The sequence below is a fragment of the Odontesthes bonariensis genome, chromosome 12 (assembly GCF_027942865.1).
Source record: "Odontesthes bonariensis isolate fOdoBon6 chromosome 12, fOdoBon6.hap1, whole genome shotgun sequence".
Classification (NCBI taxonomy): domain Eukaryota; kingdom Metazoa; phylum Chordata; class Actinopteri; order Atheriniformes; family Atherinopsidae; genus Odontesthes; species Odontesthes bonariensis.
Genome location: NC_134517.1, coordinates 15,723,786 through 15,855,118, shown reverse-complemented (window position 1 = coordinate 15,855,118; position 131,333 = coordinate 15,723,786). Strand labels below are relative to the sequence as shown.

General features: G+C 42.2%; 5 protein-coding genes across 19 annotated transcripts; 2 read left to right on the top strand and 3 right to left on the bottom strand.

Moving 5' to 3' along the window:
* Window positions 1-9,956: 9,956 nt before the first annotated feature.
* lmo7a (LIM domain 7a) lies at window positions 9,957-62,513 on the bottom strand. 10 transcript variants are annotated; one of them, XM_075479247.1, is made up of 30 exons: window positions 62,413-62,510; window positions 53,800-53,870; window positions 50,638-50,707; window positions 43,282-43,388; window positions 33,925-33,955; window positions 32,969-33,082; window positions 31,770-31,995; window positions 30,793-31,042; window positions 26,413-26,442; window positions 25,532-25,646; window positions 24,581-24,720; window positions 23,446-24,151; window positions 22,916-23,158; window positions 22,485-22,599; window positions 21,378-21,539; window positions 20,385-20,569; window positions 20,211-20,274; window positions 19,842-19,898; window positions 19,515-19,556; window positions 18,718-18,743; window positions 17,217-17,324; window positions 16,357-16,443; window positions 15,591-16,042; window positions 15,331-15,387; window positions 13,513-13,568; window positions 12,636-12,819; window positions 12,074-12,400; window positions 11,254-11,362; window positions 10,709-10,811; window positions 9,957-10,626 (listed from the first exon to the last, which is right to left on the bottom strand). In XM_075479247.1, exons 1-30 carry the CDS (start codon window positions 62,479-62,481, stop codon window positions 10,604-10,606), a joined length of 4,329 nt encoding a protein of 1,442 aa, XP_075335362.1. In that variant the 5' UTR covers window positions 62,482-62,510; the 3' UTR covers window positions 9,957-10,603. The 10 variants fall into 10 exon arrangements, with proteins under 10 accessions (XP_075335362.1, XP_075335368.1, XP_075335366.1 ...); XM_075479253.1 differs by having other exon boundaries at window positions 20,385-20,485; XM_075479251.1 differs by lacking the exon at window positions 11,254-11,362.
* Window positions 26,452-30,623, bottom strand: LOC142396290 (uncharacterized). The gene is made up of 4 exons (XM_075478849.1): window positions 30,217-30,623; window positions 29,502-29,846; window positions 28,994-29,140; window positions 26,452-28,531 (listed from the first exon to the last, which is right to left on the bottom strand). The coding sequence occupies exons 1-4, from the start codon at window positions 30,621-30,623 to the stop codon at window positions 27,739-27,741; spliced, it is 1,692 nt and encodes a 563-aa protein (XP_075334964.1). The 3' UTR covers window positions 26,452-27,738.
* Window positions 62,514-71,497: 8,984 nt separating the features above from the next.
* Window positions 71,498-77,610, bottom strand: uchl3 (ubiquitin carboxyl-terminal esterase L3 (ubiquitin thiolesterase)). Its single transcript, XM_075479245.1, has 9 exons — window positions 77,457-77,610; window positions 77,265-77,276; window positions 76,362-76,490; window positions 76,046-76,202; window positions 75,494-75,579; window positions 73,973-74,020; window positions 73,786-73,861; window positions 73,591-73,649; window positions 71,498-72,224 (listed from the first exon to the last, which is right to left on the bottom strand). Exons 1-9 carry the CDS (start codon window positions 77,496-77,498, stop codon window positions 72,135-72,137), a joined length of 699 nt encoding a protein of 232 aa, XP_075335360.1. The 5' UTR covers window positions 77,499-77,610; the 3' UTR covers window positions 71,498-72,134.
* A 646-nt stretch (window positions 77,611-78,256) lies between these two features.
* On the top strand, window positions 78,257-82,152 carry commd6 (COMM domain containing 6). The gene is made up of 7 exons (XM_075479246.1): window positions 78,257-78,517; window positions 79,231-79,289; window positions 79,808-79,873; window positions 79,983-80,059; window positions 80,224-80,392; window positions 80,485-80,637; window positions 80,734-82,152. Exons 1-7 carry the CDS (start codon window positions 78,493-78,495, stop codon window positions 80,782-80,784), a joined length of 600 nt encoding a protein of 199 aa, XP_075335361.1. The 5' UTR covers window positions 78,257-78,492; the 3' UTR covers window positions 80,785-82,152.
* A 1,740-nt stretch (window positions 82,153-83,892) lies between these two features.
* Window positions 83,893-120,466, top strand: tbc1d4 (TBC1 domain family, member 4). 6 transcript variants are annotated; one of them, XM_075479240.1, is made up of 23 exons: window positions 83,893-85,045; window positions 92,889-93,017; window positions 93,443-93,680; window positions 96,571-96,806; window positions 97,408-97,497; window positions 97,925-98,029; window positions 98,126-98,258; window positions 98,376-98,467; window positions 98,648-98,758; window positions 99,238-99,360; window positions 99,954-100,013; window positions 102,927-103,141; window positions 103,632-103,784; window positions 106,662-106,819; window positions 108,042-108,254; window positions 109,606-109,767; window positions 109,870-110,028; window positions 112,604-112,704; window positions 112,821-112,964; window positions 114,424-114,583; window positions 114,752-114,921; window positions 116,809-116,985; window positions 117,894-120,466. In XM_075479240.1, exons 1-23 carry the CDS (start codon window positions 84,659-84,661, stop codon window positions 118,122-118,124), a joined length of 3,747 nt encoding a protein of 1,248 aa, XP_075335355.1. In that variant the 5' UTR covers window positions 83,893-84,658; the 3' UTR covers window positions 118,125-120,466. The 6 variants fall into 6 exon arrangements, with proteins under 6 accessions (XP_075335355.1, XP_075335354.1, XP_075335356.1 ...); XM_075479239.1 differs by having other exon boundaries at window positions 102,924-103,141; XM_075479241.1 differs by lacking the exon at window positions 103,632-103,784 and having other exon boundaries at window positions 102,924-103,141.
* Window positions 120,467-131,333: the final 10,867 nt, after the last annotated feature.

The following is a 131,333-nucleotide window of genomic DNA, read 5'->3' as shown; positions in this document are numbered from 1 at the left end:
GCACATTCATAACCGATGGACGCTTTGACACTTTAACATGTAGCCCTGAGAAAATGGGAGTCGAACCACCGACCTTCCGACTGGTAGACCTCTCTTCCTCCTGAGCTACAGTTGTCAGTAAAGTGTTGGGTTATGATCTGAATGTTACTCATAAGATAAAACAGTGTCATTCTGAATGTTGGCATTGAAGACACAGGAATGAAAGTGCTGTGCTTAACTACACCGTCCCACCTCCTTTATGACCTCCTTATGAGGATTCTGTGGTTTGTTAGAGCAAAGGCTTGAGGATGACATCTGATCACAAGTGGAAACCGTCATATGAGTTGTTTTTCCCTCCTGCCGCTTGTAGGGATGGTAGTTTAGAAGACAATATAATGGGTTGTATTTAAGATAATGAACAAACAACTTATTCAGCCATTTTGAGTGAAAGACTTGTTTGTCAGATGGAGCTCATACTTTGACATTCCATGAATTGATGCAACCAGGCATCCCATTCTACACCTAAGAAAAATTGTACAAATCATTTTTGAGTCTTGTATTTTTTGCATTGTGAACCAATGTGTCTATGAAACATATTTTGAGTTAGACTGCTGTCCATGTGGATGTTATTTTGACCGTGGTCCCAGAGATTTATTGTCTGTGGCCTGGCAGGTTAGAGCTGTTTTAGTAGCAGGGCCTAAATAAAATTTGGGAGATACTTTAAATATTATGGCTGATTGGTGAATGTGACATATGTGTGTGTAGAAATTACAATTGTCAATTCAGCTTTGTCAATAATGTCTCTAAAAAAACAACATTTTTGCAGAACTTTTGCAAAAAATCTGACTTTATTTTGAATATATTGTAAGTGTAATATTATTAATGAAAAGCTTTTCCCACAGTAAATCTATATCACAAATATAGACCCCCAAGGGAAACTCCCAGTATTCAACTCAAGAAGAAATAAAGATCTCATATGGAAAAAGGCTGTTTATCTCCACCTAAAGTCCCTTGCCTAAGAGAAAGCAAGTACAGTACATCATGTACACAACTCTGTCATTTCTAAAAATAGCTTGCCACTGGTAGAGTATATTTAATTCTTACTGCAAGGAGACAAGCATGAGAAAATAAATTTCTACTGCAAAAGCAACACACTAAAGGATATGAGGGCTTTAAAACCCCTATAAAGTTTTCTTCTTTTAAATTCTTCCCTAAAGTATATTTTGCAAACAGTACATACACATGTTGCATAACATCTGGCCCAGGAATGATCCACTCCGCTCAAACCCTCATATCTTCTCCTCCCAAGGACATAAAGTGTCAGTTCGGGAGAGCATGAAATTGAGTTCAGAGACAAATGGACATAAGTGATGTTTTTCATGAGCAAACACCCAGGCCATTAGCAAGTTAACAAGCAAAACACTCTTAATAAGTTCAGCTTGTCTCTTTGCTTTGCGTACAACAAAGCACTCACTGGGTTTAATGATGAACAAAGGTAATGGCTGGACAGCAAACATACAATAAAGCAGGACGACAACATTACCAGGGGACATTAACTGGTGGTCCGAGTACATAACATTTGTGTCCCAACTCTGGAATTTGTGGTCAAGTCTATCGCAGGGACGCATACTAAGGGAGCTCGGCAGATGGATTTTAAATTAATTAATGTCTGCACCTGTGTTCAGTCACAACAGCATAATCTTGGGGGCATGGATTCATCAGAGCATCGTTTGCATATGCAAAGTCAGATTTTAATTTAGATAAATATGAGACAGTTTATGCCAGCTCAGAAAAATACAAAAGGGAGGGCAGGATTTACCTTTGCCCCTAAGGTAGAAAGCGCTTAATTTGGCTTTGCATGTATTGGAGCTGTTAGAAGTTTTGTATTTATTCTTCAACAAGTAAGGATGTGATGAGAAACGTTATTGGAATTTCATTTCCAATCTTCACAAAGAGCCGCCAAAATGTGAATAGTAATGATGAGCAATCATCCAAAACAAACAAGTTGTCAAAATGTGATTTAGGAGCCACAGCTCTTGAGGAATCCCTAAAGGGCGTCCTGTTCCAGCTTCAGCTTTATTCCCCCCAGGCCTCCAGTCAAGTATGAAGAAGACAGCAGCTGGCGTATCAATGACCCATACGCCTAGGACTTCAGGGCAAAAGCTTTTGAAAGTTTAACTCACTTGTGAACTTTTAAGTCTAAAGTAAATCTCTTAAACTCTGATTCGAAAATATCAACAGAATACGTGCTTTTAAAATAAATCAACTCTTTGGGGCAGCGTCAGCTTTCATTGGTGCACAGCATGCTGCACCGTGTTCCTCTCTGATCTCTTTCTCTCTTTCAGCACAGCAGAGGTCAATTTTTCGATATGTCAGAGTCTCAGTACTATTTCATCCCCAATTTTTTCATTGATGTCCATTTTTTCTGTCTTTGTATATATGTGGTACATGCACAAAGTCCTTTTGAATGTTGCTGTTATGAAAATTGTTAACATCGATATATATTGACAATAGCTCAGCTACTCTGTGGTAGCCCGAACAAAACAAGAAGCTTACATTGCAGGAAATGATGGGTTCTGGAAAGCTATTCACCATACAGTAATTACATCTCTGCAAGGGAGATAATGATGTTGAATGGACCACAAACAAAAGACTGGACTGACAGCCTCACGTTCTAGTGGGGCCTTTCAGATAAAATATTGCTCGCTTGCAGCATTAGCAACAATAAAGTCTCATCTCGTCTGGCAACTCGCAGTTTCAGGAGTCTATTCACTCCACAGTCTCATGTTTCTTCAGGGAGACACAAAGTCACGGTAAAAAGGCAAATTCAGCAAGTCAGGAGAGCTTTTGAAATCCCGAAACCAAGCACAGGATGAGGAGCACAGAAACTTCAATAAAAACTAAATTGCTATTTTATCTCCATTTCAAAAGATCAGAAATCACTCACCGCCATGACTAGATGGTGCCAGTTTTTTTTTTTTTTACAAAGCAAGAAAAGTCTTTAGTATTGGAGAGTAGCAACATATACAGCTTCTGAGAACATCAGTATGTGTAACAATGCAGCCAAAATCAAAACCTGACATTTAGTGTTGCATGGCAGTGTAGAGGGAGCAACATTTACACTGGTTTCTAAAACATAAATATATATATGTGCTCCAGACAGCTCGTCTCTGTCAGGGAGCACAGTCACTGTCAGAAACATTAAGTGCTGCTTTGTGCAAGTGATGTCTGCAACTCTGAAGAGATGTGCTGATAAGAAAATGCTACAAACTGATGTATCATCAGTCTGGTCTCTACCCAACATGAAAAAAACTTTCCACACTAAATGGAAGCTGAAATAACAGCATCCCACAGACTCTGACATAGATGATCTTGCCCAAATGTATTACTTTGGTTTAGAAGCTTTTGAGCAATAAGATATCTCCTGAGTCCTGCTTTTGGTAACTGAATGTATGCATCCTAAATTAAATCTCTACTATTGTTTAGCCATGAGCTATTATTGTCACTCTTAAGCTGCGAAATGCTGAACTATGTTCACCAGCTACAGTCACACATTTAGCCTCCCTGTTGCTTGGTGATGAGCAGGTAGTCTGCAGTGGGATTTAAGAGCTTTACAGCTGCATGCTGTGACCCAAAATGGTGCTGACAGCAAGTGGATCAATAAAGTCAAGTCACAGGCCAGGCAGCTTAACAGTGAGCAAGAAATTGCTATAAAAGCTTGTCAAAAGGAGCAGATGATTTGTGTTGATAACTGTCTTTAAGTTAACTAAAAAGCACTTATTTCACATTGTCATGATGTTTGTAGTTATTATGTTGTTCAGGCCATAGTACTGTATATGTAAAAAAATTATGCAGACTGCAAGTGCTAAACAGGATTAACTGGACTTGCTTGAGTTTATTGTAGACCCTTCACCTGTCTTGAAAGACTCTGGGTTGGGATGGCTAGGGTCTCAAAAGACAAGGTGTGAATGGGTTAAATCCTCCAGGGAGGGACTACATGATAAATGTCTGAGAAGTGATGTTGTACATCACCTCTTATTTTCAGTGATATTCATTCCATTTGATGTTAGTCCTTCTCAGGCATAGGATATGAAAGATTAATGACCTCATTTTTTAAAGTGACAGCATTCATACTATACATCTATACTATTCAGATATCACCTTGACAGACATGGTATGATTTCAATATTTTCCATTTGTGAGACATAAGAGTGAGGAAGCTGTATCTCACTTAAAGTACACTATGTGTACAAATATCAGTGGCGGATGGAAGAAGTTGAAAATATTACTTTTCCACGTGTCCCTACCTAAACAGCTGGTGAGACAAAGGTTTCTTGACCAGCTTTTCATTCCCAAAAAAAATGATTGCCCCCCCAGTAATGAGATAAATCGCCATTTAACTTCTGGAAACTTTTCATTTCACCTGCTTTCAGTGGCTGCTCAGTCCAGTCTCGAGCAAGAACGTGAGATAATCATGTAACAAACGTAGCATTTGTGCTGCTGAAGATGAAATATTGATGATATTGTTTGAGCCCTGACTTTCAAACTAACGTATTTCATGGTTGTTTCGTGTTGTACGTTTCCCCAACGAGGCAGGAGTTGTCAGCCAGTTATTTAGGAAAGGAACATTTTGATGCAATATGTTATTATAGGATCAGTTTTAATGCAAGCAATGATGTCTTCTTAACCATAACCACTCCATTAAAGATATCTAACCTCAACCGAGTAGTTTGTAATGTTTAAAACAGTGATAAAACGGCCCGTAGAAGTGCTAGAAAACAACTAGCTGTTACCACGGGACTCAATCTTTCTCTCAATCAAGCTCTCTGGTTCAGCATTTGGTTGTGCAGCACCATCTTCCAACCTCTGCAACCTCCAATTACAGACTTTTTTTCAATGTGAGGCAACGGTCAATACGAAACTATTTCATGAAGGGTGATGATATTCTGTTAATCTATAATAATTTTTGTGTGCAGCAGCATGAACAGCCATGAACAGACCATCTATACAACACCAGTATGCGTCGTGTTCCAAAGTTCCAGTTTCCCCTGTGGTGATAAGCTTTAGTCTTCTGAAAGACACCCTAAACTCAAATATTGTATTCTAAAAGTCAAACTGGGTGTTAAATAAGAAAGATCAGAATTAATGTCTTTCATGTTTTTGGGTATAACAAAAAAAATGTCCTCATTCCTTTGAATAAGGAATAGTGAAAAACATAGTAAGGAATAGTGGGGAACACTATAATGCAGGAAAGTTTGGGCACTGATGAAATGTCTTTAATGAAGCTTTAAGATGTGATCTGTTGAGTTCCTCTGGAACACAGATCATATGCTTACGATTGTTTCACTTCTACTTGAACTCATTTATCTGTTAATGTGACTGCATGCAGGTAAGACTGTTGGTGTCTCGAAAGTGTTGCATAAATGTTCCATTTCCATTTCCATATGAAATGTCTATGTAAAAACACAGCACTACTAACACTTTCTGTTTAAGTTCGATTAATGGGATGGATAACATTCCCATTGTGTTTTCACAGTCATCTTGTTATTCTGATAAAAACTAATTACAGCAGCTTTAAGCTTTTACCAGATTCTGTCTTTCCCATATCTTCCTCATGTGTAGATCTTCATTTAAGTTCTATTTGCGTGAAAGACCTGTAAAACACGATCTTGTAAATGATCAGAGCTGTCAAAACCTGGCGACAAAGCTGCGTCTTACATCAGCATTTACCATTACATAACCTGTCTAAGAGAATGTTCTGTCTAAAGTGGTTGCTGTTCCACAAAAAGATCTTATTTTAGGCCAAATGAAAAGAAGAGTTAGAACAAGGCCAATGACTACACTAATAAATTGTTAAGGTAATTTCATTGTTTCAAACGTTACAGCTCCATATTCAAAATCAGGTTGCCAAATGAACATACAAACACATTCTAAAAAAGCAAAGCGTAACATATAGAATATATGTCACGATGCACCCTTGCATCACTATAAACAAAGACAGCAAATTCCTTCCTGTCAGTGTGTGTTAACCCGGCTGTTTCAGCCTCAGGTTGGCTTCAGGCTATACAGAGGATTACTGAGTCGCCCATATGGCTGCTCTACTCTGAGAGTGAAAGAAAGAGTGGCACAAAGATGGGCCTTGGCAGTACTACATCCACTGGTGAATGAGCAGCATTCATGCACAGTCACAAAAACATTTCTGCAGGCTTGTAAGGGTGTGACACTTTAAGCTCCTCAGCCTACGTATGTGCAAAACCACACTCACAAGAATTCAGTCTTTTTTTTTACCTAATTTGGCCTTGCCTTGTGTATAGTATGCGACACAGATGTGTGAGACCTGGTGAGTGGATCAAACAGAATCAAGGCTGGAGGCTTACATTTGAGGGAATCGGGCTTGTTGTTTCCAAATGCTATGTGACTGCCGGGCTTAGTTAGCAAGAGCCCCGGGGATATTCATTTGATGTTGCCGTTCAACAGAAACCTGAATGGGACATTCTAGATCTGCATTTGATGGCTAAATATGGCTCTACAACCCTGTGCAATGACTGAAAAAGAAGAACAAGGTTGGAGCTCAGTAGCCTATTTGGGGAAACATTGAAGTTGATGTTCATGTAAAACGTGGCGCTACATACACAAAGTCAGCAAGCTATGAGAAACTTGTTAATATGAGTTTGAATATCCTGGACTCTTCTTAAAATAAGACAAAATCTCGTGTCACGTGTTTAATTGGAGAACAGAAATTCTGGCAGGCTGTGTGAGGATGTTGTTGAGGAGGAGAGCGATCACACTGTAGCTGAGGTGAGTCGAGACATCTTTAAGTGATATAATTACTGGTTGTGTCATGCTTTTTGTCAGTGTACCTGGTATATGTTATAAACCGCCATAATGATAATGGCATTTAAGTTGCAAAAGACATTTTTGTGCCAGCTAATGTGAGAGTGGCAGTTGTCGGTGTCTGGTTAGACTATGACTTCCATTCCACTGAGCACAGTTCAAACGCCACAAAGAATCTTCAGACATTAAAAAAAAAAAAAAAAAAAATGGTTAACTGAGAATCAGTATTCCAGCTCATGTTCAGCTATAGGATTGAGGCAGGACGAATTAATACGAGGACAGAAAACTCGGTCCCATGTCACCCCAGGCATAATGCACGCTCAAGCATATCAGGCTGCCCCAGCTGTGACCATGCAGTCTTATCATTTTAGAGCCACGTAGCGTTTTCCACACTCCTTTTCTCTTCTCCGCAACTGGAAAAGCAACTCAAATGCATCGTCTCTCCAGTAACAGTTTGCCTTCCTCAGCCACTGTGTCGAAGACATAAAAATAAATCAATATTCTTTAAGGTCACAGAGAGAAATCGCAGAACGCTCTTGTTCCTGATTCTAACATGGTTGCTTGATTTATTTTTTTTATATATATATATAGGGGAAGTAAGATAAAGTAGAGCCTTTCTTGAAGTATTTTTTTAACTTCTCTGAATAATTTTCTCGGTTACTTCCTTGCAGACACAGTTCAATGGAACAACAAGAAGGAACGTCCTCACTTGTCACAGAAAAGCAATACTCTGGTGAATATTTAATATTTAGTGCCTACTTCAACCCACGTTAAAGCCCTTTACCATCAAACAAATCCAGTCTTATTAAAGAAAGGAGGGAACAACTCCGTTATAAGGTCGAGTCTCTTTTGAATGAGCTTTGCCCTTTTGTGAGTCGGGGATTAGAGGCAGCATTTTTAATGAAGACAAGTAGGGATCTAAGCTGATCCTTTCCTCATTGCACAAAAGGTCACAGATCAATAATCCCGGTAATAGTAGAAAGAAGTATGCTCATGTTTGCGGAAGTGCGGTAATAATCTGTAGTTAATCAGCAAAATAGCCACCTGTGTCATATCTAAACTGGAAAGTCCAAGTAGTTATCTATTCTATAACAAAACCTCAGCATATTCCCCCAACAGGTAGCTTTTACTATAATTTACATTCACGCCACACCAGATTAATCTGGTGGTGTTTTCAAATTTGTTCCAGTGGCTCCAAAAACTCTTCTGTGGGTCTAGTCAACATTTAGCCTCTGAAAGGTGTGATTGCTCATGTAATCACATTTTACCTGAAAGTCTGAATAGCACTGTAAAAGCTGTTTTTTTTTCAGCTTCCTTGTGATGAAACCAGACACTGTTACGATCTAAAGCAATTTATCAATTTGTCACATTTTCAGGTTAAAGATTCTCCACTGAGACTGACTTAGAAACAATGCTAGCATAAATGAAGAACATGCTCATTCTGGTGTGCTGGTAATGAAGAGATTTACTTAACGTGCACTTTCTTCAATCTCTCGTTAGCAGGATGTGTGACAGCACTTTGCGGTGCACGCACGACACCTGCAAGCTATAGCAACAGGTCTTTGGGGGCATCGTCTGCAATTACACGACTAATTATAGCAACAGTTCAAGCTGTAGGTGAATTGGTGCCTGATGTCTTGTGTGAAAAAAGTGTGAAAATTCAGTACTTCTATGACAGGCAATGCAGCTAGCCCAACATGGCTGTAAAACAGTCTATTTGCAGGTCAAGGGGGTAAAAATATATGTTTTTTGGCTCAGACAAGTAAGTTTTTCCCGATCTGACAGTCAAGCTACTGAGAGTGAAGGCTTAAACGTGGTGCCATCTATTCATTTATAGACCAAACAACAAATTATTTTTGACAAATTACATAAGGAATAATGCTTTTGAGTGACTGAGTAGCATCTGTACTTCTCATAAATCAAGGTTTATGTTACATCACATGTAATTGCACATGTGGTGCAAACAGCAACAGTCATCATTCTGCTGCAGCAAAACATCAAGCCTGTCTTTTCCTAATTAAAATTCTTACATCACAGTGCCCCCTTCAGGCCAGTCTAGGCTACACTAAAAATAATAAAGAATTCCTAAAGGGACCTGAAGTTGAAATGGAGTGGGATTACTGGACTCACTCATGTGCTGAGAAGCAAGGTAAAAACATTTACATACCACGCTCAAAAAGGTTTTCTCCCACAGGGAGGAAATTAAAAACTGGCGGACAGTGAGTTACTGGAATAAAGATTAACTTTTTTTTTTTTAAGAGCAGGCCTGTCTAAGCTCTTTCTACTTCTACTACTCCTATGTCTCATCTTTTTGCAGACCACATTCTCCTGAGTAGTCAAGCGTCCCGTTTCTCTTGTGTGCTCCCCAGCACACAAGCCATTGGACTCATAGGGTGCTTGTGGCTTTGGCTTTGATGAAAAAGATCGGATATTTATTCTGGAAGGTTTTACATTTCCTAGCCACTAAAACCGTCGGGTCGGGCATGTTTTTTCTAAGCATTATGATTAAAATCTCTCTGCCACAAGAGGATCAAGAAAAATCTAAAAGGAGAATGTAAGAATTTGAGATATCTGCCATCAAGGATGTTTGTGCTTCGCCTCAGAAGCATGGAGCTGAATAATGCCTGGCCCAACCTTCCATGGAGTACACTGCTTGGATTGACTTTATTTCCACAGGGGAAATGAGGACAATTTCTAACCCTGTGGTATAAATGCAACTGAGAGCTGTAAGTGAACATCAGGTGCGTTCCTTCTTATATAATAAAGTATTATTTAGTTAAGTTGTATGAATATTCAATAAAGATTGACTACAAGAACAGAATATGTTAAGGAAACAGCCTATCAAAGCGCAATCAAATGTAATGCATGCCCACTGAATAAAATATGCATGACAAATTGGCTTTGGAGAACTCAGAGCAGGCAGGTCCTCTGAACCTTAGCACGCAGGCTCATTGAAATTCCTTTCATTATGACTGTGGCACTACAGAGAAACTGAGAATGGGAGCGACATATCGAGAAAGATGAGCGTTATGATTTCTGATTACAGAGGCAGGAAAAGCTTTGCATCATATACTGGAAAATCATTACACAGAACAGTCTACATTCAGTGCTGGGAAAAAAAAACGAACCAACAACACAAAAGATAAGCATTTAGTCATTTATTTACAATTTTACTCTCCGTCTCAATTCCATTCCTTATGATGTATAGTCTTAAAATGGAAAGTGCTGTCCAAGCACATGCTTTTTTAATTTTTTTTAATTTTTATTTTTTAACTTAAATATGTTATAGAGAATTCTAGTAATTTTAATTACTTTTCCCCTGTTACAAATGCAAAGGCACACAGACACAATAAGAATACACCGTTTCATACGTTTAATACCACAAGACTTAGGAAAAAGAAGCATGATCCTGCAGGGTTCTCTTCCAATAACTATAAAATCCGACTAAGTGAAGGTCAGAAGAAAGATTATTGCAGACAATTTCTTGCTCGACTAGTTTTTTTTCTTTTTTCTAAAACATTTAAAACTCCGATGCATGCAGAACCCTTACATTTTACAGATGTAGTATTTATCATAATATAAACATATAAGTAGATAACTTCTCTTAAATCTTATCCCCTTAATCACGCACTGTAAAAACAAATATGATTCTTATCAGGGAGTCACCTAGTGTTCCCAAGTGTTCAAACCAAAGTGTCCCAGTTATTTCCGATGGCTTCATTGTTATGTTAAAGGTTATGGATTGTTGTCACAAGTAGTTTCCTCATCAATCTGCTGGAGCACGGTCACATCACATAGCTGTTGGGTGGCTGGCTAAAAGACAACAAAACAGCAACATTAAGCTTAAAGACTAGCGACATGTCCCCTCGCTGGATGAGCTGGATCAACTGCTTACCTTTGAATCGCATGTAGCACGAGTTACAGTAGAGCTGTTTGTTTCGTATTCTGACTTCAGCCCCAGCTTCCGATCCTCCAAGGTCGGACTTGCAGTCGATACACTGTGCGAATTTAGAAAAAGGGGAGAGTTGAAGAGCCGCGCGTCGGGATAAAGCCACGCTAAAGTGACCACAAGCGGAGAGATGAGGACAGACAAACCAAAAGGCCCCGATTGTGTGTGAAAGAAACAAATTAATGAAGAGTTCAAAGACAAAGATTGACAGAGGAGATCAAAGTTCAGATGCAGGACACCAAAGTTCCCTGAAGAACAAAAAAACAACGAGAATCAACAATTCGTGAAAGGGGAAACAAAGCGATTAGATCCATTTGTAGGTTTTGGCACAGAAATTTTACTTTGCTCAGCTGAAAAGGAATCAGGACTTTGGTAATCAACCCATGTTAGTAGAACAAGAAAACAAGTTAGGAGTGATCGCGTTAGTCTCGCAGGATCAGCCAAGGTGCGCTTCCCATTAACTCCACTGACGACAGGAGCACGTCTCTCACCTTAAAACAGCTCAAATGATAACAGAGCCCGAGGGACTCGATGATCATGGCCGCTCCCTTTCCTAGCGGGCTGTCACAGAACGTACAGATTTTCTTGCCACTCACTGACCTGGATTACAGAATGTACAGCTGTGATTTGAGAGCCAAGCACACATACATTGACGTATGTGTGAATGCATGCACACACACACGCACAACAGACAGGGTCACACTGGTATACACTAAGGTTGAACAATTTTTCCGATCTTGCACGTGACAAACACAAGCTGTTTCTATTCATTCAGCTGGAGAGTCTCCTCAAGACGTAAAAAAAAAATAAAAAAAAAATGCTTTAGTCTTATTTACAACGTACGCCTGTCAAACAGGATACTCACAATTATGAACGATTTTTAAAAATATATATATATTTTTTAAATGTAAATAATTTGATTAAGACACAATGAACAGCTTGTAGAAATTTTGAATAATGTCAGTGTATATATTACAATGACATGGCAATATGAAAATGGGCCTGAAAACAATACTTGTAGTAGAAGTGAAATTAAACAAACAGGGCTTGTTAAAAATGTGAAAATGTGTATGATTTTTAGGAATTGATGGACCTGGAATGGAGAATGTCACAAATACAACATTAAATGCAACAGCACATTACCAACATACCGACGAGTATAAAGAGAGAAAGACTCAAGATACCCTTGCAACCACTCCCCATCTTAAGATATAGTGTAAAAGCTTCACGTTTTGCAACCCAGTATATACCAATACATGGTTAGAGGCAGCGTGTTGGAAGCCTTAAGCAAAGCAGCACTGGTAACTTTACCTGCTCCTCTGCTGAGCGGGACCTGCGTCAAATGTGGGTTCTGGAGAGGTTGTGGGTGACGGAGACAAGTGAGAGGGTGAAGGCGACTGCTGGGACCAAGGAGATGAGTGGGTTCCTGCCCCGCCTCGGAGGGAACCCATGGAATACGAAGACGGCAGAGTGCAGGAGATGGGCCGCTGGGCCCCAGACCCGCCAATGTAAAAGGAGCTGTTGGCAGGGAGGCCGGATTGGGGCCGAGAGTAGTTTTGGACAAAAGAGCCACCTCTGGATGCCCACGATGAGCGCCGAGAGTTGTAGGAGGTTTCCAAGTGGTCAAGTGATTCACCTCTGCAAAGCCAACCCACGCCACACCCACGTTAGCAGGTTAGTCGAGGATATAAAACAATCTGGCTACCAACTGTTTTCCAATATTTATGAACGATCCAATAAAATTTACCAGAGCCGCATCAGTGTGATAGCCAGGCTATTGAAGGATTTAAGCTTTTGAGCAGCCTAACAGGATGTTAGTAATTGTAAAAAAGCCAACCAACACCATGAAACAAGTGAAGAGGGATGTCTTTACCTGCGCATAGTTGGCGCATCGCTTTCCATGTGAGGGGCGTCGCTGGTGGAGCTCTGACGGATCCAGCTGCCGTCCCTCAGCAGCGGAGTCTTTTTCTTCATCTCGTTCAGGATCCGCTGCCGCTCCTGCTCAGCCTCTGATGAGGACTGCTGACCCCTCTTCTCAGCAAACCCACTTCCTGTCACTGCACCCAGGGAGGGGAGAGAAACAAAACTTGGTAAAATGAAAAGTTTTGTGGAAGTAATGAAAAAAATAAATAAACAAAACTGATCACGGCTGCTGATGGGTGGGGGAGTAAATAATTCCTAGGAGAGAGTAAGATCAGGATGAGGATGTTCCGTTTCCCCAGTCTGGCTGCGCAAGACGAATCAAAATGAAATCATGGAGGCAAGAGAGATCTAATAGAAATCACTCTGTAATAATTGAACTAATTGTTGAGCTGCATGTCATTATCTGGTTAGCCGACTGACTGATTTTCCATTTGGTTGGCCAGCTGAAAATCAAACAAGTGATAGTTTTGATTTAGTGGAGTATCTCAAACTAATCAGTTGAGCATAATGGGAGCAGGCTGAGAGGGATCGAGATCAAAACAGAGAGGCGGCGCTTCACGGGCGAAGCCCACCTATCTCTGGCTCCCAGTTTCTCATGGCACTGACGCGGTTTCTCTGCTTCGGCTGCAGCTCCGACGCAGCCCTCTGAATCTTTCTGTCACGCGCAAGTCTCAACTGCTCTTCCAGCTGCCACTGAGCCTCGTCCTTCGAATACACATGTGCACCTACAGCAGGATGCAGTTCACATACATGGAGTACCCGCAAAACAAAATGCCTACACAGAGTCATTTAAAGACAACCAGCTGGAACTACTCGGGAAAACTGACCTCTCTTCTGAGGTTTGTCCTCTTCATCGAGCTGGGGAGATGATTTCGATTTTGTCCTGTAAAACCAAAAGACCAGGAGCTTAATCAAACTAAATCCTTAAAGTCATTAGAAACAGCCACAGGACAATTACACATTGTTTTGTGTGGTCAAAAAAATGTGGTCAATGCCGGCACACATATGATATAAACGAAAGACGTCTTAAATTCATTCTGTACTGGCACGCGTGTTCAGGGTTTAAACATCGTCATAGAAATATAAACTATGGATCTACAATAATGGGAGAAAACGATGTGTTTGCGAGCCAATTATACCATTTGGTGCAATTCAGGAAACTCCACGTACAGAGAATGAGAATTAAAAACTGGAAACATGGAAAAACTGAAGTGAAAATGAAACTTGCACGACTTCAGTCATGAACTGTATACAGAGATGCGAGTAGCTGCTAGGACACTATAGTGCAATTATACAAAAAAACGTAATGTTTGTAAATCGTTTAAATTCTATGGACAGAGTATATGTTAAAACTTATCATTCAACAAAGTTGGAACAGGTGCAGGGACAAGTGTTTGGGAACCCAGAAGACCAGTTAGTGTAGTTTTGAAAGTGAAAAGTTTCCCCATTTCTGCTTGGACATGGAATCTAAGCTGATCAACAGTTTTCGAGCCTTTGTCTTATTTTTTCAGTTTCAAATCTTTTCATTGGGCGACAGGCCTGGACTGCAGGCTGTTCACCTCCTCTCCTTTACCACAAAACCGTTGCCATATGTGCAGAATGTGGGCTGGTATTTTCTTGCCGAAATGAGCGATATCGTCCCTGAGAAAGAGGCCGGGCTTCATGTCGCTTCAAAACCTGCATGCATTCAAGCATTAACAGCAAATTCCCTCGTATGCAAGTTGCCCGTGCCGAGTGTCTGTAACTTTTCCGGCTGGATGGCATAGAGAGAATGAACAATTTATTTTAATTTGCAAGAAGAACTGGAAACTTTTGGTTAACGAGTCCAGAGGACAACTGTTTCGCTGCACCTCAGAACACCCGAAAGAAGCTCAGGCCCAGAGAAGGCAGCTGTATTTCTCGATCTTGTTAAAATGTGTTTCAATCTTTGCAAGACTGAGTTTAAACTTGTCACGCACAACTTAGGGAAAGATCTTTATATCACTGAGGCCTATGGTCCTTAATCACCTTGGCCCCATCCCCATTTCTACCCCCTCCCCTCTTCTTTCCTCTATTCCCTAGCCCCATCTCCTTTTTGTAAAGCGACCTTGGGTTACTTGAAAGGCGCTATATAAAACCAAGTCATTATTATTATTATTATTAAAAGACACCCTCTCCCTGGAAAGCTCTTTCTCATCCATTTTTCCTTTTTCTTTTTATTGTTACAGTACTTTTCCTCTCTATAGTTGCCCCTTTTTCATCCTTTTTAAATCCAATTCAAATCTTTTTACACATCTATCACCACATGGGTGCCCAAAGGAGGAGTTAGTTATTTATTAACATATTCGAAAATCTATTTAATAATAATATAATACATATAATATCTCCATGTATCGGCTAACAATTTCATTGTGAAATGTTACTAAACTCTATGCTATAATTAACTTAAGACTAAAAAGGAGATCTTGAAATACTAATCATTCAACTCATTATTCTGGAACAAAAAACTATATTTATTGTTAAGTACTGATGTTAGTAGATTATGGGGCTAATATATGGCAATGAAAGTATGTGATGCAAGAGCAAGTCATGTTATAAGCCGACAGAGAGAAATCTGGCAGGAAATGCAGTTAGACCGACGCGTTCACTTTGTCTCCTGTACTGACCTGTCTGTAAAGGACAGTGGATGCTGGACATTAGCAAAGCCATGGAAGCCACCATCCCTTTAGTAAAGGGTAGTGTGAGCAGAGGTGTGATGATGGTTACAGCAGGAGGATAAAGCACAGATGAAAACATTAGTTGCACTTATGTTAAAGCAGAAACAATAAAGCAGGTCAAATGTGTTATCATCAGCATGAGGGGAAGACACGGGGAGATGTGTGTAAAGTATTAAAGACGGAGCAGGACGAGCAGTGGCTCTACTGACCACTGCTGCTGCTGCTCCAAGGCTTTCTGTCTGCGCATCTGCTCCGCAGCCGCCTGTTGCCTCCTCTCCTCCTCCCTCTCCTCCTCTCGTCTCATTTGCCATCTCTGCTCCTCTTCCTCCCTCATCTTCCTCTCCTCCTCCTCCTGCATCTCTTTCCTCTTTCTCTCCTCCTGGAGACGCTGCAGCTCTCGCTCCTCCTCTGCCCTCATCCTCCTCTGCTCCTCCTGTCTTTGGCGCTCCTCCTCTGCCTTCCTCTTTCTCTCCTCCTGGAGGCGCTGCAGCTCTCGCTCCTCCTCTTCCCTCATCCTCCTCTGCTCCTCCTGCCTTTGGCGCTCCTGCTCTGCCTTCCTCTTTCTCTCTTCCTCTTCCCATAGAGGAGGTGTGGGCTGGTGGACAGGGGAGACAAGGGAGTGTGGGCCGACTTTGTGGCTGTTTAGCTCGAGACGTCCAGGCTTCAACAGAGAAGGAGAACAGAAAAGAGGAAATATTTACACACGGACCAAGAAAGTGTTTTGAAATTCTAATTGAAGGGGAGTTTTTTTTATTTCAATATGTTAGGTGCAGGCCCTGCTTTTTAAAAGTCAGAAGATTGTGTGGCCACATACCTAATTGCTGCATAACCGTAGCAATTCTGACCATCGAAGCTCTTTAGATACATTAAGACAAATTAGTGCTGTGAATCACAACGTGCTGCCACCCTTTATCACCTCCCAGGGGATATTTCAGGCATTAGGCCATAATCTACACAAATGAAAATGTTTGTTACCTCTTGTCCGCTCACACTTGTGGCAATGTCTTCCTGAGCCTTGAGCCACTCCTCCTGCAGCTTTTCTTGATCCCGCTTATATTTCTCCTGAGAAAGTAGGAGAGGTCGAAAGCCATCTGATTTAATGCACTGTCTCACCTAACATTTTTCTTTTTAGACCAAAAAACAAAACAAAAGACAGACACACAATTCATACATAAAAAAACAAAAACAAAAAAAACCCCACACAGATCTCTTTGAGGCTTCGGTTAGTACGGTATACTGTAAACATTGTATCTCACAGCAGAAGGAAATGGATAATAGGTTCGTCGATAGAAGATGTTACGCAACCATTCTGAAAAACCATGGAAACTTGCCAGGGTGAGAAGTCTACCCCTGTTTATTCAACAGGAAAAAAAAAAAAAAAAAGACTGGAGGAGTGAAAAAGTCCTCTCTCAGCTACATCAGCACCTTTGGTCTGTATCCAGAAAACAAGCCCTCAGAAAAATGTTTTGACAGATTTTTCTGCATTTCAGTTGGATATTCAACAGATCACTTCAGAGGTGTCCGTGTTTGGAGAGCATTAAGAGCGAAGCCCATTGAAGACTTTGCCGCCTTATTAGTCCTTGTCAGTTCTTTGTAACTCCTCTCAAAATTCTTCATGATGTATTATTCAGTTTTTTTCCTGTCTGTGTGCATTTATAAATGATTAGAGGTCCATTCATATATTGGGAAAAATGTCAGCTAATATCAGTACTCTCAAGTTTAAATTTTGCAGCGATCATGTGACGTTACAAAGTTGGGAAGTGTTGTAAAGTTGTGTTGTGGACCGGATTACTCGTAGTTTCAATTCATAAACTGATGAGAGCGTATGAACAAACCTGTAGGAGGCGCTCTTGTTCTTTCTGCCATTTTTCTTGTCTTTTGCGCTCTTCTTCTGGGTCCCAAGACCAGCGGCTGGCAGATGGAGTGATTGCAGGAACGGGTATCTGAAGACAGAGACGACACTTACAGGCCGAGTCCTACAAACACATGCCGTTGATAGCTTTTTGTCCGCCAACCCCTCTACTTGCTTCTGGAAACAAGTTTAAAGTTCAGCTGAAAGTTTGACACATAATCCTTCCTACTACCTGGCAGTAACCACACGCTTGAAATTGTAATTCTGTTACTCTTATCAGTGCCCATCTACATAAACCAAAATGAGAAAATTTGTCCCAGACGACCAAATTATACTACATCCTCTATCCTTATATTACTGAATAGATTTTTATGTTCAATTAAAAGCACAAAGCAGTCCAACCCAGTGGATTAAGACATCGGTTAACATCCAGCTTTCCCTCAACAAAAGCAGCAAATTAAGCTTTGAAAGTCGATGCAACAAATTCATAGAGGTGGCCCCGACTTTTATGACACACAAAACTATCAATCAATACCAGAGACTTTCAAAGTGTGAGGCGGGGTTCCCCAGAGGGGTCTCAAGGAATGGTGAGGAAATATTAATCATCATCAAAAGAATAACATATGTTTGATGTCTGTGATGTGGATGAAGGGCTCGAGACCGCCCTCCTCTCCAAAAATGGGTCATGGCTCATATGTTGAAGCAGACATCTATAAGAAGGATGGTCATTGTAATAAAAAATTTTTGATCACTAACCGTAACCTTTTACTAATCCCTGACCAAGTAGTTCAAGCTCCCATCCATCCTTCTAATGAGGACTTAATTTAAGTCGTTTTTTAAGGGTTTGAACAAATTACTGATGTGTTTGTATTGATTGGAGGACTTCTGGAAGAATTTGACTGTTCTCTTGCAAGCGCAAATGGAATTAAGAACATAATGGTTCTTAATTCCATAACTAAGTGAGAAGGTTGAGTTGGCGTAATGTATTTTTTTCCCACAACTTTATCTGAAGAGAGGGCTTAACCGTCTGTCAGATTTTGAAAACCATTGTTTTGACAAAACCGGTGGTGGACAGAACCTCCAACCTCCAGACATTACCTAACGAATTAACCAGAAATAAAAAAAGAGAGCTACAGAAGTTGGAATTGCTTGCATTAACTTTCAAGCCTTTCTTTATTCCTACTGCTAGAGAACCGACATACTTGTCATCGTTTCTGCTGACCTTGCTTTTCCTTTAGAGATTGAACATATTAAAATGTGCCTTTGTACTCTTCAGGGTTATCCTCTGGACCCAACACAGCTTATGTTACAGTAAAGACTGGGGGAAAAAAGGAGATGTTCTGAACTTCTGAGCTCTTAATAGTTGGTTTGGGCTTTGTTATAACAGTATCTAATTCCACGGCTGTTTTCATGGTATAGAAACACATACAACATTAGATAAAAGGAAAATGGGAGGGAAAAAAAAAATCCTCCCATGTACTCACATGTGGCATGACAGACTCTGATCCTCCTGGGAAAGAAAGAACTTTCAGTTATTTCAGCAACAGTTGTGACAAGCACAGGCATATAGCAACCCCGAGGCATTTGACCATCATCTTATTTTTAATAAGTCTGCTGACACAAAGCCGACAGGCTTATTGAAGATTCAACTTGATTTGCAAATCAATTCATGTTCATTTCATGACAGAAATTCACGTTTTCAACAAGCAGTGTAACAAAGGTCAGATTTCACCCAGCAAAACTTATTGATTATCTCAATTTCAGATCTCAAACTGGATGACATTTACACTGGACGTCATCCAAATACTCCTGAATGGGAAAATCAATAAAACTGATTGTGAGGACAACAGGATCAAACAAGCTGAAAATCAGCAAAACGCATGCAGCACTCAACACAAACACAAAGCAGCCAGTCTGACAGGCAAACGGATGCTTCAATACGGGCATGCCAGGAGTGCTTTCAACTTCATATGCAGCACAGTGCGAAGTGTAACCGTGGATTAAGCTTGGACACCATTCGAAAAAAAATGCCACAAACACAACAGGATTCGAGAGCTTTGCGTTTGTGGTTGGTGTGCTGGAACTCTGTCATGCTGTTCAGCTTTAGGAGTAGAAAGTGGTGCTTTTCAATAGGATTTTTAATATATTTCTTTTCCCGGCAATGCATTCAAGATGGACAAAAATGTTGCGAAATTTTCTTGGTTTGAACAGCATGTCAGCATCCAAGCCTGTACCAAGAGAAAGAGAGGGGGGGGGTCATTGCACACTCAACCCTTTTTACCACAGAGGTAGACCTGCGCACAGACACTGGACCCGGAGTCACCTGAGGGAGGGAAGGTGCACAGCAAGAGGGTTAAGCTTTGCACCAGACAAGAGAAAGACAAAACAAAGGGCACTCGGAATATTCCACTTTGATCCCGACAGCTCGTAATCAATTGATAAAGGTTCACTTCATCAATTGAACACAAAGCTGCGACCAATAAAACAAACATGCAAACCCTGCTTAGGAATCGAAGCACAGACAATCCAGCCACCACAAGACACAAAGGTCACAGTTATCATTAAGAACAATCCTACATCCCCGTCGGTCAGCGCTTTTTCTTTTTACCTTGTTCAAAAAACTCTGACCTCCGTTTTAAGTTTTTCAAAGATACTGGTTCTGACTCTGAATGAGAAATGGAAAACAGAATACAGTGAGGGACAGCGAGAGAGTGAAATAGGTTTAGCTTGATGGTTTGCACTTTATATTACACATAGTCATGAACTGCATCTAAAGTAAACACTCTCTACATCATTTTACAAAGTAAATGTATTCAGTCAAATGGGATTTATTTATTATTATATTTTTTTTTACACCTTACTTCCAAAACTAATCAACAAATTGACACCCCCCCACTGATGTATTTTTATATTCAGACCAGAAATAAGCATCAAGATCAATTTCATAACCTTTCTGACTGTGTGCTCTGCTCTTTACCTTTGTTCCTCATGGTCACCGGTTCCTCTCTGAAGCCCCCATTAACTCCGTTTGAAGCCACGTCCTGCAGGGAAAACGTGGCAGGGTGTAAACTAATTAAAGAGTCCCTGGGCTGCGAACAATACCTGAATAAAATCGATCAAACCAGAATCAATTTGTTTGTGGGTCACTTACGACATCAGGACGAGCAGGGGCCCCTTTGGTCGGCAGCGTTTCCGTGGAAATGCGCGTGGTGAAATCCAGGCTCGACTTGGCAGCATTTGTTTCAGGGGAACCTAGAAATATCGGATGATCCGTACTGGTCAGATTGATGGTCTTATGGCTTTTAAATGGCAGGGAAGGTGGATCTCTGTCCCAGTCTGCATGCAGTAAATGCAATTGCAAAAAAAAAAAAAAAAAAGATTTTGTGTTTGCACATAGAAACATGTTTTGTGCACGTATCTTTGCGAGAGTCTTCTGTATATGCGAGCCCAAACATTTTACACAGAATCTGCACACAGGCCACTATGAAGCAGGGGGACAAAAGGTGCCGTTATGGTGTTACTGTAGAGAGCAGCAGGGTTGACAGAGAAACCACCTTCCACAGCCATGCAGCCTATTAAAGCCTTCATAAACCCAAACAGCGTTTCTAAAAGGCTCATAACCACTGGCCTATATCATACCATTTTAACTAGGAAATTTTGTTAGTTCAAGTGAGCTATGCGGCGTGGTTTAGGTTTATTGCTTTTCTAAGATGACGCTGATGATGATGAAACAAACAAGTTAGAGCATTGTAAAAACAGCAGACCCCTAAGACCGTAAACCTTTCTGGGGTTAGAGGGGAATACTAATGAGGCAGAAAAGCCAGCAAAAAGAAGAAAGAACTCGAGGAAAGAAACCGAATAAAGATAATAACATGAAAAAGCAAGAGAACTCACATAGGGAATAAAAAAAACAAGCAACAATAAACCACAGAGTTCAAAGCAACTTCCGTCTTCCGTCACCAGATGAGATAGGAAAATTCACAGGTTCACGTCATGGATGACTTCACTATAATTTACAGACCAATTTAAAGTGTCAAAGCTGTTTAGCAACGCACAAAGCTTAATCAGCTCTGTCAGTCCAGGAACGTAACCCTTAAATGTGTCATTCACTTTAAATCTCTCGCACAATGAACAGATGACTCACTGTTCTGGCCATGACGGCGTATATCCATGACCAGACTGCCCTCCTGCAAGGCCTCTTCGTTGCAGGACTTCCACTCTGTGTAGCTCATTTCTGCCACCTTGTGCCCGTTCATTGTCAGCACCTCATCCCCGGTCTGAAGCTGGCACATCTTAGCTGGGCTACCTGAAAGACACAGAGGTCAGGGTTGCCAGCAGAGGAGAATTTACTCACGACTGTGGCGACACGATTGATTTTCACAACCTCTGTGTTTAATACGAGCAATGCTTCAAAGTAAGACCACGGCTGCTTTGCTAATATTCTAATGTCAGTAAATAAAGTATTTTAAAGTAAGAAATTCACTAAACAACAGATGTTTTGCTTTCTTCCCACTGATTTGTGTCTTTGTGTGCTTTTTTTATGACCTGAAACAACTTGAGACCTAGGCTAGTATGACAAAGTTTGAGGTCATGTATAGCAGTGGGATATCAGCATTACAAATACTACTTCTACATTACTAAAACACACAGCATGCTGTGAGGTGTTGGTGGCTGTCTCAGTAGAAAGAGAGGCTCAGGCCCAGCAGATATGACCCAGATAGAAGCTGCCCTACATAGGTCTGGCACTGCAATGGACTCAAAAACCTGCTGACAACTAACCAGCAGGGCCTGAATGTAAAATACAACAGAACCAAAGTACTAGTTTTCAACTTTATAACTGCACAGTGAACACAATTAGTTTGATAGCATTTTCTAATCATGCATGCATGCTGTTTTAACCCTCTGCCTTGTCTCTTAGTATGGTGACCTTTTAATGCACAACAGAAATCATCAGTATTACACACACAGCCAGCAAGATAACTGGCATTGTCAGAAATTTGGAACAGACAATTAGTGAGAAAGGCAAGGTGAATTTTAGCCAACAATGTCTATCCTCTATTGGAGGAAATTGTTCCTCTCCCATTTGGTCTGAGGTACAGCCCAGGGCAAAGTGCAATGGATACAAGTTTTCCTTTGTTCCAAGTGCAATAAATCAATCAGCCAAATCCTCTATGACATTGTATAATTTTGTTTATTATCCATTATTGCCGATCTTCTCTTCAATCCCTTAGTTTGAAGTTACTGTTGGTACCTGGCTGGATGGATGTGACACGAGCCCCTGTTGAGTCCCATGCTGCGTTGAAGCCAAAGTCTCTGCTGCTGTTGGGCTTCTGGTTCAGGCTAATCCGCATCTCACAGAAGTTCTCCTTAAAACCACAAAACAACAACAGAGGTTAGCAGTGTCTTGGTGGACACACGTAGGCTGCTTTTCTATAGTTCCAGACAACATGCCAGGTTGTGTGGATGGACAGACGTTCTTTGGCAAGAAAGCCTAGCATTAATCATTTACGGCTGTTGATTAAATGCCAACTTGTTGCTACAATTTGGTCAATTCAACGGAGCATTTTATTATCTTTAACTATGACAGAAGATGTTTAAGCTGACATTTGATGGAAACATGCAAACAAAACTCAAAACAGCCTCACTTCACTGTTTATACAGTATAATACATCAGCTCAGAACCTGGCTTGTTTCTTTGGTTGGAGCAGGACTTTCAGGAACTTCATTCTTGACAAAGGAGATGCTCTGACTCAAGGTAACACCCTTTGCTGTGGTTTCCTCCTCCTCCTCTTCTTCTTCACTGCTGTGTGCTGAGCTAGACTGAGCCTCATCCTCAGATGTCATGAATTGGTGATACCGGCTTGGCACTGACGTCTTCTTAGAAACATCAACGGCGCCATTGACGCGCTTTTGGGAGTCGTCCATCTGTCCAGGACAAATACAGAATGGCAAAGAATTAACTACAAATGAAAGCAAAACAAACACTACTATTTAGTGTAACAGTAATGAACCTCAATCAATGAAAACAGCAGCTCTAATCCAATATTCACACCACAATGAGACCAGACTTTCACAAAACTTTGATGTGATCGAAACAAATGACTTTACCAACATGACAAAGACTTTCTACTGTCAAACAAACAATGTCTCATCCAGCCCTCTAGTGCGACAATTGTAGTTTGTGTTTAGCTGTAAAACTATCTAGTACTCACAGTAAAGACTCTGGGAAGAGACGTGATGCGGGAGGACTGGGTCCCAAAGGGCCTTGGCGTGACAACTGAGGTTAGACGTGCGCTATCCGATCTCTGGTAGCTCCTGGGGAGGGAAGCGGAAACCTGAGACAACCCGGGAGGCTCAGGTTCCATTGAGCTGAGCTGTGGTTGTTGTTTGGACAGCGAATCAGAGGAGGGGGCCTTCGCCTCAGTCTGTGTGCCCAACAATGGGCGCCTTGGCTCGGGCACCTTCTGTGGGGAGCTGGAAGAGAGGACAACACTTGCGGTCTCCTCTTTCTTGGTCGCGCTGCTGTGTTCTACGGCTGGACTCCTCTGTAGAGGCACAGCAGCTGGAGAGAGGGAGCTGTTGACTGAGCTGTGGCTGGCAGGAGTGATAGTGGGAGTGTTGATGGTGGTAGCGGTGATGCTAGGGTTTCTGCCTGCACGACTGTCCAAAAGTTTGACTTCCTGAGAAGTGGGAGGGGAAGCGGCCCTAATGGTAGGTGGGGAAACTGCTGGGGGTTCTTCCGTTTTCAAAGCAGGCTCAGATGATTCCGAGTAATAAGGCGTGTCAATAGTGTAACTTCTGGAATGAAGTGTACGGGGACGTGAGATAGTGACAGGCCTCTCAAATACGTCCTCGGCGTCATCCAAGTAAGAGAGAGATCCCAAACGACTGCCAACGCTGCTCTTTCTTTTAAATTCTCTGCAGAGTAGGAAGTGAAATGGAGTAATTGGCAAATAAGCTCAAATTGGGCAGTAACGGGTAACATTAAAGCTGAAGATGAATGGATGATGGGCATGGCTGAAAGTAGAGCACTGATTGAAAAGAGGAGATGTGGGGCAAAAAAGGGGGGCTAAACCATGATTAAATTACACATTCACACAGAAAGAACTGAGGGAACTCCTCAGTCTCCTCATACTATCCTGCTAAAAAAAATAAAAACAATGTATTCTCTTTTTAAACACTTATCAAACACGTGTCTCATACATACATCTTTTATTACCTTTGGAAATGATCCTCCTCTGAGCGTTAGAAGGTGCACAAAAGGGACAAATTCAGTGCGCAGCACCACACCATACTGCGCCACCCTCGCACTATTTCAAGCACTCAATCAGGTGTTCTTTTGCTCACCTCTCCTCTTGCATCTCCTTGAGGGTCTTGGTCTTTTTGTCGCCGCCGTACGTAATCTGCTCTATCTTCTCCCGTTCTTCCTTCTTCTTCACTATCTCAGAGTTCACACTCTTGCGCCGGCTCTTCCATTTGCTCAGGTCCTGCAGCAAGAAGTAAAGCCCAAATCACCTCATGCATCGCATGTTAAAAAAAAATTAAGTAATATCTGCTTGGGTTTAGATAAAGCAAACCAGTGGTGTTGCAATGCTATGTGTGCAACTAATGGGAGAGGAGTTGAGAGGAGTTGAGAGGGAGAAAGACAAAAAGGAGAAAGAGCTACATTTGACGGTGTTCTATTTGTGAGCTCTCGGCTCCTCCCGGCTCACTTCCTCTGGGAATTTGGGACTGTGTGACCTAAATGCTACTTTAAGGCTATTATTTTACCATGACACCAATCAGACAGCTGGCAGGTACCATAACTGGTCATGCATATCTGGGTAACTTTCCCGTTTATTCATTACTATTGAATTATGGAATATTTTATTACTGAACATGTGCAACGCATAACTAGAGTTTAAAATTGCTGCCAGGCTATTTTCATCCTAAGGTCGCTGTCCAACAGCATCCCATCTGTATTACATCATAATATCATTTCTATTATTAGTATTTACAGCTTGTACTGATTCTTGCCAACACTGTGATTTGGAAATGAGGACAATCCATAGCCACAGGGCAGTGCTGCGCCAATCAGCGTCTACCTCTCGGTCCTCTTCAATTTAAAGAGCTTAGTTTTCACCCTGTGGACGTCTGCTACACCTCAACACCTGTCACACGCACCTCACAGATCATGCGCTCACCTTTCACTTTAACCGTATGTGTGCTTGCTCAACACTGGTCTTCATTCTTATACGACACCGGCGAGACAGATATCCTCAAGCATTCAAGTACGGTACAAAAATCTGATATACTTACATCCTGCCACTTATCGTCGCTCTCCTTAACCGTCTCACGAAACTTTTGCAGTTCTTCATAGCGAGCCTGCCTGACAACCGTCGGGTCTAACTGGATATCGCTTGTTGATTTACTCCTGTGGAAAGAGCAGAAATAGGCGTTTTCCTTTTTTTTTTTTCCCCCTTCAAGCATTCAAAGAATTAGCTGCTTAGCTGACAAATTGAGGCAGCATTTGGTTTGCGTTTATACATTAACAGAGGATACAACTCAAGGTTGCATGCACCAACCACAGTTTCAGGGAAGCTTTGAGAACAAAAACATTGCTTAAAACTTGCTTATAAAAAAAATAAAAAATTCCAACAACTGAATATCTGGCTCCGATGCTGAAAAAAATACTGCATTAGATCTTTATTCTGCAATTAAATGTTAGTTTGCATACACAGCACACAGGTCAATCCCAAAAACTGTGAAGAGTTGTAGGCTCAGCGGTTTAGTAACACAACACAGTCCTCCCAATCATGCAAAAGAGCAGTCTCCTAATGGAAAAAGTCACCTACCTGTAAAGATTTACATATTTGTCATTGCTATCAGATTGTTCAGACCACTGCTCAGTCATAACTTCCACTGGGACTCACTGAAGTTTAGTGAGATGACCCAGCATACTGCTATAGTATCAGTCCTTTCACCATGTTGCTCTTTGAAAAAGAGCTTTGTGTAACAATCCCCCCCCGCCTCACCCCGAACTTGGCCGTGAGCCGTACAATACTCAATGTTGTGTGTCAGCGTTTAGCAGCGAGAGAGTGAGAACAGCAGCACAAAAAGCAGGAGGCAGCAGGGTGCGACTGTAAGAGGCCAGAGCAAATGCAAACGTGCCACATTCCTGGGAGCCCATATCAACTCACCCGTCGATACTCTCTTGCGTGGGTCGCTGTCTAGGGAACCGGAGAGAACCACAGACAACAAAGTCACATTTCTGCAGACGGGTTTTTGACAGTGGCGTCGAGAGCTCCAGGCTAAGTTGTTACTCTCACACCAGCTCTTCCACTGCTGGTGGGCCTCGGTCGTGCTTACACCCAACCTGAGCACGACCCTGCTCACCTGCACTACACTGGGTATGCTGAAGAGATTTAACGTGTGCGTGTGTGTGTGTGTTAGCCTTACAGTGTAGGATCACAATTCCTTCCCCTCACATTTGACTGTGGAGGTTTGTAGACATGCATCTTTCTCTAAACAATGCTGCCTTTCTAGAGAATCCAGCATGATGTCACTAAAAGCGTGACTTTACATTTGGGAGTGAAGTAAATCCAGATGGGCTTGACTCAGGTTAAATGGCTGCTTTGTGTGTGTGCCTTTGAGTGTCTGTTCACGCTTAAAAACTACAGTGCAGACGGAGTCCACGTGTCACATTAACTTTCAGAGCAGTGGGGAATTTCTATAGTCTCTCATGTTGGCACAGCAGACAAGGCTACATTAAGGTTCCCTGCTCGATGCAGTCAGAACGTTATGTTTAGATATTCGGCCTCTCCACACGGTCCTGTTGCTGCACTTTAAGGTTCACAAGCTGGTGCAAAGTTCCTTTTTGCTAAAGAAAACAACACTGCCCAAGTTCTCAGAGATGTGAGGTGAGGTCATCAGATTCAGTTCAACGCAATCCACTGCAAAATGAAGTTGCTTACTTTTTCTTTATTAGGCATGAATATGTTTTTCCATTCACAGGCAAACTCTTGTCTTGTAGGGAAACAGGGAAAACTGAAGAGGACATTCAGAATCTAGGTATGTTCTGCACATGATCTACCAAATCATTTGGCCAAAGCATTTATGCCCGTTTGCTCATCATGCTACAGACAATGGCATTTGGTTTATTGTACAATCTGGGTCCACACTGCACATACATACCATGCGTCTAGGAAGTAAAATATATACTATAGTTTTAGGTTAAATAACACTATAATGAACACAACCATTTTCCATTTCTGAGGTATCAGAATACATTTAAAACAAATTTCACCACATTTCCTTCTCTGTGGTGTAAGACAAAATATACATCACAGATCCAGTGAAAACAAGAGGCGCCTATTAATTGACTGTGGAGACTCCTTCTTAGACTGTTAAGTTTGATTCAACATCAGCCAGAAAATACGCTATTTCATATCTGAAAGGATGGAGAAATAACAAAAAGACAAAACGTTTCTGGAGAAACTAACAGGCACTCTTGCATCAATCTGTTTCTACAGCTTCAGAGCAGCTAGCCTCTCCACCAGAAGCCTCTTTTTATATTTCAATCGACTGGCTTCTCTGATGGCCTGCCACCTCTGCAGGTCCCCTTCACTACAGGAGGAAGCCACTGAGGGAGCCATGTGGCCAGCTGATGAGCCTCTCAGCTGGCTCTGATCAGAGTGAACTCCGAGCTTTCGAATGAGCATGTCGTCTGTTTTAGGACGCACCTCCTTATCAACTTTATTCTGGCTTGTTGTTGCTGCTTCCTGAGTCAAAGGACATGGGGGGCAGAGGAGTCTGGCTTTGAGTTTAGGAGGGAGAGCCCAAGGTTCTGGGATGGGCATAGGAGCGTAGTTGTCGGGGGCCCCTGAGAGCGGTCGCTCTGGCTGAGTTTTCTCCTTACGATAAACCACATCGTCCTGCTCGATGTCGGGAAAATCAGTTTCCTCACTTTCTCCATGGCGAGGTTGCTGGGTAACTATATTGAGCTGAGGCTCGGACGTGTAGTGTCGACGGTTGGTACTCAGCTGACTCTTCATCATAGCCAGGTCTGTGTTTGAGTGAAATGCCAGGGTTCGCCTGGCAAACATATCATCGTTCTCCAAGTCGGGGGAAAGGCTTTCGTAATCAAATGGATCCGGGCGCTCCCGGGGGTCTTGGCGCCCCAGGAGTGGCCACCTCTGACATTTGACCAGTTTGGGACCCGATGTGGGGTCCACGGGGGCAAACACCAGTGGAGGGGTCTCTAACAAAGGGGGCTGTATCTTGGGGAGCTGTGGGAGAGTGTGTGGTTGGACATGAGGACTGCAGAGTGGGCAGAAGGAGAGAAAAGGACAGAGAGGTGATGAGCGCATGCATGTGAACTAGATCAAGGAGCAAGAAAAAGGAGGAAAAGATACAACAAGCAGTCATAGTGGTGATATTTGATTCAAACACACGTTGATCAAACGAGGATTTTCAGTTATACTGCCCTGAAACAAAACTGTGATGGTATTTGTTATAAAGTCTAGTAAAAAATAAGCTGTATTAAATCTAGGATAATAGAGACACAGCCTTTTTTTTTTTTTTTTTTTTTTTTTTTTTTTAAACTAAGGCAAGCAAACTGCTTTGTAAAGCTTGTTAAGGCAATTCTAGAAGCTTGATCGTATACTCTATTAGTTTGTTAGAAAGCAGCTCATCAGAATTTCTAGCTGGAGCAGTTTTGTAATTTTCCTATAAAATCTTTAAAACAAGCCTGCGTCATCACAGTCATGCAGCTGTATCAACCTTTTCCCAACAACAACAGTGGTTTGAGCCGAGGCCTCGTGTGTGTGGGAGTGAGAGGGAGGTGGGCCAGAACGGGAGGGGGCAGAGGAAAGCCAAGGACTGATGTCACACTCTGAGTCATCTGATGAAGAGCCCGACTTCTGACCGCTACAGCCAAGAACAGCAGGATGGGTGAAGGGCAAAGAGAGGAGGCGACAGGGAGAACATGGGAGGCAGAGGAAGGAAAAGAGAAAGAAATGTAAGTGGGAAGAATCTATGCTACACAGAAAATGCAGTGAGCCTTAGAGCACCAAATTTATAATCTAAAAAGGTTAGAAAATGGCATGCAATTACATGGAGAACATAAAACAAAGTAACGAAGGGAGGAAGTAGGTAAGAAAGGAATGTGCAGATGAGTACATCTAAACTTTGGCTATATAATATGAGACTATGTGTCAGTTTATTTTGGTTAAGCAAATATCTATCAGGCTGGGTTTATCTCATGCCATATCTTAATGCCCTGACACACCTGAAGCCTTGCATTTTCTTGTACCAGGGTCTCCTCTGAGAGCCCAGATTGATCTTCTGTATGTGAACGTCTTCTTCGGGAGTCCAGAACTTTGGTAAGAACTTGTCATAAGACAAACCGCGTGCAGGCTGGGGTTTGATGCCCATCTTACGGGCGTAGAGATCATCTTGGACGGGGTCAGCATAGCCCACATCATCGTCCTCATCCTCAGAGTCATCATACATGTCCCTGAACAGGCTGTTAGTTTGCACAGCTCGGCGATGGTCCACCTTCACGGAGCCGTGCTTGGGCGGTTGCGTTTTCCCGCTTTTGCTGCTCAAGGGAGACAGCCACAACCACAAGTGTCAAAATAATTTGTTTTCAGCAGAGGAACACACCAGTCACGCAAAAACAACCTCAAACGAAATGATGCCAGGTTTAGCACAGCAAAGCAAGCTCAAAGCGAAACGGTGAGGTAAAAACTGATTTGAAGAGTTATGTGGACAACTCAAATCCCTCCTCAAATTCAGAAAGAGCAAATATGGGCGTGCTGCAGCTGAAATCTCACCATCGTTTAAGGAGAGACAAACAAACTTAAGCCGCGTTAGATGAAGCACATTTTGACCAAAGATGTTGCTCATGGTTACAATTAACCATGCAAACTAAGGGTAAGAGAAGCATTCTAGTTCGCTTTCATCAGGCCGGCACATCACACTTCAGCATCGTGTGTTCTGACCTGTGGCAGGTCACATTTTGTTGAGGGGCAACACTGGGAGTCACAGTGACCTTGGGCCAGAGGTCCTCTTTGCTCCCCGGCAGCCTCCCCCCTGCTAGGGGACTGATGGGGACAGCAAAGTTGGTGGGAGGAGCTGGGGAGGGGCTGTGGAAGCGTCTGCTTGCCAGATCATCTAGAACAAGATCGGGGTCCGGTCGATCCGCATCCGAGTCACTGCCACTTTCATACCCATAGGCCCACTGGAGTTGAGGTGCTGACAAGGAACTCGGGGATACTCGGTCGTTGCCGTGGCAGTCGGATGAAATCCTCGCTTCACTGAGATTATCATCCCACAGCAGAAATGAAACACAACACCATGGACCATTCACAGACAACACAGTGATGAGAAAGGCAAAAACAGCCACCATGTAAACTTCTGGCATATGAAGCACAAGCCAGGAATTCAGGTATGGAATCCTTTTCATTACCTTTCATTTAAGCAAGAAATAACCGGAATAATATCTCTTCAATAATTAGATGAGATAAGCAACAGACCTTCAAACTGATCTAGAGCACTGATACGTTGTGTTACAGTACCTGGTGAGCATGCCCTCGTCTCCTGTGTTACCGACGTTGGCCCAGCTGCGCCTGCTGTCCTCATTGCGCTCGTAGCGCTTCTTCCTCAGTGGAGCAGGCACGTAGCCCGATTGCTTGTCTTTAGAGGGCAGGAACTGGTTAAACTGGGTGCTGGGTTTAGGTGCGATTACAGCAGACCGGCGGTAACCAAGAGTGTCCTTGTTCTCAGCCATCCTGAAGACAGAATCCGCTTCGGCGTCACTACAACAACCTGCACCGTGAAAGAGGAAGGGGAAAAAAAAAAAATCGGGTTAAAGGCAGGGGAAGAAACACCAGAGGCAAATGAAAAGAAGACAAACAAAACCAGGATATAGAAAAGAGTGAGGGGAGAATGTTGTGTATTCTGGTGTGACTTTGGAGGAGTTACAGAGGGGTGCAGGGTGGGGAGCAGAGGCCTCCTCATTTACAAGCTGGTGTGGACGGCTGTGGAATGTCTCACTGCCCTCTGTTACAGAGTGAAGAACTAGCCTGAGATTACACATCAGCGCTTTCCTCTATTGAAACACACCACTTTCACATCACTTTCGCACTGATATGTCGAGCAATGAAAGGTGTTTTCATTGCAAATATTCACTTGCACAATCATACCACTAGATGGCAATATGTATTTGTTGTCACATATGGGAGTCAACGTTTTGGCTCAGATGAAGCAGATCTTTCTCCGTTCAGAAATATTAGATTTTCTAGACAGATGTGCTGGATTATAAATATCCATGCAGAGGCCCAATATGAGGAGGTCTAGACAAACAATTAACCGTCTACCTCTGGTGTTAGAGGCAATCTCAAATAACAAAACGTACTGCAAAAAGTCAAATAAAAGCCTCCCCCAGTCAGTGCCATGAAGTCAGTTTTAACAGCGTGAAATGACAAAGGGCAGCAGGAGGACTTAGAATTGATATAAGTGTGTTTTAAGGTGTGTTCACTTCTCCATCTCCTACCCTCGCTGCTGCCTTTCAGAGTGGCCTCTGATGAGATGCTGTGGGGTCTGGAACCCAACGAATCCAAGCTGTCCAGAGAGTCGTCTCTCCTGTGTCTACTACTGCTGCCGCCTCCTCCTCCTCCTTCTTCTCCTCCTCTCAGATGGTGGAGCTCCGAGCACCAGCTGTCTCCAAAACCGCTGTCTCTGACGTTGCTGCTCTTCTGACCGGGCGATTCCTGCAGAGCCTTTCACACGCACACACGCATTCAGTTCCCCATTCAGATAATAGGGTGCCAATTATAGCATTTAGCTCCAATGTGTGTGTGTGTGTGGGGGGGGGTGTTCAGGTCTCCCAGGTAGTTTGAAGTCTGTGATGTCTGTCCTTTCATTCTTGCAGACTTCGCCTTCTGTACACATACTACGCTAACTATAAGGGGTGACTGTAATTTACGTGGAATACCCTCATTGTGTTGTCTTGTCTGTCAAAACAAACAGTGCCACGATCGCCACACCCTTAATGACCGTGTTTACTATAAGTAGAGAATGTTATTGCACATAAACACTTTAGCAAACCTAAGAGCCTCTTTAAACAGAATGTCTACAGACAAGCCAAAACTTGTCAGCCACTTAAAACAGAAAACGATTTTCAGATATATAATCTGCTAAATCCTACCAGACAATGCAGGTCCCCAAATTAAACCCAGCCAAACCCTGCGCTACTGAACTTAGATTAACATGGCTAAACGATACAAAATGTGCTTTAACCGACTGTTATTGCTAAAAAAAAAAAAAAAAATCCTTGTAGTTGGTTGAATTATAGAGGCCTTGCACACCACCTATAAATCCATGTGAACACAAAGTGCCAAGTTCAACCCTGGCACAAGCAGGGGGGAGGAAAAGGGGCTTCTTATTCCATGAAAAGAAGCTGCATGTAAACTATGCGAACAGTGTGCTGCACTGCGAGCCAGATTTAAAATAGCTGAGTCAAGGGATCAGATCATTTATGACTTAACGTAGCTTTGGTTTTAGCGGCCGGCAAACTGCGCCCCTCGGCCTATTGCAGTCATTTCTCAGCACATTGTTGACATACCAGGGAGGATACAGAAATGCAAAAGAGGATTTCAGACCATGCTAAAATTAAGCCTTTGTTTCATGACCGCATGGATAAGACAGCTCAAAGAGCCCAATGGTATAATTACTCCCATTGGAGGAATTTACCTTGTACAGTGCTGTGCCCAATAATCCCTCAAATGCCTTGAAATTCAGGTAAGGTCCATCATAGAAACGTTCACACTGAGCTCTTCTATCCAGCCAGTAAATGGTGATTAAAACCTGGAAAGAAGAAAAAGTTGTTGTATCATATCATTGCCTGCAATTGAAAATTAATTTTCACCAGGAAACAAAATTTTATACAGCAATCACTGTACTTTCACCCTCTGTGATGAATGTTCTGTACAGGCCAAAAGAAGCTATTTTTATGACTGCTGCAAACCTGCTCTCTGGGAGTCAGGGTCACATCACCCTACGCTGCGCTCTTGTTCACAGGCTCATCCAGAAAACTCTAATGCTGTTAAATAGCAGTTGAATATACAATAGCACACTGCAGCAAACGAACATCACCACATCAACATCAATAGCCACGGAACACATGACAGGGTTCAAACAGTCAGGTTTCTGCGATGCAAGTTAGAAAAAAAACAGTATTGCTGCATTTGTGGATGGGTTCAGAACACATATGAATGTAGGACGATGATGTGATGATAGGTTGTGATCAAGCGATTTGTGCCACTAGTTATTCAATCTCCATGTTCACAGGGTAAATCTGCCTGACACCATCTGTGCAATTATACATTTCTTTCTCCCTCCCTTTAGTCCAGTCACCACTTACCCTTTTTCCCATGAAACGGAGGCATAACTAAATATTTGTGACAAGTATCTGTTGTATAAACAAGACTGCTAAACTTAGTATTATTATCCTGTGTGTAAAAGTTAACAACCCCCTTTGATAAATGTATTACGCAGCAAGTGCAGCCACAACGGTGGTACAAGATGAAGAAGGGACTATTACATTATACGTCACCGACAGGACCGTAACTAAAGCAGGTCACGCTTTGTGCTTCATTGTTATTGAATGACCGAAACAAACAAACTGAGATCTAAGGAAGAAAACTTACATTTTTCAGCCTCCTGTTGGTCTCTTGATGCCTGTGAGAAAAAAAGAACAGAAAAGAGAGGCGTTTGTGTACGAGGGAAAATGACAACACAAGGACAGAGGGCATCGTTGTTACGTCTATGTGTTGGGCAGTGAAAGAGCTGGAAGCTGAGAGCACAATCCAGACTACAGCCAGCCCTTCAACTCACTCTCAAACGGCACAAAGGCAGCGTGAAAAACAAATGTACATTTCTGAAAAGAAAGAAAAATAAATAAATAAATCACAGCGGGTCATAAGAGAAAGTGTTCATTTGTGAAATATACATATGTAATATCAGGCTAACAAAAAAAAAAAGAATTAAAAAAAAAAAAGCAATTTTTAAAAGATTTATTTGACATTTAAGGACAAAGGGATGGTATATTTAGATGGTATCTCAGTTTGTTACAAATCTGATAACTGGTAAGTAAACGTCAAACAAGGCTCAGCTGTGGTGGCAAGAAATCTTAAAGCAAGAGACCAAGGGTCAGCCATATTTCTGGGGTTTTGACAGCTGAACCGACTGTCTGTGAATCACTTTCAAGGAAAACGGTAGTTCCTGTGAAAACAAACAAACCCTGCAGTCTCAATCTGGAAGCCTAATATCACCCAGTGTTCATACACTGTGTCCCTTTCAACTGATATGACTAATGTCTATCATAAGGATGTCAGTGAAGAGTGATAACATCAACAATACATATAATGGTGACAGAAGAAGATGAACGATCTGGTTTACATCTCTGGTGCATGCTACACATTCCTGCTATAAAGTGGTAATACAATGCCTCTTTACCTCATGAGCACTCGGATTTCTTAAAAAAATCTTGTTTCTAGCACGCAATGTGACCAACAAACCTGTCGACACTGTGAGCACGTAGGTGGTGACACGTGAGACTTTAGATTTAAACACAGAGACTGGGGATTTTTAGATATTTGCTTGCTCAATAGTCAAGCAATCAAAAAAAAAAGGAACAGTGAGGTCAAGCTGAAGTCTGAAAGGCCAAAGAATTGCTTAAAAGCAACTGAAAAGACACAATATCAAAAAATAATTCCCTCGTCTGGATGAAAACCACCTTCAGGAAGATTCAGAACATTCTGGAGTGGTGGTGCACTGCTCTAATGTGCCGCCACACCTGCACAAATATGACCTTCATGTAAGAGTCATCAGAAGAAAACATTTCCTACCTCCTCACCACAAAATCCAGCACTGAAAGTGTGCAAATGAACATCTAATAGAACCTGTTTGAGCCAAAATAACCCTGGTGAAAAAGGGTGCAGGAAAAAAACTAAACTTCTGAAACTGTTAAACACAGGTGGACTGAACATGCTTTGGGCTCGTTTCACAGCAATTAAATACCAGCATTTTCCTACAGCAGGATTATGCTCTTAAATACGCTTCAAATTCCAACTGGAGGGGCGCAAGCTGAAAGTTTTTGGCATATTATCCCAACCCCAACAGCATGCTAAATCTGTGGCCAGACCTCGACGGAGCGGTCCATGAAAAACAAACAAAACCAGAATTCTTCTGCAATTTAAAAATGTCCGTCTTTTTTTATTTCTGCAAAATAAAAAATATAAAAAGTGAACTGAAAGATTCTTTTCTTTTATATTTACAAGCTGTGCAAAAGGGTCTATTAACTGACTGTAAAAGGTGGCCAAGCCTTCGGCTCTTTTCTCGTTCTTCTCAAACGGTAAAGGATGTGAATAAAATAGTAATTGGGCTCGACATACTGAAGAAATTTGCCATCTTTAAATGCAGATCTTCAGGAAATTGGGACCTTGATCTATTCACCGTCATAGAAATTTTCCCTGGGAGGGGGTTGCCCAAACTTGTATACCTGAGAACGACCTCTCCTCTAAAAGGTATCAGATGGCTTCCGTGGGAAACAGAGCCAACGTTTTACGACAAACATTTGGACTATATTTACATATCCGGTATTGAGAAGCAACATCATTCATTTAGAGTTGTGTGTATTTGCCTCCTGCTCAGCGCTTGTCGAGCATCTCTCACCGCCTCTCTTTGCTCGCTTTTCTGGTCTCCACAAGCAGCCTGAGGGAAATATCTGTCTGTCGGGTTGCAAAATGCCAAGTAGCTGTTAACTGTGTCCGAGTGTCTGTACGGCGGCTTTTCAGAGCATTTTTCCTTCAACTGAGAGCCTGCAGAGAGTGAAAATATGCTGTGAGGGGAGGTGAGAGAAAAACAAAACAATAAAGTCGAGGACCTAAGAGCTAATTAATGAGCTCAGCTGTATGGATTTGATGTTATTACAACAATATTAAATATTTAAACTGATAAAACCTCTTTGCTTAAACCACAGAAATTGTTGCTGCCATCGCTGAGCTGAACTATAACCTGCGTGAAGAATCGGAGGGTTTCATAGATCAGTTTTCCCACCAACATGCGTCATCTCACACCAGGGGTTTCCAACATGCTAATTCGCCAACAGCGCAAAAACTGAGGTGGATGTTTTCCAGTTTGGCATAGCACATATTTATGGGTCCAATGAAAGAGGCGGAAGAAAAAAACCCTCTCTTGTGCGGTTTGGAACACGGTACCAAAGTCTGAGGTTATTGTGATAGCCAGATCAAAAAAGATATAAAAAATAGGGAGTTGTATACAAAAATGACCAAATGACTAATGCTCGTTTATGGGTAATGGGAACAACTGAGCAGAGGAGAGGATAAAGAAAGAGAGAAAAAAAGGTAAATTTTCCAGCCTTTGGTGCCTCAGGACTTACTGTGATCTGTAGGGATCAGCTGACTGCTCATATGACAAAACACCACTGGAGTCTGACACACACAAGGTCTGTACAGTATGCAACTCCAAAACAGAGTATCTGAGATAGTGTTATCAGTTTGACACATGCAAGTAACAAAAGAGCAAAACACTCTTCTCAAACAGCACACTGGCATTTTCAATTTCAGTTCATATCAGGTAAAGAAGAGCTCATTAGAATTGATCACAACTTTGTGTCGTGAGGATACGAAAATATCTCAATCTATATCCAACTTATTTGTTTTTTATGAGTTGCAGGCCAAAAGAGCTTATTCGGGAGGTAAAATAGGACAATACAGGGTCTGAAAATGGCTGATTAGACAATACTTTGCGTGCCGTGTAGTAAGTAAACACAGCTCAGATGAGAGACGATCCAGGTTGACGAATATATAGGAGGCTCCTATCGTTTCTGCAAGCCATTCATTTCAAACCTCAACCCGAGACTCCTCGTGGTTACACAGACTTTCACATCGCCACATTCTGGATGGGGTCAAAGAGAGTTTGGGGGAACCGTCTTCCTTACAAAAAGATACCAGCCACTTCATGGGAAACAGAAAATACAATGCTGAAATCTATTGCAATTTCAAACTGTACAATGCCGCTTGCCAAATGGTTGATTAATTCTACTTGATGCGATGGAGGGGGGGTATTTCAGACATATACCTTCCGAACAGACACCAAACTAAATGATCATTAGGTTTCAATCGCTTCCCTGTGTTGTAACTGAAGTGGGATGATATGTCAAGATCTGCAGCCCAATTAAGAGGATCTGCAGGTGAATGCCGGACTGATCTGAAACCACCCGAGTCTAAAGCAAAGGACATCAAACCTGCTCGACTTCTCCAACACAATGACATCAACAAGATTAACAAACCCACCGCCAAAGCCTTAAATGAATGGGTGCGCACACACAATCAGAAGCATACCTTTGTAACGAGGATCTCTAGCTCGGTCACGATCCGTAACAACAACCCCTTGGTCAATCTTCATCTGTGGTTTTTCAAAGTCATAACACTGTGTAGATTTAAACGGGCATCCAGACAATCCCAGCAAGCACTGAAGAACTTACGCACAGTTTGAACAGGGGAATCAGCTGTGATTCGGACAGGGTTGGACATCATTGTGTCGTACTTATCTGAGACAGTGCAGCCTCTGTGAGCAAGGAAACAGGGTGAGGCTGGTGTTTCCATCTCCAGTCGACTACGGAGCACAAACATAACCCTTGTGTTGGCCTTTTACAGCCATTGGTGTAGAAACTTTATTGGCCGCTCAGCATCAGTGCTTGTTTGGTTTCACAATCTGCCCCCAGTTCACACAATACAAGAAGTAATCGCAGTGCCATATACATATAAAACCATGAAACCGTGGCGTACAGTGTCAGGATAAGTGAACCACACCCGCAATACTAACACACAAGCAAATGTGTTTGTGTCGTTTGCCTCAACCTGTGAACACCAAGACTTTTCTTAATCCACTTAAACAGCAACTAACACACACACACAGACTGTGGTAGATACTTATATACATATATATAAAAAGTGTTGAATAAATTCTAACAGACTGAGAATCCAGTGCAAATTTGTGTGGGAAACAATGCATTCCTTCGGGTAGTTTAAACATTTGGTTTGATCTGCAGCCAGAGATGCTATTGCATAACCCAAATCATGTAATGACACAGCAAAACCGCTCCTCTCGTTTATTGTCGAGAAGGGGTTCTTGACATTCCTTCCAAGGATGATAAATTTGGATGTACCTGCCAGTTTTGTCCAGCTTCCTTCTCTGGTTTGGAGAGCAGTCGGCCCTTGTCAATAATTTGCCTAATTAAACATTGGAAAAGAAGGAGACTTTGGACCCCTCTCTGTGGGAGATCTGTTGCGTCAGCAGCTGGAGGTCACTGGAGGTCACCGTTGTAGAAACTGGACTCGTAGTCACAGGTTCGTTTCATCAGAAAAAGCGATACGGATTGCGCAATGTAAACCAAATCCATCACAAGGAAGTACAAAAGTACAAGTACATAACTATCATCAGCAAAATACATATGCAATTACATGTTCTGACCACAACAAAAAAACATGGTGCGGTGCCTCTCTCACTCAGTGAGAACAACATGTGGCCCATGTGCAGAGGCAAGCTGGGGTTTAGTTCTGACCAAATTATTATTGTTTTTTTTTGTGCAAGGCATCATGCTGTCATCAGCTTAATTCCCAACAGTCTGCTGGTGAAAATAATAACATAATTAAGTAGCTTATAAAAAGACTGATTTATAGGCCATTTAGGGAAGACAGGACAGGGCAGGGCAGGGCAGGAGATCCACAGGCAAACCTGACTTGCAAGCAGAATATTTTGATTAATTTAGTTGCCCTTCGTCTGTGAAGGAGGAAATACATTTTTCACAGACAGCTGATCCGAGATTCTGTTTTTGTCCACCTTATGAATAGAGATACAACAATCACCCTCTCTTGATTCAGTTCTTTGGCCTCATAGGGCGGCCGTGGTTCAGTGGTTAGAGTCGGTCGTCCAATAAGAACGGAAGGTTGGCGGTTCGATTCCCACTCTCGCCACTCAAAAAGATTGGTGAAACTGACAGCTGGAGGGGAGTCAGCCCACCAGATGTATGGCATCTGTATCTACGAGTGTGTGACCCTGCATGTGTGTGTCAACAGATGCCAACCTGGATGGGTTAAAAGCGGAGGACAAATTTCGTGTGTATGCATGACAATAAATCTGATCTTGAACTTAATCAGCATCTGTAGGCTGCATCTTATCTACGTTAACCAGGTGAGCCATTAGTGTGTCCATCTGCCGTTTGGTACTGAGCAGGTAGTGAACAGTGGACCTTTACATCAATTTCTTTTTTTAAATTTCTTTTTTTTATTTTTTTTTATAAATTACATTTTATTCTTTTAGTTTAATTTCCAAATGAGGAAATAAGAACAAACAAACAAGTAAAAGAAAACAGATTTCATGTGGCCAAACTAGCGCTGTGAAAGTAAATCTTAACATTTCCAAATGTGTGCTCACACATATTGTTTATCAACAATATTTGTTCACAAAGACAGAGGTGAATGATACGACATCGCGGTCAGTTTATCACATAAGTGCCCCAATTGCATTCCACCACCGCTCATTACTTGTTCTGCGTGACTCCAAGTTTAGGCTCTACGGTGCATAAACCTTCGTTGCCTTATCAGAAATGTTGTAATTTCTCTTAGAATACGTAGCGGAGAGATAAAACTCAACGTTCTTGAAGCTGACACAGACAGTAAAATGACTAAACATCCATATTCTACAGTGTATAGTTTAAGGGTTAAGTGTTAAAGTCAGGTGTTAAGAAATCAGCTGATGACATTTAGTATCTTTAGGGGAAAACCTGGCATGTTCTAGCATTTTCACTGAAGACAGCTGCGAGTTGTGGTTCTAGTTTGACCTGTAGTCCGCGAAGCTGAATTCTCAAATTGATTCACCCGCTAATTAACGTCTCCCACTTCTTACAGACCCCCGTGTAATGTAGGCTATGTTGAATGAAGCACTTTTAGATGCTGTGACTCATCTGCAGCACTCGAACGATGTCATTTCCTTTTCGAAACGGGCAGAGTTGGTTCAAATTAGCTGTGAATCATTGTCTCCGACGATGAATCAGATCCAGTATATGGTCAGTATTTCGCCCAAAAGGTGCAAAATCTGCTCGCTCGTGGTTGCGGTTCATTATGTGGGTGTTATCGAACCCACCAGCACACTGCGCTTTCTTATCAGTTGGTTGCTCCGTCACAAAGGTTTGTCATCTAATGATACAAATCTGATATTGAAGGTGTTTGTGACTGATAAAGGTGTTTTATCAAAAGCAAAGGTCGCACGGCACAAGGCAACAGAGCATTGCAAGCGGTGTCGAAACACAATCTAGTGTGAATTAAATGATGCTCTCAGCACCCAGAGCGTCCGTCAATATCTGCGTCCAGAATCATATCAGGAGACATGAGCCTTGTGAGCAGGACAAATCAATCCAAAGTCAATGAGGATTCTTATCTGTAATACTGCTGAATCAGTTTCTTACTAAAGCAAAAACAAAAAAAACAGGGCTGCAAGTACTCTTTTGTGACTAATAAGTTTGTTATTTTATCATTTAACCAATTAGTTGTTCAGTTAATAAACAGTCAGAAGAAAGAAATTAACCGTTCATAAATGTCCAAAGCCCAAGCTGCCTGTTTCGTCTGAAAACAGTCCAAATATTCCCCTTCACAAAGCTGACAACTTTTGCCATTTCTGCCTCAAAATGACTTGAACACTAGACTAGCAAAATTGTTGCCGACTTATTTCCTGTCAAGGGACTGAAGAAAATGTCAAATGAACTGATCAGCTTTATCTTAACATTCAAGTGGACAATCTTTCGTGGTTTTTCAACCTGTTGTTGATGATGCGGCAACAAAACTATGTAGTGTGAGAAAATAAAAAAAATAAAATAAAAACCACAGGTGGTTGCTTTACACATAAGGGTTTGACAGTCCGCGTGAGCAGCAATGTGCGTCACTGACAGTCGAACATCTTCCCTCCTGCTGAAACAACAAACAGCAAAGCTGAGCGCAGCACCTGTCGGACAGGGTTTAAGGGAGTGGAGCTTGGACAAACACCAGGAGCAAAGACGGCTGATAGACAACTTTCTCCCTCTCTGGGGCTCATTTGCCTAGACTCTGATAAGCTGCAGGGCAATAAAGCCATTGGCTGCATGTCTGCTGCCTTGTTTGGGGTTTTCTACTCATGTTACTCTTTGTATGCCATCTCTCTGCATGAGTAATCAACGGCAACTGGGAAGCTGCAGAGACGTGCCCAGTGATAGATGTTTTTTTTGTTTTTTTTGATCTTCTGTCACTTCTAAGTAAAAAGAAACGCTTTCCCCAGTGAAAACATGCTGCAAAGAAGAAAAAAAAGATGAGTAAAAGCACCTTCTGAGCGTGCTAGTGTTGATCAGCAACAGAGAACACGTTCCCAAATGAGAAACAACTCCACAGCTGCTTACCACAATCCAAACATTGAATCTCACACACACACACACACACACAAACAAACACGGGTGTACCGTGAAGACCACATGCAGGAGGGAGAGTGTGCTGACCGGAGACTCCAGACTATTAAAAGCTCCTTTACCGTGAGTCCTGATACCATTCCAATCAATCCAGCTTGTCAAAGTGACCCCAAGGTGCTAAAAATAGGACAGCGAGAGCGGTCTGAGCAAACCCCAAATGCAGACAGACACGGTGGCCAAAAGCAGCGCCGCAAAATGCTCGATAAGTTCAGCATGCCGTCTTGTCTGTTTCAGTTAGCCGCTGTGAAAACCAGCATAATTTCTCACTGTTCGACCGCCATATTTAAACAAATAATTTGCCACCGACATCCTGGGGGGAAAGGTTGCGCAAGAGAAGTGATGTCTGATGATACACAGGGCCCAAGATCTTTATCTTTAGAATTTATTACACTGCTTACACACTCGGTGAATGATAACTGAAAAATGGGCAGTGGGTGTGTCTTAAGATTTATTTAGAGTCCATATTCCAGGCATCTGCCCACGTACAGGCCTTTATGATGGCTGTGGTTTCGACACCAATGTCACGGAACGTGAAGAATGACAGTGTTAGGTGGATCATGGGAAAAATGCTCCTGGAAGTCGTGTCAACATTTCAGAGCAATACCTCGAGTTAATTCTAAGTGCACAACTATGTGAGCACATTAACCGAGACACGTTTGTTCGAAAAAAAAACAAAAAAAACGGCACAGTACGTGGCACAGCAAATTATCTTGTCAGCCGAATGGATTCATGAGCAATGAAGTGCCCACTCAGTAAAGTTTGACAACATGCAGGTACTGCTGCTGAAGCACTGTTTTTTATGCTTGCACAGCACACACAGCGCTGTGGAATTACAGTGGAAGGACTGTATACAGAGCTCTACCTACCCTACCTGCAGGTCACCTATGTGAAAACCGAACAGGTTGTTCAACATGCCTCTTAGTACTCCCAGCGTGCAACTGAAACAAAAACATTGTCTAAAACTGTCAAAATGAATAAGCAGAGGGACAGAGCCATGAATTCAAACAGGGCTCTTTATGAATGAAACTATCACAAAGATCTTTAAGACATATAACCTCCACCATCTGACAGACAGTGTTGTTTTTCAGTCACATGATTATGTCCCACTGCCCTATTCTCTCAATTACACTTTAAAGACACACAAAGTACTGTGCTGCAGCAGATGTAAAACCTACAGAGGAATACAAGCACACTGAAAATAGCATTGACCTTTTTTTTTTTTTTTTTTTCCAAACAACAGCTTGAAACATGACTCGCACGAGGACACGTGTGCTCTGTAATACTGTACAGTGCCAAAGTTCCTTCTGAAGTTTCAACTATTTTCAGCAATTAATGAAGTTTCAACAATTGATTGAGGCGTGAATAGATCGCAGGGTGGTTCAGTCAAAGTAGAGTCAAAATATAAGAGGATCTCAAATCTGTAAATGGCTGGGATGGGCATCAAATTTTAAGTGCCGACATTTTACAAGGCAAACAAGACAAAACTTACTTGACTGTTACTCTTGTAGACAAGTCTTGAAGATCTCCTGGGTGAAAGAGCTGGGCCTCCCTTAGTCCGAGCTTCCCGCAGGCCTTGAGGAAGACGTTGAGGTTGTCCTGGACAGAGAACAAAGCAGGGATGAGGGCTGTCCACCTTCTGAGGCAAAGAATAATCACTCAAGAATTCTCTGGCAGGGATGCAGCCTACAACTGATTGCTTCCAAAGTTCATGTCACCAGGGAGCCGAAGCGGACAGGGAGGAGCGTGTGTGCAGCAAATGAGAAGTGACATACACACACAAATACACATGTAAGAGGCTGCCTGACAGGGTCTGTGTGACAGAAGCACAGCCACCTGTGGGCCGGCTTAGGGTGGGGACAAAACCAAACCAGGAAGAATGACATCAGAGTCCCACCCAACCTGCCATGCAAGTGCAAAAGTGACGCACACAGTCAGCACGCTGCCTTCCGTCTTCTTCTCACACCCTGAAACTGCGCCCTCCCCTCCCTGCCAAGCCTCTTACTCGAGAATACCTGTGGAATCTGTAGGGTGGTGGAGTATTTTGGATACATTTGGTTGCCATGAAACATGAGGCTGGGTGACAGAAACTGACAAATATTTCCCCCGAAGCAACTCAAGAGAACATGGGAGGGGAGGGACGGTTTCTCTTCCCGCACCGTGCCATTTTGTTTCACATTCCATGAAGTTTATCTTTGTGCACATGAGTTACACAGATGTGTGAGTGCAATGTAGATCTATAAATGTACACACAGCTCATGCATTTAAAACAAATCTCCAACCACAGAAGCCTCGTTCCTTTTTGGTGTTATGATTTTTCCAGTTGTAATCCCTACCGCCTTTTTTTTTGGTAAGTCTCTATTTCCCATTGGGACACCGCTGCTTTAAAGGGTTTTTTCATGTGATCACGCATGGTTTCAGCATGGGCTGGAATAATTAAGGGGTAGCTATTTCTATATTTAAATGGCAAACATGCTTATTAACAAATGGTTGAGGAGAGCTGACCTCTCAATACTGAGATCCCTTGCTTGTTTGTCCCTTAGCAGCACTTTGAAGGCTCTAGGTCAAGGGTCTTCAACGTTTTACAGGCCAGGGACCCCCAAACTGATGGAGAGTTGGAGCAGGGACCCCCTACTATTTATATGGCATACAATTGTGTTTTATATTTAACGGGGCCTAGTGCCGTGTATAAACATAGGTCCTCTGTTATTGTACATTCAATACTAAGCTATTCAAATAATACACAGGTTAATATATTCATGTTTTTATTTTAAACATGTGCAAGGTACAGGGTGGCCGTGCCACTGCCTTTTATAAACAAACATCTTGCATACAACACTGAGCTATTCAAATAATCCACAGATTTTAACTTTAACCCCCTGGAGTCTAAGGCCTTTTCAGAGACTTTGAGGCAGTTGTCACCACCTTGACATTTTCAAGTATTTCAACTAACTGTAAACATCAATGCAAAAGTGACACATATGGTTGTATTCGGAAAAGCCTAACAAAAAACAATATGAGAGTGAAGTGAATGTAATACAAACAAGTTTTATTTAAATTGAGGGGAAACACAACTGTACAAAAAAACAAGTTTTAGAGGTCTTCAAACAGTGCAAGAAAACACACTATAAATGTATCTAGCCAAGACTTTTGAAGGTTGAACCTTGTAAACAAAAGTGTTGGCTGCATAAAAGTAAAAAGTGCAGTTAGAAATGTTTTTTTGTTTTCACACAAACTGTAAAAAAGTAATTCTGACTCCAGGCATTGTCTCTGAGAGTTGAATACAAATTAGATGGGTGTGTAACACCCCTGATTCCCCCCACCCCACCCCCCTGTCACTCTCCATGTGATAAATGTCTGTCACTGGCAGGACATTGCTGCCTTCCCCCACATGCTGGCTGAATGGGGTGTGTTCTCACCTGTGAATAGCCACTCAATCACCTGGTACTTTACATGTGAATAGCGATAGGTGTGACCTAGGAAGCTGCTGCAGTCTGAGACTACAGAAAATCCAAAGATTTCTGTTCACTCTCTTTAAAAAGGGCCACCTATATAATTTATTTTAATATATATATATTTGAAAACTAGAAGTTTCAAGGTTTTTAATGGTGTCACTTATATGTTTCAATGACAAAAACTCACAGAGTTACAGATGTGTTTTTGGAAATGTGTAAAAAAATCCCGCCGGCGGGATTTAGACTGTTTGCATGTAGATGGGACAATGAATCCTCAAACCATTTGTGGATGGCACATGTTTGCACACAATTTGTGAGAAAAAACTGTTTGGGAAAAAAAAAAAAAAAAATTTTTAAATGTTTATTTTTTTTTTTAAAAATCGTCTAATCAACCAAAGATTTCGCGACCCCCCTGCAGTACCTCCACGGACCCCCTGGGGGTCGCGGACCCCCTGTTGAAGACCTCTGCTCTAGGTGACTGAGTCCTTCCCCCTCCAACCTGCTGTATGGAAGCGGTAGCGGTGTCTCTCCTAATGCATCATGGCATTGCTGATTTCCCTCTGCTCTTCACTGTCTTGATAGTACAAATAAACACCGTTTTTTTTTTCAGATTGATACAGATCAGGACCCACTCCGTTAAGTTTTCTCAGACTTCTTGTCTCCCATCATTTGTCCTCGCAAAAGGTCTTTCACGTCTACATTTCTTTGACACAAAATTTATGACCGTCATTCAGTACAGCATGTACGCAGTCAGAAATAACGAAGCACGTGTGACATTTCGCGTGCTTTGCCTCTACTCAAGCATGCTCACTAAAAGGGTTGTACAAACAGCACAAAACCTTTTAAACTATCTTAATACGGTTTGCATTTTGTAAATGTTAGGTTGATGTTACAGTTACTCACCCCTCCTTTGAATTACACTCCAGCCATTACTAATTCACACCGGAAATTTTTTTTTTGAGAGAAATATATTGTGGCCATGACAAACTCTATTATCTCCTACCCTAAAAAGGAAATGGATCTGGTAAAGCCTGGAAATGCTGATACTAAAAGCTTAATTTGTTTTCCACCAAAGCATATGGACTTGGAACACAAAATCTGCTTATAATTACAACAACTTTACGAGGCAATCCTTCAGTTTAGCGAAGGTTAGAGAATATTTGTCTTGGTTCAATAAGGAAAGAATGTGCAGTTACATAAATCCTAAACCTAAACACATGTATTGGCCTTTTACTCAAATGATCCACAATCCTAAACTATCCGATGCCACAACTCGAAGTAAAATGTAAATTAAAAACAAAATACAAGTGTTTTTTTAAACAATCTAAACCCTATATTTGAATAAAAAGTTAAACAAAGGCAATATATCGCATGCTAGAATAGATAGGGACATGTTTACCATTTTTGTTGCATCACCTCTACGCTTAAAAACACCAGTTGCTATAATTAGGAAAGCTGAATATTATAATATATATATATATATATATATATATATCAAGCTATATATGTATATATATAGCTTGATTAGATGATTTCAGCTCCCCAACAGTTTGGAACCTCCTCCGTTAAATTTCATGTTTTGTAATGCATCAAATGTTCAAAAGCTCATTGAGTTGCAGGCGGGAAAATGTTTCCCTCCACTCTTTGCTCGTAGAGCCATGATTCTGCAATACGTGCAGAAGGTGGTTTGGCATTTTGTTGCTGAAATAAGCAAGACCTTCCCTGAAAAGAGACATCTTGATCGTGGCACATGGTGCTCAGAGGCCCATATATGTTGTTCGGAATTATTGGTGCCTTCGTTGATGTACAAGTTATTTATGCGATGCGCACTACAGCATACTTAGACCATCCCGGATTCATCGGGCCAGAGGGCGGTTTTCACCTTTACCTCAGTGCATCTTAAATAAGCCTGGCCCAGGGAAAGCAGCGGCAGTTTCTGGACATTGTGTTTTTTTGCTTGTATCTATAGATGTACTGATAAGCTGCTGTATTTACTGACAAACAGTTGTGTTTCTGAGCCCATGCAGTGCTGCCTGATACAGAATCGTATCTACCTTCAATGCAGTGTTGCCCGAGAGGCTAAAGATCACAAGCATTCAAAATTGGTCTTCAACTTTGTCACTTCAATAAAGAGCTTTCCCTGAATCTTTTAGTGACATTATGTACTTTAGATGATGAAATGCCCAAACGCTTTGTGATTTAAAGGTACATTCCTTTTTACGGCTAATCAGGGTCAGAGTGCTGAACAGTTGAGTCTATCAGGAGTATTGTCAGACTTTTTTGGATAGTTCCAATAATCCAATAAGGCTTCTTTTTCCAACAAAGATTTAAAAGATAGTTTGTGTGGTTGTGCTTTTGGGATGATACGTTGGGCAGCCACTGAGTTGGAGAGCAACACTAATATTCTTCAAAGGAGAAAAATTGTGGCAGGCAATGGTTTGATGCAAAAGTGATGTGGCATGAAATTCACTGTAGTGTTCACTCAAGCTGCTGGGGCATTTGTGATGTTTGTATTGATTTAGGTGCCAAAAATGTGCTCTTCTTTTTTTTTTTTTTTTTTACCAGAGGTGAGACATGGACCAGTGGAGAGGTCAGCAACTTTCATGTCAACGCAGACCCAGATATGGATAGTGGATTTCTATTTTTAAATTTAGTTTTGGTGAATCTATGCAGTCCGGGGCTACTTTCGTTCGACATATGCTACTGGCACCAAAAGTAAACTAAGGGAAAAAAAAAAAAAAGAAGATATTTCCCAGTTTATGGTTCCGTTTTCAGTTCTATAAATCACTTTATTGATTTGCGAATCATCGCATTCTGCTAAAATCTAGATTTGAAACAACACTTCTTTGTTAACTGCATTGTAATCAAGAATCTAACCGTGTTTAGACATAAAACCGACGGAGAACACTGAATTTTGTAGTCTCAGTTTTAATGAAAATCTTATAAAGGATCTCCAACCGTGGGGCTTAGCATGTAAAACACATATAAAATGATACGTAATAGCTTTAGAAATGAATGGCATTTAACTGCAAAGAGCATTAAAACAGTCAGTCCCAGAACACACATAATGATGTTAAAGGAATGTTATACTGACTTGTGCCTGCACATAATCCCGCTAAATATGCTGTACCCATCCAGCAGCCTCTAATCCTCTCATGCAGACTTGAGGATCCCCGAGTTAAGCACTTCACACCATAAAACAGGCGGTGTCTGATAAAGCATAAAAAGATCTTCATCCTCACATGGTCACATTGTAGTCTCTCGTTTTCTTTCACTCTACTCTACCCTCATGTGACTCCTGGCAATGCTTTAAACAGCTAAAAGCTATGGTTAAAATATCAGGCTACATATTACGAAATTCTGAGACAATAAACAAGGAGGAGATGGAATACTCGGAAAACGGGACCGCTCCTCAAGCAGGTCAAATAAAGATCCTTAGTGTCCTATAAGTCAAATCCAGTCATAACATGCACCCATACAACACAAACACAATAACAAAACATGGACAAATGCCTGTCTTTGCAAAGATTATTACACAGACATTTAGATGAGTAAAGACACCCCCAGGGCCATTGAAATTCCTTGTTTATCTCCTTCCCTTGGTACCTCAACTCACAGAGGAGTTGGTGTATGCGGCACCATACCAATTACTGTGTATTTATAGTGGGCAGAGACCGATGGAGGCTGGACCTGCCCAGCACCGCTAAAAGCAGAACCAGGCCCAAACCGGGGTGCCATGACCCAAACCCGCAGCTCACTGAATGCTCAGCAACAGGCAGAGAAGTGTGCTGACATGAAAAAAATTCCCTTGGACACAAGTGAAACCAAAGAAAAGGCCCAGGTCTGGAGCCAGTGTTGCTAAATATTCTGCAAAACCAGAGGTTTATGTTTTTTTTCCCCCCCTCCCTCATCCCTCTAAAGGCTTTTTTCTCTGCCAGAACTAGAAGCTGGTATCGATTTAGAGAAGTGAAAATCGTTCAGATAGCAACACTTAAGGACTATTATGGTAGAAAATGTTCATATTTGAGTGCTAATGAGGCATGTTAGCAAAGAGCCTTTAATTCAGCAGGGATTAAAGCCATACTGAATCTACATTACAATCTGAAAAAGCCCCTACAACTTTGTCCACTGCATTTTACTTCCCCTTTTCAGAATTCAGTGGTAAAAATACAACATTTTCCAGTTTATTCTTCTCCCGCGTCATCCAGCTGGGATGGATACCATATACTAAGAGAAACAATATGTAATATTCCTGGCAAAGGAAACAAATACATAAACATATCTGCCAGACTTTTTGACTGCGTTGAGAGAAAAAAGCTTTTCTCACAGCACAGTGAGAGTGAATGATGTTTGTTGGGAGAGACTTCCACTTCTCCGCATGTGGTTGGCAGTAACTGGTAGCCCCAGGCCAACCAGAAGCCTTCGCATTTGCAGGAAAAATTTATGATCAGGTGGTTTCAGGTTTGTGTCCAAGTCTCAGAAATACCACACATGTGCTACTGATGGGGGAGATACTCATTACATCAGCAGGTGCCCAGCCAATTCTGTGAGTAACGTCGAACAACACATGGCAGGACATCTCGTTAATGTCACAACACAGATATGATAGGACGCTAGTGTTTAGTGTTCATTTTGAGATCATTTTACAGTCAACTTGTCATTGTTAAACATGTTCAGTGTTAAAGAGCCTACTGGCACACTCGCTTCGGTTACGGTTCTCTATAATTCCACTAGACAGCTGGACCCAATTACTCCTACAAAAGAGAGCCTTGCGAGGGATGGGTTTATGATAGGTTTTTTAAACCTCTACTTCCAAAGAACTTGTTTGCTGACACTCCCAAAACATCCATCTCAAGAAAGCCAACGTGGTCCAAAAAGACTGGACTGAAAGATGCTTGAATGTGGGAGACTGTCTGGCAACACCGACTCAACAGCAGGTTTTTCAGAAACCAATTTCTGCCTGATGTGTCTGACGTTCATCATCACTCGATCAAATAAAACCAATTATCATACCGGCACAAAGGCTTTTTGTCTTGACTGAACACAGCCTCAAGCATGGAGGAGATCATATTTAGGATGCACTCAAATGCTGCCAGCACCCTTTCAAGCTGCTCCTCGTTCACTGAACTTATTAGCACGGATGGATATGAGGATCGACAAGTCACTGAGGCAAACACTTTCCTCTCGCTGGCAGCCAAGCCGCAGACCTGTCACCATTCAGCTCTGCTGAACCTCAAACAGCTCCTTTTCATATCTTGAACAGATACTTCACAACAGATGTTTCCCAACATTATAAAAAAAGTTTTAAATACAAGCAAAGGTGAGCCTTTCCAGATATGTGCAAGGACCTGTTTGAAAGACAATCGACTGACTGAAAAGAGAAGAGGACTTACCAGTCCAGCAATAGGTGTTGGCAGCCGGTTAACCCTTTTGATGATGCCGGGCTTGATCTTGTTGATTAGACTGCGAGTAAAAAAGAAGAGAAGGAGAACATCAGGGGAAGCGAGGGGAGAAGTGAAAGGACTTGGTTGGCCACTGGCTACAAAAGACTGAACAAGACTTGTTGCAAAGTCCCGGTGTTGTGCGTTTACAACTTGGTTTAATGGTGGCCACCTGGCTTCAGTTTAGTAAATCACCAGTGCTGCAACATGTTGTAAACAAACTGGGCTGTCTGCCTCTAAAGCGTACCCTCCACTTCTGAAACAATCTCAGACAAACCTTGAATAACCACATGTAAGCTCAGGAAGCCCTAATGGTTAAAAGGTAGAGGCTGATGGGTTTTTTGGTGTCATTGAAAGTGCTTCGAAACAAATTTATAGTCCAAGAGGTGGTAAAACAAACCACAAGTTGACGATGGTGATCATTTTAAAAACTGCCATCTTCCCGGAGTAAAAGTTGTGATATCACTGTGTAGGAACAATTTGCTACAGTTAGTTACAGTGTTGTACTGCTGGGATAGGCTCCAGACCCCCCGCGACCCGACTGACGGATTCAGTGGGTATAGAAAATGGATGGATGGGTAGTTACAGTGTTGCATTTACATATACAAATATTTAAGGACTCGCATTAAAATACATTTAAAGCCCATTTTTTCACATTTGCTTTTTAATTATTTTTTTAATTTTAGTTTGGAAAACAGTTTTGTTCAAGTTAGTTTTCGAGTATTTGACAGTTTTTCTTGTGTTTATTCAGTTTTTCAATACAAACTTTCAATACAATAAGCGCTTAATCAATTCAAATAACAGACCACCAATAGAGCAGGTGGAGCCGTACAAAGTAGGTGCAGAGGTGCATGTAAGGGCATGTTAGATGTGTTAGAGTGTTGGAGGTGTCAGGAAAGGAGTTGATGAACAGCTTCCTTGAGATAGCGAGGGATGCCACTGCTCTGATAGCATTTGGTACCTTGGTCCGTCATTGGAACCGCAAATAAACACTCTGAATTGAGACCGTTTTGGGCGAAGGGATGTGATAATGGGATGATGTTCGAAAGGGATCATAAGCCTCTATGACTGAGTTTAAATGACTGAATGCAGACCCCGCAGTCACTCTGTAAGCAAACAATGGTCACTTGAATATAATATGGGTAGCAAAGGGCAGCCAGATAAGTTCAATGAGTGCTGGAGTTATAGGTGTCCCTTTTGGCTGTTCAAACACTAGATGCAATGCTGCATCATCTGTAGGGTAGAAGAGTGTTGAGTTGAAGAGATAACCGTGACCTTTATGGAGGGTTGGGTTTTATAGTGAGTCAGAAAGGGCCTCATCTTTATTATGTTCGAAAGAGGAAAGTGACATGACTAAGAAAACAAATGCAACATTGTCGAGAAAAGACAACTGGTCATTACTCATGAAACCCAGTTTTTTTGCAACCACTGTTAGAGGGACAGCCAGGGAGAAGAGGGACTTTTAATGTTGGTATAGTGATAGAGTGACTGGATGGGATGAGCAATAAATCAGTCTCAGACAGGTTTAGTTAAAGGTGGACATGTCAGAAAAAGAAACTACAACGTTTATACCTAGTTTTAGTCTTCAGTTCATCATTAGTTGATGAAGCTGAAACAAATGATTTTCATCATCAAACAATAAGACGACTGTCTTCAGAGCTGTGATTACTGTGACACAGTGAAAAGGCACATAAATTTAGGTAATCAAACGTCTCCAAAACCTAAAGGCATCCGACTTATTGAAACGCAAGACATTAAATCAGCCACAAAGTCTTCCTTTGGGAAGCTGGAACAATCAAAATATCTGTTTCCCAATCCCCCAAACATGGTTAATCAATGAACACATTTACTGATTCAATCTCTGATCAACTTATTACTTCACCAACTAATAGCGGAACAAACTGTCAAATAAAGCAGGAGTGCTCTGATCTCTATGGCAAGTTATCGGGTAACGATCTTTCTTGTTCTATCAAGATCTAGATCAGTTGTGTAAAGTAATAAAAAAGTGCAACTACAGCACCCCACAATAACTAAAGCTCAACATGAGGTGAAACGATTTCTTCAGGCTGCAGACTGTAGGCGGATGGGATGGGCTGACAATAGATGTAAAGAAAGAATGTAAGGGGCACTTGGGTTCATGTAAGTCATTTAACAGTGAAACAATAGAGCCTCATGAGATAACACACACTTAAAGCTAAGTAGGATATAATCATGTGTGTGACCGACACTAAACATTCCTTTCCTAGCAAGAAGCTGTGATAACCACAACACAATGGCAACCAAGGCTGTGTTTCTAGGTGAAGGTGATTTAATCTGTCTTCCTCTTCCTCGTGCTGAAAAAACACAGCTCTCGAAAGAAAGTGACCGTTTTGTTCTCCAAGATTAAGTAAACACTGGAGTCAGGCACAAATGAGCGGAGTGTAGAAACGCTTCTTTGAACAGATGCCAATAGAGGTTTGGAAGATTCTGCATCGGCCGCTGGCAATTACAGCCTCCTGCTGATATGTGCAAATCACACCACTGTGTCCATCTAGCAGTTTGGTCACTCACTCACACATAACACACACCCTTGATCTATGAAAAGATACCGTTCCACAACTCTTACAGTAGAAGACCAGTTAATCAATGGATAAACAAATGTTGCATGGATAAATTTACTCCTCTAACTCATCAAAACTCTTGATGCACTCAAGCTGATGAGTGCATCAATGAGAAAGCAGTATACTGTAACTCTTCACTGTGGTTTCAGCGGCAAGTTTACCATTCACTACATGGCTTCTTATTAAAGTAAGGATGGCCCAATCCACAGATCTGTAACATGTGTCAAGCAGACAACACAACTCCTCTTAAAATAGATCACACCACTCGAACAAGACACTACAGGGAAAACCTGACAATGATAACAGCAAATAACTACATAATACAGTCTGCATCACGCTGTCTGGAAACACTGGATCACTTGATGTGACTAACAAATAAACAGGGACCTGGCAGGGGGTCTGCCTGGGAAATATCAGTAACACTTACGTAGGAGTCCAGACCAGGAGGAGAGCAGAGGGATTCCTTCTGAAAGACTGGCTTAGGAGAGGTGCCTGGGAAAAGCAGGGTACTTACTCACACAACAGAACGCCATTCTCCAGCGCTGATCGGAAGTCGTTGCTCCCAAATTTTTTCTTGGTTACTGCCTGGAAAAAAAAAAAAAAAAAAGAGAAAAGAAAAGCGACAAAAGAACAGTGAGCAAAACAGCGAGAAGGGTTGGGTGAGGAGAGGAGGCGTGTGGTGGGTTGACTGTGAAGAGGGGTGGGGAGGCTACAGAAGAAAGGTAGGATGTTGAGAACAGTAGCAGAGGAAGTCAGAGGTATTTCCTTCTGAGTTCCTACACCGTCTCTGTGGGGTAGAGTTGAGCACAATTCTTCAGGTATTCCGCAGGAGGTCCCAAGTGGCTTAGTTCTTCCTACTTTAGTGCCGAAAGCTGCTGGTAAACAGGAGAGCTGTGTTAAAACTGTGCCGAAGCCGGGCTGCACAAGCTGCGAAGGCTATAGGAGCATCTGGAGCACTGCAGTAACACAGCTCTGTGTTATAGTCTCATGCCTTTCCCATGATCTCAAACCACCGCTGCAGAAACACCAAGAGCCATTATGTAAGCAAAGGCACTCACTGCATGCATGACCGGCAGTCTTATACGTACACTTAAACACATGCACATATACAGTACAGAGAAAGAAATAAACAACAGCCTTGATTTTTTTTTTATCATGAAGCTTGTCATACATTCTATGTAGCTGCTCCTTTATGCAGCTTGTATTTCTTCTACAAGGAAACATTACTAACATTTTTCCATGTTTTATGTTGGAGCTGTAAGTTTGTTATCAGATATCACATTCATGCTGTTAGCCACTCCTTAACTGAACTTCCTGCTCTGTTCAGCTCGACGGTTTCTCCATCAAATACTTGACCTGCCTGTATCTAAAGCTGCTAAATCCAACATAGATACTCTATACCACGAGATCTGCACAATCCTTTATATATGCGATTAAACTGCATCTGGATGACATTAAAATGCATGGGTTTAGACAAAAGTGTATGGAAGTATAACAGCTTTGCACTCTAAATAAAAGTAGTAAGTGAAACAGTTCTAATATGCCTTTTCTCTTGTCCAGCTGACTAACTTTGAAAAGGAACAGAAGAATCTGCGAACCAGCACCTAATCCGACAGATTGTTGGATGCGTGTGTCTTCTCTTTGAGTTTAAGTGATCCAACTTTCCAAAATACAGTTAACGGAAGTCCGTTTAGGATATGCTGCTAGATTATCCCTGAACACTTCAACAAAAAACTGGGCAGAAAACCTCTCTGACAGAGCTTATGACTGCACTGTTTCATGACTGTTTAATGTGGTTTTACTCCTATACATGTGGTGTAAATTCACAACCAAAGTCATGTTAGGGCACTTACAAAAAAAAAAGGAGTCAAGTTCAATTAAAGTTCAGTTTGAGGGAGCATCATTTAGGAGTTCATCATACTAAAAACGAGGTTTCATTCATGAGGATACAGCGGATATAAAGACAAATAGGTTATGAACCATTAACGCACTGAGAGCTTCATTACCCTCACGTACACTATTGTGACACATTTTTTGTGTTATTTAAAAAATAAACAAAAAAACACTTAGTTATCATTTAACATTTTCAAAGTGCATTTTTTTTTTACACAACAAGTGATACTGGTATTAGTATAACAGAAGAGTATGTTGTTAGCATGGCAGTATGTTATTCGTCCACTCCTCGTTTAGCACCGTCCATTGAAAGCAGTTACATTTTTGGAGCGCTGTCATTTATGAGTGCTCGGAAAACCCCAAAAAACGTTTGATGGGATTAAGGTGCGGAATTCCTCCGGGGCCAAGAAAGAAGCCGAATATTGTTCTCTGCAATATCTTTCAGACCTTGAGCCACCTGTGGGCTCTGTTGGCACTGTCACGTTGAGACACGGCACCTCGTCCGATGCGCCGGATGAAAGGTTGAACTCTCTGCACTGTTTCATCACTTTCGGCATTCGAGATTTCCTCCAATAAGTCAAAGGTCAACGCCTGGAGCGGCAGTAACGTCAGTCAGCTGCATGCTTTCTCTTCAGAGAAAGCGAAAACGGGCCGAAGGGGCCCCGACATTTGTAAATGTGGTGGCATCAGTGCCGCACTGTGAGTAAATACTCCGTGTATGGTCCAAGTTTGTTTCGTCTTCCATCATTAGCGGGTCAGCAGAAGTTTATGATGGCTGACGTATGTGTCGCAAGTTCATTTGTTGCCCCTGATAAGTGTTAGACACACTTGGCTGATATAGCCAGGGTCCATCTACAACAGTTCCACTTACATGAGAAAAAAAAGTTGCTCCAATCACACACAACAGGAGACAGGTATCTGTTTATCTAGGCTAGTTTCACGCATACTAACGGCTTTGTCGTTCTGTGGTTCTTGTCGGCCATTACATCGTTTAGTCAAGTGAGATAGATTTAATCTTTTGGTCCTTTTATAGCTCTGAAACACAGAATTTTCAGGGGTGGTAAAAGGGTTTGTCAACTCACTTGAGGAGTAAGCACTGCTCAACCAGGGACGAGTGAGTTAGTAAAAACGTGGTCTTTAAAAATGTGACTTAATAAGGGTTTGATTCGTGAGTAAAACTATATTTACATTTTCTAAAGGGCAGATGAGCTCAAATATTACACTGTAAGAGTAAGTAAGGGATCAAAAACCTACGCTCACACGGTCAGACGCAAAGCAAAACAAGTCGGGCAAGTCTAACCAACCACATTCATACGGTCACACATCTGACATATGGTCAGATGTGCCCCGCTTTTGGCCTTTTGTCCAATCTTCTATGAAAAGGAAAAGGGACAAAAGCTGAGACGTCAAGCTGACATGAAAAGCTAAGCACAGGGCATCATTGTGGACAGGACAAGGAGAAACCACAACAATTTGAAAGAATGGAAGCCACTATTATTATTTTCAAACAATTGGCATTACACCTCACAACACACCCTGGGCAACCTGAGATGGCAAAGCCTCAAATACTCATCATTCCGAGAGCATTAGACTACGGAAGCCGAGCGGACGTGGTACGTATAAACTTTTTTCTGATGGTTTTCTCGAGATAACAAGATAATTTAGCGATGGTTTTCGAGATCACGAGATGACTATCTTTTCTTGAACGCTCATGATCAGTTTCTCAGTGTTCTTAAAGCCTTTCCAAGAACGGACTCAAGCTGAAAATGTCAGATTTTGGAGAACCCAACATAGATCAACACATCAGATTTTACTTCTGTCAAGGTCTAACAGGCTGAAATTGCAATTTATTTGTCTTGTAGAGGTATCTTTCATATCAGCCCACGTCATTTAATGAGACGGCTGGCTCGAATGCAGCTCAATAGGCTTTTACACCCAAGTGATTCTGCTGATATAGTCAACTTCATCATTGACCAGCTGAGGGGACTAGGCCGTCTCCATGGTTACAGAATGATGCACGAGAGTTATTCAGTTTTCAATGAAAGGGGGGTAAAAATTAGCCTGGGTGCCAGCCGAACTTAGCCCCGCCCATAAAAGTTTTGGTCGGGAAGTTCGGTCTGGCTCTGCTCAGTTGGGAAATCATTATGCCCGACCAAGAATTGGTCGGACCAATCAGATTGCCAGGGCGGGCTTTATACGATGATGGACAGATGATCAACAGGGACATTATCGACTACGTCACTAAAGAGCTGAACACGGCTGCCGCTGGAGAGCTAGGGCGTGTAGATTCTGGCATCGAGTCTGTTCTACAGGATCTCCACATTGCATTCATTTTGAAAGACGAACAGAGGAACGCGATAAAGGCTTTTATCGATAGAAAAGATGTTTTTGCCGTCCTTCCTACAACAAGTGTGTGTCGCTTAATCTACGTCACATACTACGTTGCTCTGATTGGTTGTAGGTCTATCCAATTGAGCGAAGAGGCATTTTTTCTCCTGGTTCGGTTGAAACACGCCCCATACTCAAATCTCTATTGAGCGGTATCAGACTCACATTCTGACTAGAATCGTGAGTATGACGTAGTCAGGCTAGGTAAAAATGGGTACACCTTTGCCAGAAATACATATAAACACATATAAACAGGGGCGGACTGGGGAGAAAAAATGGCCCCGAAAACCATTGGTAAATCAACCTGTTATCTCGAGAAAACCATCAGAAAAAAGTCTGCTCTCGGCTTCCGTATTAGACCACGCTGTGGAAGATGAATTCGATTGAAGTTCTCACACGCTTGTGGTTTTTCTGTGTTTGCACAACTGGATCGAGCCATTACAGGGGGCAGATACATGTTTTGTTTACAAAACATGCCGAGCTCCTTGGCCTGCTCCTTTTTTCATTGACAAAATTCTAACAATAACCAGATGCTGAAAGCACAAAAAACAAACAGGAACACAGACTGACACGCGAAGCAGCAAACACACACACACACACACACACACACACACACACACACACACACACGCGCGTTTGCACGGAGCGAAAAACAACATTGCAATGCGGTGTAATCAGTCAGGTGCCGGCTTTGGCAGATGAAATCCTGACCCCTGCTGTTCCATAGATGTGGGGGCAGCAACTGGGATTCACATTCATGCAAATAAACAATACAGCAGGAAACGGAACAGTAAATGTGATTCCATCTTTCATGCCATTTCCAAAGGGTGTGATGATGGTATCATTTCCCCCCCTCACAATTTCTTCTCAAACCTCCATCAGCCAATCAGAATGAATGAATAGGGCTATTAAAATATCATCTCCCAACCCAAGTGTGGGGCCCACCTTGACACTAGCACTAAGTTAGATGTAACAGAATACCATTTCCTTCCAATGTCACTATTAGGGGAATTTACTCCACAAATATCAAACCTGTGATGGGTTTTTAAATTTTTTTTTTTTAATTAATTCTCCCGTTGAACCTGCTGTGTGGGATCATAGCTGTGTTCCGGAACAACATGCCGCCACACTGATTTTAACGGGAAAATTGGAGGCAGGAGTATAGACTTTTTCAAAAACAGCTTGCCTTCCTGAAAAATCCACCTTCGCTCCCCTCAAGAATGTGCTGCTGATAAGTCGGAGCGAAGTTCCAGTAAAAGACAGAAATGTGGTTCTCAAGAGTTTATTGCGGGTTATGAAAGAGCTCCGATACTTGTGTGGAATTAATTACTGTTATTGCAGTGACCCAAGAACGGTATCTTGGTTGGAGCATAAATAATCTGAGGGTCCATAACCGCAGTTACTGTTTATTCATGCGGGGCACTGAGGCAAAGCTTCAGCCCCCCCCACTAACCCTTCAAAAATGCTTTGTCCTGATTGCACATGATTGACGTATGGGTCACTGGAGGGCAAATGGGACAATATTCCAATATCTCAGGGATATTTCTGACTGAAGAAAAACATACAACTGTGGGAGCCATCAGCATCGCCCCCGTCGACATACAGTAACAGAGGTACGCTGACGTGTGCTTTAAGTGAATGACTTCTGGTGTCAAGGCCTGCTTCATGTCAATCCAGCTGAATGCACGGGGCCCTCCGTTCTAATTGCATTCTGTCCAAACAGTCAAAAGATCCAGAGTGGGGGCCGGAGTGAGTTGACCAATAAATCAGTCCAGCCTCAAAGCTTCTAGTAGGGCAAACAATGCAGCAGCAGGAGTGTTGGCTGCCAAACCACCACCCAGTTAACTTACTGAAATACACTTTAGAAATGAAAATAAATAAATAAATAAAAAATTCACATGTCTAAAGTCAGTGATCAACCCACAGGATAACCATTGTTATCGGGAGTACTTTGCAGCAAAGAAAATCATTCACAGAACGTGGATCGTGTTCAGTCTGATTTTAAAGGTAAACATGTTTCAGTTAAAATCTTGAGTAGCAGTTTTCCACAGCTCAGCTCACCAGGAAAGCTTCCATTCCACTCCTCTCTAGGTAATTACCAATAAGGAGCAAAAACTGAAAAAAAAAAAAAAACCTAATGAGACTTAAACCTGCACGTTCCTACATTCTAAATAGGCCCTTTCTGACACAACTCCCAAAAGTGTAGAATAATCTTTCCTCAGCATACACCAAAACAACAAGGAAGCTTGGACTGGGTTGAGTATTGCATGACTGCAACAACAGGATTAGTAACAAAACCTGAAGAAATTAATCGGATAGGGTTACCTTAGAACATCTGCTTTGTTCGTGACAATGTGAAACAATGAGTCACGCTTCTCAACTAGACACACACACACGCAAAGCCGTAACATGAAAACTAGTGTTGAAATCTTGCACAGATTATAGCTTGTGCTGCTACCTGACCTAAAAGGCAGACAGACAGCCGCAGTGAAGCTCGGCTTCAAACCTGCTTCAAGAGGAATTTTGAGTCATCTGGGTAAGACCTGCAGGCACTGTGAGAAAAAACACGTCATTCAATCAGTGTAAACAGAAGAGTTGGCACCAAAACTGTCATGGTGTATCTGATCTGGTAACCTGGGCATGGGATTATTATTTTTTTGACGTTTTAACCCTCCGTCGTCATGCAGGCACTGGAGTCTGCGTTCTGATGATGTGAGAACGTAGCAGTTTCTTACGCTCGTGTCTCCTGAGCTAGTTTATTATTTTTTGTTTAGGTTTTGGTTTTTGAGGTGCTTAGGATCATTATCCTCTTGTAGAAACCACGGTCTTTTCATCTTAAGCTTCCTTCGAGTTGTTATGATTGCCTCCAGAACTTGTTGGCACTGGGTTTAATCTTTTTTTCCTCCACTAAATCACAGAAATATTCCACAAACCGCAACACAAAGCGGACTCAATCCACCTCTGTGCTTTAGATGTTCTTCGCAAACTTTTGATGTTGGATAACTCAATAGTTGCTTATGCTGCTGATTCCTTCCTTGGTACAAGGAGTCAGAGTATCTAAACTTTGAATTTTGCATCACCTAAACCTCCCTAACGAGAACTATGAGCGAGCTACAGACATTGCAAGCTGATCTAGGGGTGCAAGACCTGGGCAAGTTATGCGAGAAGTATTGATCAAATATAATATAATGTATCATATTAAATAATCTGGAGACCAGTTCATTTTGTGATCACCGTTCACAGTAGCAGAAATGTGTGTGTATGTAAATAAGAATCACCGAAACAATCCAAATCTAACACTTCACTGCTTCACCATTCATACGTGAAATTGCATAAACGCGTCCACTTGTTACTTATTGTCATAACAGTCTCACTTGGCAGCTTTCAATGAACAGGAGGCTCCATTATACCAGCACGCCCTGTGGCTGCAGGACGCAGCACCCTGTGCTGACAGCCCAGCGGCTCTGGGGGGGCCCATGTTCACAGCCATGGCAGCTAATGCAGGAATGTGTTCATGTGACAGGCTCCAGACCATTTAGTCTAGTTTTTAACAACACCACCTACCTCGCCATGCACACATGCCTCTGTTTAAAAATGCTGTGAAGCCAGGGAGCTTGTTAATCATTCAGTGGCAGAATTCAACAGCTGAGGGGAGAGAAAAAAAAAACAACTCTCTCTTTTCAAGGGAAACCGTTGCCCTCGTGCCAGAGTGCGTTTTCTTGTTGTCCTTTTCGATCCTCCGTGCCAAAAGTCTCGTACGGGTCTTTTTTTGGACGCCACACGGAGGCCTTCACCTCCACCTTCTCGTTCAGCCCATTTTCCTGCCCCCACCACCCCACCCCAGGCCGAGCCACCACAATGGGCCAGTGTGCAAACGCGAGAGAGGGACACTGATGTCACATCGAAAGCATTCAGATTCACCCTTCATGAAATTAGAACAATATTTGTTTAGTTACAGCCATGCAGCAGCTCCACGCCACCATGCTGGGAAGAGAATTTGTGAGAAAAAAAATTGACCCGCTTGTTAAGAGAGAGAGAGAGAGAGAAAAAGGGAGTCAGAGTTTGGCTGGAGGTGGGGTGGAAACTTTACATAATATGGCATTTTAGAAAATGAAATGAAGGCTGTTGAAACTTCTGGTGGATGTTTTTGTTGTTGTTGTTGAAACAAAGGAGGACACAAACTGGATAAAAACAAAAATGCTCTATTTCTTTTCCTCAGAGAAAAGTATCGCTTAAAAATATCCAGAATATATCAATATGCGCTACGATGTGCAACGCCTTTTAAAAAGCATCTATTCAAAAAGCCAGATATGAAAGCTCAAACCAAGTCATTTTGTGAATCTGGTTCCAACTTTGGCTGGAACAGAGGCGAAGCCAAGACAACTTAATGTAGGATTTTCTCAGCTCCTCTGCAACTGGAGCCTCAAAGCCCTCGGAACATGAAAGGACCGATGAGCAGGTCTCTGCAGGATCTGACAAGAGAGGCAGCGGACGGGAGTAATGATGAACAGGGTGAAAGCAATGAGTGGGAGATAAGATAAGAGAGGGGGGCACGCAGAAGCCAAGTTATTTCTAGTCTCTATAAGAAAAGGCTGATCTCACTGGTTACCTGAAACTCGAGGTCAAAAGGTAATGCCTCCAAAACATCTGTCAAAAGCCCAGCCGTAAAGCTGCCTTTCAGTGAAAAGGATGTTTTGAAAGATGAAACTCGGTGTAAGCCAATCTATAGCTATATAACCTCCTGTTATCATTTGTGGAAAAAAAAAAAAAAAAAAAAGGGATACCTCGCCTGCAATTTCAACAGCGCAGTGAAGAGTTCTCAAAGTTTGAGATAGTTTGGACTCACCTCGATCCACCTCTGCGCCTCCAAGTAGGCATCGTCGCAGCTGACGGAGGACTGCTCGCGCCACTCCATCACAAAGCCAACGCGTGTTATCCGTGCTTCACCGGAGGGGCCGAGTCGGTTCCTAGTTCCTCAAAGACGCAAACACAATGATCGCTATCAGAACGGGCCAAGCGTACAGGCGCAGGACAGGTGAACTTGACACATTACTCATTCATAAGTACATAAATACGCCTCCTATTATTCCTTTCGCCACCATCTCACAATCGGGTGAATGCAAGGTGTAACAGATGCATTCCGGTGCATCACCCTGCTGCCGCTTTACCTGTTTCTTTCATCCAACACACCTGCGGATTGTTTCTTTCCAGTAGTTTCACACGCCACCTTTAATGCGTCGATCCAAACGAGTCTTCAAAGTCAGCCGGAGCTCGTCTGGACAAGAGAGATAGCCTACTCGTGTTCTAAAATTTAAGAAGTGGAGAGCTGCGAGGGGGGGGGGGGGTCTCCAAGGGGAGGCCCGGGGACCATCTACAGGTCCGTTAACTGGCTTCCAGGTGAACAAACAGACTGAATTCGTAGTTATTGCGCTTCTTAGAAACTTTGTTCAAATGTCAGGTTTTCACTGCTGCCACAACAGAGCGTGAGATGACCCGTGAGTCAAGCGACTAACACTCTCTGAGAAAAGTTCCACTGGACAACAATAAAAACAGAAGAAAAAAAAAAGGTAATGTTAAGTGTGTGGGTTGCTGGGCTCCAAACACAAAAATGTCAAAACGTTTGAGCACCTGGACAAAGTTCTACTTGAGGGAGGTCGGTTGCCCGTGTCGAGCTAATTCCTTCCCTGCAGCGCCCCCCAGTGGCGACGCACGGTCCCTGCACGGCATGAAAACAAAACCAGAATCTCTCGCAAGTCCTCAAACGCCTGTCAAGCAGTTTCTCAGGCCAAGCCAGGAACGTGTAAATGTTTCGCACACATTTGTAAACCGCTGATAACTCTCTGGTGCAGATGCTGTATGTAAGCCACGAATAGAACAGAATTACGATCTACTGGACAACGTCTTGTTTAATTTGATGGAAAAAAAAAAAAAAAAAAAAAAAAAAAAAAGTTAAATTGACTTGTGATGGAGAATATTTTCTATTCTCATGCTTCGTCCTTAACTTTGGACTGCAGGTCTGATAACTCCTAAATATGTCACAAAATCCCACTTTACAAAAAAATCAAATCTGGAAATTGGAGATTTGAGGCAATTTTATACTTCAGAGTAACTTCAGAGAAAAATGTGACAAAATTTTTCTTTTTTATCATTTTTTTGCTCAGGTGATTACTGCCACCTCCGTTTCCGCTGGGCCGCTGACTCCAAGGAGACAGCTTGGCAGTGACTGGGTGAAGAAATCTGTTATTTCTTAAAATATCATAACTTGTTACTGTCACGTTCATGGGGTTTTCCCCATGTTTTTGGTTTTGTGTTTTTATCATGCGTAGTCATGTCTTAGTTTTTAAGTCCATGTTTAGTTTTTGCCATTGCTTTTCACTCACGTCACCTGTATTCATTGTCCCCAGCTGCACTCATTCACCCACTTCAGTATTTAGTGACATGACATGACATGGCATGACACAGCTAATTTGCAAAGCTTCTTTCGCTTTTAACACTTTAAACACCTACTGTTACTGTCTAAAGATGTAAAAGTAAACTAACAACTATAAATAAGTAAATAAATTCGGAGGAATTCTGATCGGGAGCTAAGCTGCTCAGAACAGGACCCCAGGAGAACAAATTTTAGCCATAAAAACACTCCCCAAAAAACTCAAACTTTAACATTTTTAACAGAAGTTCAAGTAAACACTTTATAAAGTGATTTGTTCACACAGCACCTTTGCATTGATGTACTTTGTCTCCATTTTCTCAACCAAAGAACATGCATGTTGTTCTGTGTCGTTGCGTGTACGGTTGCTCTGCTGTTTCCTAAGTACTCCCGACTGGACAGTTAAGGATAAATCAAGAGCCTGGAAAAGCAATAACACATACTATTGTCAGCCAATAGGTCTGACATAACACCTGACAGACTCAGCTTTTCTGTGATAAGATAGACTGTACAGCCACCATGCACACAATGCAACACGAAAGCTTTTCAGTCTGACATAACAGTCTATTTGCATTTAATAACAACAATACGGCAGGAAAAATAACATAAGAGTCGCTTCATTTATTTATTTCTATTGCAGAATTTAATTTGAACTGTTGAATAAATGAATAATGCTTCACATACATTCTTACAGTAAACATTTCAAGCATAGATACAAACACAAAATGTCTAAATAACAACATTTTTGTAAAAATAATGTCCAGTCATTGAGCTTTTTAATTTATAAATCAAATTTTATTTAATTTTTATATCTTTTCCATCTAAATTTTGCCTGAAGTGGAGGAAAGATTAATCATGTTTGAAATGCCAGTTAAAATGAAAGTTGAATTATTTTGAAATATGAACTCTCCCTCTCGTTTCAGGTCACTTGCCCTTCCTCTCGTGTTCCCGTCTGATTGTCGTGTGAATGATTCCACCTGTTCCCTATTATCCCTGTGTGCATAAGAGTCTGCGTCTCCCCTTGTCTTGTGCCACTGTGTTGTATCAGTTGGTCTCACGTGCATCACTCTCGCCTTTTCCAAGCCTGTTTCTAGCCAAGTTCCAAGATTACCTTGTTGTTGCAACAAGGTAATAACTGTCCAGTTATTCTTAACTGGACAGTTAAGAATAAATCAAGAGCCTGGAAAAGCAATAACACATACTATTGTCAGCCAATAGGTCTGACATAACACCTGACAGACTCAGCTTTTCTGTGATAAGATATACTGTACAGCCACCATGCACACAATGCAACATGAAAGCTTTTCAGTCTGACATAACAGTCTATTTGCATTTAATAACAACAATACGGCAGGAAAAATAACACAAGAGTCGCTTCATTTATTTATTTCTATTGCAGAATTTAATTTGAACTGCTGAATAAATGAATAATGCTTCACATACATTCTTACAGTAAACATTTCAAGCATAGATACAAACACAAAATGTCTAAATAACAACATTTTTGTAAAAATAATGTCCAGTCATTGAGCTTTTTAATTTATAAATCAAATTTTATTTAATTTTTATATCTTTTCCATCTAAATTTTGCCTGAAGTGGAGGAAAGATTAATCATGTTTGAAATGCCAGTTAAAATGAAAGTTGAATTATTTTGAAATATGGCAGCCAGCTAAAAAAACTGTTTTGCTATCAAATATGAAATGCTGGTGACAACGGCATATCCAGCTACATTAAACATGGATTTGGTACTGAACAACTCAGTACCAACTCAGTACCACTAGGTGCCTCCAACGTCTGGTCTGGGGATTACCTGTTGAGGCATCAGTAGAAGTCTGGGGCATCTGGTCTTGGTCTGCTTGTCTTGAATTGTTCAACTCCTGAGGAAGTATTTCCCTGCTCTGTTTGGTTATCAGCTTGTCACCCTGAATTTCTTTTTGGGCTTCCTCCAATTGGTCCTGAAGATTTTTCTTATCACTCATCAAATGTTTATTTTTTTCTTTTGTCTGGGCCAGCTCTTCAGTGAGAATCTGGATTTTCTTTGCCTCTTCTGTTTTCAGCTTCTGTTCAAGAGGACTCAGTCCACCTCTGTTCTTCAGGTTCTGCTCTGTGAAAGAACGCTCTCTCTCCTGCATATCCATTTTAATTTTGGCCACGTTGTCCATCTCTGTTTTCAGCTTCTGTTCAAGAACAACCAATCCAGCTCCGTCCTTCAGGTTCTGCTCTTTGAAAGATTGCTCTGTCTCCTGCATATCCTTTCTCATTTTGGCTATCTTGTCTAAGAGGTCTTGTCGATAACTTTTCTTCCTAATCTCAGGATAGCTCTCTATTTCCAGCTTCTGTTCAAGATCATTTAGTTCAGCTCCGTCCTTCAGGTTCTGCTCTATGAAAGAATGCGCTCTCTCCTGCATATCCATTCTAATTTTGTCCATCTTGTCTAAGAGGTCTTGTCCATTAATTTTCTTCCACATCTCAGGATAGCTCTCTGTTTCCAGCTTCTGTTCAAGATCATTTAGTTCAGCTCTGTCCTTCAGGTTCAGCTCTGTGAAATAATGCGCTCTCTCCTGCATATCCATTTTAATTTTGGCCATCTTGTCTGAGAGGTCTTGTCGATAACTTTTCTTCCACATCTCAGGATAGCTCTCTATTTTCAGCTTCTGTTCATAATCATTGAGTTCAGCTCCGTCCTTCAGCTTCTGCTCTATGAAAGAATGCGCTCTCTCCTGCATATCCATTCTAATTTTGGCCATCTTGTCAAAGAGGTCTTGTCCATTACTTTTCTTCAAAATCTCAGGATTGCTCTCTGTTTCCATCAGCTGCTCCATCTCCTCTTCTCTGGTGTGCTCTGACTGGACAGAAGCCTCCTCAGTAAACTGATTGCTGTATCCCGACATGTCTTCTTCCAAGCTTTCAGGTCCTAAAAGAAATTGTTAAGTCAATGAATAAGCCTGTATTTATAAACTTCAACGACTGTGACGTCACGCCTTTGTTTTCAGGGAATCTTTGTGACGTCACTGTTTTTGCACGTCACATCATCACGTCATGTTCTCTGATCAGGGTCAACGAACGTTAAGTGACGTATTTGCGTTACAGAAAGGAAATGGCCGCATCACGTGCCAATCCCGATATGAAAAGTCCGATCATTCGAAGTTGGAAGTTGGACAGCGAAACGTCTCCTTCGGCAGAACGTTAACTTCCTACACTGTAAGTAAACTCTTAAAACTGTTAATATGTGCTTGTTTATGTAGATGGAAAGCGGGTGAATCTGTCTCTATGATCTAACTTTTAACTTTGTAATATATCACAGCGATATAGCATATAGCTCATAGCATAGCGAGCCTGGTTAGCTAGCTCACATAGCATGTTACCGGTAGGTAATGTAGATTTAAGTTAACCCTGGTAGTTTTGGTCACTATATCATGATACAATATTTTTTTTATAATATTTCTTCTCCAGTTTGTGTACTTATATTTTATTCAAGTCTGACTCTGACAAGTTCAGGGTTGCCAACTTTTCCAAAAACCTTGGAGTGAGATTTCAGCGGGTCTCAGAAGTTGTTCCACAGTATATATATATATTTTATATATCTGTGTAGATATGATGTAGATACATGTATACATTTTATGAATATGCAATAGTGCAGAGTGTGGGGCCTTCCTCTAGAAAATTTTGCATTTCTTAAATGCAATTTCTTCCATTCTAGTCGATTTTAGGGGGACTAGTTAGACATGGCAAATCCTAAATCCACATCTCATTCATAGCCTACATCCTCAGCTGCCCTTCAAAAGACAATGTTGTTTAACAGAGAGAAACTAGTCTATGCTGGTTCAACAAATTTCAAGGCAAAGGTGAGATGGTGTAGATTTTTAACCATCAAAAAATAACCATTCATCAGGGTTGCTGATCCATTTTTTTGTTTGCCTTTTCTTGGTCTCTTTTTTTTGCCTTTAATGTCCATATCCAAAGTGTCTCTCTTCAATTTACAACTCATACAGTACAGTCCCCTCCAAAAGGCTACCAGGCACACACACACACGCACACACACGCACACACACACACACACACACAGACGGACGGACGGACGGACGGACAGAAAAACCCCCCAGAAGATATCAGTGTTTGCATATCTAATCATCACATCGTAAAGAACTAGGTCGTTCAGTTTTATGCACATAATGGAAGTGAGGGTACCATCAAGTGAAAGCCTATTTCTTGTGTTATCTTACTGATTTCGCGGCTTCTCAGTGAAGTAGCAAATTCTGTCCTTCCCCTCACACTGAACTGGCCGCGCTCACTTGAATCGAATAACACTACGTTGCTGTAGTGAGACAGCGCTGCGTTACCAATCAGATTTCACCTTGGCAGACTGATGTAATGACAAGCCGTTTCCAGCGAATCAACGATCAGAGAGGGATTAGACATTCTGCTGTGGTCCAATCATGAGTTTAAGCATTCGGAAATTATAGAACGAGAGTGAAAAAAATCAACACAGAAAGAAAAAATGATCTAGCATGAGATTTCTTTGTTAAGTGTGAGAGCGTGACACTAAGTCTGAAAGAGTGAGTGTCACGTCAGATGCGTGAGAGTTGGCAACCCTGCAAGTTGGATGATTCTGATTCTAATTCTTCATTAAATTTGCCTTTTGTTACAGTTGTTAAAGTATTTTTTAATTTGAACTGTATTTCTATCATTGGAAACAAAAGAGTGTTCTCTTTTCCACACCTCACTGGATACACTTTATTTCTTGTTTCTGACCAATTTCTTTTAGATGAATAGAAAAACTGTGCCAGTCTCCAGCTCCACCATAAGACGGAGAACCCTTGCAGATGTAGAGAAGCCACTTGAACAGATTAGGGATGACTCCACAAAATTGACTGACTTTCAGATAACACATGAGCGAGTCAACAGGCCAGTCAAAAACGCAGAGGAGCCTGGATCTGACTGGGGAACATATGATGTGCGCATACTGAAATCATGTGGTAAGCTATTTATCATTATTTAAGAAGACATTTACTTAAGTAGCAAACTATATTTTTCATGTTATGACTTCATTGTCTGAAATGTTTTTCCCCTGGTTTTAGATCAGTACCTCGAGGTAGTGATGTGGCGTTTGAAGCGAGGCCTTGGAGCGTGTGTCGAGCATGGTTTGAGGCTTGTATCGTTTCCGTAAAAATCACGTGACTGATGACAAACGAGGCCTCGGATTCAGTGTACACGTCACTGATTCATTTTGAGCGTCACTACCGCATAAAAAGGGTTTGAACCTCGCGGCACTTCAAGGGTTTTGAGTTGCTGTTTGGTATTGGTGAGAGGTAGAGTGTTGGTTGTATCAGAGTTAGTGGTTAAAGGGATAGTTCGCCTCTTTTGACATGAAGCTGTATGACATCCCATGTTAGCAATATCATTTATGAACATTGACTTACCCCCCGCTGCGTCCTGTGAGCCCAGTTCCAGCCTCGTTTTGGCGTCCACGAAGGTAGTCCGGCTAGTATAATTTTCAATAACTTTATACACAGTAGCTCTGCTTTAAATATCACATTTTTTTCATTTTTATTTTATTTTGAAAACAGGAAGTTGGAACACGCTGCAGTCGTCCTCTCCGTGTGTTTACTGTAAAGTCTGCAATACGGGTGAACTTGAAATGTTGGAGTGGCTGAAATGTTGGAGTGGCTTGTTGCGAATGTCTGTCGAATATCCAACTTAAAACTAACTTCATACAAGTTACAACAGAGTAGTTTAGCCTCTTAACGGGCTGTAATTACTATCAAACCTGAAAGAAGCTGGTGGAGTAAATTCACATGATCCAGTCAGTAAGACTTTTTATCATTTCTAACATAATATTTGTGTTACAATTAGGTCATTTGATTATACATTTACTCTATAACCCATTTTACATCATTTTTAATGGAATCCATTTTCCACTATAACTTTGTAATATAATGTGATGTTTCAATGGGATCAAATATAACAGAGTAATAAATTTTGTGTTATGGGGCGGTCGGTGGCGTAGTGGGTTAAGCGGCCGCCCCATGTACTGAGGCCACAGTCCTCGCTGTAGCTGGCCCCGGTTCGACTCCCGCACCGAGCGGCCCTGTGCTGCGTGTCTTCCCCCCCCCTCTGCCCCTGCTTCCTGTCTCTCTCAAACTGTCTTAACCATAAAGGCATAAAAAGCCCCAAAAAATACTTAAAAAAAATAAATAAATATTGTATTATCTCTGCAGGTTTGAACATTTTCTCATTGCATTCAGCTTTTACAACCTATTAAAGGGATACAAGGTAGTTTAGCGGCAGTATAGCGATCTCTATTGGTCGAACTGAAATTCTACACTGTCGTAAAAATGCCCACCTGTACACACCCACTAACTAAACATCGTGGCGAATGCTGCCGTTGTGTTATTTAGTCAGTGCAGTTAGGTCATCTGATTCACAAGTGTAGACTGCCCACGTAAGATACTATAATCAGAGATTTTCTGAAGAGAGAACTCAAGATAATATGCTATAATCCTGTTGCTGGAGGAAGTGGCCTGGGACAGGGACGTCTGGGTTTCTCTGCTCAGGCTGCTGCCCCGCGACCCGATCCCCGGACAAGCGGCAGATAATGGATGTATGGATGGACTGTTGCTGATCTTGAATGGGATTCTTCCCTCATCATGGTGTATTCGTGGAGTGATTCCTTTGTATTAGCAGACACTTACAAAAATTACATCTTAGACAGATGCGCGCAGGCACTACCAACACACGCCGCAATAAACGCAGAGTAGACAACAATTCTTGTTCGGATCAAAACGCCATTCTTATTCTAATCAGGTCAGTCCGTGTATTTCTGAAGCTAGGCTACGTCTCGAACTCAGGAGGAATTAGAGCACCGTCATCACCTGTCTCTTTGTGATCTAAAACGCAGATCACTATGGTAGATGAACAAGATCACGCTTGGAGAAATTTGACAAAGATGGGAAGTGCCAACATCGAACGTTTCATTTTCAGTCTGTGAAAGGCAGAATATGAAACGCTTGGTGTTGGCTCTTCAACGCAAGCGAACACATAGCCTACAACTACAGCTAGCATACAGTACCTAGCTAAGTGCCGTAAACACAAACGACTCTTCTCGCGCATCACGACACTTCAGAAGCGGGTCGCTCCTGCCGAAGTTACATATGGAATTTTCAGCATACAGACCCCTGTTGGGAGCGAGACAGGCTTCATTCGCTTACCATTGACTTGTTTAACCTTTGTTAAACTCCTGAAGGCTATAATTTTAGGTGAAAATGCTACCTAGTGCTCCTTTAAGTCTTGATGGGAAAGAAAAAAACCTTACGTAGATTATTTCCCTCCCCATTTATAGGATCTGTAGGCATAAAGCTATTAGAATATTATAGAGTATTAAGAGTATTTTCCTAGTTGCAAACAAATTGAACAGCTTTGTTCAGGCCTGATCAACTGTACAAAACAACAAAACACCAGGCAAACAGAAAAAGGCTTAACAGATAAATTGAAGGGACCCACTGAAAAGTGTTTAATAAACTTGTCCTTTATTTGACAGAATTTCTAATCATTACAAAAAAAACCGTAGGCACGTTCCACACAGATGTATATTTTTCATGTTCAATTAGCCTCAATCACAGTAAAGAAGATGCGTTTGTAGACAAGCCATTCAAAGCAGGACTGCTGCAGTAAACTGCCAAACCCCCAAGTGTGTTTAAAGCCTTGCAAAATGCATTTGTTCAGCTCGCCTAGACTACGTGGTTGGACAGATCGTCAAAAGCAGCTCGCTACAATTACTGTCACTGAATTCTGAGGAGAAAAAAAAAAAAAAACTTTGATGCAGCGTCAAGGTATGACAGCTCATCTGCGTTACAATTAGAGATGTTACAGCAGTAAAGAGTTGGGAGGATTTTGGTTGTAAAAAAAAAAAAAAAAAAAAAAATCCCAAACCTTTTAGTTACACAGCAGCGCCCCAAATTCTCCTAGAATTCACTTAATTCCTATACATGGTATTCCTTTTTTTCCTCCCCAATTATCTTTGTACGTTATAGGCTCTAGTGTTTTGAAGAAGGAGAAGAAAAAAAAAATCTATTATCCTCAGCACTTTAGAATGTTTGGCAGTAATGTTTACTTTGCTTTCTGGGGTCACAAAGGAGCTTCCTCAGTACGAGTCTTTGGAGAGGGCGATGATGGTGAAACGAACCTCCTGAGGGTCCCGAGCCATGAAGATCTTACAGACCTCTATGGCATCCTGGAAGACAGGAGTACATTACATTACATTACGGTCATTTTGCCGACGCTTTTATCCAAAGCGACTTACAATAAGTTAGTTCCACATCGGTAGGCAAAAGAACTTCAGGTCACAAGAAATCATAAGTGCATTTCCTTCCAAAACCAAACAGCTAAGAGCATAACTAGTGCTAGAGTAAGTGCAGTAAGTTAGGTACCTAGACAAATGGGAAGACAATTTAGAAAACAAAGACAATTTAGGAAACAAATAAGTGCGTAAGGAGCTAGGACGAAACAGGCGATGTCCTAAGAGGGCAGATGAGGGTAGTGTTTCCTGAAGAGATGGGTTTCAGCCTGCGGCGAAAGATGGGCAGCGACTCAGCTGTCCTGACATCAGTCGGGAGATCGTTCCACCATCGGGGTGCCAGAACAGAGAAAAGCCGTGAGGATCGACACGATCGTGCGCAGGGACCGCTGAGTGACGGGGCAGCCAGGTGCCTGGAGGCCGCAGAGCGAAGTGGTCGGGCGGGGGTGTAGGGCTTGACCATAGTCTGGAGGTATGAAGGAGCTGTTCCTTCCACTGCCCTGTAGGCTAGCACCAGAGTCATAAACTGGATGCGAGCAGCTACAGGGAGCCAGTGTAGAGAGCGGAGAAGGGGAGTCGTGTGGGAGAACTTGGGGAGGTTGAACACCAGACGAGCAGCAGCTTTCTGAACAAGCTCCAGAGGTCTGATGGAAGAAGCAAGGAGCGAGTTGCAGTAGTCCAGGCGGGAGATGACAAGAGCCTGGATGAGCACCTGCGCTGCCTTGTCGGTGAGGAAGGGGCGAATCCTCCGGATGTTGTGGAGGAGGAATCGGTAGGAACGGGTCACTAATGCGATGTTTGCAGAGAACGACAGTTGGTCGTCCAGGGTCACACCCAGATTCCTCGCAGTCCGATTTGACGTCACCACGGAGTCATCCATGGTGATGGCCAGATCTCGGAACGGGCAGCCCTTCCCCGGGAGAAACACCAGCTCAGTCTTGTCCAGGTTGAGCTTAAGGTGGTGTATCGACATCCACCCCGAGATGTCTCCCAGGCACGCAGCAATGCGTGCCTCCACTTGGGTGTCAGAAGGGGGAAAAGACAGAATCAGCTGGGTGTCATCTGCATAGCAGTGGTAGGAAAAGTTATGGGAGTGGATGACAGAACCAAGAGATGATGTGTAGAGGGAGAAAAGAAGAGGACCCAAGACCGAACCTTGCGGAGTAAAAGGATTAACTGCAGCTCAGCCTTCCGGAAAGAGTTCACAGGTCGTCTTTATTGGCAATTTTAGTTCAACAGATAGAAAATAGGCCGATGCCTCTGCTGACGGAGCAAACTTCACCACTATTCCATGATGTCTTACCTCGAGGAAAGTATCTTGTGAAGTTTTTCTATGGACAACAGGGAAAGGCTTCCGGCCATCTATGTATGAAGAAGAAGAAAAAAAAAAAAAACGTTTGAAAGTTTGTTTCAAGTCTTTAGTACGTTGCGATGTTTACGATAATTATCAAAGATATTCAACATAGTATAAAAACAAGCATTTTTGAAGTCGACTCACCTAGTTCATACAAGCGTCCTCCGACATTCACAAATGCTATAAAGTGCAAGTTCACTTTTTCATCTAAACTCGGAGCCTGTGCGATACAAAAAAACAAGAAAGCAGCTCCGTTGATCTGTAATACATTTGTATGCATATCATGTTTAACACAGAACATGCAACATTACCGTAAAAGCTTAAAACAAACCTCAGTCTGTCCCTCCTGTGCACTGGATTCATGTGTGACGCGTATACTCTGAAGGAAGAAACAAAAGAAAACACACGATGGGTTTACTCTTGTGACACTCTTCAGGGTCTTTTGAACTTTTATTTGAACATTCAACAACCTCCTAAACTGTTGCACGTTAATGCTTTCCTCCTTTGCTGACTAACAATCCGATCCTGTCGTAAAGCGGGTCACTTGTAAATATATCCATGATGGGGCTCGACAACATGACTTCACACCGCACTTATCCAGGAGGCAGATGGATGTGCGTCACCATGATGTGGCTCCGTCAGCATCGTTATTGAAATTGGTACACCAATGTAGATGTTTTTTTTTTTTTTTAAATTCCACTTGTCGAAAATCTCTTTTTACAGTCACATGTGGAAAGACTTGTTTCATTAGTTGTGACACCTGTTAATATCAGTGTCACGGTTTAAATTTAAAAGCATCATTTTTACATCTGACAGGAGTTTTTTGTTAATTTGTAGGATTAACTTAAAAAGTTACAGACCCATTTGGAATGAATGTCTATTTTTCTGTTTTGGAGGTGGGACATGACCCAATATGCTTTGGATTTTAATCCGAGTCGGCGCTTGGAACATTTTTTTCATTTTTCTTAAGCATCAACACCTGACTTCTGGTTGAAGTTGGTCTCTGTACAATCTTTCTCTTGCAAAACAGATTTTGAGCATCGGAAGACGGCGAAAGCCCTCTAAACGATACGAAAGTAAGTGGCGTTTGCGTCTTTGTTTTGGTTTGCGTCTTAACAATTCGCTAATGCTGCCCCATGAAACCCTTTGGTTTCCAAGCTCCATTTCAAATGTTTAATCATCCTTTGTTTAGACCTTTTCTCATGGTTTATCCTGTAGTAACAGTACTCCATGTTCGGGCTGCCCCTGACTAAGTCTTTACCTGCTTGACCAGCGATAGATTTAGGTTCTCCACATGAATGGATGCTGTGTGTAGCGCTTAGATTCACCCTCCCCGTCCCTTTCTCCTTCACTCACACACATCAGCCTCTCCTCTCTTACAGTGAATCAATACTTGATCGTGCACATTAGATTACACTGATTGACTGATTTATTTATTTTTTTTTTAAACCTCTCTTTTCAAAGTACTAGACGAAAAACGTAGCAACTTTTAAAACAAACATGAATTACCATCTGCGTCGGGCAGTCTGTCTCTGCTTAAAACACAGAGAGGGACTTTGTACCGGTGCATTACATCATGATCACGCAGCACTGCTGCTAATTCAGTGACCAAAGAGCCAGATAACAGCTGACGATGACGCGTATTTGAGTGAGAAAGAGGAAAATTTTGATATTTGGTTGCTTGCTTTTGTTACCTTCAACTAAGGCTTAGCTGATTATCAGGGGGAATACTGATACTCCACTTGTGACACGCCGGTCACACAAATTAAAAAGGCAAAAATCCATCAGTAGCCATTTCAGATCGCTTTGCCACCACGTTCTTGATCAAAGTTTCTCTACAGCATCTTCTTACCTCGTCTTTTTCCAGGAAAGTGGCCCTTTCTTCTGGGGTCATTTTAGATGTTTGTCCGAGAAACTTCCGAAGAGGAGAATCAGGTTCTAGAGGCAAAGAACAACATAATGTGTAATGCAACACAGTCTACTGCAACCTTTACCTTTAACAGTTAGCTATGGAACAAACGTCTAAGACTTTAACATTGAAATCAATGTCACCAAAAAACTAAAAACAAAAGCAGAACATGACAAATGCAATCCATAGCTGAGCAGATGCATGAATTTAGAACGCTCACTTGAAATAAGACCGATTTTCAAATCTTATGGCTGAGAGAAACATCTAGAAAATAATTATAAGAAAAATAAACGAATTTGATCATAAAAAAAAAGCTACTTCGTGAAGAGGAAAAGTGACACTGGCTGCTGGGGAACAGCGGAAGAAAAAGGGTTGTGAATGTATTTTAACAGATTTTTTTCAAATCTGCAGGGAAATAACTGACCGAATGAGGTGTCAGTTTTCTGTCACGTTTACTCCTCAGTCTGCAATCATGCGAACACAGTAAATACTCACCAAAGTCCAGGTTTGACTGGTTGTTTGCCACGGCATGAATTAATCCTATGGTTCCACAAGCATTCCCAATGGTTTGCTTGATGAAGTAGACATCAGGGGATACCTCCTGCGGCTGGTCTTTGAGTCTCTCCTCTTCCTCTTGCTTAAATGCTTCATACTGGGCAGGATCAGAAGATAAGTAGTCTTTAAACAATGATTCTCGGAGCACAGACGCGTAAACACCACGTAGAAAAAAAACAAATATCTGAAGGTAAAATGTAGGCGTTCTGTGAATTAATTAACAAGGTTAATGAGATGGCGAGTGGAGAATAGGTACCTTTTCTGTGACTGGGAAGAGAAGCAGCACTGCACAGACAGGTCTTGGTACCATGCTGAGAAGTTCTGGATCCAGTCCATACACATCCCCAAACTGCCAGGTTGGCTTCATACCCAAACAACTGACAAACTGCACACAAGCTGACAATAAACTGGCATGTACGACAAGACAACCTGACAAAGTTGAATCAAAGATGCATCGCATGTAGTTGCTGAATCCTGAATACAATCAGTCAGCAACCCAAACTTTAAAAAAAAAAAAAAAAATATATATATATATATATATATATATTTTTAAAAAGCTGAACTCCCTCCATAGAAAACGCACTGATAAGACAGTTACACTTGACATCGATGAATGTGAACAAACTATACATTTATCCAAAAGTGTCACTGCCAAATAGTTCTCTGCCACAGTAACGACATTTAAAACACAATAAACTATTACAACTATCTAGCATGTGTCCATATGGTTGCCATTCAACAAATACACGAGCCTTCTGAACCTGAATAAACTTGGTATGAGTCTGGGCTTGCAGTTGAGCTCTTATCTACTGGTTGCAAAACATAACTGCAAGCTAGACAACATATTGTCATGTAAATGGGGAAGAAAATGTAAGCAGCGAAATAATTTCTTGACGTATTAAAGTTGTGGAAAAAGGTCACAGCTTTTCACAAGTACTGCACCATTGGCAAACATTTCTTGTCACTGGTATTGCAAGTTCCCTCCGTTCAGTTACGTTCTTCCATGACTTTGTGCTTTGTATTTGTAAAAATAAAGAACAAAAAAATGTTACATTTGATGTAGCGTCGCTGCAGAGTAGGCCTCTGTGTACCGCTTTGCAGCCAACTACTGTGGCCTGTTTAATGTTAAAATAGTCGCTAAAAAAAAAACAGCACGTACCTTAGTCATGACCTGAAATGAAAAGACACAAATGAAAAAATATGAGTCACACAACTGCTGTATTAGTAAACCAACCACACCGACTTCAGCTTTTCTTCTCTGCTAGCTACAAGTTAGCCAGCCCTCACATGCTTGCAAATGAATGGCTCCGGTAGAATATTTTTGGGTTTTGAAAAAACAAAGAGTACATACTTCTGGATTAGACTCCAGGGGCAACCAGCGTGGAGAGTCCATTAGTATGATTCTTGTGTTCCCGTCAAATGAGAGTTAAATCTGCTTTACAAAAAGTCTATTTGACAGCTGGAAATCCCTTCCGTGTCTGTCCACCTTAACATTAAGTTAACATGCATGGGTGACATGCAAGCATTAATAAACTATGGACAAACTACACTCAGACACTTAGAACTTCAATAGACACAGTAAATAAAATTTTACTCAAGTTATAGTATTACTTCACACTCATTTGTTGTGTCATGCTTAGTTATCCACAAAAACGAAAGATTGATTTTCATATAACACCCACAAATAAGCCTGACAATGCGAGGATGGACTATTCCAAAATTGTGGGCGTGGTTAAGATGAATTGAATGACAGTAGATATGCCGAGTGCTGTTTGCTCGGATTAAGTTCTTCCAAATTGACTATTTAGTGACGGTGAATTACCTTTCTTTTTTCTTTTTTAAAAATAATTTTGCAGTTCATAAATCAAACCAGGAACCTGATTCGTTTCCAATAGGACACATATTTCCACCAGACGGCAGCGCTGTTGTTCAATCAATTCAAAGACAGCAAAGAGGTCCCACAAAAGGTTTAAACCACAAAGGTTTTCAGTTTACCATGTTGTGTGACAAAAAAGAGTCAAATCATGGTATTCTGAGATATCGATTTCAAGAGGTCCCAGATATGTACCTACTTGACTATCTTTGTCTGTTCATGGCAGCAACAAGAAGACACTCCGGTACAGTAGGTGGCGGTATGCACGGTTTCATACAGCGTGTGGGAGGGTTTAGCATATGTCAACGAAGAAAAATACGAGCTAGTAATTCAACAGAGGAAAAGCTGTCAGCTCGAAAAGTAACATTTTTCCTTTTTCGCTAATTGTTTTGGAATGTTACGCTAAAACAACGTTTTCACAAACTCCTTAAAGGAGGCCAGAAAAGTTGCCAAGTTTAGCTAGAGAGGCGCTTAACTGCAACCTGAGTCCGTAGCCTGACTGATACACCAAAAGATGCCAGAACCACAAGAATCATACGGTGGGTTTTTAAAGAGCCTCATGTCGTTCATTTCTGTAGATAGCTACTGATAGAAGGCAAGAAAAGATTCCGAACTTCGAAGGCTACCTTGACAGTATATGATTATGTAGCTAACATGAACACTGTTTCTCTATCTGTCTCTCTTGCACCACACACTTTCTTTCAAACAGTAGCTTAGCGACTTCTTATTCCTGCTACTTTTGCTACGTCCCAGTTTGTCCGTTTGTATGACTGTTCGGGGATCACAGACGCAGGCAACAATAAAATGCAGCAAAAATACCTTGTTTTAACTTCGCTTCCAACCGTACGAACGAAATGGAAACGGGCGCAAGTAGTTTCATGTACACTTGTCGTTTTCCCTTTGTGTCACGTTTCTGCATTAACGGTTTTGTCTTGGATTTGCCGTCAATCTTTTTTCCTACGTTTTTTAAAATTTTTTATTATTTAAATTTTTTGTTAGTTTTGATTCTTTTTCTCTTTGGTTGCCGTGCTCTGTTGGTGGTATTTTGTATTGTTTCCCTTGTCACGGAGACAAGATAAGTTGTATCACAAATGCTGTTAGAATTGCTTGGGGGGGAGCAAGGAGCAAGGAGCCACAGCTGCTCTCGCATGACTCTGTGATTACTGAGCATTTTATCGGCGTCGGTTGGGTCCAGAAAGAATGGGGAATAAATGTCTTGTGATAAACGAACTGCGTCACTTCTGTATTTCAGGCGTCGACAGCGTGGTGGAAAACATCTGCCGGCTCCCTCCAGATCTGTTAACAGAAGCAGTAAGTGTATTCAGTCTTATGTAATCCCCCGTAGGCCAAAACAAGTGACAAAAAGACATATAATTACACAGCAACGACTAATATTTAAAGCTGAGGGATGTTTTAGTGCTTACAGGACAGTTGTGTTGCTGTTGTTGTCGGCATCCATCCATCCATTTTCTATACCTGCTTAATCCAATTACAAGCAAACTCCACACACAAAGGCCCCAGCTGGGATTCAAACATGGAACCCTCTTGCCATGAGGCAACCACTCCACCGTGCAGCCCTGTTGTTGGCATTATATCAATGATATCCCCTCTCACAAACCGAATTCCTGAAATGGAGGGAATTAAAAATAGAGTGGTTTGAAATGTCCATTTTTAAGAGTCAGCTACACAATGAGTGTGCTGTGGAATCCTATTTGGATTAGCAATGGGATGTGATATAGAATTCAGTTGTGTTCATTTTGGAGTCATTAGCAGCCACTCTGCACAAGTCGCACAGGATGTGGCGTTTAATAATCTTACAATCTCCTCAGTGTGACCACATTCTGACTTATCTGCAAGGGAAGACGAGTGGAGTAGATTCGGCAGAAGTTTCTCAAGTGAGTTAGTATTTACCTTGAATTTCTTTCTTTCTTTTTATTAAGTTGTTGGAACCCTTTCTTTAAGTCCTACCCTCCTGACTTTGTTTTTTTTTGTTCATCTCTGCAGACATTTCAGAGGGCCGGGGTAAGACTGGATCACGAAGCCCAGCGGAACATCATCAGATTTCTTACTCTGACGTTCAGGTGTCTTTAATACCATTTCCAGTTGCATTGAGCAAGTGTTGTCGCATGCTGCATTCATTTTTAATTTTTTTATGTAAGCCAGTCGCGAAAGCCAAAATCATAAAAGGCATAAAGAAACCCATTGCTCTGCTGTAAAGTGTGACATCAGTGGTTTATATGACCAGGTCCGGTGGGAAGAGCAACTTATCCGCAGACGAAGTTGTGACAAAGCTGGAAGAAGGCAGTACCAAGTGGTCCAAAGCTTCCCTTCAGGTGCTGCGCGGGCTGTGGAGTGAACGCGGCGCATTGGTCCACGCTCAGCAAGAGGCCCGCGCGATGCTCAGCGTTTCCCAAGTATGTTCAGCTTTACTTCAGAGAAGCAGTGCCACTTATTTTCAAATATTTCCAGTGAAACTGATGAGCTGACGTGACTTGATTCGCTCTAGCTGGTGGACATGGAGTGGAAGCTGGGGACGGCAGTGAGCTCGGACACTTGCCGATCTCTCAACTCGCCGTATGTAACTGTACTGCTGAAGTTCGTCGAGCCCTCCGGACAGATTTGCCGGAGGTCTTTTGAGATGACCATTCCACAGTTCCAGGTTTGTGTTTTGTTGATGGGAATTTTGGTGGAACTGTGTATTTTTGGCCCGATTTTTGACGCCATTATACATTTGTTTTTGTTTTTTTACTTCCAGAACTTTCACAAGCAGTTCAAGGAGATCGCAGCTCTAATGGAGACCGTGTGATTGATAGCGCACCTAAGTGCTTCTCACAGTTGTAGCCAGTTGACGTGAGATTGGCGGAACAGCTTGACACAAGTCTCCCGTCTATAAAAGAAACAAAAAATGTCAGCGTGACTTGCTGCAAATGTCAACTCTCTGTCTTCTGTTTTTCCACCGACAGCATCAGCTCCTGCAGGATTTGCTCGAAGGACTTAATGACGTTAAAATAGTTTGAAAAGATTCTGTTGATTTACCCGCGTGTGAAGCATTTAAGTTCAGGACTATGCAGAGCACACTTGCAGCAGCAATACTGCAAAATCCCGACTAAATAGCTTAATTGTGCCCAAATTGTCACAAAGTGTTTGTAATATGGGTGGATCAATTATTTGTTTGTGCTGGAGTTAAATAATGCTTATGCATTTGGACTTCTACGGGAAAAAAAATGCTCTTCTGTAGTGTTTTTTTTTTTTTTTTTTTTTTTTTTTTTTTTTTTTTCCTTAATCCATACACATTGCTTCTAATATCAAAGCAATTTGAGACGCTTTTTTTTTAACGTTGTACACAGCAGATTTTTCTTTTTTTTTTTCTAATGCACTTCACAGGCAATGAACTTGTTTCCTTTTCATTCCACTTTTTTGTTCAATTCTGTACATTTAACTCTCCTGCTCTCGACCTCTTCCATCTAGAAAAACTACACATTTTCCAAATGTCTACGAAGAAATAAAAATAAAAATCTAACCAGTAAAATTCAATACGTTGCCCCCCCCCCCCCCCCCGTCTTTGTAGCTCATGAGCCTGTATGATAGAAGAGTGTGTAATTGTTTCCAATCGGCGTCTTTCACTCCTTTCAAATTGTTCTATTAAAATAATGTGAAACGGAGGGTTGAACACCCCTGTGCAATGAATGTCCAATCATTTCAAAATTCCATTGTCCTCATCATGGACAGAGATTTTTGAAGAGACGACGTGTTCTTCTAAAAATGTTTTTCGTGCTTTGCCGGAGCTGTTTCGCTCCATCTTAAAAATGATTTGTTCATCAGTAGCTATGTTGCAAGCGGTCCTCCTCTGCCAAGCCTCTGGAGACCAGAGGCCACTTTAGTAGATACGCAGACATTCAGGGTGCCGTCCAGAAATGCCATCTCCCTCATGCCTTTTTCATTCATTCAGCCTGATACAATCACACTCTTGCCTCTGTTTTTACTGCCAAGACTGCTTGCTGTGGTGGTCTTGACCAAGATAAAAAAAAAAAAAAAAAAAAAAACATGCTGCACACCCTGTGCTGTTACTGAAACGTAAGATTTCTACTGATGAACCTTGCTCCACTTCTGATGCACTCGCCCACCTTTTTCTAGGAGCTTAAAAAAGGATTTTAAATAAATTTGTTTTTTCCGATTCTTGCATCTGTACACCTACTTTCATGTAAGTGAAGGGTCGAAATTCACCACTGCTGTGATGCAGTTAAGTGTAAACCTTAATTGCATTTCCATGCAATCTGTGTTTTGGAGCTCTGAGCAGTTACTTATTGGCAGATCTGCTAAACTGAATCCTTTTAAATTAGTAGAGGGACATGTGCAGGATTAATTCAGGACCTAATGTTAGACATCTCTGTATCCAACTAATATCAAGTGACTTGGTGTCAGTGGATCCAAATTCGCTGGAGTGGTTGAGTGTCTGCGTTCCTTTAACAGATGCGGTAATTATTCAGTTATAATCAACTAGCTATGACCACATACTTAGGCAACATCATTTACAATTCACACTGAAGCTTAGGTATTTGAATTTCTCAAACGTCAGCTCCAACTGAAACACAAGCCAAGATTTAGTCGAATAAAGGTCAGGGGCTAATGTGAGTCGCTTAAACGCCAATTCTGTAATAATAAGATAAACAACAGCACTGTGGGGGGTTATGGTCTGGAGAGCCTGATATCTACTCCCTCAGTGATAAGGTTATATATGGCATAGGCACTATTTTTGGGACAGGCGGAGTTCTAGGAATTATGGTGTTCGGTGCTTGGGAACTCCGCTGGTGCACGAAGCATCAGATGTGATTACAGCTGTCTAACATTATGATTTAGCGCGACCATGCATGTAAACAGTAGTGAACTTCCTTAAGGGTTGTATTGAACATGAGCCTGTGATACGTAGTGTTTTGTAAGGGCTATCTTCACTGCGCACAGTTGTATAGGATTGCAACCAACAGTTATGAGCTCAGAGGTATGGTGGTATAGAAGCCCACTGATGCCGTTGTGGTGAATTAAAACAAAACAAAAAAAAAGACTTAATATTTCAAAATTTTCAATTATTATTCAAACATGCTGACAGGAATCTCGAATATTTGAAGCATCGAAAAATTAAAACGTGACAAAAATCTATTATTGATTATCACAATAGTACTAAAGCCCAGGACAAGTCACCTGGACACCAGCCCAATTTTTACCAATGTGAAGGAAATTGAAGGAATTAAGCATTTTTGGCTAACTTGCACTTTTTTTTAATTATCATTATCATTAGTAAGCCTTATCTAGGTTTAACTGAGATGTACTATTTCACTTCATTACAAACTCATCATCTCTCTCTTCACCTTGAGTAGCCTTTCCTGTGCTTGTTTGTCCCCTCGGAAAACAGCTGTTAGTTTAATTTACCAGGCCGCCTCACCCTCAGCACCCTCCCCTGTTCACACCTAAGCTTTTCAGTCCCATCCTTGCATCTGTGTAACATCCATTTTCTTCTTTACAATTCATGGTTAATCGCCACATCCTTAAAAAGGAACTTGTGAAGCTGAAGCTGTGACTGACTGTGTCCTTAAGGATGAAAACTTTGCCGCTGGCCTGTAAATATGATTAACACGTGGCATTGCATTTGTTTTTGAATATGAGACGGCTACAGACTTGGTATGGAAAGCTCATTTTCAGACGTGGAATCCTAATTTTCTGGTACTATCTCAAATTTCTGACTTTGAGGACTGTTGATTTTGAAAAACACGTCTTAAATATATTGCAGTGTCAGAAATGGGATTCCATACAGGGTGTTGTGCCACAGAGGCTCTTAACACTTTCTTCACAGCCATGGGAAACACTTCCCATTTAACAGCGACTGTATTGTGGAGAAAGGCGGGGCTTCGTGCTGTCATTTACTCCGCCTGTTCTTCAGCACATGGGGCGGCGGGGCGGCTCGTCAGCGCGCACAGCCGCTCCGCCTCCAAGGCGATGTGGAAGAAAGGATCACAAATGAGAGACTGCACTTAAAGGAGAGATAAACAAGCATCCATGCATGCCCTCTTACCATTTACCGGGAAATAAAAATACAGCCAAGTCAGACGAACTCGTGCCTTTCGGGATTTAGGGACCGGGACGGTGTGAACGCGCCGCGCCGTGTGCTGGAGCGACGTCCGAGCGCGTCAAAGAAATCAGATCCCTGAGCGACTTGTGTTTACACAGGAACCATCCAAAGCCATGTTTTAGCAGGAAACCTTGGTCGGGACAGCAGGCTACTGTGCAGGATTTTTTTCTTCTTTTTTTTTTTGGTTTATTTATTTTTTTGCCGTTTGACTCTCTGCCTATCACAACACTCGGAGCAGAGCAGGAAATCAAGCTCTACATACACGGCCGTATAAGTAAATTTACTTAGAATCCAAGAAGGAAAACTATTTCTAATATTGGATATCATGGAGAGTTGCAGCTGAACCAAAGGGTGAGCACATGTTGTGCACGAAGCCGAGCGCGTCGCTGTCTGAGCCTTATTTCAGTGTGGATGTGGACACGAAAACTGTTCCAAACTAAACACAACTCCACTTGGCCACGGTTGCAGGGAATGGTACATCGGCAGTATTTTTGGAAAGTAGCGTTTTGTCCCTGTCGCTGTCAATCGGGTGTCCGGGCGAAAGGTCCTCCGGATCAACATGGAGAGTCTCGATGAGAAGGAGAAGATGGACAAGGGCTTCGGCCTGACTTACATCGGCTGGTGCTCGCTGGACAGCCGGACCACCCTGCCCATGCTGCCGTGGCTGGTGGCGGAGATCCGCAGGAGGAGCGAGAAAGGCGACTGCGGCCCCGTGATGCAGCCGAGAGAAGTTCAGCTGCTGCTCTGCCCCCCCTCCGTCCGCTGTGTTCCTTCCAACAGCAGCAACTCGTCCGTTTTCATATTCGAGCACAAAGCGCAGCTCATCTCTCGCTTCATCCACAACAGCAATGACCTCTCTTATTTCGCGTATCTCCTGCGGGGCCAGCCGGACAACCCGGAGTCCGAGATGTCCTGTCACGTCTTCAAGGCCTGCGACCCCAACCAGGTAGGCCTTCTTTGGAGCCACGACACCTGATACGAATCGGAGTGTGAAAAGTCTACCAAATAAAAAAGAAAGAAAGAAGTCCAGGCCAAATAATCAGTTGTGTAATAACCCATGTAATATGGGATTTGTGTACCTCTGTTACTGGTGTGCACAAAGACTAAAGACCTGGAAGTGGGCTTTCAGTGACCTACACTGCTCACAAGTCCAGTTTGAGCATAGCAAAAAATATTCCAAAAAGGATTCAAATGTAAATGATGCCCCTCTATGTCATTTTGCTTTGAATGAGTCCAGTTTTAAACGTGAACACAAGACAAAGGATTTTCCTAGAGGTGACAGCCATGTAATTTAATCTCTTTCACACACATGATATTGTTTGAGTCAATAGCCTAAACATGTTTGCTTTGGTATTATGTATTTAGGCCACTGGTTACTGGGGATGATAAACATGAGCGTGTGGGATCTTTGGGCAGAGCTAATCCATCTCTGTGCTTTTCTCTTCGGGCCATCAGCAACAGTGGCCCCAAGGGTCAGCACAGTGCAACTTAAGAAAACATGTGCAGATATTTCAGTAACACAACACAGAACTAGTCTTCATTTAGCTTAACCCAAAAAAAGGAACCCCCAGCTTTGGTGTTCAGTTTTGCAACGTCATCTGTGTTGTTGAGATCAGTGAATGCACATTGGAAAGCAGGTGGTCAGCCACAAGTGCCACGGAAAAACACACATGGCAGGAAATGACATGCATCCAGTTGAATGGTCTTTTTCTTTTCCTAAGTCCTTATGAGTTTCTCCTGCCATCTTTCTTTGACTTTTTGACTGTATCCTTTTGGAAACACAGTTGTTAGGCAGGTTTCACTGGTGTGCGTTTCAACTAGTCATTCCTCTTGTTTTTGAGCTGTGGATCAGTTGCTTTGATTGTCCAACCTTTCTTGTGGTGGAAAGTTTAAGTTTTCAAGAGGCTGCACAGGTGCCAGCCAATCAAATCCTCTCCAAGCATCCGGCACTCCCACTTTCAAGCCTTAACCAATCCCATGAATGGTGTGAAACCCGGCTTTAATTACACCCAACTTGGTTTTGTACAGGTGAATGGAATAACCACTAAACATTATGTGAAATGATTGTGGTTAGCTCGAACAGTCGCACATTTCTAATCACTTTCACTGAGCCAATATGCGGCAGCATGATTTGTTGTGAGTCTCGGACTTGTCATCTTTGCAGAAGGGATTTGTCTTTTTTTGCCTGGGTATTTCTGGACTTGTGTTGTATTGTACTGAGCTTTCGGAACAAGCGTAGATCAGACATGTCTTTTGCGGCCGTGACAACAACTCGACATGGCACAGCACTGTGTCAGCAGATTTACATGCTGGTCAGGATGCAAGTCTTGTGTAATAAACTGGAACGTGGTAAACATCCAAAAAAAAAAACAGGAACATGGGAGTCAGTATTTGAATATCAGCGCGGCGTGTTGCTTTCTAATCTTTCTGATTTCTGTTGGTCGTCCTCAAGAGCTCACCCCTCTGGCTCTGGCGTGTGTGACTGAGTTAGTTTTTTACTGTACATTAGTAGTAAATCCATTTAAAAAAAAAATTTTGTTCCATTTTTTTTTTCTATCTAAATCTTATATGATCATCTTGCGCTGTGTTCACCAGATTCGTCTCCGCCTATAACCCAATCTGTCAAAGTCTCACACTGGCTCTTGCTATTTTCGTTTCCCCACTGACCCAGGAAACCTTCCCAAATAATGTCCGAACAGATATGCTCCCTTTTTGCACCGATCTAAATCATGCCTGTGTTGTATCATGTTTCCTGTGGTATGTGCAAGCCGTGAGGACTCAGTTTGTTTGCTGCTGAAAGCTGAGAATAGGAGGCAGCAAGTTTTCACGACTCTGGCCTCTCAGCTGAAGGGTTTGCAACAGTTAGAAGGATCTTAAACATAACTCAGCCACCATCATTGCGCAACAAGAACTGGTTTGGCAGCCAGCAACATGTGAAAGGTGAACCATGTGGAATGCATGGGCTATTGGACTGGTGCGCCCTGTCGTGCACGACACCCTTGCAGCAGCCATTGTTTATGATTTAATGTTTTTTTTTGCCAGGTATATCCTGTGTTTAATTCGGGAATCCTTGTTGAGGCCATTAGAAATTTTTTCTGTTTGTCCCAACAGCGCTCAAAGAAATGACGAATACCGGCCTTTTATTTTTAGCCGACAGGCATGTTTGCAAATCTATTCTTAGTTGAAGACATGACGGGGTCACATTGTGTAAAGCCTGAGGAAGGAGTGCTGGTCTTTGCATCAAAATGATGCGAAAGGCTCAAAGGCTTTCATGGGAGCTAATGTGTGTCTCCGAAAGGCGCTCATGTTGTCGTGAGGATCACGAGTAGCCAAGAAAGCAGGATCTGTCAGTAAAAATGATGTGTATTTCAAATGTTGGGTGCTTGAAATCAGGTTTGACCTCCTTGACTTAAAATACAACTTTAGCCCTTTAAAAAAAAAAAAATCAACTGCAAGTCGTTATGTATAAGGAAACGTAAGGTACTAGGTAAGGGTAACACATCTCACATATCCTAAGTAAATGATATAAAGCACAGATTTAGACATTCAGTTGAACATCAATCAAACAGCGCTTGACATGTAACCTGTTACACACTTAGAGTCTGTGGTAGTCAGTGAGGCTCTGGTAGCTGCAGGTACTAATTTAACAGTGACCGCAAAACTGTCGAGCCATTATCAAGCCAGCAATGCACAGAGCGAGCCTGCCCAGCACAAACCACAGGCCCCTCTCTTCATTATCCTTTGCTCTGACTTGGAGCTGGGCCACAGTGGAATCTCTGACTGGGTGACCCTCGGCTGTCTTGCAGGTTCGGGTCATCGTTCAACAGTGGCGCATTACTCTTGAGCTGAGTCAGTGGAGACTGATGCACTTCTCTCAAAATCTGATTTAGACTTCAATACTTCTAGCACTGCTAAGCCAAAGGAAAGAAAAATTGCTTTTTGGTACCCACCGCTCTCGCACAAGATTTCATTACAAAACATTAGCATCTTGACTTTTTTCCCTTGTTTTCATACTGAATGATGTCTGTTAAACATTATCTCAGTTCTTGCAAAGCGAGAAAAGAAATACCACAGATTCTTATCCGGTTGCCGTGATAGTCTTTGCTCTATTAACTCGTGCATTTAGTCTTACACATGTCCCATCCAAGCACAGAGCGTCACTTTTTATAACACTGCTGGATTGTGCTTTTTTTAAATCACTTAGCAGAGGCACATAGAATTTTTTAGTGGCATAAAAGTTTACTTGACAGTGCAACAGCGGCATGGAAAGGGATTAAATGTTCGGGAAAAGAAAACTAGCTCAAATTGTTTGTTTTGTTGTTGGTTTGTAACTGCCATTATTCAGACATTCGCATTATTTGATGCTACATTATGTGCAAGAGAAGAGAGAAAAAGTGTTTTTTTGCGTTCTTGCTTCCACTCTGGCACATTGTGACGTGATCTCCCATCTCATCTGAGGGTGTGACATAAGAGCCTTTTTGTTTTATGTTTGTACATGAACTTTGTCAGACCGAGCTTTTAGCTAAGATTTGACCTTTAATGTTGTTTCTCATTCAGCTTTTCACACACAAACACGATAAGGCAGAGGTGTTTACACTAACATTTTATAGGGCGTGTTCCATTTCAGTTTATCGCTTTTTGCCGTGCTGGGCTGAACATTACAGAGGCCAGGAGTGGGCATAGACAGAAGAAAATATTATTTTGAAGTTAAATTATACCGAATTCAGCACATGAAAGCATATGTTTGCATGTTTTGCTTATCTTATTAGCACATTTTTGCAATTTTCTTTGCATATCTTTGTTAATCTGTGCCCATAAGATAAGATAATTTCCTCAGTCAGCAGCACAACAGACCGGTTCTTACACACCAGAGCTACAGTCAAAGAAACACGAGCTCCCCTGAAAAACACGATTTTGCAAAATTGCAACGTGTAACATCAGCAATACCCTTCATAATATCCTCTGGCATGTCATGTTTTATTGCGTATGGTCTCACATGGGGTGATGTATCTCATTCCTTAGCCTCTGTCCGTTTCCATTCTTATCTAATATTGACTGAGTAATAACCTGCGCCTCTAAAAGTGGTCTAATTAGGCCTAATTCTATGCAGTTGGGCCAGTGTGTTGGTCCCCGCTGTTTTGCTGTAGTTTTGCTTAATGGTGCGGACAGAACAATGTGCCAGCCACTGTCCGATCTACCATTATGAAGGCCTGCTGTTTGCAGCTGGGACGTTATGTTCACCATGCGTTGGGAGTACTCAGGACTCCTCCAGCTCAGAGAGGGCATTGCTCGTGTTTACTTAATCCTAGGCTCTAAAGCTGCGCTCAGCTGCTGGCGTTTACATAGGCCCAGTGTCAGTGATACTGTTTGATTAATCTAGATAGAGACGGATGGAGGGAGGGGTGAAGTGCTTGAACAGATTTTCAATGAAAAAGCCATAAGTTTTCCCTTATTGCCCAACAGCTTTCTGCTTGTCCGTGCCTGTCTCCTCCCAAAGAGTAAGCACCTTTGCCGGCTATGTATGGGGTTTACAACAAATAATTAATCAGACCAAATGCTGTGGCGTCATCTTACTCATACATAATGAAGCGGTTTCCTAAGACGTTAAGATGACTCTGTCATTTATTTCCCTCTGCGTTGGCCAGACAGTGCAGCTGTGATTCTCATTCAGCTTTTGGATTTTGAATTACCTTGATCTTGCAGTGTCAACACTGTCTGGCAGCGCAGGACCGCTTTTTCCCACAAAGGTTGCCAGTTTGATTTCATGTGCTGTTTTTTTTTTTCACCCCCTTGCTGACCTACAGTCATGGGAATAAAAGGAAGGACACCCTCTTTAAATTGTAAGGTTTTATGTTTAGGACCAAAAAAATGATCTGGTCTTTACAGTTCTTAATATTAGGTAGATACAGTCTCAAATGGACAAAAAATACATGATACATTAAACCACAACACAACAACTTCGCCAAAATGTGGTAGAACCACCTTTTGCAGCAGTTGCTTGAAGTAATTATTTTCTGTGTGACGTTATCAGGTTTTCAGGTGCTGTGGCTACAAAATAAGTTGAAATGTACCCCCCTCCCCTTTCTTGAGCATTTTTTTCTGAGCATTGCATGTTCTGATCTTTGATGAATTTGCTGGAACGTCTTCTCCTGGCAACTGTCTCGAATGTTTTCCACTTGTGAATAATCTTTCTCACTGTGGAATGATGAGCTCCAAATAGTTTGGAAATGGCCTTGTATCCCTTCCCCTGATTTATGGGCTGCAACTATTGCTTTTCTGAGATCATGACTGATGTCTTCCCTCCTTGGCCATTGTTTTAACACATTACATAACGCATGAATTCTGCAGACCAACAAACTGGTGAAAAATTGTTGTATACTGTGCAGTGGCCAATGCTTGAATGACAAATACAGTCTAGTCTAAGTCTCACACGTGCTCATGATCAATTGATCAAGCGCATTTGATCAGCAGCTGCTACGTGCCCTCTTGTTTTCTGTGGAAGCAGTTAGGGTGTTCTGAATATTCGCTTAGTTTTGTTTTGTAGCTAAATAATGATTCGATGTAATATGTCATGTGATGTTACTCATCTGGGGTTACAGTTACCTCATTTTAAGACCTAGTAAGGACCAGATGATTACAGTGTCCCAGTATCTATAACCAGTGGATTGAAAGGTATTTTTCACATGACTGTTGTAATTGATTATTTTTTTTATTATTATTAATTATTATTCATAACTGTGCATTCAGAGAAATTTGTTTTGACAGCTTGAAAATAAGCCAGCAAACAGCTGGAAAAACACTTACACTGGTCAGAGATCCTGTGAGGAGATATCTGAGTCAGCATTTATGGCCAAGCACCTGCCGCCTCGGCCACCCGCGTTTTTTTCACATCTCAATACAGCCCTCTGTCTCCAGTGAGGCACGGCATGACCATTAGGAGGGCTGCCACTGAGAAAATGGCTTTAAAATAGCTCATGTTGTCACAGCGGAAATATAGCACATGTTTTAATCTCTGTCACTAGTGCTGTGCGAAATGGACAAAATTCTATATCCCGATAACGATATATATCCCGATATAGTATTTTTTCTTAAATATATATATATATATATATATATATATATATATATATAAAATTAATGGTAATTTCTGAATTTTTGAATGGCAATGGCGTCTGTGATTTTTCGGTGTCTGCGGGACTGCTTGTCATAGGGGATGCCTTTGGTCAGCGATTCGTTCAGGCTCGTTTTGGTGTGTTTTTTTCTTCATTTGTGGTTTTGAGGTAGTTTGTCGCGTCTTTATGCTGTCTCTGTACTGCTCTTCATGTCGTGTCTTTAAGTGACAGAACCGATTAGACGTGTTGTCTGGTCGCTGTCTGACTTTTTAAATCCAAACCAAAACCACACTATGGAATTTCGGTTCCGACTTTTCCGCACTAATTCCTCTCTGGGTTCTGTTTCCATTGTGTTTTCCAACGTGCTCTCCGCCAAGCTTTCCGCCTCTGTTGTTGTTTGTACCCATGCTCCCATAGCACTGCCGTAAATGAGTCTTTGCGGGTGACATAAAAATGCAAAGTAGTAGCGCTGCTGCAGTTACATTTAGCCTTCATTCATTGTTCAGACAACGTGTCATTTTCTTAAAAAAAACAAAAAACAATATGAACAATAGAGGGCTATATCGTACGGTGGACATTTTTATATCGCACTGCGACATATATCGTAATATCGCACGGCACTATCTGTCACTTGTATGTAAAGCAGGGACTGACTTTATCAGGATTTTTTATTTCATTCACAACTTTTCCCCTCCTGTTTTTCTTCCCTGTTGTACGGATCACACCTCTGAAGCATTTTATTACCTAACTGTCCTCCCCAGTGTACATTCTAAGCGTCTTTACTCAACAGCCTGCATGCAGCTCTTATCTGGTTCTGTGGATGTGTTCAGTGTTTGGGGCCATTAAATGATTTAGTATTCACTGTTGCTTAAACACAATATTTGGATAAGCTTTGCTGTGGCTATGGTTCAAGTCCCTCTGACCTTCAAGAGAGATGGAACTTTGTGTCCGTTGGCCAAAAATTTTACCAGAACAATAATTCATTGCCAACTGATTTTAAGCCTTTCCCATCTGTTTCATTTGTAAATACCTCCCAAGCTTGTAGGATTGACTTGCTTCACATTACCAAGTATTCTTTAAGAGCTTTTGTGTTTGGTTTAGCATCTTTCCTTGATTCATTCATCCAAGAAATACGATCCGCTTTGGTGGCACAGGCTGTTCCTGCAACAGTTTGAGCACCTGATACAGTGTGGCTTAAACGGGTTCACCTTGAAGTCTCTCATTTCTTTTTTTTTTTTCCCCCACTTCTGTAACGCCTAGGCATTTCTCTGGCTTCTTACCTACTTCTGACACCATTATGGTGTTTGGTCTGTCTGCAGCTGACTCACTTATGTTAAAAAAATTTTCCAATCATTTCTGGGGTTTTTCTGGAACTGCCATCTAAACATGGTTTTATTTGTTTAATGCGTTCAGTCAACAATTATGTCCAGAGTAACTGTATTGATGTGATGGACTTTTTTTTTATATATGAGAGGTCATCCACAGCACGCTGCAGCTACTTTGTACTTGTTTTTTTATGGATAGTTACTGCATATGTTTTGAATGGGAACATTCCAAACATTTTGCTGATACTGCATATTTAGCTCATTTCTCTGTGGTGGTACTTGTGTTGTTTATTTGTTGGCTGAGCTGCTCATTGTCTCGATTATTCCTTCATTCCCCTGTTCTGACTCACAGGTCCCAGAGGTAATTAGTAGTATTCGCCATGTGTCCAAATCAGCCTTGAAGGAAGATGCCAAGCCTAAACAGGAGGCGGATGAGGCCTTCTACAACTCGCAGAAATTTGAAGTGCTTTACTGTGGAAAGGTGAACATTAGTCTCTTTAAACTACTGTTTGTTTTTACTAGGGATGCAGTGATACCACTTTTTTTCAAACCGATACGATACCGATACTTGGATCTGATTACTTGCCGATACTTCTACCACAAAAAAATGCAATGAATTGGAAGACAGGTTTCGATCTCACTAGCCTAACCACACTGTTCCTGATTAGCTCGGCATCTCCCCTAGCCGCCAATCTCAAAAAATACAACAAAAATGACAAGCCACCCTCTGATCGCGGTGTTCATGCAATAAATTGGTATCGGTTCATGGTATCGGTTAACTTTAACGAGTACGAGTATATTAAAATAGTATCGGCCCGATACCAGTATCGATATCGGTGCATCCCTAGTTTTTACCTGTTAAAGCCTTTCAATTATTAATGTTGGATTAAAAAAAAAAAAATCCAGGTGATGGTTGGCCACAAGAAGGCTCCATCCACCCTCATCGACGACTGTGTTGACAAGTTTCGTCAGCATGAGATTGAACGTAAGCGCCTACGACTGCTAAATGGGCAGCGAGGGTCCACGGAGAGCGCCCCTGTGGAGTTCCTCATGGGGGAAGAAGGAGACCCGCTGTCCACCGCTCTGAATAAAGATTTGGAGGACCCCGAAGGTCCTGGAGTGGAGGACACAAATGCAGGTGGAGGTAAAGGCATCAAGCAGATTCCTTGATTATCATGTTTGAATGTATCAGGTTCAAAGTGTAAATGAATGCAGGCGATTTTTACAAAGTTCCCAGTTTTCTGCCATTTCTCTGTTGCCTTATTTGCATTGGCAAGAACATTAACGACCACGTTCATGATGTTAATTGTCTCTCATCATAGTTTGAGATTTTATTGTGTGTCAAGGTCTCTACTAAGAAGACCCCACAGGATTACCTGGAAGAAGATGTCTTGTATCACAATGAGACCTTCCAGACTAAACAAATTAGAATAAGATAATGTTGACTAAAGAAGACTCCCTCGTCCTGCTGGGAGACTTCAATGCTCACGTGGGCAATGACAGTGAGACCTGGAGGGGCGTGATTGGGAGGAACGGCCCCCCCGATCTGAATCAGAGTGGTGTTTTGTTGTTGGACTTCTGTGCTCGTCACGGACTGTCCATAACGAACACCATGTTCAGGCATAAGGGTGTCCATATGTGCACTTGGCACCAGGACACCCTAGGCCGCAGCTCGATGATCGACTTTGTGGTTGTATCGTCGGACTTGCGGCCGTATGTCCTGGACACTCGGGTGAAGAGAGGGGCGGAGCTGTCAACTGATCACCACCTGGTGGTGAGTTGGCTCCGCTGGTGGGGGAGGAAGCCGGTCAGACCTGGCAGGCCCAAACGTATTGTGAGGGTCTGTTGGGAACGGCTGGCGGAATCCCCTGTAAGGAGAAGTTTCAACTCCCACCTCCGGCAGAGCTTCAACCATGTCCCGAGGGAGGTGGGGGACATTGAGCCCGAATGGGCCATGTTCCGTGCCTCCATTGTTGAGGCGGCCGACCGGAGCTGTGGCCGTAAGGTGGTCGGTGCCTGTCGTGGCGGCAATCCCCGAACCCGCTGGTGGACACCAGTGGTGAGGGAAGCCGTCAAGCTGAAGAAGGAGTCCTATCGGGCCTTTTTGGCCAGTGGGACTCTGGAAGCAGCTGATGGGTACCGACAGGCCAAGCGGAACGCAGCCTCGGCGGTTGCTGAGGCAAAAACTCGGGCTTGGGAGGAGTTCGGGGAGGCTATGGAGAACGACTTCCGGACGGCCTCGAGGAGATTCTGGTCTGCCATCCGGCGGCTCAGGGGGGGGAAGCGGTGCACCGTCAACACCGTGTATGGTGAGGGCGGGGCTCTGCTGACTTCTACTAGGGACGTCGTGAGTCGGTGGGGGGAATACTTCGAGGGCCTCCTCAATCCTACCGACACGCCTTCCGATGAGGAAGCAGAGTTGGGGAGCTCGGACGTGGGACCTCCCATCTCTGGGGCTGAGGTTGCCGAGGTGGTCAAAAAACTCACACTCCTCAGCCTCCCTGGTAAGGTCTATTCGGGGGTACTGGAGAGGAGGATCCGACGGATAGTCGAATCTCGGATTCAGGAGGTGCAGTGTGGTTTTCGTCCTGGCCGTGGAACAGTGGACCAGCTCTATACCCTCCGCAGGATCCTGGAGGGTGCATGGGAGTTCGCCCAACCGGTCTACATGTGTTTTGTGGACTTGGAGAAGGCGTTCGACCGTGTCCCTCGGGGACTCTTGTGGGGGGTGCTCCGGGAGTATGGAGTGCCGGACTCTTTGATACAGGCTGTTCGGTCCCTGTATGACCGGTGTCAGAGTTTGGTCCGCATTGCCGGCAGTAAGTCGGACATGTTTCCTGTGAGGGTTGGACTCCGTCAGGGCTGCCCTTTGTCACCGATTCTGTTCATAATTTTTATGGACAGAATTTCTAGGCGCAGCCAGGGCGTTGAGGGGGTCCGGTTTGGCGACCTCAGAATCGGGTCTCTGCTTTTTGCGGACGATTTGGTTCTGTTGGCGTCCTCAGGCCGTGACCTTCAGCTCTCACTGGAGCGGTTCGCAGCCGAGTGTGAAGCGGCTGGGATGAGAATCAGCACCTCCAAATCCGAGACCATGGTCCTCGGCCGGAAAAGGGTGGAATGCCCTCTCCGGGTCGGGAATGAGATCCTTCCCCAAGTGGAGGAGTTCAAGTATCTCGGGGTCTTGTTCACGAGTGAGGGACGAATGGAGCAGGAGATTGACAGACGGATCGGTGCGGCGTCTGCAGTGATGCGGGCTCTGCACCGGCCCGTTGTGGTGAAGAAGGAGCTGAGCCAGAAGGCGAAGCTCTCGATTTACCGGTCAGTCTATGTTCTTACCCTCACCTATGGTCACGAGCTGTGGGTAGTGACCGAAAGAACGAGATCGCGAATACAAGCGGCCGAAATGAGTTTCCTCCGCAGGGTGTCTGGGCTCTCCCTTAGAGATAGGGTGAGAAGCTCGGTCATCCGGGAGGGGCTCGGAGTAGAACCGCTGCTCCTCCGCATCGAGAGGAGTCAGATGAGGTGGCTCGGGCATCTAGTGAGAATGCCTCCTGGACGCCTCCCCGGTGAGGTGTTCCGGGCCCGTCCCACTGGGAGGAGGCCCCGGGGAAGACCCAGGACACGTTGGAGAGACTATGTCTCTCGGCTGGCCTGGGAACGCCTCGGGGTCCCCCCAGAAGAGCTGGAGGAAGTGGCCGGGGACAGGGACGTCTGGGTCTCTTTGCTCAAGCTGCTGCCCCCGCGACCCGATCCCCGGACCAGCGGAAGATGATGGATGGATGGATGGATTGATTGACTAAAGAAAAGAAAAGAAAAGGAAATTTAGTAGCTGTTAGTTTCAAGTTCCAGTGTCAAATAGTCAGAAAAGTGCAAGGTCAAGCAATTATTTAACCAATCTGATGTGCACAAACATATAAGAGTAATGTCTAAAGACCTAGATTTGAATATAAAACATCTCCAGAAACAGCTCTACGCGTTTCTGCGATTTGACTCGCCAAATAAGACAAGCATGCCTTTTCTGCTGTCTGGTCCAGGTAAAGGTGTTCCCAGCGGTGCCAGTCTCAGAGGAGCCTTCCCGGAGTGCATCCTGGAGGACTCTGGATTTGAGGAGCCGCAGGAGTTCCGCACACGCTGCAGCAGCCTGGCAGGAAGTCTGCAGAGGAAGCCGGGGGAAGCTGGCATCAGGGGTCCCACGCGTCGCAGACACGCCAGCGCACCAAACAACGTTCAGCCGTCTGACTCAGACAAGAACCGCACAATGCTCTTCCAGGTAGAGTTGAGTTTCTATGGGGAGTGCTAATGGTTGTGTTATCCAGAAAAAAGGAGGAGCGACTACAACAGGATTCTTTTAATCTTGATCAGCATGCAGTAGCAGCAATATGTTTAATATCTCTGGGTATATTCCACTCTAAATATACTTTCTCTGCAGTGTGATGAATGAGTGTGTCAGAATTTCTTTGAAAGAACTTGTTTCCACCTGTGGCGCAAGAAAACCAAATTCCTGCTTGTCATCTAAGCTCGCCGCATTCAGGCTGCGTGTGACTGGCAGCTGTAACTTGCTCAGTCCCCTGTAGCTTCTGCAGAAATTTAAGGCTGTAACTCCTGTGTAACGTGATGCTTTATTAAAAAAAAACCTTCGGGCGGTGGCGTGAGCCAGCTGCCACTCCTCACGCACTGTGCCCATTTCCTCATGTGGCTAATTTAAAAAAAACTAGAGCGCAACACTCAATATGATACCCTGCACAGCAGTCAATTATGGGAAAAATCATTGCTGTGGCCTTGATTTGGAGCGTGCGTGGATGTATTTATGCCGGTGGGTTGTCTGTATGCCTTTGAGTCTGTGTGTGAGCGTATTCTTTTGTGTGTCACAGGTTGGACGTTTTGAGGTGAACCTCATAAGTCCTGATAGTAAAACAGTGGTGCTGGAGAAAAACTTCAAAGAAATCTCATCATGCTGTCAGGTTGGCCTAATTTTTTACTTGCTGTATTTACACCGAAAGCCTTGCGTCTCTGCTGCAGGCCTAGAAAGAGCATAAACTCAGAGCAGCTTTAATGTATTACATATTCAGACGTCAAACATACATTTGCCGTACGGCGGGATGTTTCATCTGTAAATTGATCGCAAATTACATCTTTACTAGTAATGTAGCAACATTTAAAGCTACTCTGCATAAAGATGACGCGATGTCTAGTGGTGTTGTTTTTTTTTTTTTACTGATGAACTGGAAATAGGAAACGTGCGGAGCCATTATGGTGTCATGTGCCACACTTAGCTGCAGCTATGTTAATATTGATTTGTAATTCTAAACCGAGCACAAAGATCCAAAAGTATTCTCACCCTCCTCTGCGCTGTCTACTCTGCTGTTTGTCTTGTTATTGACTTAACAGGGTGTTAGGCAAACCGACCATTTCGGGTTCATCTGTCGGGACCAATCAGACTCTGGTCCCAGTCAGTACATGTGCTACGTTTTTCAGTGTGCCAGCGAATCCTTGGTGAGTTGCACGGCAAGTGAAAACTGACTTAACTCGAGTGCAAAAGATATAGAGCTGGTCTATATGTCTGTGCATGCGCCCGCTTTTGTGTGTCAGGTTGACGAGGTGATGCTGACCCTGAAGCAGGCCTTCTCCACCGCGGCAGCCTTACAAAGTAACAAGACCCCGATCCAGCTCTGTGAAGCCTGCCCCATGCATGACCTGCACAAGCTCTGCGAGAGAATTGAGGGTAAGCCAAGTCACACACACACACACACACACACACACACACAGCGCTTCTCTTTGGCCTTACTCATGAATGCGCTGATGCTTGGTCTGTTTCTGAGAATTTATATTCTGCTCCCAGGTCTCTACCCACCTAGAGCAAAGCTGACCATCCAAAAATATCTGTCCCAGTTGACCGACAATGAGCAGGCAGACATTTTTGAGCGAGTTCAAGTAAGGTTTGGCGACTCTTAAACAAAGCGCACTTTCTGCTGGCAACACAAGTGACACGTGAACAGTCTCTCTTGTTATGAGCTGTTTATTTATTTTAATTTTTTATTTTTTTAGCGCTGCTGCTTCTATTTCTGAGCGCAGTTTTCCCGTATTGATTTTTAAGTGCGTGTGCTTCTGCAGAGACTGAAGCCCGGGTCGGACCAAGAAGAGAATCAGCTGGTGATTTTCCATCTGAGACAGCTGTGTGAAATCAAACAAAAATCCCACCTCCACATTGGAGAGGCCCCTCAGGTAACTGCTTGCAAAGTTGACCCATTTCTTCAAGGGGCTTGTTTTTTGGAGATTTTCTTTGGCATTTCTGTGTTGAAACAGCAATATTGTTAAATGGACAAGTCCACTGGATTCATGATTGATAATCTGAAAATGCAATGTGCCTTCTGCATTATTGCCTATTGCTTTAGCGGAACTTCTTTTACATTTTATAAGCTGCTCAGGAGAAATGACATTTTAAGTTTGAAAGGTTTGTATTTATTACTTTAGAACGGTCTAGCCTGAGGGGCTTGTTTTAGTTGAATATTTTCACCCAGATGGAAGAACTTCAGCAACAGTTCCTCTTCTGTTGTGAGCAGCCTGCACCTGGAGGCTGTTTTTTAATGATTTATTATTTTTTTTTACAGTTTTAGACACGTGGTCTGCTACCCTTTTTCGGGGACAGTCATTGCAAGCCTCACCGTTGTTCTCCTATGTCCGTTGTTGCTTTTCTTTAACAGAATGCATCAACTGGCTCGTCCGCGGGAGACGCAGTAGCCACCAGCAGTCGCTTCAAACTTGATATTCTCAAGAATAAGGCTCGCACATCCCTTACCAGTTCTCTGGAGAACATCATTGCAAAGGTCGGTCTGAATAGAGAGGTGTTTTTTTTCTTTTCTTTTTCCCAACATGTTACCAAATTGGTCCCTACTTTATCTTTGCTAAATTTCCTGCTCGTGTTATCAAGGCCATTCTCTTCGTATAAATGTATGCCTGTCCCTTATTTCTCCACCCCTGACTGAAAATAACCACTGCGCTGTGCACCTATTTGTCTCCCCGCTCAGTCTTTGTATTGGTTCCTGTATCTGTGTCACTATCATCCAGGGGATTTGGATTGACCCATATCTGCCAGTGAGGCAGCAGAATAATTCCTTAGTGGAGGGATCCAGGCAATCTGAGATCTCTTCAGACATCTATTATTATCTCAGACTTAGCTGAACAGTGATACTGTTAATGTTATCAAGTCTGAAAACATCTGCCTCCTTTAACGTCTTGCCACTCAGGACTTTCCTGTTTATTGTCAATCTCTTAGCATCACACTGGCAATGCCAACTGTTCATCTTTTTCCAATAAAAGAAAAAGCAGGCATGCAAAACTGCTTTAATCATGTGTTTTATTTACGTGTTTGTTTTTTTTTGCAACTTGTTACAAGTTGTATCATCATCTCTGTCACCAGGGTGCCAGCCGAATGCGAGGCCGCTTGGGAAGCATGGGAAGCATCAGCAGTTTTGAAAGAGTAAGTTTCCTTGAGAATCAACACGAGAATTCCCAGAACTTTGGTCATGGGATCATGTTGCAGCTCTACTCTGAGGAAAAGAAGAATATGATGGACATGTCAACTTTTCACTTTGATCAGTCTCAGTGTGCATACTTAAGGCTCCTCTCACACGGAGACATAAATCTGCACTGCATTGTTCCCACGTAGTTTTATGATGAAGCTGCATTGGTCAGAAGGCCAAACTGCACTGCTGGGAATGTTTTTTTTTACAAAGGTGTTAGTGGGCCATTTGTGGCTGTGGGCTTCAGTTTGTTACTGCTGTTCAGAATGTGGTATGAGTATGCGATGCAGTCTTTTAGACTCCCTGTCAGTAATTATGATAGTGAGTATAAAATTTAGCACTTAACTCCTATCGCATTTTCTGACTCATAAAAAAAGAAAAGGGATCAAAGGTGAGGCAGTCAAACTACAGTCAAACTACATCATCCCTTTTACATACGGATGCAGCAGTTGGAATTTTCTTGGCGGATTCAATATTTTGTTTCTTCTACTAAGGTCCAACCCATGGTTTTTCAGTTTATATTAGAACTGTTAATTTCATTCAGCTATAAAAAAAAAAAAAACTACGAAACATAAATATCTTATACTGTATTTTCTCTGAAACTGCACCAGTCTACAGGGCCTTGTCTCTTTGTCACTGGAGATCCTGGATAAAGGTATTTGTTCAAAATCCAGAAAACAATACAGGAAAGGAATTACAGTGTATTCCTGTCGATGCACCCGACTACAGGTCCTTAAACTTTTTCTTATTTTTCACTCAAAATATAAAACTGCATCTAAGAATAGGATAAACATATATATTTTTAAAACTTAAATAGATACAGAAAAAAAAGCTTTATTTGTACTTTTGCAAATGAAAATCGATGAACCAGATGATAATGCAATATTTGTTTGGTCAGCGGCATCAGAGCCAGTGACTAAACAAACTGAATCCGTGGAACTGATTATTCAAAAACACATGTTCAATTCAGTTCCATTGAATGAATTAAAAACAGTGGAATGGATCAAGTTGCCTTCAGGTTGTTTTAATTACTTACTGTGGCTGTCTCTGTGCAATGTGTGCATGTAGTGGTCAGTAAACATCAACAACAAAAGTATTTCTCTGTTCTGTGTGCACCTTGTGTTTGCTGAAAAAAAAAAAGATGTTGGAAAAAATAGAAAAAAAAAACAATAAACTGCGCTGTTATCTGGTCACTGGTCAGAGCTGGTCAAGCTGAAATCGGCTGCATCCAATAGCCAACCAATCGATCGGTGCATCCATACTTTTAGTCCATCATCAAAACCCTCCACCTTCATGACCCACAATGCAATTTGCCCGCCGGGAGTTTAAAGGCAGGTTCAGCTTTTTCAACTATTAGCAACTAATATATAGCCCTGAAGCATTGGCAGCTACAGTGCTCATTCCTTTAAATTCCACTTATCCATTTTTTCTAGGATTAAAGTAAAGTACTGAGCTCAGCTTCAAGTCACATCACATGAGGTTGCGCACTACCTCCTAACAAATGTAAACAGACTTTGAGATCTAAAGTTAAAGCTCATAGCGATCCTGTTCATCTTGTTGTAATGCAGTGATCTGCTGGGACGCCTGGATTCAGGGCGCCTAAACAAACCTCACAAAGGCTCTTCACAACTGCAATGGCCTCCCTCAGCTGCAAAAAAAACTTAGTCGTAGTCTCAAGGAGCTCGACAGACACCCTCTGTGTGGACCCTCCTTAATACTGTAATATGACCTACAAATGTAAACGTGAGCGAACAAACAAGGAAAATCATTCATCAAGCGATTGGGGATTTCACTGAGCTGCTGTATTCCCTACTTTCTGCAAGTCAACCAGTCCGTGCTGTTGCACATTTTCAAAGCTGAAATCAGTTAGCCATAGCTACACTCACACAAACAATCCTAGTGTATGAGGAGCTTTCCCAGGCAACCATTTATATAATAGAAATGCTCTTCTTTAGACAGAAAAGTATCAACCACCTTTGTCAGATTTTAAACAGTGTGAAAAACTTGTTTGCATTGTGAATAAGTGAATGAGCAGTCTGTTGGGGATTTCTATTAGGATGTGATGTCCCAGAAAGCAGGAAACCCCACTCAGGATGTCCAGTTACGTGTCTGCGGAGCCACTACTGTCCCTTGGTTTAACGCTCTCAGCAATACAAGAGTGTCCGATCTGAGTCACTTTGCCTTCGCAGTGTTTTCCCTAAATTGTACAGTTTTCAGTTGAAAGCAACATTGACGTGTGCAGCAGACAAACACTGTCCCAGATCACTGGAAAAAAGTTGCACAGATATCACTGCATGTCCAGTGCCATGTCAGAAGTTAAAGGGGGAGGTCTCCAGAAGCACGATGGGAGGAGATTGGATGAATTTCAAGCAGAGCTGTACCAAAGAGGTCCTCCCCACCAATAGTTTATGATCCTGTGAGTCACAGGACATTGTCTATTAGAATACAATAGATGTGGGAGTTGTACCACAGGGCATGAGGCAACACCGAGCACAAGTGTGTTGAGTAGAAAGTCGAGGCTCGACTGAGTCGAGCTGTGGTGCTTGACTGAAAAGGTGAGTGCTGATGTGTAACTCGAGTCATAGCATGTTTGTGTTTGGGCTGTGTGTCCGGAATACAGTTTCTAACCGTGTGTGGTTTCATTTCAAAAGACTTTAAGCCAGTTTTACGTTTCACTGCTCATGCTGACTTTGTTGGCCTGCGTAGCTTCGCAGAATGATTCTAAAGCAATTTGCTTTTGTGTTTGTGCGTTTTTTCACCATTTTCTCATGGTTTCATCCTGTCACCCAAAATGCCATAAACGTGTATTACTGTAAAAGGGGTTCTGCAGGTCAACTGACATCTTCTTCACTTTCTCTCCTCCTCAGCAGGATGAGGAATCTCCTGGTCACTCCCCTCCAGGTTCCCCTCCTGCCTTCCCAGAGGATGACCTGGAATCCGGAATGCAATTCCGTCGGCGTGCGCACACCTTCAGCCATCCACCGGTGAGGAAGCGCATCTCCTTCGAGAGCCAGCCGGCCACCCAGAGCAAACACGCGCCTCTTCGCAGACAGCAGTCCGTCAACCCGGAGCTGCTGCAGAGCAGGTACTGTAACTCAAAGTCAACCAGTTGACGATTCTCTGCTTTTTTTAGATAGGGAAAAAAGGAATATTCAGTGTATCTCTTCAGTAATGTTGAAGGAGTTGCAGGGGTTCGGTTTTTTTTTCCATCTATTTTTGATTTTATTTTGGAGTGAGCTTTTGTGTTTTGTTTGAAGATATGCTAATGCTAACTGCTGCTTTTCCCTCAATCAGTTTAACACTAACCAAATATTTAGTTGACCTTTTGATGCATGAACAGACAATGTAATCTATTTGCAGTTTATTGATTTGTCCAAATTCCCTTCAACTCCTTCTCCACTGTCCTCAAACAATAGCATCATAAGTTTTCCTGTCACTGTTTTGATCCCTCATGAGTTCCACAGTGTTTTCTTTCTTTTTTCTTTTTTTTTTTTTTTCTGTACTCCCACAAGAAGTTTTATCCTTTGTGTAATGTTTGTTTTTATTTGTGGGCATTACATGTTTGGCCCGCCCAGTCCCGTGGCTGTTTCGAGAACGCGCAGTGTTTCGGAGAGCGAGTCCTCCTTCAGCCTCCCCTCCTCCTTCAGTGCTCCCACTTTCCTGAAAAGCTTTTACCAGGGCTCCCTGGGCTCCCTGAGCTCTCTGGCAGACAGTGGGAGCCTCAAGAGGTGAGAGGGGGTGCTCAGGCAGCCCCCCTTGCATAGAATTAAACGTCAAAGACCTGACAAAAGAGGATGAGTTGGGCGGGAGGGACCCACTGATATTTTGCTGGGATGGCAGTAGTTGTATCCGTGTTGGCTGTCAAAACATTTTAACCCAAGGCTTTCTTTTGCTTTTTCTTTCTATGTTTTTCCCCTGTCTATTTACAGCAACTTTTAGTCCATAAAAAAAATATTTTCCAACTGTTCCTTTTTACCTCAGCTTTGCAGCTGGACCTGCCCTCTTCCTGTTTCACAGAAGTAGAGGGGGATGCTGACAGACCCTTCTCTTGTTTTATTTGCATGTGCATTTGAAGCTCTTTGCACAGCAAGCTGCTGTGTATTTTACTTGGATTTAAAGTCTTTATTTACTAGGTTTCATCTGTGTACTCCAATCTTTCCCAGCTAGAGCAGTTAACAATGAGTAAGGGTTGCAATTCTAAATTTTATCAGCTCTGCAATATCTTTACATTCAAAGGCTGCTGGTAATGTTGAGCTGCACACGGTAATTTGCTCATATGGCATGTTTCAGAAAGCTCTTTCAGTGCTCTGTCAGTCTCTTCACAGGTGTCAGGGTGACAGAAAGTAAAGGTTAACATTTGCATTATAAATGTGGAGCAGACCATTGTGCAGTATCATATCACTTGTGCCTGCACTGATGGCTAAAGGAGCAAAACAGCTTCCTTAAGTATTACTGAGAGTTTAAATCTTTAAAATCTTATTGAAAACTAACAGGAAAACATTAAAGAGAATATGTCAAGGAAGGAGTTTTAAAGTGGCAACATTACATGTGCAGATCAGCTGTGAGAGCAAAATGATTGTCTCAGTGACATTTGTTTCAATCCAAGGTCACATCCTGTTTTTCTGTGCCCACAAGATCCAACAGGCTCTTGTGTGCTGACCAAGCTTGCTAACTACTGTAACTATGAAGTGCTCTCCAATGAGAAACATAAGTGTTTGTTTCTTCAGTGGAGGATAGAAAAAAAAAAATGTAATCTTAAAAAGCAATTATTCCTGAGATCTCTCTGGTGGGCAGAAAAAAGACAAAAGGGACACAGTGGCTTTGGAAAGCATTCACACTGAACGGGTGTTTTCCCATTTAGTTGCCTTACAACTTAGAATTAAGATGGATGTGTGTTTGATTTTTATGTTGTGGACCTACACAAAATATTCCAAAGTGAAGTGAAGTGAAATTGAAAGGAAAGAAAAGAAAAGTCTAAAAAGTAAACGACAAAAAGCAAAGTGTGCATACAGTAGCTCATGCATATGCATTCACCCCCTCTGCTATGAAGCCCAAAAATTGTTATCTGGCATTGCCAATTATATTCAGAAGTCACTTCATTACTTCAGTAAATTCAATTAAATCCAGCTGTTTGCAATCTAATTGTCGCATGATCTCGGGATGTGTGTATCTGTTTTGAAAGCCCGCAGAGTCTGCTACATTACTAAGCAAGCCGCACAATGAAGACCAAGCAGCTATCTAAATAGGCCAGGGATAAAGTTCTGTAGAAGATCCGATTAGGCTTTCATTCTAAAAGATATTGATCCCTGCAGTAAAACATGGTGGTGGCAGTGTCATGTAAAGCGTCATTGAAGAATTGATCAAAAACGAAGAAGTGATTGATGATGCTAAATATAGGCAAATTCATTTGGAAAAGAGTGCAAGAACACTGATACACACTGAGTTTCCCACTCATTTACTCAGCATATGACCATTTTTCGAGAGGACACTTAGTCTTGGTTTATCAATGCCGACGCGTAATTATGAAAGGAAGGAAAGTGTTGGACGTGGAATATTTCTGCTGTGAAGATGAGCCTGCTCAGCTTCAGGATAATTCATTGTCAAAGAAATATATCCACGAGAACTCATACATAAAGTTTAGGGAATGTCAAAGGAAGTGCTGTTGCCCCACATACTGGTTTAACACACAGTTTCAGGGGATATCCTCCCAGGAGACAGCCTTCAGCAACTTATAACAATAAAAAAACTAAAAACCTGTCACAAGCATCAGGTCTGACATCACTCCGAAAAGTGTGAGGAATTGTTTTGGAAAAGGGTGCAAAGAAAGCTTCAGAGATGATTCTTTCTTTGTGCGCACACACGTGCCTGCGCTGGATTTGCGGTGGACAAGGGGGCGCACCGATGCAATTAGGGGGGACCTCAAGGTAAAAAAGATTGGCAACAGCTGCTCAAGAGAATAGAGACTGGAGTTGGAGTTGAATGCATCTGCACACTCAAATCTTCCACCGTATTCATTCTTGTTGGTTCCATTTTTCAAAATGAATGGCATTTTCAGGCAGGCGTGATTAAATTATACAGAGCTCACAAAAATCTATTTTGATTTCAGACGTTATATGAAATGGGGAAAAAAAAAAACCAAAAGTGGGCTGTGTAGAAACCTGCACGGTAATCTCAGATTTGGGATGGTCTGATATGAATTTTTTTCTGCAGGATTTTGTGGTTTTAAAACAATTGAATAGTGACTTGAGACAGATTCCACTAATAACCAAACTTTCTTCTTCACCAATAAGCGACTTTTTTTTCAGAAAGAATGGACATGCATGTGACTCAGCTGCGGCTGATGTTTGTTGTTAATCTCTGTACTGACCGTGAGCTGCCGCTTTATTAACATGGACACTGGGAATCAGTGTTGGGCTGTTTGTTTGTTTTTTTAAACTCATCTTTACCATTTGTCATCAGTCCAGAGGGTTTTGCTGTATCTGTCGTGTGTACGTGTGCAGAGGGATGTTGGTGCTGACATTTAAGAGAGGGCTCAAAGGGTGTCTGTGTAATTTGACAACCTGCTCTTTTATCGGGTGTCTTTGACTCGGTCTCTTCTATTGTAGCAATGGGGAAGGCAGGAAAAGGACCCTATCTGGTTGCAGCAGTGACTCATTGAGTGGAGTTCTCCCTCAGACCCCACGCAGGGTCTCCTGGAGACAGAAGATCTTCCTGAGGGTCGCATCACCCATGAACAAGCCATCCGCATCCATGCAGCACACAGGTGTGGTAACATAATCCTTTCTTAAAGCTGTGGAAGGGCATAACTTAAGGCTCAATGAATAATCCACAAGTGCATAGGACATGAGTTCAAGGGAAAAACCTTTTTCTGGAAAACGGCGTCACTGGAACTGATTTTGCATGCATGTATGCAGAAAGCAGAGAGGGTTAACACGGAATCTAAAAGTGTCTACATCTTAAATAATCAATCTTAAAAGTCCTCCCTTTACCTGTCTCAATAACCTTCCCTTTTTGTACAATCTAACCTGCAGTCATGATAACACTTAGGCCGACAAGCATCACCATTTTGATGTAATATCTTGTAAATGCAGCAGATATTGAGCAAATACTCCGCACCGGTTACACGACACACACAGATCATTCACAACATTAAATTCATGTCCGTAACACTGTGTGGCTCCTCCTTTTGACATCAGATCAGCTTTAACCGTGTGGGGCATGGACATAGGACCTCTGGGGGTGTCCTGTGTTGTCTGATGCGGGGTCATCGGCAGCAGATCCTTTGGGTCTTGTAGGTTGGGTTGCTCAGCTCTTATTGGGATCTGTGGAATTTGGAGGCCAGGTCAACCCCCAGCCTCTTTGTTATGTTACTCAAGCTGGTCCAGAGCTCTTTTTGACAGTTGGGCAGGGCGCAATGTCCTGCTGGGGAGGTCAGTGCTGTCAGTGAATGCTTTTGAGGGGTGTGGGCTTGGCCTGCAAAAATGTTTTGGTGGGTTGTACATGTCAAATTAACAGCTGCATGAATGCCAGGACCCCAACGCTGCCCAGCAAATCATTGCATTTAAATGACTTTTATTCACTTCATCCATCAGTGGTTTGAACATTGTGGCTGATCTGTGTATTTCTGACTCACAAGCTGCAACATTTACTCAAAACACCCAATGAAAAAATACTACAGAATACGTGCTGACTTTCTGAGCTGTCAGTTAAACTTAGAAATGATTTATTAGAGTTTTTTTTTTTTAAACGATAACAGGTGTTCGCTGCAGCTGGGAACTGCCTCGATAAGAGCAGCGAGACTTAACGATAGAGTAAACATGCCATAAGCAAAAGATCAACCGAAAGAGGTTGTGTGGAGTGGAGTGGATGAGTTATGATACTTTCAAAAAAAAACAAAAAACTATAAATGATTAGATTAACAGTTTGTATTAAAAACTTTTTTTTATTCCCTACATGTACTCAGCTTTACACCTTTTCTGTTTTAGACCATTCTGATGTTAGTGAGCTGCTGCCTCTATCTCCTCATACCATGGACTCAAGCCTGGACCCTTTGAGGCATCTTTTGCCTCTTGTGCGCGACCGGCTGTCTGACCCGAGGCCTAAGAGGACAGGAGCCGACTACCGGGCTCTCTGGAAGACTGCCATCCATCAGCAGATCCTGCTGCTGCGCATGGAGAAGGAGAACCAGAGACTGGAGGGTGAGCACAAGTCGGTACTCTGCCGCACATTAACTTTGATACTCAGCCTGGAACCTCTCTTGGTCCCATGAATGACACACAAAGAACACGATGCCTGCACTCTTGTACCACCAAGTTTGCCTTGATGCGTTTTATTGTCGAGGCTAGCATTTAGAAATTGTCACGAGGCTGTTTGAGGTTTGGTCACACTGGGTGTTATTGTTAAAACTTAACTGCCAGTAAAGATATTTATGAGAGTAATAAATGAAATGCTTGCCTCTTTTTTTCCTCACCTGTAAGTAAAGTTCACATTCAGTCTCCAACACGTGCTCCAGCATTTACAGTTCCGTCATTCTTAACTGACGCTTTATGAGTATGGACAGGAACAGAGGGCTCGGCGGTAGTGTCTGTTTAACCTGTCATTTCTCTTTATGTTGAGTGGTCAAATGTTACCATATTGGTTTGGGATTCCTGAGCGCGGCTATATTAAGAGCTTTGCTATTCCACTACGCCCAGAACCAGCAATGTAAAGAACAGGATCTTATTTTACCTCATGTCGTTTTTACGGAACGTTACTCATATAAAGCCTATCAGCTCTCCTTTTTTCCCCCTCTGTTTTGCCATTTTCTGATTAAAATATTTTTTCTTGGAATTAGGTAAATGATAGCCATGTTGTAAATGATGATAATGTTTTTACGTATGCACATCTCAAACCATGGATTAAAAAAATAATAATATAAAAGGCACATCACATTGATATAGTAGTCTAGAAAGAGCTAAAAGAGCCTTTGGCATCATCTGTAATTTGTAGCCTTTTCTCTAAACACCAACGCATCTCTTTTTCTTTGTTTGCTACTATGACATCAACGCTGGTCTGAGGACCTAACTGTGAATAACTGTTTTCAATAGAAGGTAAGCAATGAAAAGGGAACCTTTTGGGATCAAGGCAGAGTTCTTTGCATGATTCTGGTGGCTGGTATGTTATCATCATTCAATTCAGCTTCTTTTTATTTTGCATGTTTGGGGACGATCATAGTGTTTGTGTTTCTTTATCCTCCTGTGCCTCTCGTCTCTTATGTTGATGTTGCCTGTCACAATAGGGTTGGATTTTTGGTGTCATTGTGGGTATTGTGTCTTGTGTTTGAACGGCAGGTTTTCCATGGCAACTAGTGCGTACAGGCAAAAGGTTCAAGGGTCTGTGTTCACATTTGCTCTCAAATCTGATGTCTTTCATTCATCCACATTCTGACTTACAAAAGGAAATCTCTGAAGCGCTGTCCCCTTGTTGCTCTTGATTTTCTGGTGCGGTGAAAGAGAAAATGAGGTTTGATATCTTCTCTGATCTGGTTTTATTCGGGTGCTTGTGTTGCAGCGAGTCGAGATCAGCTGCACATCCGCAAGATCAAGCTCAACTACCAGGAAGTGAGCCACTGTTCCAAAGAAGCACAGGCGCTGTGGGAGAGAAAGCTGACGGCCCCGGGCAGAACAACAAACCCACAAAACAAGGAGGATATATATCGAGCACTCTGCCAAGGTGAGGGATGTGCATGTGTGTGAGCGTGCGAGGCAAGAAATGTACCTGTAGATCTCAGAATGAAGAAAACTTAAATATGTTGTGGTTGATCTCTGTGTCCAGGAGTTCCAAAGAGCCGGCGTGGGGAGGTCTGGTTGTTTCTTTGCCATCAGTACCGGCTGCAGCACAGGCTGCCCCAACGCCAGCATGTCCCGGACACCCCCTACCAAGACCTGCTCAAGCAGCTCACCGCACAGCAGCATGCCATCCTGGTGGATTTAGGTGTGTCAAAATGGACTGGCCTTTGCTCAGTCAGACAGTTCCATTGAAATTTCAGTCTCATTTTATAAGTGAGACATGAGAACAAGAAATATTTTCAAGAAAACAAATAGACGGAAACAACCCGCCCACTTAAAACTTCAGATGTTGAAGCTTTGCTGGTCTCAAATTTGAAGTCTGCGTTTGATTTTGTAAAGTGACTGAGACCAGGTCTGCTCACATCTGTGCGCGCATTAAAGCGATACTCCGGAGTAGATTCAACCTGGGGTCATTTGAACCGTGATATCCAGCCAAGTAGCCCACCCGCAGTTTTTTCGATATTGGCTGAACATCCGCTGAGTTACTGAGTTATCCCGAATAGCTTCGTACAAGGGTTAATGGATCCTGGCAGTATCTCCAAAATTACCACACTAAAATCACATGCCATGACACCAAACTTCTACAGTAGTACAAATATGGTCTGTACTCACCAAACGATGCATTTGGAAGTTTGTACATAGTCCAGGAGTTTATTATTATCAACACAAGCCTAATAGCTTCTCTGCAGCTAAAGCTGCGTCGACGTCACTTTAGGGAGCTGGGAGCTTCAAAGTAAGATGAGGGTTGATCTACTACTGTAGACAACAAAGCAAGGCTGCTCAATTTCTCCATTGATAAAATAATTTCACAACTCTACAACATAAAAATTCATAAAAAAACATGTAGAATGTAGCATATACTTTGTTGTCTACAGTAGTAGATCAACCCTCATCTTACTTTGAAGCTCCCAGCTCCCTGAAGTGACGTTGACGCAGCTTTAGCAGCAGAAAAGCTATCAGGCTTGTGTTGATAATAATAAACTCCTGGACTATTTTCAAACTTCCAAATGCATCTTTTTGTGAGTACAGACCATATTTTTAATACTGTAGAAGTTTGGTGTCATGGCATGTGATTTTAGTGTGGTAATTTTGGAGATATTGCCAGGATCCATTAACCCTTGTACGAAGCTATTCGGGATTACTCAGTAACTCAGCTGATGTTCAGCCAATATCGAAAAAACTGCAGGTGGGCTACTTGGATGGATGTCACGGTTCAAATGACCCCAGGTTGAATCTACTCCGGTGTATCGCTTCAAAAATCTGAAGTTAAACAGTTACTGGATTGTGTTGCGCAGCTGCTGGACTTACAGGAGAGAAGAGATCAAGGTTGTTTGGAGGCTCCCACTGTAAAGCTTTACAAATGAATAATATGAGGCGACTATTTCTTTTCAGCTGTAAGAAAGTCCACCCGTCCGTTTGATACAGAGAACAGTGACGATTAGGAGTGTAATGCACTACAATATACCATGCTTAACTTCCGGGGAGGTTAAAGGCGGGGTAGGGGATCTTTTTCTGGAACATTTTTTTACATATTGCTTGAAATACTCTTCACACCCCCATTGCAACCAATTAATTAAAAGTTTTGACACTAATATGAAAAATTTAAGTGGCCTCTAGAACGTACAATCTAGGAAAAACAGTATCCAATCATTGTGAACGGACCGTTCACAATGATTGGATACTGATGCCGTCTATCAAAGTGCAATCTGCTCCTCCCTCCCCCTCCTTCCCCCTGTGCGCGTACCCTGCTCCGTGAACGAATTACACGTCCAGAAGCTTGGCAGGAAGCTAAACTAGAGCCAGTTTGGCTAGCACCTAGCATTATTAAACGTATAGTTAGCATAAACTAAATACTAAATACGGCAACGATCGATGCTTGCTGTCAGAACAGCGCTCGTGCACCTTCGTGCTCGTGCGCGTTCATGTACTCTAGAGGCGTGCCTTCTGGGGGAAAGTGAAGAAAAGGGTTGGGACTTTTTACCTGTGTATTTTCAAAATGCAGCTTCGCTGGACTCAAAATCCAGGATCTCCTACCCTACCTTTAAGTCTGACTAGACAGAATATCTCCACAGATTTGGAGGTTTGCTGCAGGCAAGAGTTATGGTCAGAGAAGGACAGATGTTGTTTTATTCAATAAATTAAGCCTACTTTCAAGTTTTGATTTTTAAGCCAGAAGTGTAACATGAAACTTGGAAGGACAGTTTGCCGTCAAGCCAAATTTGGCTTCCCTGGATGTTTTTTTGGCTCACCAAGAGGGATGTGGGTGCCATTCAGAGTTTTAACGAATGATAGTTATAGTCACGGGCGAGGAGAATACCATATACCTGGCCTTTTCTACATTTAAAAGTAGTCTGGCTTTAGGGAGTGTTTACTGGAACGTAATCGAGACAGACTGAAGACGAGTCAGAGCCTGATCTTGGGTGGAGGCAGGCAATGTTAAACTCTTGCCATAAAAAAAGAAAAAAAAAATGAAACATTGATTTCAAAAGCTCGTGATATTGATGTGTATTGTGAACAGCAGTGGACTATTTATAAATATGATTGATTACCATCAGCAGCAGCAGTATGGGACAGGAGTGGAGCCAGTCAACAATGACTTTATTTAGACCTATAAACTGTAGTTTGTGGAGTATGTAGAGCAATGGTCAATCAAAATCCTTCTTTCATTCTTCTTCTTAGAGCAGAAAAGCTTATAAATGTAAATGTGTATCCTTCTTTAGGCCGGACCTTCCCCACCCACCAGTACTTCTCAGCCCAGCTTGGTGCGGGGCAGCTTTCCCTCTACAACCTCCTGAAGGCCTACTCTCTGCTGGATACAGAGGTGCACACCGTAATCCTCTTTGCTTTTCTTCGCAACGCATCGCCGCAAAGCCGCTTCGTTCCGATCATTAGAAAAATGCGTCGTGCATAGCGTGTGCTTTCTTTTGTGCTGCACAGGTTGGCTACTGCCAGGGTATCAGCTTTGTGGCCGGCGTGCTGCTTCTCCACATGAGCGAAGAACAGGCTTTCGACATGTTGAAGTTCATGATGTACGACCTCGGCATCAGGCGGCAGTACAAGCCTGACATGGTCTCCCTGCAGGTCAGTGCACAAATGGATCAGCCACTAGAAATCTCCACACGCAAGGGACAAGGTGGTAAACGAACACTTGATGTTTCTGATCTTCAGGCCACAGACACCACTGCTTTAAAAACATACATGACTCAGGAACACTTCTGAAAAACATTGCAGGTGCTGTAATGCTGTATTGATGAAACTCTACCACACAGAGCAAAAGCTCGTGTAAGCGAAGTTCCAGGATAACCACAGCCCTCTCTTTGTTGAGTGCAAAACCGTCCCGAGGTTCAGACGAATCAAAATCAGAATCTCTCTCTGAAAGTGGTGGACGCCGCGTCTTCCCAGCGAAAGAGCAGATTCTTTATTACCAGCGCACCTTCCAACGTGTGTAACTCGCACATCTGCTTTGGAGGAACAAATGCTGACGGCGTCCTTTCGGGGAATGGTTCGCCAGCTTAGCGGTACAATGCTAAACTGCATTCTGCACATATTACAGCGGCATACTGAAAGATTCCAGATCCTGAACTGACGTTCCTGCAGCCCAGATCCATCACTCAGAGAAAATATTTGCTGCTTTATGATATAAGAACTGCAAGGAGGAAGGTTAAAAAAGTTTGAATGCTGTCTCCATTCAATGATTTGTAAATCTTTTCACTGAGTAATAACTGTACACAGCATCCCAACTGTTGTGGATAGTAATACATGCAAATATCCTTCTGGACTTAGCAGTTTCAAATTTAAGCAAACCTGAATCCTACATTAATTTGCAGCCTTTTCAAAGCATGGCATTGTTAAAAAAAGCATACCAGACTTTTGCATTCACTTCTAAGTGGGCACCCTGCCAGCTGCTGTGGGTTTTATAAGCTTGCATCAGCAGACGCCAGTCAAGTGTCTCCACCTCTTACTCAAACCACACCTGCTCTGTTAGCTTTGTTAAACATCAGCCGACCTCACAGAAGTTAAGGCATGAGCAGGCGTGGTAATATTTAATCCACCTCAGGTAACCATTTAGCCAAGCAGTAGCCTCCTGATTCGCTCTCCACTGCAGTTGTCTTCCTTTAAGACTAATCCAGAGCTTGACAATACAAGAGGTGTCCGTGCCGTTTTCTTCGTGGTTCACAAGGAGGTGAAGGTATTACTTTATCTTCCTTGTAACAGTCAGGAAATTGAGAGAACGATAACAGCCTAATTCTAGCCTGAGCTAACTTCTGCTTTTCTTTTATTTGTCCGCTGTGCTCTTCTCTGTAATACATTGTTAAAGAGCAGGTTCCGCTCAACAAAAGCGTGGCCTTGATGCTTGTCTGAACAAGTCCCTAACATATCACTGGTGAGACATTAGGAGCTTTGTGTTTGGTTAAAGCTTCATTTGTCAGCTAGTAACTCTTAGATTGCTCAAAGATACTACGGATCCAGATATACCAGTTAGTTTTTTTAGATAGCATGTTTTGACCTGAGTGTGTATTATCTTGCTGTGTTTCCCCAGATTCAGATGTACCAGCTTTCCAGGCTGTTGCACGACTACCACCGTGACTTGTACAATCACTTTGAGGAGCACGAGATCTGCCCGAGCCTCTACGCAGCGCCGTGGTTCCTCACTCTCTTCGCCTCACAGTTCCCCCTCGGCTTTGTGTCCCGTATCTTTGGTATATTTTTCTAAATTAATTAGCTGTGTTTGCTCACAGCCAAGCTCATAAGTGCAAAGCTCTGCTTTTCAAAAGAGATAAAATGACATAAAGCTCACCCCCTAAGAATTACAGCTTAAATATTTAGTGTGTGTAACGCCGTGCCTGTTTTTTCTTTTGCTATTTCAGATTTTGTGTTTGCCCGGGGCACCGAGGTGATCTTTAAGGTGGCCCTCTGTCTGCTGAGCAGCCATGAGAGGGAGATAGTTGAGTGCGACAGCTTCGAGAGCATCGTGGACTATCTGAAAACTACACTCCCCACACTCACACAAGTGCAGATGGAGCAGACCATTGCAAAGGTACAAAAAGGGAAGCTGCATGAGATACACTCCCAGGTTTTTTAGATTATTAAGCACAACCATACACGTTGAGTTACAGTAACTTTTATGTCACTCCGACCTGTAATCTTTTTGATTATTGTGATAATGAGAAATGTTTTTATGGGTGGAAAGCTTTGAAAGATGAAATTTTAAGACAATATCATTGCAGTAAAAGAGTGTTAGTTATTGCATTTAAAAGTGTTGGATACTATGCACTGTGGTCTATATTTTATCCCGTGTAATAAGTTCTCTCTTTTAAAAGAGTTCTGGCGGGCTAAAATGTAAATCAAAAACAGCATGTGATGATTTGCAGATGCTTTAAACCATTTGTCTAATTGAAGGTAGTAGCAGCGCAGAGAAGACACGTACATGTTTGCTCATTTTAAATCAAATGCCAGCATATGTTTAATTAACCTTTGCCACAAGGGCAACAGCAGACAGGGTAAGTGTTTATTGCTGTCATAGTTAAAAACGACGGCAACAAGTTAGCAACATCATCATGTATATATACATATGAAAGGCTGCCTGGGCAAATGGTTCAACAATCAAGAACACTTCCCTTGATCTTCTTTTATTTTTTTATAACATGGTTGCTTCACCCTCTGTGCTGCAAAGGAAAAGGATCCTCCTACATGTTATTAATACACAGTTCAAAATCCAGTACCCGCGTTCGTATGGAGGCGCATTAGTGCACACTGCAGAGGCAGCAACTTTTGAAAAGACGCAAGTGGCCAGGTCATGCTGGCATGACGTTATGCGTGTTTTTGAGCAACATACAAGGCGACCTTGTTTATATCAACAATTGTCCTTGACCTTGAACTGCTGTATTCACTTAAATGTGGGTTTAAATGTTCAAATCATACTTACATTCTTCAAAATATCCCAAATCTTTGGGGGGGGGGGGGTCTCTAATACATCACTAGATTCTCAAGTGCTTCAAGAGAAGGAAAGAGGGCCTCTTTTTGGTTCTTGAAAATGTTTAACTTCTCATCCAAAGAGGCTGACCTCAACAACTCTTAAAGTTGGACTGATCCCAGAAGATGCTGCGTCTCACCACCAGACAGCCAGAACTGAGCAAACATCTTGAATATGCGTTGAAACGTCTTTAAGAACAAAGAAATTCAGTTGCCTTCTCTTTAATCACACGTAGGTTTGTAGTGCATTTACTAATTTAATGAATTTCTTCAATTAAGTGTCTATTTATAGTGCCATTAATACCGAACATGTGGTTCAAAGTGCGTTACAAAAGATAATACAGGCAATAACTACCTCACATAAATAGAAGACGTATAATGGATACAAAAACATCTACAAGCATTAAAGTAAATATATTAACAATGGCAATAATATTGCTTATAATTGGAATATTAATAACACTGAAAAGAGGTTGGTGATTAAGCAATTAGTTAAAGATGAAATAGCATCAAGTATGATGTCACGTAAGAACAGCATGTTAAAAAAGTGAAGTTGTGCATTTGTGTAGAGTTAAAAAAAGTGAATTCAAAATAAATATATAAAAAACGTCAAAATAAGACATTTTACATTAGACCGTGCCGTGGTTGTTTTATACGCACAGGACAAACACAAAGAGCTAAAAATTCTATGAGCTTTTGTGCTCAGTGAATGTTTCTGTCACCACGTTGTTGTTTGCTAGACTGATTCAGAATTACAGATTTGTTCACGTTCGTCCTTTTGCAGGAGCATGCCGTCCACTGCAGTGTCACAATCATTTTGTACAACAGTGGAGCTTCACGTCGCGTGTCGCTTTAAGGGGGTTTTTGTCGACCACGATGTAGATAACAAAACTAGTGCAATGACTTGTCATTTGAAGGCATGCGCCTCAGTGTGGACCTTGTTGCTCACCAGGTCATGGAGATGGACATCTCAAAGCAGCTGCACGCGTACGAAGTGGAGTACCATGTCCTGCAGGATGAGATGCTGGATACTGGACCGCTGCCTGATGATTCTGACCGGCTCGATAAATTAGAAAAGACAAACGTGCAGCTGAAGAAACAGAACATGGACCTGCTGGAAAAACTTCAAGTAAGAAAGAAAAGGAGCAGGCTCCTTGTTTGGTTATCTACCTTTTTTGTGAATACTCTTGGAATACTACAGCTAGTGTTTTAATGTGTTTTTAATCAATATCAATGCAAAGGACATAGGAGAGACTTTGTGTTTCAAATCAAATCAAATCAAATTTATTCAAATAGCACATTTCATGTACAAACAATTCAAAGTGCTTTACATAAAATAAAAGCATTGCATCAGGGAGTGAAAGAAGCATTAAAATACATGAAAGAATATAAAGAGAAACAAATAAAATAATTTAAATGAATTTAAAAACAAGCAACAGTCTAGATAAGTTAAAAGATAGCGTGCAGATTTCATGCATAGACACATGAGAACAGAAGTGAAGTGTTTAAGTGAAGTCATCAGTCAGTGGTAATGTCTTAGACTGTCCATAGATGGCACTAAAACATAAGCTTAAAACACAATGGAAACGTGGAAACGTTACCAAGACAAAGGACGTCAAACTGTATGTTTTCCAGATACTCCTTATCATTTCGGTGGAGTGTGAATCTGCGGAGGAGGACTGGTAAAGTCACTCCTGATGAGCCTCGTATTAATGAAAGTTCGAAAGTTACTCAGCTGCTCGTATGTAATGTGACGGGGGGAATTACTGCACTCCTCCTCTGAAGGAGTCGGAAAGCTGCTTCTTCAACATTTAACAAGTGATTTATGCAAAGTCTGGATTCTGCATTAAATATAATCACACTCGACTGCCCTGCTGTAGAAACTGCGTGCTGCAGTTCTGGTGCAAAGTCACCGTGTCCTGAGTTCTGTACAGTTGTCTGCAGTTGTAAGTTCCGTGTTTCTTGTTCAACCGCTGTCCAAATGTCACTGTCTGTTTTTATATCTGTATTTACTGGGGTTTGATTTGTGTCCTCCAGGCTGCGCGGCAGAAGATTCAGACTCTGGAGACGAGCGTGGAGAACTTCCTCTCTCGGGAGAGCAAAATGAAGCACATGATTCGTTCCCTGGAGCAGGAGAGAGCAGCTCACCAGAAGACCATTGAACGCATGCGCTCATGCCTTCCCCCTGACGCCCTGACAGATGTGGAGATGACCCAGATCAAAACAGGACCCAACGGGAAAGCCAAAACTGCAGCCAAGAAGCCCTGATGGTAAACAGGGGGGCTGGCTGCTCTGGGCACACGCTCAGGCAGATACTAAAGTTGACAAATGAAGACTGCTGAGAGGACGGCTACTGAGCTCCGCTTCATTTCTGTGATGCTGTACAACAGCATTTTGTAAATGTGGGATGTCGCTAACCATAAAGACTGTTTGGGAAACATATACGTGATATTTGTCAGCAGATAATCAAGCAGTGGGAGGGATGGTTTCAGTTATATTAGCACACAGAGTTTCCATTGTGCATAAAGTTGATGTTTGTCTCTCTAATCTGTTTCACTGCCACTTTGAAGGTTGGAAGAAGATGCACGTCAGTCATCCTTCGCTGTTTGGATCTTTATGCCTATCACAAGGGACATTTCTAGTTTGAAACAAGTGAGAAAAATATGAATGCCTTTGCAAATATTTTTCAGCACTGCCTTGATGTGTTTACTACCTAAGTAGCACAACAAAAAGTAGTGAACAGAATGTGCCTGTTGGCAAATAATCCTTTGGACCTCAGGGCCAACTTACAGCCATTACCAGTGTGTGTGTGATCATGGAGTGGAGATTTGTTCTTTTTGAACTTATGTCTGCGATGGATCTTTGGCCTCAGGCTAGTGACATTACTTTGTTATTACATTATTGAAATCACTTGAAATGTTTTGTGAATGTATTTCCCCTCCAAAGATCGTTGTGATAATATTTTACTTTTTGCGTCACAGAGACATTCAGGCACATGTTTTGCCAGTATACGGTTTAATATCTTCTCTCAGCACCGCATCACCGCCTTCACAGAAGCATCTTTAGTACTTGCATTCGCTGCTCTTAAGGAGGAAGTGTTTCTTCCTAAGCTCAGTCAGGATGTGAGGTTGTCTGCCTCTTCAGTTTCCTGTGTGACTAGCGGCGCGTCGCATCTTTTTAGCACCACCTTCAGACTCTGAGGCGGAGCTCACACTCCCCGGGAGGCACAGAATAAACACACTAGGGTGGAGAAGTGATCTGAGCATACATGCTTCTTTAAAAAAAAAAGAAAAAAAAAGTCTATATGGTAAGTTTGTTTTTGCCAGGTTTGACAGAACCAGCGATATCTTCTACTGTAGTTTAAAAAAAAAAGTACCTGGTGTTGTCTGGATCGAGATTTCAAGTTGTTTAGAAATGAGCTAAGGGATGAAAAATGAGAATTTAAAAAAGCTTTTCCTTTCAGCGATGATGAAATCTGTCTCATTACTGGGTTTTATATACACTACAATGTGCACATACACAGACACTGCAGTGAACTGGCTGACTGTACGGACAGACAGTTTATATGACTTCAGAGTGTCCCTGGCTCCCTCCTCAGTTGTGTTTTACCCCACCTCCATGTCTGACTCACCGTCGTTTCTTCTTTTTATCGAAGGAAAACACAGCCACGGTCTTTTCTTTCAGAAAACACCGACCCATACAATCAAATCAAGGAGATTTCTATCATGAAAGAAGTGATTGTTTATAAGTCTTCCTGCCCTTGTTGACAATTTGTGGTGACACATTTGTGTCTATTTTAGTGTACAAATTTTTATCTCTGAAGGCTTCAGTCCTGGAGGACATATCCTATAGCAGCCACCGCAGTATGTTTGTTAAGCAATCATGTGCAGCATAGCACATAGCTCGGGCACTTGTCCGCTTTTAAGTTACAGCTGTTAAGTCACAGCAAGACCCCCCCCTGTCAAGGCATAATGGCTTTCTGGTAATTGAGGGGTCATTTGGTAAAGTGTGCGCCAAACTTTTTATACAAGGAAAGAAAAAGTCACCTTTGAACTGCAGGGATTCAGCGTGCAACGCATATCAAAAATGCTCATTTTAAAGACCTGTCGAAGGATACGTGAAATGCAGTGAAACATAGCTTTTGCTTGTATTTTGCTTAACAGCAGTGTTTGTGCATCGTGATTAGTCATCGAACCAGAGATATGCTGACAATTAAGGAATCAATACACCCAAAATACAGCGATGTATTTTAACTGTCTTTTTTTTTCACTACACCTGTTCTTTTCATTCTTTTGGCTTCTGCAAAGACAAAAAACTTAAAGAGATACCAAATATTGGTAGTAAAAACAAAAAAAGGCTGTTCCTTTCCCCACTTTTACACGATTCTTTTTTCTTTCTTGTGCCAAAAATTACAGATGGCATTGTTGAATGTTCTCTCTTAACCTGAGGAAAGCACATTGTTGTGGTCAGTTATTTTGCCATCGGGTGCTCTGAGTCCTGAGTACTTAATAGTACTTGTATCACTGTGTTAAAACTGTCAACATGAGGGCTACACAAAAGCAAAAACAAAACTGTCACGAATGCTTCAATAAACCTCACCTTGCCTTGTTTTCTGTCCACTCATGAACAAATGTCTTTCCAGCCCAGTAGGCTCTCATAAAGAAATCGTGTTGCTTTAGCCCTCCAAGTGTAGGATGTAGCCTCCAGCTGAGATCTACTGTGTTTATAGACATTGCATAAAAGGCCAAGGTAAGCTTAGACAGTTTTAGAGAGTCTATTTCAGGGCCTTTTAAGCATTGTTCTTTTGTCCACCCCTTGGGCAAAGTAAACCACACGTCTCAACTAGGCAGTGAAATTGTTGTATTGCAAAGACACATGCAACCTCGTGTAGATTTTCTGAATAAGCTATAACATAGTGAATGAAAGAGAAATTCTTACCTCGCTTGCGATAAAAGAAAGGCAGAAAAAAGTGGCTGTTGAATTGATTGAACATAGGACCGTTAAACTGGTTTGATGAAGCCACTTTAATGTAGATTACCTTGTTGGGTGCCTCACTTTTTGTACTGTACTTCAGTGTAAATGGCGAATGAACTGGCACGCAGGTTTGCAAATATATAAACGGTTTGTATATTAGAAGGTAAAGAAAAAGCTACAGGTACACTCACTTCGTTTAATATCAAGACGTAACAGAAATAATCTGCTTCTTAGCGTTGTAACTAAACTAGGTGAATGCAACCTTGGATGAATCAAATTCAGTTCAGTTTATATGGCGCCAAATCACAACAAATGCAATCTCTTGTCCCTTCAAAGATACAGTTCAATTCAAACCAATTACCACCCAGTTCATTGTAATACTATTATTGTCCAATCGGTTCATACTTCATGCAAAGCCAATCAAATAAAAAAAGTTGCCTCGCTCAGGAAATCAACCAACTGCATCAAAACTTCTCTTTGAGTCACAAAGATGAACAACAATACATGAAATATTACACCATGTCGTGATTTAGTCAGCAAAAACTAAGCCAAAATGAAGGAGTTTTCCACGGGAAGGAAGATGGTAAGTAGCAGCCAGGTGTTGTCAATCAAATGCACTTAATCAACTGAACTGGGAGGTGTGTGAGCACTTCTATAGAACCAGAAGTTGTGGCAGCTTGAGCATTCAGCAATGGTCTTAGAGATTTCTGAACACTCTCTGAATATTTAAATATTATGTATCATAGATGATGAAATACCCCTGCGAGAAAAAATAACTTTGAATTGCTTGCTTGCAGTTTTCCACAGAATGGCGAGCTTTGCTTCTGAAAGACGTTCTTGGATTCTAATTACATACCCAATGTGGTTACTGATCTGTTGTCATTTCTAATTGAATTCTAATTCAATTTCAAATCGCACTTCACTAAACCATCTACCTATTAATAATTGAACTATGTTAAAAGATCACTGTGACAGTAAATATGAGTGAAAGTGGAAAATCAAATCGAGTTTAAAATCAGTTTGGAACATGGTTGGTGGTGTAAGGAAAGGGACTTTTAAGTTAATCGAGCAAGGTTTTAGTTTAACAAAAAAAAAGGCTGGCAACCACTGATATGGTCTCCATCTCAGTCTATTGTTAAATATGTGGCTTTTAAATAAAAAATAAAAAATCACTGGGAGAGCCTCGCAAGTGTTTCATTGGCCAAGGAGGAGCTTTGAAAGATAGCAGCCATAAGCTCAGTCATTGTTTTCCTAGGAGGGTCTTACCCAGAGAGAACTGTTGAGTGTTGCTCTGATCAGCCTCTGCCAAGCCTGGAGCTCGTCACACATAAGACACACAAATGACCGCCAACCAGGAGCCTATCGCACACTAAACAAAAGGGGCCACATTCCTTGTGTATTCCCACACGAGAACACATCCTGCAGCAGGGGAAGAGTGGGATACTGGGTGTCCACAGGGAATTGGCCCAGAACAACACTTCCTCTGCCGAGGGTCTTATCAGCTCTGTTTGTGTTTTTTTTTTTTTTTTGCTCTCTATCTTTGCTATCTTCATCCTTCAACCCGACTCTACCTCCCACCCTGCTTCCCGCTCTCCTGACCCTTTCGTATGGTTTTATGAGGCTTGATCAGAAGTGTTGGCATTATGATTACTATACTGGGCAGCTTCCTGGGGAAAAGGCTGATGTGCTGATGTCAAAACAGATATTTCACTTGGAAAGCCCAAAATGAGTGCACTTCTGGTCATACCTTTATATGGACTCATAATGGACACGTGTCTCATTGCCCCATTGGGCTTGATTTGAGCATAGGAGTTGTGTCAGGATTGAGTGTCAACCAGTTTTTGTGTAGGTTTGGGATCATTGTTATGTCATAACACCAAAAATTCAAGTCTCTGGCATATGGTTAGAGGTTTTTCTGCTACCAACATCACCTAAAAGTTGCTATAGTGTTCTGTGGGGTTGAATTTCTTATCTCCACTCCTCCAAACATACGTTCTGTCATTATGGCCAAACGGCTGATGATATAAATTGCTTTCCCTTTTAGTTTTTCCATGTTTATGTTGTCAGCTGCAAACTTTAAAAACTTTCTCCATCGGCACAGAGAAGATACTAGCAACAGTTAATGGTGATCCCGAACATGAAGTTTCTTTCTTTAAGCAGCAGTTAGTTGTCAAAATGGGTGTATTTATGGTCTTCAGTCTAAATGTATAATTTTTTCCTTTTAATAATTTAAGAAAAAAAAACAATGAATTGAAACGTACACACCAAATCATTGCTGTCTTCTGTTAAAAGAAGAGAACAACTCCAATAAATCAAAGAGAGGCTATATAAGATTAATATTACCATGATATTCATGAAAACATTTCTATATGACAACACACTTGAGACCAGAATTGAATCTGTGCTAAAAGTGAAAGAATCATCAATGTACGGCTCAGAACTGTTGTTCTCAGGCAGCCCTATATAAGGTGTGTGTGTGTGTGTGTGTGTGTGTGTGTGTGTGTGTGTGTGTGTGTGTGTGCGTGTCTGTGTGTGTGTAGGCATGTCTTAGGGCAATGGACCACATTCTCAGATAAATGGGGAAAGTGAGCCGACAGTATGAGCTGGCTGCATTAAAGGAGTGAAGGGGTAGAGGCGAGAGAGTGGAGGAGGAGGAAGAGGAGGGAGGTTAGAATGGGTCCTCCTGCCTTATATGGGAATTTATACTGCTCTGCTTGTGGCGCAGACTAGAAGCTGGAGTCAATTCAGTTGAAAACACATGTTCCCAGCCATCAGCTGCAAAGTATTGCAGGTCAAAGTATTTTGCAGCAGCTCAGCTACAACTTTCCAGCATGGTTATCCGTAATTCAGATCAATAATGTGGCTCTCAGGCAAAAGGGTAAACATGACAACACTGCAGAAACACATGTCGGTGGGCTGTGTGAGCGGAACCAGGCTTGCAAATACAGAGATCGGGAAGTTACTGAATTTGGAGGATGGAGATTGGAATAAGATTTGGAGGTAGTTAGTGAGGGAAACAGCTGGAGGGGTGGGACAGAGAGACTCAGGTGGGCTCAGTTGATTCTAGAGAGAGGAGTTGGCTCCCCCAAGGACACGAATACACATAGGCACACACAAACACACTCAAACACATGCATATATTTCACCATATCTCATAGTTCAGCTGTGCCTTGATTTCTTTCCCAATCTTTCCTCCTCTCTCCCGACTCTGTCGATACACCGGCTGCTCCAGCTCTTTCAAAGCTCCTTCATTGTCTCTTCCTCCTCCAAAGCTATGAAATAAACACTTCACTCTAACAGCTTGAATTCCAATCAGTTATCCGCAACAGCACAGGCATGGGTTCGCTTAGGCACACAGCACCACTGCACTGACATGTTTTAGTTAGCAAGGTGACAGATTTGCTTCCTCCAGAGTGCTTTTCTTTGTCTGTAACTGTCATGGATGTAGCTGCCAGAGGGTGTGATGGGACATGGTCACAGCTAGGAATTGCAGAGGACATCAATAAGGCCATAGAAGAAACACAGAACCAAACATATAGATACTCTTCATATTCCCATCGCCAGTCCATTCCCTCAGTATCTTCCAATGAGAGCAGGTACGTCCACAAATACTGCCAGGAGAATCGTGCTAATAATTACATGCCTGTCATGTCTAAATCATCCCCATCTCTTTCCCGACAAGAGCCACTCTTCCTCTCTTCACCCTCCTCCCCCAGCGGTCTGGCACACACATTATCAGAAAAATTCCCAAGGGCCAGCTGAAGCACATGTTCGGAAATAACGCCTGGCTTACCTGATCAAATGCTTCAACATCTGCTGAGCCTCTGGAGGCCAGAGGTACACACTTAGTATCCTTTGACTTTGGGGATTCACAGATTTATATGTATGTACAAGCACGTGCGCTTTAAGTTGAAACAGACATGATGCGCCCCCCTTGCCATTCCCTTTTGGCCCTCTGCACTTGCAAACATCTCAAGCAGAGCTGGTGCACACATACTGACACATTTAAAACAAGGTTAAAAGGAGGTGAAGCTCACACACCATAAGTAACATGTCTGAAGATCTAATTGAGGCTTTTTCCACCTGGGGATCCCCAATAAATGTGACCAAAGTCCCAGGTGACTGAAATTATCAGAGTGGAGACTTTGTGCCTGAGCCCCTTCTAATCACATTATCCAGTGGCTATATGCCTGGCTCACATCACCTCAGCAATGAGTAAGAAAAACACAGGCAGGAGAGGAGGAGAAAGATACAACTAAAGTGCTGGCTTGGCTTGAAGGAGGGGGTGGTCAGACAGACATGGAGTGAGTCAGACAAGCAGATATACTCCTACATGTGGCTCCATCAAACAAAAGTGCAGATTACATGTAAAGATCAAATACGGTACAGACAGTTCTTCAGCTGACTTTATCTGTTTTGCGTGTCATGGGTCAAATCCTATAAGATCTGTCCGTATAGTATCGGTGATAAGGGACTGGGTGTGACATGAGGGTGGAGTGCCTGACATCATACTTTGTGAATACGTACTACCTTTTCATGAGGCCACAAAGGACAAAAATGCAAGGATAAGGAGGTGGGCAGAGCCTGGATATGTGTGACTCAGTGCACTCTGAACATACGCTGACGTCAGTCTGTGGAAACTCAAAAAGCAGAGATAGTTGGGAAGAGTCTGCCTGAAATTAAAGTGTCCACCACCACTAAGTCCTGTCAAAACAATAGTCTCCCTGGACATTGCATGGATTTGTTCAAGAAAGTTTGATGCAGTGATGATAAGACTTGGTCTTGCTGAGTTACTGTACCCCTTTCATCCCTTCTTCCACCACCCCTTGTTCCAGATCTCTCTTCCTCTCTCCCTCCCACCCACATTGTTTCCAAAACAGCACCACACCCTTTTATATTATTTTCTGACCTCATTTCTCTGCAAGACCTCCCACCTGTCCAGCCATCTTTACTAGACATTGCGCTCTCACACATCTTCACCTCCCCATTTCCTGCCACCAAAAGAACAGAAAACAGCGAGCATTGCGTCGGTAAAGAGCTGAGTGCTGTGTATTTGCCACTCAAGATTTTCTTGAATAGATCATTTCCAAATGGATTCAAGCTGCGCTTACATGTAATGGTCTGTGTGGGCTCCAATGTGAGCAGGGGATAATCAACACCCTGTGTTTCTGAGCTGTTTGTCAGTCATTTATATGTCTACGTATCCTTCTGCCAATCCTTTCATTCATTTAAATTTTCATTTTTTTTAAAGGTCTTTGTTGGTGCCATTTTCTATTCAATAATTTATGTTCATATTTAGTTATTATTCTTTGGGTATATTTAGTATTTGTGTATTACAGCATATTTATGTTGGCATTATATCTGCATTACTATATAATTTGCCCTTAGTATAATCTGCATTCAGTTTAATACTTAGAATGTCTAGAATGTATATCCAATAGGAACTGACGCTGAGCAATGACGTTTTGGAGCTCGCGCATCTGTTGAATGTAAAAAACTCCTGTGTGTTTGTTATGTTTGAGATCTTCAGTAAAGACGGGGCGAACACACTGTTTTCTACCGTCGTTCAAACTTTAACACGAGTAGACTCGTTCATTCCGTCTGACTGAGTGGTTATTTGCATGAATCTCAAGAAATAAATGGTCAAGAATTCAAAACGGACATTTAGCCACCACAGTCTTATAAAGCCTATTTCAGTTTGTTGTCCCCTAGACCTCTATCTCTCCATCCATTGGTTGGGATTCTATATTTGTGACACCTAAAAGGTTGACTTCCCATTGTGCTTCATGAACCTTTTCTCTCCTCTCTTGGTTAAACCTACTGAGTATTTGTTTTGGTTTGAGAGGAGACTTGGGAAGCATGTTCCACTCATTCAAGTGGGATGGAGGTAACACCAATGATCATAACTACATCCTTATTAGCCAAGAATCTAACAGCCCCTCTCTCTAATACCACATATCAACAATTTGACTGAACGTGGCACAGTTTCTTTCATAACTTGATTGTATTGCTGTGCATTGAAGTGACAATCTGAGGTGTCAGTGAGCATTTCTACACATGACAGCAGCCTCACCTCCTTGTATCCACCATGTGACACAAGTGGTAGACAAGCACACACATGCCGGATGCAGTCAGATAATACGACCCAGTACAGGGCTGGATAGGATGCTTCATGCCTCCAGGGTAGAGAAAGATCATCCTTGTGCATAGAATAAAGTCTGTCATCTTCCTCTTAAAGTGTGTCTAATCACAATGAGTGAGGTGTAATTAACGTTTCGCTGGTGCGCTGTGTATGTGCAGTCAAGGACCGTGGGTGAGAGGATGTAGTGAGCGGTCTCTCTAACAAGCTCCCACTCACCCCAGCGGAGGCAGGCAGGGAAGGCTGGAGTGACTGCGAGGCTGTTAGAGCAAGTGGGTTGCGTTGGCCGTGTGAGTGGCTGTGTGTGTGTGTGTGTGTGTGTGAGTGCGAATCTGTGTGTGTGTGTGTGTGTGTGTGTGTGTGTGCTTGTCAGTGAGTGTATGTTACTGTGTGAAAGAAGTGCATGTGTGTTCTTTTGTGTGTGCTGTACTGGGATGTGGAAATTGAATGGAGCCTTTCAGTTCTACTGTTCGTCTCCCCGGGGGTGAGAGACTGGTTGCCATGGTTATCCTGGAATCCTGCCGCTAATGGGTGGGAGTTTGTGTAGCTCTGGCAACCTGGCCTGTCTAGGTTGGAATACGTGTACGTTTGTGCGAGTGTGTGTGTGTGTGTGTGTGTGTACTACAGGGGTGTGGTTGGGTGGAGGCAACATTCTAGGACACAGGAGGTCACACATTTGAGAACACAAGCTTCCCTTCCTTGATGCTCCTGCCTGTGCAGACACTGCCTCCTGTCATAGGAATATGTACTTTAGTCAGTACTGTACATACTCGGCATATAAAGAAAGAAATGAAAACTCCCTGTCTGCAGACAAGTCTCTCTCTAAATGAATAGTACGGTACCACTTCGTGCATCCCTCTGTAGACAACCATTACAATGATGATCTTTCATTTACTCACCCTGTAAAGTTAAACTACAAGCAGGATGGACATCATAACGATGTAATGATGAAATTATCTTAATCCCTTACACCACTATTGCGACTTTAAAACATAATGCAGTGAAACAGTTAAGCCCTACTCTCTTGTCATCCCCATCACCATCCTTTTACCCTTGGGCAAGTGGGACTCTCTTCTGACCGCAGAGACCCCACTGAACAGGAAAATAGTGTATCGTGGATAATGAGAGCCTCCACACAGAGCACATCAGCACAGCATAGGTGAAGACACTCTGTTGCTGAGTGCTCCCTTTCCTGTGATTCCAGATATCATTATAAAAGCCTTGTCAACATTATTGTCCACCTCACTCGTATGCACGTGTGTATCTAACAGTGCATGCTTACTTGGTTGTTTTATTAATTTTGCTTTATAAATTTGACACGGAGTACTTGGATAGCAGTAAGGGAGGGCAAGATGTACTATTGTGCCGAGAATACATGCCCACGATATGCAATGTGACCAGATAATCCTGATTTTCCTATTCCCAGTGTTCTGGTTGAAGGGATCAGTCCCTGCGAGTCACACAGATGTCTTGGCTCTCCTTCCTCTTGGAGGGCTGATCTATAAGCTGCACGAACCCCTGTGGATTTAAGGGAACTTGGCTTAGGAATTTTCTCTCCTTCATTCCAGTCATTAAATATAGCCAATTCACAACAGCCTGGAAACATTAGGAAAAATGTTTCTTTTGTGCGGCATCCAACAAGCATTAAAATAGAAAATAAAAGATCGAGCAATATTGTGATTACGATCGCGCATGATACTTTCAGTGTGTGTCCAGAGGATGAAATCATACATCAGGAAACTTGCCGCTGACAAGGTCGACATGGTTGGATTCATAGCTTAATGTTTCGCAAAAAGGTACACAGATCTCCTTAAAATATTGCGAGCAGAGCCTCAAGAATGTGGGCTGGACATGTGGTTAAACCCAACAAGTCATGGGGGGTAGAGGGGATCTTGCAGATCCACCCCGTGCTCCTTAGCCCAGATTTATGCTGAGCAGTTACATAATCTAACAAACACTTCCAACTCTGTTGCTGAAGCGTAGGCTTAGGCCACCGAACACTCAAACAAAGTGATCAGCATTTTTTCATTGCATCACTTCCAACTGATTGTAGAGCCACTGGAAAAAGTTAAGCAACTGTCACTTATTTTGGCTCAGGGAATGAAGTTGAGGAATAGAGTACTGAGGACAGTCTGTATTTGGTTTGTAACTTACTCTCTCTTCTCCGTTTATGTTTAGATGACCGCTGAGCAAACTTTGTATTTGTCTTGTTGAGTGAGTATCTTATCATCTTATGTAATGCATTCCTTCCCACTGTGCTCAAATAACAGTAGGCAATGAACAGTGACAGTAAATGGGATAGCTGCACTATAGAATCAACTCGCATATTCTTTGTAGCTTCTCCTCAACAGAAACTTTTCAAGCAGTATATAATAGTTTCCTCTCCCTCATTTAGTTTGCATGTTCCTGTCTCTCCTCCTCGATCCTTTGCCTTTTTTGATATTTCCACTCACTATCCCAGACAGCCTCAGCCTTGACTTGGGGCCACCCCATGCTCTCACTGTCCAAGTATTTAACTAACCACAGTGAAACAGCTTTAATTTCAGCTTGCTGTTCGGCCTGGCTGAATGTAAAATCACTTGGGGGTCTTTCTGGAAAGCCGTGGTATGGGGTCCAACAGGCCAGGCAGGCAGACAAGGGAGAACAGCAGCCCTGCGCAGTTAGATCTCAGAGACCACAGAGACACATAATGTCAGAAAAGCCTCCTCTGGGAGTCATTCAGTTAGTTATGGTCCTTTTAAATGTGTCTCTCCACCGCTGCCGTAGAGGTGAGAGTTACTGGATAGCCAATAGCCAGCCACTGTATAAAAAAAAAAACCATTATGGACACAGTTTTGAGCGAGTTTAATGTTTTTCCTGTTGTCGGTACGTAGGTAAACAAGACCGTGATCCGTTTCACACTTGTACCCATTGTTCCCTTTATTCATCAAGATATCTTAAACACAGAATCACATTGCTCGGACATAGATAAACTAAACTAAACTAACAAACTAAGATAAACCAGTATCCACTTACTGTATGAGTTATGATATTCTCAGCTAGTCTCAGCTAGTCTCAGCTGCTTTGTCAAACAGTTTTGTCACTTTAAAATTTAACTGAAAAGTAAAGAGCCCACATTCAGCTAATATACATAGTTCATGTGTTTTTTAATCTTTATACAAGTGTAAATGTATTATTGGTTTTAAAGACAGAGAAAGGAGAGGCTTGCCGCAAAGGTTGCAATGTCACCAGGTTTCTTCGAGCAATTCCACTTTCAAAATGACTTGCATTGCGATGACTGTGACTGAAAACTTCTGAAACTACCAGCTGGGTTATACTGAAGCAAAAAAGGTGACATGAAAACGCAAACACTCGGTCATGATTTACTGATCTTATCTGTTTCAAACCAGTCTTAAAGTTTTCACAATGTCTCGTCGTGTCTCAGGATCACAGTCACAATACAGCTGCACAATATTAATCACGTTTTGCGCTTTGCGATGATATTCAGAATTAGAGTTAACAGAATTCTGTTTCGGTAAATAAGAATAGTATTTTGAAGGAATGCGAAACAAGGCACTTGGCTAGCATTAAGGATGATTTATGCCTGCAAGTTTGTATCTGTTTGTGAAACTTTGTATTGCTCTGAGTCTATGTAGAGAAAGGATCATGGGCATTTACAATATAACATGAACATTATATAACATATAGCCTATATATTGTATCATACTAATATAATAAGGAACAATATAAAATAATACGTCATTACCAAGGCTTAGAGTTTAAGAAATAAATTAAAAAGCCACAAAAGTGAATTATAATGTTGACACTGGTTGCTCACTCTCAACCTCCTGTCCTCCCCTGTGGTATGGCAACATATCCATTTTTTTTGTATATTTTTGGATAAAGGATTAAAGCTCCTCAACATTTAGAGAATACAACCGGTGCTTATTGGGGGCCGCTTGTATGCTTAGAGTCATTTCATCTATGCAGCCCCACTCAAAACACAGGGTTGTGCTTGTTTGTTGCCTTCAAACAAACGTGCATTTGTCTTCGGCAATGACACTTTGCTTTCAGGCCAAATGCTGACTGGTTGGTTGGCCGCTTGACTTGGAAAGACACTCTAAAGAAAAAAGAAACACCAATTGTATGTTGCAGTCTAGAATATTTTCAAGTCTAAATTTCAGTCCACGACAAGTCAGTTCTTTGTCCATTAAAGGATAAGACCGGTTTTTTGACATTGGGCCCTTGATTTCACATTATAACATGATGTTCTACTCACCCCTGCTTGTTGTTGGTCATTTGGAGCTGTTCCGAAGATATTCGCGAGGCGTCTGGCTGCTCTCTTGAGATATTCGGCCATGAAACGGTTTCCTATGGGCAAGCTT

What these genes read in the sequence shown, in the direction of transcription:
- tbc1d4 (XM_075479239.1), top strand. Translation starts at nt 84,659, where the DNA reads ATGGAGAGTCTCGATGAGAAGGAGAAGATGGACAAGGGCTTCGGCCTG. An exon ending in AGTGTGCCAGCGAATCCTTG is followed by an intron (nt 98,030 to 98,125) that starts GTGAGTTGCACG and finishes TTTGTGTGTCAG; the next exon opens with GTTGACGAGGTGATGCTGAC. An exon ending in CCGGAGCTGCTGCAGAGCAG is followed by an intron (nt 103,142 to 103,631) that starts GTACTGTAACTC and finishes TGGCCCGCCCAG; the next exon opens with TCCCGTGGCTGTTTCGAGAA.
- LOC142396290 (XM_075478849.1), bottom strand. Translation starts at nt 30,623, where the DNA reads ATGGTGGCTGTTTTTGCCTTTCTCATCACTGTGTTGTCTGTGAATGGT. An exon ending in AAGAAAATGCAAGGCTTCAG is followed by an intron (nt 29,141 to 29,501) that starts GTGTGTCAGGGC and finishes TCTTGGCTGTAG; the next exon opens with CGGTCAGAAGTCGGGCTCTT. An exon ending in ACTGTTGTTGTTGGGAAAAG is followed by an intron (nt 28,532 to 28,993) that starts GTTGATACAGCT and finishes CCCACTCTGCAG; the next exon opens with TCCTCATGTCCAACCACACA.
- uchl3 (XM_075479245.1), bottom strand. Translation starts at nt 77,498, where the DNA reads ATGGACTCTCCACGCTGGTTGCCCCTGGAGTCTAATCCAGAA. An exon ending in CTTTCCTGGAAAAAGACGAG is followed by an intron (nt 74,021 to 75,493) that starts GTAAGAAGATGC and finishes TTCTTCCTTCAG; the next exon opens with AGTATACGCGTCACACATGA. An exon ending in CACAAGATACTTTCCTCGAG is followed by an intron (nt 72,225 to 73,590) that starts GTAAGACATCAT and finishes CCTGTCTTCCAG; the next exon opens with GATGCCATAGAGGTCTGTAA.
- lmo7a (XM_075479247.1), bottom strand. Translation starts at nt 62,481, where the DNA reads ATGGAGTGGCGCGAGCAGTCCTCCGTCAGCTGCGACGATGCCTACTTG. An exon ending in TCTGAAAGGCAGCAGCGAGG is followed by an intron (nt 31,043 to 31,769) that starts GTAGGAGATGGA and finishes TTCACGGTGCAG; the next exon opens with GTTGTTGTAGTGACGCCGAA. An exon ending in AACAAGAGCGCCTCCTACAG is followed by an intron (nt 16,444 to 17,216) that starts GTTTGTTCATAC and finishes CTACTTTCTCAG; the next exon opens with GAGAAATATAAGCGGGATCA.
- commd6 (XM_075479246.1), top strand. Translation starts at nt 78,493, where the DNA reads ATGCCAGAACCACAAGAATCATACG. An exon ending in AGAACCACAAGAATCATACG is followed by an intron (nt 78,518 to 79,230) that starts GTGGGTTTTTAA and finishes TCTGTATTTCAG; the next exon opens with GCGTCGACAGCGTGGTGGAA. An exon ending in CGATGCTCAGCGTTTCCCAA is followed by an intron (nt 80,393 to 80,484) that starts GTATGTTCAGCT and finishes GATTCGCTCTAG; the next exon opens with CTGGTGGACATGGAGTGGAA.